At 43.4% G+C, this 116,967-nt stretch overlaps 4 protein-coding genes across 13 annotated transcripts; 1 reads left to right on the forward strand and 3 right to left on the reverse strand.

Annotated features, from left to right (window-relative positions):
- Window positions 1-20,269: 20,269 nt before the first annotated feature.
- On the reverse strand, window positions 20,270-29,821 carry ostc (oligosaccharyltransferase complex subunit). The gene is made up of 4 exons (XM_052010093.1): window positions 29,618-29,821; window positions 25,353-25,446; window positions 23,526-23,723; window positions 20,270-21,152 (listed from the first exon to the last, which is right to left on the reverse strand). The coding sequence occupies exons 1-4, from the start codon at window positions 29,754-29,756 to the stop codon at window positions 21,134-21,136; spliced, it is 450 nt and encodes a 149-aa protein (XP_051866053.1). The 5' UTR covers window positions 29,757-29,821; the 3' UTR covers window positions 20,270-21,133.
- Window positions 29,822-36,853: 7,032 nt separating this feature from the next.
- si:ch73-234b20.5 (uncharacterized protein LOC449923 homolog) lies at window positions 36,854-55,558 on the forward strand. Of its 2 annotated transcripts, XM_052042771.1 has the most exons (4): window positions 36,854-37,011; window positions 50,933-51,091; window positions 51,967-52,031; window positions 55,239-55,386. In XM_052042771.1, exons 1-4 carry the CDS (start codon window positions 37,009-37,011, stop codon window positions 55,303-55,305), a joined length of 294 nt encoding a protein of 97 aa, XP_051898731.1. In that variant the 5' UTR covers window positions 36,854-37,008; the 3' UTR covers window positions 55,306-55,386. The 2 variants fall into 2 exon arrangements, with proteins under 2 accessions (XP_051898731.1, XP_051898721.1); XM_052042761.1 differs by lacking the exon at window positions 51,967-52,031 and having other exon boundaries at window positions 36,855-37,011; window positions 55,239-55,558.
- A 5,135-nt stretch (window positions 55,559-60,693) lies between these two features.
- On the reverse strand, window positions 60,694-67,924 carry hnrnpd (heterogeneous nuclear ribonucleoprotein D). 3 transcript variants are annotated; one of them, XR_007958500.1, is made up of 9 exons: window positions 67,439-67,915; window positions 64,585-64,753; window positions 64,301-64,459; window positions 63,780-63,911; window positions 63,309-63,426; window positions 63,080-63,232; window positions 62,195-62,291; window positions 61,784-61,890; window positions 60,694-61,082 (listed from the first exon to the last, which is right to left on the reverse strand). XR_007958500.1 is itself a non-coding variant. In XM_052042734.1 (8 exons), exons 1-7 carry the CDS (start codon window positions 67,651-67,653, stop codon window positions 62,224-62,226), a joined length of 1,014 nt encoding a protein of 337 aa, XP_051898694.1. In that variant the 5' UTR covers window positions 67,654-67,924; the 3' UTR covers window positions 60,694-61,082; window positions 62,195-62,223. The 3 variants fall into 3 exon arrangements, 2 of the variants coding, with proteins under 2 accessions (XP_051898694.1, XP_051898707.1); XM_052042734.1 differs by lacking the exon at window positions 61,784-61,890 and having other exon boundaries at window positions 67,439-67,924; XM_052042747.1 differs by lacking the exons at window positions 61,784-61,890; window positions 62,195-62,291.
- An 18,948-nt stretch (window positions 67,925-86,872) lies between these two features.
- Window positions 86,873-100,786, reverse strand: hnrnpdl (heterogeneous nuclear ribonucleoprotein D-like). 7 transcript variants are annotated; one of them, XR_007958610.1, is made up of 10 exons: window positions 100,416-100,786; window positions 99,334-99,502; window positions 97,976-98,137; window positions 96,127-96,258; window positions 90,336-90,438; window positions 89,033-89,200; window positions 88,408-88,523; window positions 88,058-88,158; window positions 87,628-87,732; window positions 86,873-87,137 (listed from the first exon to the last, which is right to left on the reverse strand). XR_007958610.1 is itself a non-coding variant. In XM_052043619.1 (9 exons), the coding sequence occupies exons 1-8, from the start codon at window positions 100,499-100,501 to the stop codon at window positions 88,072-88,074; spliced, it is 1,023 nt and encodes a 340-aa protein (XP_051899579.1). In that variant the 5' UTR covers window positions 100,502-100,786; the 3' UTR covers window positions 86,873-87,137; window positions 88,058-88,071. The 7 variants fall into 7 exon arrangements, 5 of the variants coding, with proteins under 5 accessions (XP_051899579.1, XP_051899588.1, XP_051899595.1 ...); XR_007958612.1 differs by lacking the exon at window positions 88,408-88,523 and having other exon boundaries at window positions 100,416-100,785; XM_052043619.1 differs by lacking the exon at window positions 87,628-87,732.
- Between the last annotated feature and the right edge of the window lie 16,181 nt (window positions 100,787-116,967).

Below are 116,967 nucleotides of genomic sequence, written 5' to 3' on the forward strand. Positions count from 1 at the left end.
TTCTCTCTTCTCCCCCCTCCCATAGGCAGAAGATACAAAAGCCTGAAAGCATATACCACCAGGCTCAAGGACAGCTTCTATCCTGCTGTTCTAAGACGTTTGAACTGATCTTTTGTACGATAAGGTGGACTCTTGACCTCACAATCTACCTCATCATGGCCTTGCACCTTATTGTCTACTCGCACTGCACTTTCTCTGTAGCTGTTACACTTTATTCTGTATTGTTTTACTTTGTACTACCTCAATGCATTGTGTAATGAATTGATCTGTACGAATGGTATGCAAAACAAGTTTTTCACTGTACCTTGGTACATGTGACAATAATAATAAACCAATTACTGATTACAATGCCAAATAGGCAGGTCTTAAGTTCACCCTGAGAGACCGAGAATGAACTACTTAATGCTTAGTAAATAAATTTTCAAGTACCAAATTGTTTAATAATTCCTGGTAAACACCTCATTGCATTCCATTACATGAGGTGCTCGGTAGTTGTTGCCTGTTTACAACTGTTGAAAAGACCCATGGAAAGGAAGGTTGAACTACCGTCCCATAACAGCCAGTGGGCCGAGGTTCTGCTCTTGATGAGGAACAGTGGACCACTGGTGAGCCCAACAGTCATTTGATAAGGGGAGTTCATGTGCTGAGGGGGAAGAGTAATATGATTTAGAGGTTTACAGATGAACCAGTGAGGGCCTGGGAAAGATTGCAAGAAGTAAAAATAAGGCATTCAGTCCCTCAAGGCTGCTTTGTGACACAATAAAATCGGAACTGAGTTTTGAATCCACTTCCCCACCTAATGCACCTATTCTCGGAAGCCTTTCATGGAAAATTACAGATCAAAGACTGGTCAAGGCTGCAGTGCTCAACAGTCCTTAACCTCAGAAATAAGTGGTTAACCTGCTACATTTCACACTGAACATGATAGAGTAAGATACGCAACATATACTGGTGTGTAATATGCTGCCTCCAACCTCATATTTTCTATAAATGTTATCCTTTACCAGAACTACAAAATTATGGTTTTCACTTTACCAGCAAAGGTTCATATCATTGTTGTGGTCCAGATAAATAAGGATGTGATTGCGCTGGATAGAGTGCAGAAGAGATTCACCAGGATGCTGCCTGGATTGGAAGACTTTGGTTAGCGGGAGAGATGGGATATCTGGGGTTGCTTTCACTGAAGTGAAGGAGGCTGAGGGGTGATCTGATAGAGGTATATAAAATTATGAGAGGTATAAACAGAGAGTCAAAATCTCTTTCCCATGATTGGAGTATCAAAAACAAAAGATCATTGGTTTAAGAGGAGAGGAAGGAGTTTTAAAGGAGATCTGAGAGGAAAGTTTTTGTTTTACATAGAGAGTGGTTGACATCTGAAATGCACTGCCAGAGGAGGTGGTGAAATCAGATATAATCATGATATTTAAGAGCCATTTAGACAGGCACTTAAATAGGCAAAGATATGGATCTACTGTGGGCAAATGGGATTAGTGATGATTGGCACAATGGGCCAAAGAGCCTGTGTCTGTGCTATACGTTTATGACTCTAAAATTGAGCAATACAGCCCCAAAATGCTCCAGCATCAGATATCTAAAGCATGAGCCCAATGCTTCTTAGAAGACAATAAGCACTTGAAAATACAAAGTACATCAGACTACCATTAAATGTCATAATTTACAACCAACAGTCATTGCCCAGAAAATTTATGGTATCATGTCTGATTCATGGACATTAAGTGGGTTATTTGGCATTCTATATTCCAGCAAGGCTCATATACTCACCTGGCACAGTCAGATATAGTGCAACTAATAATAGTTTGAAGCCCCTTTTCTAAAACCAGGTTGTACTGAAGGCTGTTGCCCCAGGCGAGAAAACAGTTTTTTAAAAAATGTCTAACTAGTCGTGCTTAAGGTAAGGAAAGTAAATACTTTCCCATATGTTTCCTTTACAACATAGGCCATTCAGTCCATTGAGCCTATGCCAGCTCTCAGAGTAATCCACGTTACTGTGTGAGTTCTTCCCCGACATTCCAGCATTCCCCCACATCCCAAAGACATGCAGATTGATAGGCTAATTGGCCACTGTAAGTAACTCCAGTAGAGCTGGATGGTTGGGAACTCCATCATCAGTAGGTTCCCTTCAAGTCACACCGTCCCAGCATCAAAATGGATCATTGTTTCTTCATCTTTGTTGGGTCAAAATCATGGAACTCCAAAACCAACAGCATTATGGGAGGACCTTCATGAAAAAGATATGCAGTGGTTCAACGCAACGGCTCACCACCAACTTTGGGAGGTCAATTATCCCAGTCACAGAACATCACTGCTCCTTAAGGCAGTGCCCTTGGCCCAACCATCTTCAGCTTTTTCATCAATGACCTTCCTTCCACTATTAAGTCATAGGTGAGGATGTTCACTGATGATTGCACGGTGTTCACTTCCATTCACAACTCCTCAACTGATGAAGCAATCCATATCTGCATATAGCACGACCTAGTTAAGTGTAAGCCGATAAGCAGCAAGTAACATTCATCAGGAGTGCCAGGCAATTATCACCTTTAACAAGACAGAGTCTAACCTCATATGCTTGACAATCAATGGCCTTACCATTACCTATATCCACCCCCCCCACCCACCATTGACCAAAACTTAACTGGACCAGCCACATACATATCATGGCTACAAGACCAAGTCAGAGGTTGGATATGTTGCAACGAGTGACTCGCTTCCTGACACCCCAAGAGCTTTCCACGATCTACAAGGCACTAGTCAGGAACGTGATGCAGTCCTGTCCACTTGCCTGGGTGAGTGCAGTGCCAACTCTTAAGGAGCTTGACCCCACCAAGGACACAGCATCCCACTTGATTGGCGCTCCACCTACCACCCCAAATGTCAATATCCTTCACCAATGGTGCACAGTGGCTGCAGTGTGCACAATCTACAAAAGGCACTGCAGTTATTCCCCCAGGCTACTCCAACAGCACCTTCCAAATTCCTGACCTTTACCACAAGAGCACCAAGTACATAGGAACACCACAACCTATAGGATTTCCCTCCAGGTCACACACCATTTTGTCTTAGAAATATATCACCATTCCTTCACTGACAGCGGAATTCAGTACCCAACAGCACAGAAGGAATAACTTAAACTGAACGACAGCAACAGCTCAAGAAGTTGACGCCATCACTTCCTCTAGGTTAATTAGGGATGGCAATAAGTGCTGGCCTCGTCAGCGACGCCCGAATCCTGAAATAAATGTTAAAAATGGATGGGCAATAAATGTGAGCTTTGTCAGTAACACTCTCAAACCTTAAATGAAAGAAAAAAAATTGCATAATACATTTTTCAAACTTTACATGTGAATAGGCAAATTTCAAGGAACACACAATTAGGAGAATAAGGCAAAATAAAAGCTGTAGTCTTAAATTACCAGCAGGTGTACTACTCGAAATCTGCTTGAGGATATTTATTTACACCAACTTCAATGAGGCCCTTTCTTTCATGACAGAAACAAAGGACTGCAGATGCTGGAATTTAGATGAAAAACACGATGATGCTGGAGGAACTCAGCAGGCCTGGCAGCATCCGAGGAGAAAAGCAGGTGGTCAATGTTTCAGGTCAGGACCCTTCTTCAGGACTGAAGATAGGAAAAGGGGAAGCCCAATATAAGGGAGGGATGTGCAGAGCAGTGAGTGGTGGACAAAACAGGGGAGGTGGGGTGGGCACAAGGTGGTGATAGATAGATGCAGGTGAGAAATAGTAATAGGAAGGTGTGAGGAAGGTGTGGGGAGGGAGGGAAGAGCAGATCCACCGGGGGATGGGTCAAAGGTAAGAAGAGAAAGGAAACAAAAAAGGAAAAAAAAGATATGCTAGGAAAGGGAAGAAGAGAAGAAGCACAGTGGGGGGGGGGGGGGGTGGTTGTGGGGAAGGGGGGTGGAGATTACCTAAAGTGGGAGAATTCAATGTTCATGCCATTAGGCTACAAGGTTCCAAGTTGGAAAATGAGGTGCTGTTCCTCCAGTTTGCGCTTGGAATTTTACATTTCAATTTCACTTCATACTGTGGGAAAGCAAGTGAAAGAGCAGCTAAACATCAGTCCAGTTTTGTCCTCTCCAGGATGTCCAAGAAGCTGCAGGAAAAGCAGACCATTTCATCTGGTCAACTTACATCACAAGAAGATTGAGTACCTCGCTCCTCTACTACAAATCTGGCCAGCTTTTGTGTCCATTTTAGAAGAAATTTTCAACCTTCATTTGAAGTTGGCAGAACATTCAATGCGCACTGACAAACAGTTCATCATTCTGGAAGTGATGGGTACTCCAGTGGCTGAGTGGATGCAAATCAGGAGGGGGAGGGCTGTAGCACGCTGCAATATATTGTGTACTGTTGCGAATGGGACAGAACTTGCTTTCCTGCTCCTCTTGGCCTGGCAAAGATTTCTCCCCAAAAATGTCCTGGACCAGTGTCCTGCTGACATTTGGTTGGGCCACTCGTCACCCAGCACAAACAGGTCGTGTCCGCATGCCGTGCTTGTGTTTCAGAGGTCAATCAACACGTGCATACAATTTCCAGATTCAAGAGGGACAAGTCTTTTCCCCAGGGAGGGGGCGCTAAAAACAAGAGGGCATAGGTATAGGATCAGAGGCAAGGCATTTAAAAGGGACATCAGGGGCAACTTCTTCATGCAAAGGGTGGTGCATATTTGGAATGAGCTGCCAGAAATAGTGGTTGAGGGAGGCACATTAGCAACACTTAAAAGCCATCTAGGTAAGTACATGGAGAGCAGAGGTGGAGAGGGCCCTGGGTCAAATGCGGGCAGATGGGACTAGCTCACTAGACAACACAGTTGTCCTGGATATGTTGGGCCGAAGGACCTGTTTCCGTGCTGTATGACTCTTAAGCCACCTGCCTGATAATCAAATCAAATGTATTTTGGGACTACAGTTTTGCTGGTGGCACTTGTGATGTGCAGTTAGCTTGCGCTCATTGAGTGAAACATGAGCAGTGTTGCAATTTCCAGCTGCCTGATCATTATAGTGATTTCCCCTGAAGCCCACCACTACCTGTAGCTACTCACGTCTACGGAGTCCTTAATACACGTATGGATATGGACCTCATGCGTATTCTCCTGGTAACCGCATGGATAAATGGTTTCCCTGCAGGTGCTCTGGTTTCCTCCCGCATCCCAAAGGTATGCTGGTTGGCAGGTTAATTGGCTCTTGTAACCCATCCCTAAGTTGATAAGCATGAGGGTTGCAGGGAAATAATTGGGGGAATGGGATTGATGAGATTGCTCCAAGAACTGGTATAGAGTCAAATCGGCTGATGGAGCTCTTTCTATGTCATAAGGAATTATGAAAACAATGTTAGCTACTTAAACTTCATAAAGACAAACTAGGGTTATTTTCTCTGGAGTGGCAGAGGCTGATGGGAGATCTGACAGAAGTTTATAAAATTATGAGAGGCATAGATAGACAGTCGGTATCTTTTTTCCCCCAGGGTCAAAATGTCTAATACTAGAGGGCATGCATTTAAGGTGAGAGAGGGAAAATTCAAAGATGTGTGGGGCAGGTTGGTTCTTTTTTTTACACAGAGTGGTGGATGCCTGGAACGTGCTGCCAGGAGTGGTGGTGGAGGCAGAGAAACTAGAGGCATTTAAGAGGCTCTAGACAGGCACATGAATATGCAGAGAGTAAAGAAATATGGACCATGTGCAGGCAGAAGGGACTAGTTTAATTAGGCATCATTGGTTTAATTAGTTGTGCATAACGTCGTGGACTGAAGGGCCTTTTCCTGTGCAGTACTGTTCCATGTTCTCTCTCTCTCTCTCTATATAGAGAGAGAGGGAGAGAGGGAGAGAGGGAGAGAGGGGGAGAGGGGGAGAGGGGGAGAGAGGGAGAGGGGGAGAGGGGGAGAGGGGGAGAGGGGGAGAGGGGGAGAGGGGGAGAGGGGGAGAGGGGGAGAGGGGGAGAGGGGGAGAGGGGGAGAGGGGGAGAGAGGGAGAGAGGGAGAGAGGGAGAGAGGGAGAGAGAGAACCTGCACCACTTAAACAGGTGGTACATCGTGATTGTCAATACCTACTCTGACCATTCTACAACACATCTGGGAAAAGTGTAAAAAAAATGGATGCCCACAGTGATAAGATATCTTTATTAGTCACATGTACGTCGAAACCGACAGTGAAATGCATCTTTTGTGTAGTGTTCTGTGGGCAGCCCACAAGTGTCACCACTCTTCCAGCACCAACATAGCATGCCCACAATTTCCTAACCCGTACGTCTTTAGAATGTGGGAGGAAACCAGAGCACCCGGAGGAAACCCACGCAGTCACGGGGAGAATGTACAAACTCCTTACAGACAGTGGCCGGAATTGAACCCGGGGCCCTGGCACTGTAATACCGTTACGCTAACTGCTACACTACCATGTCTGCTAGAGGTGTGAGGTCCTCGGTTTCAGACATGGCACTAGCAGTAACGGTGGAGGAAGTAAAAGGGAGGTCTTGCACTCTCCTGTTATCTGTGGTGTCCTGTCTGGAATACCTCCAAACATGTGAACACAGACAGCAGCAGACACAAGTCCCAGGTCTTGGATGCAAGGATCTGAACCCAGCACCAGAAGGGAGTTTAATTATCTCATAGTAGTAATCAAGGCCAGCAAATTATATATCCAACTACTAGCCTTAAGCAATCCATTAAGGCCTCACGTCCTCATCATCCACTCACTAAAAACCTCAATCAGGACTTAAACTGAACATCTATGTGCTTCACCTCAAGCTTTCATGCTTAACATTGCTGCAGGCCTCACACATGCAGCTCACAGCTTGCACACATTAGTAGCTATTCAACCGTAACAGCCAAATGATTACACAACTTTCGAGGATAGGACAGCATGCACTGGGAAATGATTAAGTGAAGGAGTCAGGAAGCCTCCCTTTTCTAAAACTGAAAGGGTGCCGCCCATAATGGGAAGGCTGCTGCTGATGAAACAGTGACCAATAGTCAGTTGAGGCCTCCGAAGAGGAGACTATTCATGCTCCAAACCTCCCTTCCCTCACCTCATTTCTCCCACATCCCATCTCTTCACACCAGAACTACAACTAGCATAAGGACACACTTACTCTCCTCGAGCAGCAACCCCACACCCTCATAACCACAACCCTACACATCCCTTTTTCTTCAGGTACCCAAGAAGAGAGCCTGCCCAGGCAGTGAAACAGAAAATAAGAGAGAATGTGTCATGTAGTTTCACATATGCAGCAATCAACTCTGACACTGCATATCATTTAGAGGACAGCACTGAAGCAGGAACTGTATGTGGTGAGACACTAGGCACCTGGCTCAAAGTCAAGGTCGAGTTTATTGTCATTTGCACAAGTGCATGTATGCAGAGGTGCAATGAAAAACTTACTTGCAGCAGCATCACAGGCACATAGCATTAGATAAGCAGCATTCACAAGAAAAACAAACATCATTTATACACAATTTTTTTACACAAGAAAGAGCACTATTAGAACAAAAAAAAAGTCCATTTTAGTACAAAGTGATCAAAGCGGTCATAGTGTTTCTAAACTGCAGTGATTAGGGTGGTGCCAGTTGGTTCAAGAACCAAGTGGTTGAAGGGAAGTAACTGTTCCTGTACGAGTGTGCTGTAGATGGCACAGAGCAGTTTCCAGCTTGCCAGAGGGCACGATTGCACTTTGGTTCTTTCACAGAGGTCTTGAAGGTCAAATTAGATGGGCCCAACCACAGAAGATTGACGTATGCGCACACCCAACAGCGCAGAGTACTGGAAAGACCAAGTTCAATATCAAGGGCCTTGCACAGAGCATGGAGAGATCTTCTCCAATCCCACCATCACAGCTATAAAGCTGATCATAATGCATTGGCTGGCAGCCGATACCTCAGCCACTTAGAGTACTGCAGTGGAAGTACAGATTGAAGCCACCATTCCTCTGGGAACTCTTACACTCAAAAGGACTTCCGGAATATCACATTTAGTCCAGCACTCCATTCTCCAACAGATCTGCTCCCTACAAGCCTTCTGTATATACAGCCTCCCACTGAAACCCTCTCACCTGCTCTTCCATCTTCCAACAGCTTGTCCCACTCTGCATGGCCTCTGCTAATGTTCAGTGCCAAGCAATCATCCTACCGGGCCATCCATAACCAGAAGCAAGATTCATATACAAGCCTTTCAGTCACCAAAACACACAAACACAAAGGATTCACTCGCCACACCTGCTGAACTTTTATTGTGAAGGCCTTTAACAAGGTGCCACACGAGAATGGGGTTGAGAGGGAAAAATAAATCACCAATGATTGAATGACAGACCAGACTCAATGGGCCGAATGGCCTAATTCTGCTCCAATGTCTCATGGTCTTATTTGTCACCAGGTCAAATGTATCTTTAAACTCCAAATCCCGTCCTTCCCAATATTCCCTCCATCATATTTAAAACTCCTACTATCCAAGTATCACTTCCCTTAAAAATATTTAAACTTTGCATCTATGCTGTTCTGGCATTCCATTTTCTTGTGGGCAAAAGAAATTCCTTCCGATTGGATGTTAACTATAAAATTTGAACCAAATAATATTTCTATGATCTACTGAATCCAAGATTAACTCTAAAACTTGTTATATATTAAATTCAGAACTAACTGTGCAAAAGTGGTTTCTCCCTGTAGCCCATGACAGAAAGAATGGGGAAAGAAAAATAGAAGTATCTCTCAAACAGGCAACACCCAATAGACAGCTCTGTTACATAATTGATTTATCTTTACTTGTATGTATGTCAATAAGTTCTGGCCCACCCACACACATTTTACTACCTTATTCCTAGTTACCGCTCAATGGCAAATAGTCAAAATAATCCATTAACAAACTCTGTGAAGATCTTAATTCCTTTCTTATTGTTATATTAAGACCCCAGGAATACTACTCCTGATAGAGCAAAATAGCTCTCTCATCACTGCCTCCATTTTATGAAGCAATCAAATTAATCCTCCAGGAAAAATAAATCTCTTGTCACCTGCTTGACATGACGGTGTGTCATAGGCAAGTGGGTCCACGTTGACTGTGTTAAAGAGTTTCTTTAAATTTCATGTCAGGTATCTAAAGACCTTGCATACTGCAATGGCAATAAAAACTAATTAGGCACAGAATTCCATTAAAAAATAGATTCTAGAAAAGCAATCCATCAAAACCATTGATATTCAAATTCTCAATGCCTTTTTCAAGCTGCTTAAAAGGTTTCGCAACTTTGTGCTTCTTATGCCAATGTGGTGCTGCCATCTACAGTTTGGAAATGCAAGTGGTCAGATAAGTCACTAGAATTTCCATTGCTTGCAATCTAAGCCATGGTTTTAGTTATTTAAAGGTACTACAGTAAACCCCTGATAATCTGGCATCGGATTGTTTGAAAACTGTGATGGTTCAGTATCTGGCTCACTCATTAGTCCAGAATGTGAGGCAAGGGTCCAAGAGTGCAAGTAGGATGTGCGGTCAGAGCTGAAGGTCCAGAGTGCGGCTGGGGCCAGGGTATGGACTGTGGGCTGGGTGTGTGGCTGGAACATGGATAGGTTTGCAATCAGAGCCAGGGTTTAGAATGCTTGTATATTTCCCGCTGGGTTCACTGGAAAATTGATTATACTACGGTTTAATGTGCAAAGAGAGAAGTATGTTTCGGTATTAATAAGAGTAACATCCAATAGTCTGGAAAATCTGCTAGTCTGGCATGAAAGTCCCAAGGGTGACAGAAGATTGGAGTTTTACTAATTGTTCTGATCCTATGTAGCTGGTTAGTCACAATTTTCCTTACAATTTTGTGTCTAACATTACATTTCTTCTTTCTTTATTCCATGTCCCTCCAAATCCTGCAGCTCTTCTCCATGCGTCCTCTCCCTTTCCTGAGTAATCAACTACTTGATTTCCATTGCTAGACACAACTGATAATGAATCTGGTTGTTTATTGCATCATTTCAGAGTTTTGCCATCACTATTCGCAATCCATCATCATCTCTGGATACCAAGTTTAATACCATGAACTATACTACCTGCCAACTAATCAAAAACATTAAAATATTTGCAAATTTAACTTTAATCTAAAGCCATCATCTTTGGTTTCCCTTGTCACTAAATTCAATTTCCCCACATAACAACATGCTTAGACTAAGTAAGAGTCTAAAATCTTGGTGTCCTTCAGTCAAGAGATAATTTCACGATATTACATCCTACCCAAGCTTAACACAGTTTACTTTCAACTTTAAGATTAGGCCATCCCACACTTAGGCCTTTTGGAATTTGCCCCATTCCATCCAACAACAGAAGGCAAAGCCTTTAGCTACCTTGGCCCTACCATTGGTGCCTCCTCTGTAAAAGCTCACCTGCCCCTTGCTGTTTGATAAACTTCTCCAAACCCAAATTTTCACACCAAGATTTAGCTCACCACCCCCCACCTCCAAATACCTATCATGCATTGGCAATTATTCTTTTGCCATTTTAATCACTTTCAAGTGCTCCTGGGGATTTTCTGCATTAAAGGTGTTTGTTGTGATTATCTTCACGTGGCTTGTGCATCGTTAGAGGAAGATAAATAACCTCATCTCTGGATGCTTCATTAATGGTCTTTCTTCCATGTTAAGAGGATGTTCAATTCCACTCATAACTCCTCAGAAAATGAAATATGCCCATGCAGCAAGACCGAGACAATGCATAAATGTGGGCTGATAAGTGGTAAATGACATTCATGCCAAGCAAGCACCAGGCAATGAGTCTTTCCAAACAGAGAGACTTTAGCCACCTCCACTTGAATTTTGTGGTCAGCAGTAAGCTTTCAGCACTCAAATTTTACATGGACACTCAATTCGCAGTCCTTCTGGAAGATATTGAGGGCATTCCCTGTGGTGAACCAAATGCATTGTGGAGGGTCTGACAGCATAAAAAGAGCAGCTATAAGTAGTTCTAACCACAAAAATGGGAAAAGTGCTCCCAGACTTAGCTGGAACTGTTGAAGGCTTAAACCTTTTTTTTAAAAATTGAGTTGTTACTTAACAATTAAAATTACTAACCACCTTCAAATATTGGAAAGATGCAAAAGGTACTTTTAAACTAATGACCCAGCTGGAAGTCTTTGTAAGTTAACACACTCATACCAGACTCTCTCAGCCATTCCCTTCATTTAAGATCAATGGGAGAATATTCTGTGGGCCTCTAGAGTAGATGTAGGTGAATTAGACCAAATTCTCACTTCCTCATTGAATCTGGTGACTCACCAGACCTTTGCAAGGGCATTAATGGATGGGCAATAAATGTCTGCCTCACCAACAATGCCCAAACCCTACAGAGTACTCAATTAAATATGTTTCTCACCCTATGACATTTAGAGTCCTGGAGTGCCATCTTGTGGTACATCCCCTTAGCTACATAATTATTTTAAAAGGCATTCAGCGGTAAATCCAGATTTAAAAACACTGAATCCCAGTAAAGACATTGCTACTTTGCTGGGTCAACTGTGGTTCAGTTGTTGGCATTCTCACCTCTTTAAGTGTAGCAGAAGGGCAATTAGGGATAGGCAACAAATGTTGGTATTTCTAGGGATGTCCACATATCTTTGCAATTCACCTTAATGGTCCATTGGCATGTGTATTCCACATTCTTACCACTGGCAGTTTCATCTAAATTCCCCAATGGATTTATTAGTGATTCTTTTACATTTATGACCCAGATTTAGTATTCCCTAGAAACATCGCTATGCTTATCTCATCCAACCCTCTCAGTCTTAAAAGATCTCTATTAGATTCACTCCTCAACCTTCACTTATCTAAGAGTTCTATAGCCTGCTCAATCTTCCCTGATAAGCATCACCTTTCAGTCCTAATATTATTTTGTTAAAAGAAATTCTTTGAGTTATCAGTATTTCATTGTCTAATATGAAAGCCAGACATAGACAGGTTGTGCTTTCAAAGAAACTCACGATTTCTTGGAGTATCTTTTCTCAAAGTGAATCAAACAGGCTCATGGCTCCTAAATTATGTTTAATCGCTCCTTTTAAACACTGGAATAACACAAGATGAAGTGAGCATTCACCAAATTTTCAAGATGCAAACAAGATACTTGCAAAAAAAAAACAACCAATTTCTTGAAAGGACCTTTGGATGGATGATATCCAAATTGAGAGTATTGAGGTTCCCAGTTTAAAGCTGGTCTGCTCACCCATTTATCTATTTTGTTATCAAACATGCAGTAAGAACATGACACCATAACCCATAATCTGGTACATTTCATTAGTTAAATAACCTAGGGGTTAATCTCAATAACAAAACAGGAATTCAGGTGTGAAAGCCACCAAGACCCACAGAACTTTCTATCTAATTGCAGAAGTGCAAATTCACTTACAGCCTTGGCATATCCCTTGCATAAAGAGCCTGCATATTCTCACAGATCCTTTTTATTTCACATTAAGTCAAGGTTAGTGACTAGTACAATACTAATGAACCCAAAAAAATACTACATTAAGGTGAAGGCCAACCGGTCATTTCTCCAACTAGTTTCAGTTCCACCTAGTTAAACACCAATAAACTTTATTCTTCCCCAAAGATGAGGCATCCTCCTAACTCAAGCAGGAACTGAACTAGTCGGCTGCACTCTCTCCCATATTTATGCAAGATTTAAGAAGGGAATGGAGTGGGGAAAATAAATCAAATCATTTTATATATATATTGTACTGGTAAGAGCAGTTTTAGTTGCTCATGTGAATTTAACAGGCTCTTCGAGTGATAGATTACAGGTGTTATGCTATATTACCACGTTTGGTGCTCAAGCAGAGCATGAAGACAAGTGACTTCCATCAAATTTGATTCCTATGAAAATATTCTAGCTGACCCAACAAGATCAGAAAGCTAGGGGTTAGGGTTCAGCTTGCAGTATAGTTTACTCTCTACTACAAAAAAACTGCCTATTGCTATTTTATACTAAAATTTTAACTTTGCATCCAGTAAATTACTGTTGATTTATCTACCTGGCACACGATTTTCACCAAACAAGAAAAGGTACTAGCAAAGTTCTCACCCAGGTGAACAAATTGAGAAGTCACATGAACCAACAGAGAAACACAAGGGGATCAGAAGCAAAAGTAAAAGAAAAATCCAAAACTATAAAATATTCTCACTCATTCACAACTCAAAACAGAAAGAAAGCGTGGACAGGAAAATTGCTCCCTAATAAATATTACATCAACTTAGGCTTCTCAATATTTAAAAATACACTTTCCTGTTAGGCACCTTGGATTTGAGTGCTATTGCATACTGCTGCTAAATTTATATTTATGATCACTCTCTGACATAGGTAATAGATTTGACTATTACAAGATCTATTAGCAAGAGCTAGGTCCAAGTTTTCCATTTTCTTTTAGCAAAGCAAGTTACAAATGCCAAAGATTTGGCATCATGCTCTGCAGACATCATAGGCTGAAGGGCCTGTTCTCGTGCTATATTGTTCTATGTTCTAATTATCCTGCAAGAGATACTTTTTTGAAGCATTCTTTCCTGTGAGCTTCAACAGCAAGTGCTGGCAGTCCATTTCGGTTGCATCCTCATCCACTGTCCACAAATACTCCATAGAAAAAGTCACTTACTGATCCTAATTATTTTATCGGTACGCCTCATATACAATACCCATAAGAATCGGTCACTAAATTAAACTCTTGATAATCTACATGGGTGAAATTCTGGTCAATCTAATAGAATGCAGACTCCCTCTGAAAGATCAAGGGTTGGAAATGGTGATTTTTCCTTTCTCCTGCCATGCCCAAGTTCAAACAGATTCTACACCTAACTACACACTCTCATGCTGAAACTAGCTATTCTTACTCCTCACCGCATAGTTATTCGTCATAAGGGGATTGAGCTCTTATTAGCAGTGTATTTATCACTAGTATTTGGGTACAACATAATCAGATGGACATCACACCCACTATCCAGTACGTAAGCTGGATGGGTAGACACATAGACAAGGGGAGGGAGAAACAGGGACTGACTCTTTGGTCATGCTTAGTAAGGAGTGGAGGACCTGGGTATTCTTCCTCACCAGGCCAGAGGACTTTATCAAATTTTTAGTCTCCTCATTATAGCAGCTCAGGACAAAGCTGGGATTTTACTCTGCACCTGACCCACAAGCACCAGCATGCAGCACATTCAACAGCTCGCTTTAAAAAAAATTAATAAATATAGCAAGTGGTCACCATGAATGAAGTGCACAAGGCCGAACAAACCATATAGGGTTCTGGTCTGATGACCATAAACTAAATCAATAGATTAATATTCTAATTGCTTTTCTTTCACCCATTTTCAGAGTTGGGCAGTGGGCTACAGGAGAGGGCTTGGCTCTGGTGCTTTCACACCAAATATCCTTCAGAGCTGCCCAGGTTCACAAATTAAATTTTTGTTTTGCACATTTCCAAGGACTGCTGGTGCTGACAAAAGTGGTCTCTAATCCTTTCGCTTGAAAGGGTAATTAGGCAAAATACCACAGCCTCACACAGATTACATGTAAAGTTTAATTCCACATTTGTTTTAATCCACAGTTCACTATTCAATGCTAAACTGGGATCGCGATATTCAGATTTTAAATTTATCCATCAATGAAGCCACACTGCCAAGAACAGTTAAAACCTCCAGGGCTATAACATTCAAAACACAAGTCAACAAATAATGGACACAGGCATAAATCGAGTTAAAAACTCAAGTTACTAGGGCGCAACTGAAATGCTGTGCCAGGAAGGTCAGAGAGAGATACAGCAAGGCCCTTTGGCCCACTGAGTCTGTGCTGACCATCCACCACTCAATAATGTTACTTACTAGTCCCAGCCTAAGGGTTATAATACAATTTTGCCTTTGAGAAGAGAGAGGAAATTTTTAATACCTCATACCTTTTTACGACACAAGGGACAGCCACCTGGCCAACCAAATCTCTGCTGGCTCCCAGAGCAATCCCATTCCTCCTCTTATTTCCCTGTAACCTATCCTCTCTCATATGCCCATCAAGTCCCACCCAATTCTCCTGTATTCACCTACATTAGGGGAAATTTACAGCATCAAATTTATCTACTAATCCACAGATCTTTGGGATGTGGGGGAAGAAAAAAAGCAGAACACCCACAGGAAACCAAATGCAGTCACAAAAAAAACATTCAAACCCCACACAAACAGCATCCAAGGTCAGGACTGAACACAAGCAGCTGAAGCCGAGGCAGCAGCACATCGTTTAATGCTTCTCCCTCTTCCCCCGCACCCCACCCACAGAAAGTTGAATGTTGTACAAATGCCACATTGAAGACTAATAAGCTTTAGGTTTTACATTGTATTACATTCTCAAAAAATATCCTCTGTAGCGGCCAGCTACACACTACGAAATGAAGACAGAGTGTCGCTGGTTCGAAATCAGAAGTCAAATGAACGACAGGGGTGCGGTGTGCCTTTAATATCCAAAAACTTCCCGCGCTACAGTTCCCGCTCTGACGTCACGTGCAGGTCACCTGACCTTCCCGTGCGCAGGCTTTCCTAGCCTGACGATGGGGAAGGAGGAGGACCCCGCGCCATCTTGAATCGGGGCCTCCGACGACGTTCGCGATGCCGGTGCGGTGAGTCGCTACATAAACCCCTCCCAGAACCTGCGATACCATCACAAAAACCAGAATTAAATAAACTATGACTTGGGTGGCCTGCCCCTGCGTCGTGCTCGCTGGACCACCACGGGTTGGTCCAGGTCCAAGTGAGCCGGCTTCAGCCGGTCAATTGTAAAAACCTCCTCGTGCCCCCCAATGTCCAGCACGAACGTAGACCCATTGTTCCTGACGACCCGGAATGGCCATTCGTACGGCCGCTGCAGCGGTGTTTGGTGTGTGCCCCTCCTGACGAAGACAAACTTACAGTCTTGGAGGGAAGTCAGCATACGGGTCGGGGCCTATCCATGTCACGAGGTGGGTATCGGGGCCAGGTTTCCAAGCTGCTCGCGCAGCCGGTCGAGCGCCACGGCAGGTTCTTCCTCTGGCCCCCGAGGGGCTGGTAGAGAGTCTGGTATGAGTGTTAACTTACAAAGACTTCCAGCTGGTCATTAGTTTAAAAGTACCTTGTGCATCTTTCCAATATTTGATTTTAAGGTGGTTAGTAATTTTAATTGAGGCCCACTGAATATTCTCCACGGACGAGGCACGCAGGTCCTCTTTTGGCGCGGTGCGTATCCCCAGCAGGACCCAGGGGAGTTCGCCACGAGCGCCGACTTCAGGTGTCAATGGAACCTCTCCACTAGCCCATTGGATCACGGGTGATAGGCAGTGGTGAGGTGGATCCGGGAACCCCACAAGTCGGCGACGGCAGACCACAGGCCGGAGGTGAATTGAGCTCCTGTCTGAGGTGATATGTGCCGGGACACAGAAACGGGCCACCCAAGTTGACAAAAGGGCCCGTGCACAGGACTGGGTGGAGGTGTCTGCGAGGGGAATGGCTTCAGGCCAGCAGGTAAAACGGTCGACAATCATGAGGAGGTACCGCGCTCCTCGGAAGACTGGGAGGGGGCCGACCAGGTCAACATGGATATGGTCGAACCTCCGGTGGGTAGGTTGAAGATCCTGCAGGGGGGCCTTCACATGCTGCTGTACTTTCGAGGTCTGGCAGTGTGTGTAGGACCGGGCCCTTTCAGAAACCTGTTTACGCAGGCCATGCCAGACGAACTTGTCGGACACCATCCGGACAGTAGTCCAGATGGATGGGTGTGCAAGGCTGTGGATGGCATCAAACACCCGTCGGCCCCAGGCAGCTGGGATGATGGGGTGGGGTCTACTTGTGGAGATATCGCAGAGCAGGGTGCGCTCACCGGGGCCTACCAGTAGGTCTTGCAGTTGCAGGCCCGAGAATGCGGTGCGATAGCTGAGCATCTCCATGTCCGTTCGCCGTGCCTCCACCAAGGCGCCGAAATCCACCCCCGGGACAAAACTTGGATGGTGGGCCGTGACAGTGCATCCGCGACCACGTTCTCTTTCCCAGACAGATGGCGGACGTCAGTGGTGAACTCTGAGATGTACGACAAGTGCCGCTGCTGCCGTGCTGGCCAGGGATCTGAGACCTTGTTGAAAGCAAAGGTCAACAGCTTGTGGTCGGTGAAAGCTGTAAACGGCCTACCCTCCAAGTAGTATCGGAAGTGTCTGATGGCCAGGTACAACGCCAACAGCTCGCAGTCGAAGGCACTATATTTGAGCTCTGGTGGTCGAAGGCGCCTGCTGAAGAACACCAGCGGTTGCCAACGCCCTTCAATAAGCTGCTCTAGAAAGCCTCCGACTGCTGTGCTGGAGGCGTCGACCGTGAGGGCAGTCGGGACGTCCATACGAGGATGGACCAACACGACCGCGTCCGCCAAGGCCTGCTTGGTTTTGACGAACGCAGTGTGAGCCTCTTCCGACCAAACAATGTCCTTGCTTCCGCCTGACAGGAGAGCAAACAACAGGCGCATGATGCAGGCCGTGGATGGTATGAACCGGTGATAAAAGTTTACCATACCGAGGAATTCCTGCAGGCCCTTGATGGAGGTGGGTCTGCCGAAATGGCGGATGGCGTCGACCTTTGCAGGCAGGGGCGTGGTGCCACGTTTGTGAATCCGATGGCCCAGGAAATCGATTGTCTCAAGCCCAAATTGGCATTTGGCTGGGTTGATGGTCAGGCCGAAATCCCTCAGGCAAGAAACGAGTTGGCGGAGGTGCGTGAAATGTTCCTGGCGGCTGCTGCTGGCGATCAAGATGTCATCGAGGTATATGAAGGCGAAGTCAAAGTCATGCCCGACCACGTCCATCAGTCATTGGAAGAACTGAGCAGCGTTCTTGAGAACGAAGGGCATCCGGACGAATTCAAAGAGGCTGAAAGGTGTGATCAGCGCCGTCTTGGGAATGTCGTCTGGATGCACCGCGATCTGGTGATACCCGCGGACAAGGCCAACCTTGCAAAAAATGGACTGCCCATGCAGGTTGGCAGCGAAGTCCTGAATATGCTGCACGGGGTACCGGTCCGGGGTAGTAATGTTGTTGAGGTGTCGGTAATCGCCATAGGGTCGCCAGCCTCTGGCTGCCTTGGGGACCATGTATAGCGGAGAAGCCCATGGGCTGTCCGACCTGTGGATGATCCCCAACTCCTCCATTTTTTTGAATTCCTCTTTCGCGAGGCAGAGCTTGTCCAGGGGGTAGCCGCCTGGCGCGGGCGTGGAGGGGAGGGCCCTAGGTGGGGATGTGATGCTGGACGCCGTGCTTGGGCAAGGTGGTGGAGAACTGCGGCGTTAGTACGGACGGGAACTCTGCCAGGACCCTGGCAAACTCCTTACTCGACGTGGTGACGGAGTCAAGGTGTGGGGCCAGTAGCTTGGCCTCACCCAACGAGAACGTTTGGAAGGTCCTGGCATGTACCAAACGCTTATCCCGCAGGTCAACCAGCAGACTGTTGGCGCAAAGGAAGTCTGCCCCAAGGAGTGGTTACGCAACGGCAGCCAGGATGAACTTCCAAGTAAAGTTGCAGGTGCCAAACTGGAGGTGTACCAAATGGGTGCCAAAGGTCCCAATGGCGCTGCTGTTGGCAGCTCTGAGGGCGGGTCCTGGTGTGCAGCTGCGAGTCTCATGGCTGTTGGAAGGCATGACGCTGACTTTGGCTCCGGTGTCCACTAGGAACCAACGTCCGAAACGCCTGTCCCACACATGCAAGAGGCTATCCGGGTGGCCAGCCGCCGTAGCCATCAGCGGCGGCTGGCTCCGGCGTTTCCCAGAAACCTGCATGGTGGCCGGCGTCTACAAGCATCAGCGCCCCACCGCTGGTGGTAGAAACACCATTGGTCGGTCGGTGTCTCAGACCTGGTGGTGGGTGGGGTGCATTTGACTGCCGGGTCTGGCCTGCTGGGCCGCTGGGTACGTGGCATGGCAACGCGCTCGACGTACGCCCCACTCTCCTTTTTCACCCACCAAAGGACATCCGCCCAGGCGGCCACCTTCCAGGGGTCGCTGAAATTGGCATCCACCAGGAGCAGGTGGATGTCGTCGGGTAACTGCTCCAGGAAGGCCTGCTCAAACATCAGGCAGGGTTTGTGCCCATCTGCCAGGGCCAACATCTCGTTCATGAGTGCAGAGGGGGGTCTGTCGCCCAACCCATCGAGGTGGAGGAGGCGGGAGGCCCCTTCGCGTCGGGAAAGGCCGAAAGTCTCGAGAAGGAGGGTCTTGAACTTATCGTACTTCTCCTCCTCCCAGGGCGCCTGGATGAAGTCCTCAAGGTGGGCTGCAGTGTCTTGGTCGAGGGCGCTCACCACATAATAGTACTTGGTGTCGTCCCTGGTGATCTGGCGAATCTGGAACTGGGCCTCGGCCTGGTCGAACCAGACACGGGTCCTGAGGGTCCAAAAGGTGGGCAGTTTAAGGACTACTGCCTGTACCTCTTGTTGTGCAGACATCGTGGGTCCAGAAACGTTTGGGCCCATCGGGGTCACTAATGTAGTGGCCAGCTACACACTACGAAATGAGGACACACAGTCGCTGGTTCTAAATCAGAAGTCGAATGAACAACAGGGGCGTGGTGCGCCTTTAATATCCAAAAACTTCCCGTGCTGACGTCACGCACGGGTCACCTGACCTTCCCGCGCGTGGGCTTTCCTAGCCCAACGATGGGGAAGGAGGAGCGCCCCGCGCCATCTTGGATTGGGGCCTCCGACGACGTTCGCGATGTCAGGAGCCAGTTCGATGCCGGTGCGGTGAGTCGTTACACCTTTTTATTTTTGTATATGAATGAAAGTTCTGAGTATTTCCCTTTCTAAGAAAAATACTTATGGGGAAAATTATGAAATGAATTGCACCACTCAATTGCAGACCTGAAACAACACCACACCATGAAGTGAGGCAGACAAGAAAAGCAATTGCTTCATTTTTCAAGAGAATTATAGGCAAGATTCTTCGTATACTTTCTCCTACAAGTTTCCCACTTTCATAGATGGGCCCATGCAATCTTGTTTTTCATTCAACTGACTAAATTTCCGAAGTATGATTTTACAGCAAATAAAAGTTGACCTTTTCCATTATTTGTATGGGAACAGAAATGTGAATTTAATGTACAAATTCAATACCAGTATCACTCGCCTACATTCTCTTCTGAAAATCTAACCAGCATTTTTACAGAATTAGATGGCAACCAATTCAAGCCGATCATTTTAAACTTCATTTACCAAAGCAGTTTCGCAAAAATCAAGATCTCGCAATATTTAAGTCACGATCAGAATTCAGCTCTGCAATTTTATTACAAAAGTGTAATGTTCAATGCGCTAGACAGCCTGCACCACAAAGAGTTCCAACAGGCAATGATTTTAATTAACAGTTTTGTGCAATTAAAAAAAATAATTCTTTCAGAAATAAGTGATTAAAATAAATGCAATATTCCAAACAACATTCTTTTCTTAACATTTGTAGAAGGGCAGCCTGTTAGTTAGCTGTAGCTCAGCAGGTAGCAATCTTGCCTCAGAGAGTTTGAGTACAAGTTCCACTCCAGTGACATGAACATATAATACATGCTGGAATTTTGGTGCTGCGCTACTGGTGGCACCATCTTTTGGCACAGAAGTCCCCATCACCCCATTATGAACAAATGGAAAGTTCCCACTGGTATCCAAGCTAATATTTGTCCCTTGACCAATATCACCAGAATAGGTATTATCATTTTTATGTTGCCACATGTCCTTGCTGTGCAGAAATTAGCTGCTGTTTTGCTGTATTACAACAGTGACAACTCTTCAGTGGTGACAAAGCACTTTGGAACATCCTGAGATTAGGAAGGGCACTGTACAGATGATGCTTTCTTTTTTAGTCAGCTATCGCAAAACACAGGCTGAGCATGCAGACTCCTCTCCCTACTACTCTACAAATAGTGAAACTAACAATTGGCAGTTATCTTTGAATTGATTCAGTTCAGTAGCTAATAAAGCTACACCACCATATGTAACAACACTTGTTGTAAAAACATATTTATTGTTTTCTTTACAAATGTCCGTGTCCATATCACATTTTTTAATTGCAGTTTTGAGTCTGTTGCTCCACTCTGAACTGCAGTTTTAGATCTTCAAACTTGAAATTAGCCCATCAAGTAACCTCTGGAAAAAAAATTAAAAATTGATATTCAATAGCATTAGCTTACACTGCCTTTCTAGAGTAAATAAGCTCAAGTCAACAACAAAACCTCTACAGCCCTCGAGGAGCATATTCCATCAATTCATTGCCTTCGGCAAAGAAATTTTTCATCTTTGTCCTGAATGGCCAACTACTTATTCTGAGACTGGGACTCATGAATCCAGATACCTCGCCCAGGGAAACATTGTCCCTGCATCTGCTCCGTCATTCCATGTGAGAATGTTCTAAGTTTCAATGCGATCACTTCTTATTCTTCTAAACTGGAAAGGGGGTGCCACCTTTAGAGTCCTAGTACCAGTATCCCATGAACCAAAACCCATTTCTCCCACCAGTCTTTCACATTGTAGTACAGGGGGCCAGTTTGCTCATTCTCCCTGCAATCTCTCATCTACAAGATTGCAAGAACTGCTCGCCTGTTGGACAAACAAGGGCCAAGGCTCCGTCAGTCTTCTGGATCCCCATACATGCGCCAATTATAGTCCCATGCCTCAAATGACCAATGCTGCAATACTTTATGTAAAGGGGGTGGAACGAAGTGCCCAGATATCTGTCCCCCTCTCTGATGCATCCAAATCTTACTCCAGCTCTGAACCGAAGTAGCTTGAGCTGCAGATACCCACTGCAGATGTGGTTGCCTTGGATCACGATAGTTTCCATCTGTTCCCACCTGCCCTGTCATGCTGGCCTTTATTTAATTAATCATTTATTTGTGGTGTATTTGTACTTTCAGAAGGACTTTGAGGAAGTGCCACAAGAGGTCATCAAACAAAATTAGAATGCACAGTATTGGGTATAATACACCAGCGTGGACTAAGGATTGGTTAAATGCTACAAAAAAGGAATAAACAGGTTTTGTTTTGGCTTGGGATGCTGTGACCAGTGACATGCCACAGAGATCAGTACTGTTCAGTCTGTGATTTGGATAAGAGAATATAGCGCACAGTATCCAATTTACTGACTATGCAAAGCTTGTTATCAGTGTGAGCTGTGAGGAGGATACAGAAAAGTTTTGGGGGCATATACGCAGGGCAAATGAATGGGCAAGGACATGGAAGCTGGAATACAAAGTGGAAAAATGTGAACATCCACTTTTGTAGAAGAAAAATAAAAAAAGCAGGATACTTTTTAAATAGTGGGATGTTGATGTTCAGAAGGACCTGGGTATTCTTGCACGTATATCACTGGAAGCTAACATACAGATTCAGTAAGCAATTACAAAGTCAAGCTGTATATTGGCCTTATTTGCAAAAGATTTGAGTACAAGAGTATTAGTCCAATTATATACAGCCCTGGTGAGATCACATCTGGAATATATATAGGTCTGATCTCCCTACTGAAGGATGTACCTACGACACAGGAAGTGCTGCAAAGGTTCACCAGATTAATTCCTGGGTTGGTGGGTTTCACGCACAAAGTGAATCTAAGCAGACTGGGCCTATACTCTCTGGAGGTGATCACACTGGAACGTACAAAATTCCTAAGGGCTTGACAGTCTTGATGTCGTTACCATGGTGTCGAAAATTAATGAATGCACTTTCAAAATCAGAGTTCAGCAATTCAAGATGTGAAGATATTTCCTCACTCGGGGTAGAGAATCTTCAAAATTCTCTATACAAGAGAGTTGTAGAGTACATTCAAAAAAAAGAGAAAGAAAGATTTTTGATATTAAGGGAATCAAGGGATGCAGGGTTAGTGCAAAGAAAGTGCCACTGAGGTAAAATCTGCTATAATCTCACCATATAGGAGAGCAGGCAGATAGGAGAGGAAATAGCCTACCACTCCTACTTCTCATGCTCTTCACCTAAAGACGGTAAAAATCTCAACTGGCTCTTCCACGTCCTGCAGTAATTGCCAGTGTACACAACAGGGTCAAGGAACATAGATAAACCTTATATTCTAATCAGCAACTTGAGAATAATTTTCTCAGGAGGAGACAACTCACCTCTGTACAGATTTTGTAACAGCCAGGAATTATATTTACATTAGATAGGTATACCTACACTCAATTGGATCCTAGAAATTGCCTCAGATGGAAAATAGAATCTCATTCTTATGGTGCAGGGCATAAATATTAGTCCTTGATCATCAAAGCCTGCTATAAGCTATATATAATTCCCATTCTCACATTATATTACAGATACACTGTCCCCACTTGTGTTAGACCTGTTCATAGAAGGTAGCTGGATAATTTTCCTTGAATGGAAATTGTCAAACTCTAAACTATCAAGGTTAAAATATATTCAGACAATTCAAGAAAAAAAAACAGCAGTAATTAATATTCAGATATAAATGCAACATGGTCAGTATTTGTAACAGATTGGAAGATTATTACTTACGGCAATTTCATTCTCATAAAGACTCTGGCCATGAAAAAGCTCAATAGGACACTGACGAAGCCAATGAACAGAAGCAGGAATCTATTCAGTTTTGGAATATTGGGTGCATTTGAGCGATCCAAGATTATAAACCCCAGACCTCCCATTGTAAACAGAAAACTAGAAGCAAGACCTTCCATAATGTATTGTCCATTCACTCTATATAAAAAAAAGTAGAAAGAAAATAACATTAGTTTCAATCTGCTGTGGCTCCAAATTAAAGAACACGCGTACAAGTAACCACAAACACTGAAGCTACTCTGACACTTCAATGAAAGGATTTTTGTTCTATGAAGTAGAGACAGATCCAATCCTAATTCTCATGATCTTTGATTAAACATCATAATAAACATTAATGCCTCCTAATTACAATGGGTACATAACTTAACACCTACATGCCAAAACAAGATACAGTAAACTCTTGTTTATCTGATATTCACGCATCCCGAATTCTCATTCAACCAGCAAAAATTTCTAACAATACTAAGCAATTTCATACTTTTTCCCCCGCCAAAGATGCAAATTTGAATTTGGCACAGCAGGTTCCAATGTGATTTTGTTCATGTACCATCTCCCAACAACCTACAGCACAGCAGCTCACCCTCAGTCCCTCAGGTGTGTTCATAAGTAAATGGCATTGCCCTTTTGATATTAAGAATTAAGTGGCAGGCAAGGCAACATGTCATAGTCTATGCATAGCCTAAATAAGCTCAGCGAACTTTATGTCAAATGTTAAGCAAATTAAGAGTGAAAAGGCATTTTTTATTTACATTTATACACAAGAGCAATGCAGTTGTAGGTTGATTAGCAACAACACGCTCTTTGAAGATTTAGCACTTCATGTGATGGCGAATACAGTCATTTATTTGATTTATTTTACTGTATTTTATATCAATGTTTTTGTTTAGCCTTAAAATACAGAATTGTTGTGTAAAACATTGCTATTAAAAAGATGACATAGTTCAACAATTTACTTATAAGGTTTATGCATAGAGCACTAGCATGTGACACAGTAAATTTCTTTGAGCAATTCTCATGCAACCTGCATTCCCCATGGATGCCAGATGGCTGACCGTCTACTGTACAAAAATAAAACATGACAAAATCATAAATCTCTTGCCCATTACACTTACTCGCATTAATAAAATACTATTTGACTAAATTATGTAAGCCTCAGTTGTGTTTCGATCCTAAAAAGGCAGCTTTTAATCTTGCACATCAATTTCTTAAAATTAAATAGATTCTAAAAGAAATCAAGATGTGTGGGCAAAAGGGCGGTGGGGACAGGGAAATCAGCTAAATGTTGATTCTGTAACAAGGGTTTGTCCTCCTGACCCTGCAGTTTATCCATCAAGAGCTGAACTTTACAAACCAAAAGTAACCCAAAATTTGATTCCCAAGCACAACAGGGCTCAGTACCTTTGAGTCATTCACAATAATTTAAGTTGAAGTAGAAGCATAATCAAAATAAGACATAATGAACATTTCCACACAGAGAAAATCAGCCATTATCATTAATGATCACAGAGAAATTTCAACAGCCCTGCTTTTATGTGCAGAAAAACAGAACATTACATAGCTTAATTCTGATGTGGTCAAGCCAGAAAAATCTGCAAACTGCCAAGGATAAAATATAATTCAATATTAATGTCCATTTAGTATGTAATTCAGAGGGCATCTAGCACCTGTGAAATCATAAACCCAAAGAAAAATCAAAGCCATTAACAGAGAAAAAGGAGTAAAATGGCAAGAGAAATCGAAATGACTAGGGTGGTATTTCAGTCATACCTGTACGCTAAGAATGCGACAGGCCTTTGGTGGCCATGTTCATCTGTCATCGACCCCACACTGGGTGGCTCCACAATCACATCATAAATGATACCTAAAAATTTCAAAAATCTTTATGAACACAGCAGCAAATAAGACCTCTCCAGTACTCCTCACTTAGTTTCTACTCTAAATGTTTCACTCACAATAAAATTAAATTATCTAAACCAATCCCAACACTGACAATTTCAAGTCATGAAAATTCCTTCCTCTTTGATAATCGGCTCTTTCAACATATACTATATCATTCATTCTGGAGTCATTGCCAGAGTACATTACTACTGTATAGACTATTCACCCATGGATGGTGAAAAGCAGCCAAGCTAAATATTTCCCCAAGGAAAGATCTCTGATCCAAATTTTTAACGAGTTTCTCTTTCCACAGATGCTGCTTGACTGGCTGAGTTCTTCCAGCATTTCTGTTTCTGTTAAGTATTTCCCTCTCTGTCCTAACAAGAATACCTATCCAGCATGGCTTGATTAGTCCAATTATAAATCCATTTTTCCCAGAATCAGTGCCGAAGGCAAGTTCTTAGCACAGACTCCTCCGAAAGCTGAGTTGGTAAAGACAGTGTTTAAAGCGATAAAAGACTGGAAACGTTCCAGATTATCGCTGCTGAAGCAGGGTACCAAAATTAACCATTCAGGCTGATGGACAAGTACCTGCAGGAATTAAGCATCAGACTGCAGCCTAATTTAAATAAATCCCACCTTCATTTTGACTTGAAAATCAAAAACAAACTGCAGATTCTGGAAATTTTAAATAAAAACCGAAAATGCTGGAAACATTCACCAAACAGCGCAACATTTGTGGAAACAGAAACAGTTAATGTTTTAGGTCAACAACTCTTCATCAGAACTGATTGTTCTTTTTAGGAAAACTTCAAAAATTTCTTGAACATAAATTTTACAATAGTTGAGCACTTCAGACTGTAGCAGTGCCCAATCCACAACCAATGGGTATGAAATGAATATGAACATAGAAGAGTGGAAAATACAAGGTGATTTCTACATAGGACCTGTAGTTTACATTTATGGTTAAATCTTTTGAAATTTCACAAGTTTGAAACCAAATTAAAAACCATTGATTAGACACTAGTAACTGCAGTCCAATGTTACTGTTAAAGACCTGTCAAGAACTGACATTGTTACGGGTTGAATTCAGAGTTGACTTGGCTCACTATCTGGGACATATTCCCTCAGAGTTTAACTTCAAAGTATTCCTTAGTGAAGTCAGGCCTCAGCCTCAGAATTTTACAGCGCCATTGCAAAGGACAAGAGACTAATTACTTCAAAAAATATCAAAATAAACATCAATGGCAAATTGAGTAAAACAACAAATGATTCCATTGACAGACCAACTTTAATGTTGATCAAGGAACTTTACAGGAGTGTTGTCAACCAAAAAGGTTACACCAAAGCACATCGATGAAGGTAGAGCAGTGGATGTGGTGTACGTAGACTTTAGTAAGGCGTTTGATAAGGTTCCTCATGGAGGTCTCATTCAGAAAGTCAGGAGACATGGGATCCAGGGAAACTTGGCTGTGTGGATTCAGAATTGGCTCACTCATAGATGACAGATGGTGGTTGTAGATGGAGTATATTCTAACTGGAGGTCGGTGACCAGTGGTGTTCCACAGGGATCTGTTCTGGGACCACTGGTCTTTGTGATTTTTATAAGTGACTTGGATGAGGAATGGAAGGGTGGGTTAGTAAGTTTGCTGATGGCACGAAGCTTGGTGGGGTTGTGGATAGTATAGAAGGTTGCTGTAGATTACAACAGGACATTGATAGGATGCAGAGCTGAGCTGAGAAGTGGCAGATGGAGTTCAACCCAGAAAAGTGTGAAGTGATACACTTTGGAAGATTGAATTTGAAGGCAGAATACAAGGTTAATGGCAGGACTCTTAGCAGTGTGGAGGAACAGAGGGATCTTGGGGTCCACATCTATAGATCCCTCAAGGTTGCCGCGCAGGCTGATAGGGTTGTTAAAAAAGTGCATGGTGTATTGGCCTTCATCAATCGGGGTTTTGAGTTCAAGAGCCGCGAGGTGATGTTGCAGCTCTATAGAACTCTGGTTAGACTACACTTGGAGTATTGCATTCAGTTCTAGTCGCCTCCTTATAGGAAGGATGTGGAAGCTTTAGAGAGTGTGCAGAGGAGATTTACCTGGATGCTGCCTGGATTGGAGGGCATGTCTTATGACAGTAGGTTGAGCAAGCTAGGGCTTTTCTCTTTGGAGAGGAGGAGAATGAGAGGTGACTTGATAGAGGTCTACAAGATGATAAGAAGCATAGATTGAGTGGACAGTCAGACCTTTTCCCAGGGTGAAAATGGCTAACGTGAGGGGACGTAATTTTAAGGTGACTTGAGGAAGGTATAAGGAGTCAGAGGTAAGTTCTTATTTACACAGAGAGTGGTGGGTGTGTGGAACACACTGCTGGCAGAGGCTGTGGGGGCAGATACATTAGGGACATTTAAGAAACTTTTAGATAGCTACATGAATGATTGAAAAATGGAGTGTTTTGTGGGAGGGAAGGGTTAGATAGATTTTAGAGCAGGATAAAATGTTGGCACAACATCGTGGGCCGAAGGGCCTGTACTGTGCTGTAGTGTTCTAATCCACAAATGAAGATATTAGGGCAGGTGACCAAAGAGAAATTTTGAGAGACATATAGAGGCAGAAAGGTTTAGGAAAGGAATTTTAAAGCTTATGGCCTTGGTAAAACAATGTTAATGCAAGCAATTGGACATAGATATATTACAGAGGGTTAATGACTGCAGAGTTAGGCAGGGACAAAACTATGGAGGAGAAATTTAAAACTGAGGTGTTGTTTAGCTTGTGGGCAACATGGTGGCACAGAGTTAGTGCTGTAGCCACACAGCTCCAACCGGGTTTGATCTTGAGCTTGGGTGCTGTCTGTGCAGAATAAGTTCTCTCTGTGACTACATGGGTTTCCTCAGGATGCTCCAGTTTCCTCCCACATCCCAAAAACGTGCTGGTAGGTCACTGACTTTTACAAATTACCTCAATGTAGGCAAATGGCAAAAGGAATCAATAGGGAGTTGATGGCCAGGTATGAAAGAGCATAGCTTGGTGGGATACAGGGAAATGAGGATGGAGAATGGGACTAATGCGACTGCATGGGAGAGAATGGCCTCATGTCTTGTTATGTAGAAGAAACTGGATGCAGCCTAGGTCAGCAAACGCAGGGATACACTACTGCAAATGGACAGCAGAGTTTTAGGCAACTATAAGAATCGGAAGAATAGAACCAGGGATAAATGGGTGTTCAATCTGTTACGAACATTTGGCAGTGTGAGGGGTGAGAGTCTAAGCCTGGGAACAGGGTGTGACAAAGACCAAAAACGACGTGTTTGGTCTTCCCAATGTTTAGATGGACGAATCTTCAGTGCAGTTGGCAATGGATGTGAGATCAGTCAAGTAGTCTGACAGTTTAGAAGCAGTGATGGAAGACAGGGGCAGAAAGTGACCCATGTTTGCTATTGTCAATATTAAGGAAAGCACAAGAAAATAGCAGCAATAGACCACTCAGCTCCTCAGTAACACATGGCACTCAACAAGATCATGGCTGATCTGCCCAAGGCCTCCATTCCTCTCCTATACCACTTCCCCATAACTCCCAATTCCCGAATCTTTCAAAAGATTACCTACCTGCTCGTTAAATGTCCCCAATCATCTAGTCTCCACAATACTCCAGAGCAGAGAATTCAAGAGATTGACCACCCTTTGCAAGAAGAAATTCCTACGCACCTCAGTTTTTAAAATGACAGCACCTTTATCTCATAACTTATCATTCAACAGCTCCCCACCTCACATCTACCCTATTGTGCCCTCTTCGGACCTTACACGTTTCAATGAGATCGGCCCCCGTCTTCTACAGGTGCAGAAACAGTAAGGGGGAAGGGAGTGAAAGAGCAGAGTGGCCTGGTACTGTGGTCACCCAGCATCAACGTGAATCAATCCTGGGGGGATAAATGGAGTGGGGGGGGGGTAGGGGGGATGGGGAGTGGGGGAGGGGGGGAGAGGGGGGATAGGGGGAGAGGCGGAGGGGGGGAGGAGGAGGGGGGGAGGAGGAGGGGGGGAGGAGGAGGGGGGGAGGAGGAGGGGGGAGGGGGGAGGGGGAGGAGGAGGGGGGAGGGGGGAGAGGGTGGAGGAGGGTCAGCAGGGAGGCGAAGGTCAAGCCCGGGACTGGCTCACTCACCGCCGGTGATCAGGAAGTAGGAGATGATGACCAAGGCGTACACAGTCATGGCAGACGGCATGTGGAGCCATCCCGGCTTCTTCAGCTTCACGTTGGGACACTCCAGCAGCGCGAATGGCAGCGCGAACACCGTCTCCATCGCCGACCATCAACCCGGGCCGCGACGTGTCCCGGAAACACCAACGACCACTTCCGGTGCGCGGCGCCACGTCTCCTCCCGCAACCATTGGCCGCCTTTGAGGGGTCACGTGATCCGGCCGTGCCGGAGAGTGACGTCATCGCCGGTCGTTTTTCGCTGTTGCGTCATTTAGTTGTCACGTCGGGGGTTGGAGTAGAGGTCAAAGCCGGTGGGCGGGGCCAGTGACTGAGATCGGCGGTTGGAGCCAGTGGGCGGGGCCAATGAGATCATTGGACTGTGGGGGGGGGTCAGTGCTTGGGGGCCAGTGACTGAGATCATTGGACTCGGGGGGGGTCAGTGCTTGGGGGCCAGTGACTGAGATCATTGGACTCGGGGGGGGTCAGTGCTTGGGGGCCAGTGACTGAGATTATTGGACTGGGGGGGGGGGGTCACTGCTTGGGGCCAGTGACTGAGATTATTGGACTGGGGGGGGGTCACTGCTTGGGGCCAGTGACTGAGATCATTGGACTGGGGGGGGTCACTGCTTGGGGCCAGTGACTGAGATCATTGGACTGGGGGGGGTCACTGCTTGGGGCCAGTGACTGAGATCATTGGACTGGGGGGGGTCACTGCTTGGGGCCAGTGACTGAGATCATTGGGCTGGGGGGGGGGGTCACTGCTTGGGGGCCAGTGACTGAGATCATTGGACTGGGGGGGGGTCACTGCTTGGGGGCCATTGACTGAGATCATTGGACTGCGGGGGGGGGGGGGTCACTGCTTGGGGCCAGTGACAGATCATTGGACTGGGGGGGGGGGGGGTGTCACTGCTTGGGGCCAGTGACTGAGATCACTGAGATAGTTCGGGTCAGCAATTACAGTAAGGGTTGTGGTCTGTACTCATTACAAATAGCCAGAGGCAACGTTTGAGTGAGTGGTTATGTCGTGTGGTTATTGATTAGGCTCAACACCACTGCTAGATGAATGATCAGAGCCAAAGACTAAGGTCAGTAACTAAGGTTAGTTATTAGAGTCAGTGGTTATACTGGATGATTAAGATCAATGGTTATAGTTAGTAGGATCAGTGGTTAGAGTCAATGGTCTGCATTAATTGTCAAAATCAATGGTTTAAGTCACTGGTTGGGGACAATGGTTAGGGTCAATGGAATTAATTGGCAAAAATATGTAAGCTAATTAAAAGTTATATTTGTGTAAGCTTTGGAATTTCAGGAAGATTGCTTATTCAATTGAAATGAAAGCAAATATTCAATTTGTAGTCAATAGAAAAGAGCGTTGGTTGAGCTCAAGTTGTTTTCAGGTGCACTCTTGGCCACAACTCAAAAAGTTGTTGAATCATATCATGGCACAGTTTGAAGCACTTTTGTTTTAATGCTATATAAGCGGTTTTCACCCCATGGGCAATAGTGCCTTAATGGAATGTGAAAGTCCATTAATGCTTCTGTACTGTTGTAGGTGAGGATATACAACTAAACTGGAGGGGAGTATTTTGTGGAGGATTACGTACAAGCCATTTATTTGGTGGAGAATATTCTACTCTGTCACTACTTATAAGCATTTTAAGGATTTCTAACCCTGAGCCCTCATGTGGATAATTGCATTTCTAGATAATCTTGTACAGGGAATGCTGAAGAGTGCCATCCAGACAATTCCACCGTTAGAGTCATAGAGTCATGCATCATGTAAACAGGCCATTCGGCCCAACTGGTCCATGCCAACTGTGTTGTCCAGCAAGCTAGTCCCATCTGCCCGCAGTTGGCCCATAGCCTTCTAACCCTCCCCTATCCATGTACTTATCTAGGTGACTTTTAGATGCCCTCTTGTTCTTAGCAACCCCTTCCCGGGAAAAACACTATGTGCTTTCACCCTCTCTGTGCCCCTCATGATCTTATATGCCTCTATCAGGTCACCCCCAATTTCCTATGTTCCAGGGAATAAAGTCCTATTCTGCACAACCTCTCCTTGTAACTCAGGCCCCCAGGTCCAGGCAACATCCTGGTAAATCTTTTCTGCACTCTTTCTAGTTTAATAACATCTTTCCTATAACAGGGTGACCAAAACTGTACACAATACTCCAGTTGCAGCCTCACCAACTTCGTATATAACTGCATCATAACTTCCCAACTCCTATACTCAATGCCCTGACTGATGAAGGCCACTTTCTTCACCATCCTATCTACCTGAGACGCCGTTTCAGCAAACTATGCACTTGCACTCGAGGTCCCTCTGTTCCATAACACTCGCCAGGGTCCTACCATTCACTGTACATGTCCTACCCCGGTTTGATCTCCTAAAATGCAATACCTCACATTTATCTGGATTGAAAGCCATTTGCCAATCCTCAGCCCACATACCCAGCTGATCAAGATCCCCCTGTAATTTTTCATAACCTTCTACACTATCTACACCACCTATTTTAGTATCGTCCGCAAACTTACTAATCATGCTTTGTACATTCACATCCAAATCGTTTATATAAATTACAAACAACAAAGGTCCCAGCACTTTCAAGCTTATTGATATCTTTCCTGTAGGTGAGTGACCAGAACTGCACACGATACTCTAAATTTGATCTCTCCAACATCTTATACAACTTCAACATAACATCCCAACTCCTGTACTCAATGCCCTGATTTATGAAGGCCAATGTGCCAAAAGTTCTCTTTACAACCCTATCTACCTGCAATGCCACTTTCAAGGAATTATGGATCTGTATTCCCAGGTCCCTCTGTTCTCCCACACACCTCAGTGCCCTACCATTCACTGTGTAAGTCTTACACTGAGTGCAGTTTTTAAAATCTTTTAACATTAAATAAGTGTTTGTTGAGTTATACTTTGAGCTACTGATAAAATGTACATTCATCAGCCTACCTAAAATATAGTAGTCATAAAATGTTCTCAATGTATTCCTGTAAACTGGATTACCATGACAACAATTCTCAATTCAGTCGTTTGCCCTTGCAGTCTTTACCTAAAAGTCCAATAGTTAAAGGTATACTTTGGATTATAAAATCTTCTTACGGGAGTAGTCACAGATACTTAGTATAATAAGTGTATTTTGTGTTAATATCCCCAGAATGTGGCATTTTTATCCTGCAAGTAATGGCATCATCTCAAGATCTTGCACGATACCGTGCTAGACATTGCTGAACTGCAACTCGTCTCTGTGTGGTTAACCATCGCTTCTGAGAGCTGTATGAATTAGAACAATGTTCTGCATTTAAGAAGTAAGAGTTCTGAGGACAACACTCGTAAATTGCATTTTGAATGTCTGTCCTAATAAAGTGCAGGTTGCATGTTCACTAACTATAGATTTTGTGTGCACCATCAATAATTGTAAAAGCAAATGTACAGCACAATAATATTTATTTCAGCCATCCACTTTGTACAGCTGACTATCAGGATCTTGGCATCGCTCTTAATATCATCTTCTGCATCTGTTCCCAAGCTTTGAAGCAACTAAACATAGACACAGCCTTGGCTTTCACCTCCTGTGGCCATGTAATACAGCTTCCCTCTGGAAAAAATGTCCTGGAGTGGAAAAAAGAGCAATTCTTTTACTCCGCTCATGAAGCAACACCTCCATTTCTTCAGCTTAGTATCTTCCAATGCTCTATCACTGGACTCCAGTTTCTGCCTTCATACCTATCAGTGGTAATATGGAGCTGGGAAATACAACCTACAGCAAGTGCTTGCACTGAATATTCATTTGAGGTTACTCAGAGATCCATGCCACAGTTTCATGCAGAAGTTCCAATTAAGTACACTACGGTCTGCAGTGCTTTTTGCCACTCCTGGTTGGGCAGATAACCGGGGAAAGAACTGCCCCATCGGTCGTATGCAACGGCAGCCCCCACTAAATGCATAGTTGCTCTGGTACCAGTGCTTGGCCCACACTGATGAAAATCCTCCTCTCTAAGATCATGGCCTACAGGCGGTTTTAACTTTGACTCTCTTGAGGGGACCCCGTGTGGTTTAAGAGTCTGTAGAGCAGTGAGACAGCATTTAATTTAACAAATACACGGGTTAATAATGGGGAGGGGTGTTTTTTTGTTGCTGAATCTCTTGTTGATTCTTGGTAAACATTGTATGTATGTGGTTACCTTAAGCAAACGCCTGCATTCTGAAAGCTAATCTGAAGAATAATCTTAAAGTGTTAGTAGAATGGGTAAATCTGTGGGTCACCCAAGTCTCACAGATATAGAGGAACGTTAAATAGAAATTGAGAATAAATCTGGGTGATGAATGGTAGATCTTCAGATTCTTAGCACTGAGTAGTGAAAGGAAGAACACCAAAGATAAAGGAAATACCATATGTGTGCTGGGTTCAGTTTCACAAGTTACTCCCACTGGTGACATTTTCATTTCCTATGATCAGGACTTTACACCATTCAATAACTAACCATACAATCAAGTGATGGCATCTTTGCCAGATTACTTTGTTCCAAGCTTCTGTCTCACAGTGTGTGTTGTTGATACCACACCTCGTCACATTTGCCGTGAGTGTATCTTCAAAGCATTTATTTTCATTTCTTTGTTGGGCATGCAGCAATTATTTTGGTAGACATGCATCAGGCATAAGCACATGACTTCTGCCATAACAAAAAGCTGAAAGTGTAGTGGTTAGCGTAACGCTGTTACAGCGCCAGCGAACCGGATTCAATTCCCACCGCTGTCTGTAAGGAGTTTGTACATTCTCCTCGTGTGTCTGCGTGGGTTTCCTCCGGGTGCTCCGGTTTCCTCCCACATTCCAAAGACGTACAGATTAGGAGCTGTGGGCATGCTACATTGGCGCCGGAAGAGTGGCGACACTTATTTTGATTTACAACCTCACCCTATCACTGCAATTTTTGGATTACCAAGGATAGAGTCTGGCCATTTATCTGCTTCCGCTAACCGTATGATTGCCTTTGTTACATTAGTGGTCAAACGATCCATTTTGTGTAAATAGAAGGATCCAATACCCCCTACTACTTTTCAATGGTTCACTCAAACTATATCATGTTTACACTTGGAAAAAATTAGGAGTGGTACTGTTGATCCGTCACTTAAACTTGAAGATATTTGGATTCCATTTATTCAATATTTTCACATGCTATAGATCCCCTTTCAATAACTTTTCAACTTAGAGGAACGGAGTTGACGACATAATATTGCTGTGTTTTTACTGAGAAATTTCAGTCCAGTCTTTTTTATGTTTTTTTTGAAATTTTTCTGTTTAGCTTAGTTTGGTTTGATATATTGTTTATAATTTTTCTTATTGATTAGGGGATTTTTTTTCTTTCTTTTATATACGTAATAAATCTTTTTCTTTCCTTTCTTCTATATTATATTCATTTACTAAGAGATGGTGGGATCTACAGATTTTTTTATATTTTATTGTTCTTTATGATTATCTATGCCATGATTGTTCTCCTGATCTCTTTGTATTACACGTACAAACATTGATGTTATATATTAATCTGTATTAATTTGAAAACTAATAAAAAGATTGAAAAGAAAGACACTTGCGGGCTGCCCCCCAGCATATTCTCAGTAATGCAAAAAGGCGCATTTCACTGTGTGTTTCGATGTACATGTGACTAATAAATAAATATCTTAAAAATATATGAAGGTAAGGTTCCTCACACAGCCCAAGTGGATGTCTTTTTTAATTTACAGTAGACACATACCTGTGAGTGTTCAGGTGCTGTAATGAATAAGCACTCTTCGAGGTAGCACTAAAAGGGCACACCATGTCAATCAGTTATCCTGCTTCCCTTCCTAACATGTCAAACGCATGCAGAACTCTGCAAGTGCACAGTGCTATCCAACACAAGTTTGGACATCACTGTCATCGATTCAAAGAGCTATACTGCACAGAAGAAAGCCCTTCAGTCTAACTCATCCATGCTGACCAAGCTAATCCCATTTTCCTGCATTCGGCCCATATCCCTCTAAACCTTTCCTATCCACGTACCTGTCCATGTACATGTATCAGTCATCTTTGGAGCCTACCTCAGTGCATCTTAACAGGGACTTCCCTGAGCAGGTCCCAGGCCATGTGAGGAACCCAACACAGATAGATCACAGATAGCAATTTACTTACTGGATTGCTTTCATATTTCCACTAACTCCATCCTAGCAATTATCACCCCCTGCAAAGCTCGCAACCCTCATCTGACCCCTCTTCCAGCACTTAATTTGCCACCCAACCCAATGACGTCTCCAAAATCTGACAGCCCACCTTCCCCCACCCCAATCTCTACTCTCCAAGTATCCCCCATCAGATCATAGCCCTCAAATACCAATTGGCCCCCTGACTCAACCACTCATCACCTCAAAATGCCTCATTCCCCATGATCCACAGTGTTTAACCTTTGCCCCGTTGACTCCACATTGAGCTCTGATCTCTGCTCCCACAGGTCTCTCTCCCGAGACCCTCCTGGACTCAGCCCCAGGCTCATCTGATTTCCTTCAGGCGCTCCACACCGTCTTTGGAGTTGGACTTGGGCCTCACACAGTGGGCCTCCCAAAAAGTTCTTTTCCCCCGCCAAGCAGCAACTGCTGACCAAATGCAAGACCAACCTTCAAGGATTTTTGTCTGCTCCCTTTACAGACGGTAACTGGCCCATGTTGCATTTCCTGGCTTTATTCCAGTTTCCACTATTTGCAAATTTGTATTTTTTTGTGCCAACATTAGTTGCCATAATCAGGGAGTAGTTTTACCCCCGATTTCTGCAGTGTAATTTTAGTGATCTTTCCCTACTCTGATTGAAGAAATAAACTGCAACTGCCTGTTAGTTTTTCCAGCTGTCCAAAGTGCTTTGTCTCCTTGCATTTGTTTGCTACCTACCAGTGATCCTTGAACTTAGAAGGTAAATGTGCCCAGCCCTTCTCATCCAGGTGTGGGCTGAACCCAGAGCTGGTAAGAATGACAACTAGAATCAGCTACACCACTGCCAGATAGGCAATTTTTTGGATAGGATACGCCGCAGTCTGTAGAGTAACCTATCCAGTATTGTAAACACCTGCCAAGCAGGCAGAGCCTCACCTGTTTCTGTGTTGCTATGGTTGCGCTCAGTAACAGGCTGTACCTGTACCCATGCTCCATTAGCTTCAGAGAAAAGAGGAGGGGTAAGAGCCAAGCATCGGCTCTGCTCACAGGCTGGACTTCGATGAAATTTTGGTAATCCAAGTTAAATATTAAACAGCGATTTCAACATTTTACCTTCCATTGCACTCTTTGGCAAAAGCAGGGACTGCTTCAGACACAACAATGGTAAGCTTGGAGTATGTTTTGTTAACTATCAAAATGTCTGTCTCCTAGTGAGGACTATTTTTAACTGCAAGTGCTCTGACAATTTTCGCTACACTGTGTGCAGAAAGCAGTAGATTTTCTAGAAAAGTTGAAGCAGATTGCGGTAAAGCTGGGAACAGTAACTGTGCTGTAACCTGAAATGGCAGTCCTTGGCTCTACTTTAGTTTTCCTCAATGTTCGACTAAAAAAAATTCACTGCCTTCATTCTCTTGTTTTAGAAACACCAATATAAAGTTCAAAGAGCCAAATTCCTTGTCCAAAATATTCAGTCAACGCGTACATAAAAAGTCAGCAAAGGACTGGCTGAGAAAATGTAGCTTACGGAAACATTGCTTACTGCTACTCATACCCCTCTATCCCCTACCCAGGGATTAATGAGTCTTTAGAGATCAGCCAATATCCTCAGAAACACTGACTCAGAGTTTATTGACCCTTGATTTAACCATAGAAACATTAAACACAACTGTTACTTTTACATTGTTTTTCTGCTTCCGGAATTGCTACTTTTACTCACTTTTGCTCCCTGAGGCTGTTGCTTTATCTTGGGAGTGAATCCCACGGTCACCAAGACCTGGTCCAAGCAGGCTTTCTTGTTGACAGGGAACATCGACAGCTTGTTTGATTGTTAGAAGAACCACATTCAACCCTGAATCTGTTCAGGGCAGGAAGTGTAGGTAATTTGTTTTCTTTACTTACCCCTGGAGACATTGATGTTTCTTGTAGCAGCTCCCCTCCCCCACACAGTGGCCCAGTTGAGATCAGCCGGGGCACAGATTGACACAGAGATCTGACCGGTATCGCCTGGTATCTTGTTACAAGGTGAAGTTACCACAAAGCAAAAGGAGAGGTCTGGAGACTTAATCTTTATTTGCAACAATCTACTTTCCTTTTTATTAGATTTTGATTTAATAAAAAACAACAGTAAGTGTTTACAATTGTGGATTCAAATCATATCACAAATGTAAATATAGTTAAAAGCAGGAAGCTTCATTGTCACATAAACCATTGCAACTGGTTTTTCATTCTGATGCTCTTTCTCTAGCCTTTCTCCTTCTCTTTCTTTCCACATTTCATTTCTCTTTCTACCTTTTGTTGCTTTGTATTTTTTGGCTTCAACAACTATCAGCATAGATTGTAGAAATGAAAATATTTGTATATGGCCACACTATAGGGAGGATGTGATTGCTTTGGAGAGAGTACAGCGGATATTCACCAGGATGTTGCCTGGATTGGAGGACATTAGTTATGGGGAGAGATTGGATAGGCTGGGCTTCTTTTCCCTGGAGCGAAGGAGGCTGGCGGGTGACCTGATGGAGGTACAGTAATAAGAGGCATACTTAGAGTAGGTAGTCAGAAGCTTTTTCACATGGTAGGGGTATCAAAAACAAGAAGGTATAAACAAGAGTTTTAATGGAGATTTGAGGGGAAAGTATTAGTGTAGTGGTTAGTGTAACGCTATTACAGCACCAGTGAACCGGGTTCAATTCCAGCCACTGTCTGTAAGGAGCTTTTATGTTCTCCATGTGTCTGCGTGGGTTTCTTCCGGGTGCTCCGGTTTCCTCCCATATTCCAAGGACGTACGGGTTAGGAAGTTTTGGGCATGCTATGTTGGCGCCGGAAGCGTGGCCACACTTGCGGGCTGCCCCCAGAACACTCTACGCAAAAGATGCATTTCACCGTGCATTTCGATATACATGTGACTAATAAAGAAATCTTATCTTATCTGCAACCCACTGCCAGAGGAGGTGGTGGAATCAGATGCAATCACTATGTCTAAGAGGCATTTAGACAGGCACTTGAATAGGCAAGGCAAAGGAGGATATGGACCTAATGCAGGCAAAAGGGAATTAAGTGTAGATGGGTATAAAGGTCATGTTGGGAAGAAGGGTTGTTTCTCTGCTGTACAGCTATGACTCTATGACTCCATAGTTCTTTACACTTCTAATAAAGGAGTTTAAATGTAATTAAACTGATGAATATTTCATCTTCTCCATGCCTTCTCACAAAGAAGTCATGAATTTTCAAGACGGCACAGACACACAGGAGATCCAGAGGTATAAGAAGCACAATCTCCCTTCGGGGGCCAGATTGTCAGCCAAGTAAAATTAGCAGCTGCTGGAATATGGGTAACAAGCAGAACCAAGAGTTTCATGCAGAGGTGGGTGGGAGGGGGTGTCTGAAACAAGACTCTCCTCACGAAAGAGTGTCTGGAAAGGGTCGGAACAGCTGCATGTTGCAATGACAAAGCTGAACAGTTACATCACAAGCAAACAACATTGTTTTCACAAATCTCCTTCATAAGAGTGTGTATCAAGAACCTGAGCCAGTCTGAACATCTTTCTCCTCTAAATATTGGAGCAATCAACATAAATCATTGGATGGATTACAAAACGAGCATGAAATGTGTAAAACCACTTCAGTCAGTTCAAGGCTGAAACTAAGGGGATACAGGATTAGATACTGAAATCTCTTGTCAAATCTTCTTTTTGTTTCGTAACCCCACTTTACGAACCCATCATTCCCCATTCAAGGATGCCCTATGGAGTGAACCTATAGTTAGGAAGGAAGCAGAAACCACTGAGTTACTCATGCCCTTTCACCCTGACCCCGTTCAGTCTCCACACCCACCAGGAAGTGCTTAACTTCTTCTCAACCCTTCCCTTTCATGACACATTGATAACAGCGAGAGACTGCATGAGGAGCTGTGGATTGAGCCAGAAACCTGTAAATAGTGAGCTTTGTCATTGAGCTGCCTTTTATTAGCAACAACAATGACACAATAATGTCATGTTCCAGGTATATGCCAACCTGACACTAATTCTATTTACATCCATGCATGACATGCTGACAACTTGAATTATTAATTTAACTTCCTGTAACGTAGCATCACTAACTTACATTCTGACTAGATGAAGATTTAGTGTCCACTTTAAAATAATATTCCTTCAGATATTTTTTATGCATTTTTGGGATCTGGCATTGCTGGCAAGACCAGCATTTATCACTCATTCCTCATTGTCCTTGAGAAGGTGGTGGTGACCCACCTTCTTGAACCTCTACAGTCCTTCAGGAGAAGATATTCCCACAGCGCTGTTGAGGAGGGAGAGCCAGGATTTAGACCCAATGATGAAGGAATGGTGATATATTTCCAAGTCAGATTGGTGTGCCACCTGGAGGGGAACCTGCAGGTGATGGTGTTCCCAACACCTTGTCCCTTTGGGAGTAGGGGTCTCAGGTTTGGGAGGTGCTTTTGGAATAGCCTGGCTGAGTAATTGTGGGGCACTTTGCAGATGATGCACAATGCACCCACTCTGCACCAATGCTGGAGGGAATGAATGTATAGGATGATTGATTGGCTACCAATCAAGCGAGCTGATTTGTCCTGATGGTGTCAATGCTCTTGAGAGTTGTTGGAACTACATTCATCCAGGCAAGTACAGAGAATTAGAGAATTCCATGACATCAAGAGGCAATACCACTGGATACCCAGCATCTGACTGCTCTTGAAGCCTCAATATTTATGTGGCTGGTCCAATTAAGTTTCTGGTCATTGGTGACCCCCCAGGATATCGATAGTGGGAAATCAAGCAATGATAATGTTTTGGCCTCTCTTTGCACCTTAGAAACCACAAAAATGGAGTGTAGGAATCCTCAATCCCAAGGGACTACCTAAGGAGTACCAGTTCTCCCACACTGAGGCACAGGGTTCTGTGTTGTAACCTCTTAAATTTATTGTTGTTGGAATTGTTTAGGACTCCAAAACTAATGACATGTTGACACATTATAAATATTGTAAGCAAATGAAATGATATGCTTGATAAGCAAATGAAGACAATACAGATTCCTATATTGTATAACTACTTATCTTATGAATAAGGCATAGTCTGGGAAAAGAATACACTTAAAATCTGGTCATCTGTCTTAATATCTCCATATGTGGTTTGGTGTCAAATTCTGTTTGAAAACACTCCTTTGAAGCCTCTTGGTAATTTTAAGGTGTTATATCCATTTATTGCATTGGCATGCCCCTGGATTGTGATAAAGTTTTTTAACAATTCCATATGTGTTGTTACCCTTCCTTAATTAACCAAACTCTTAGCAGGGCCCTTAGGAACCATTTGGCACCTCGCCATCAATTGCTGCTGCAATCAAACAAATCCCTTTGACAAGAGAATGCAGATTTTAGGCAGGTCTAACTCAATGCGGTAATTGCATGGGAACAAGAGGTGGTCTCATACATAGGATCAGCAATGACGGGTCATGAGCAGAGATGAAACAAAGACCATAACCACAACAGTAGCACCAGAGAGGAAATTTGGACCCATGCGGAAAGGGAAAGTTTGGGATTCAGGCAGAAGCTGCCCAACTGGTACCTTTCCTCCTGGTCAATTAACCATTGTGGGAGGTGAGACTCCAGATGGGGGAAGAGGGGGTTTTCGTGCAGTGGAGGAAACAATGCCTTTGTTACATGATTCTGTCGTTTAAATCTCCATTGCATGAGAAATCAAACATTTCAAATAAGTGACATGGAACTAATCCCATTGGTAAGAACGGAAGTAAGCAAATGCTCCACTCCACCCTCACCACTGCCTTGCTCTGGTTGTTGTTGGCTGTTCCTCCCCAAGAACGATGCATGGAGAGGTGCAGCGCCACCTCCTGTCAGGCATCTCTCATTACCTCACATTACCGGCAGCCTGAGAATTGTTGAATGTGGCCAAGTCAGCTTTTCTTTCAGATATTAACACTTCCATTGCATAATTCTTTATTTCTAAGAAATCCCTGCCCCACTCTCCATCCGCTCTATTTGACCTGAAACTGTCATGACTCAGTAGCCATGTGGTAAGGCAGGCATGTGGTCAATTTCCAGAAACCTCTGCTAATTGTGTTTTAAAACCGGGGGGGAGGGGGGAGGAGGTTTGATAGGATGTGGAGGGGACCTGCACCTTTTAATTATTTTAACATCAATAGCTTACATGTTTAATGTAGTTTATAGATTATGAACAACCCTGAAAATAAAAGCTGTGGTTTAAACTCTTCTGTTTCTCTGGCAGACACACAACCGTCCCAATGCTCTTGTCCCTCTGAACAGTCACTCTAGCTTTCTTTCTCTTTCTATAGTTCCATTCTCTTCCTGTCCCACTCAGCTTGCTGCACTTTCCAAAGTTGTCTGGATGACAAAACAAAAGCTAAAAGCATGAAAATTAAGACAATGATTTTTTACACTTTCTCTCCTCCTGCCATCTCCAATACCATTGTTACTTGAAAACACACTAAAAATGAATTTTGATTCAATAAACTTCTGACATTTATCTGATCAGTTTGCTCTAAGTAATTAATAGCCAAATAGCAAGCGAAATTAATGCCTCAGAATAGTGGGGATGCATTTGGATTCACTGTGTGAGCTCAGAATGCAGGAGTCAGGTTCAGCTCTCTGGACCATGGGGAGAAACTCACTGGCTTTTGTCAAAAGTAGAAGATATTTTTGTGACAATCTTCATAGAAGAGGACACAAGATAAAATCTCCTGGTAGTACGGGAGAACAACAAATTGAGAGTGAATGAGGAGATGAAAGAAATAAGCATTTGTAAAAAATCAGACTAGAGAAACTAATGGGACTGAAAGCCAATAAACCCCCAGGATCTGCAGGCACAGGTGTGGTGCATTTGGACCTTCAGAAGATCTTTGATAAGATTCCGTATGAGAAGTTGTGAAACAAAATTAGAGCAAATGTGATTGGGGATAATGTCACACCTTATTCTACATTCTGTATTGTTTTACCTTTGTACTACCTCAATGCACTGTGTAATGAATTGATCTGTATGAACACTGTGCAAGACAAGTTTTTCACTGTACCTCAGTACATGTGACAATGATAAACCAATTTACCGATTTAGCAAATACTGGCATGGCTTGAGGATTGCTTAACAGTTAAAAATGAGAGAGTGGGACTAAACAGGACATTTTTGAGTTGGGTGGCTGTGACTAGAAGGGACCGATGCTGGCCCCCCATCTGTTCATAATCTATGTCAATGATATGGATGAAGGGACCATGAAGTGATTTTATTTTACAAAGTGAGTTGTAAGGAGACTAGAGAGAGGTTTCAGGGGGATATGAATGGATGAGAACATGCCTAATGGTATATAAAATGGAAAAATGTGAGATCTTCCACTTTGGTAGATAATATGGAAAATCAGTGTATTCCTTAAATTGTAAGAGACTGCAAGGTGTTGGTGTTCAGAGGGACCTGAGTGTCCTTGTACACAAATCACTGCAAGTTAATATGCACGACTAGCAAGTAATTAGAAAGGAAAATGGTAGATTGGAATTTATTACAAGAGGATTTGGCTACAAGAGTTATGATGTCTTATTGCAATTACTTAGGACCCTGGTGAGCCCATATCTGGAATATTGTATAAAAGTCTGGTCTCCATATCTAAGGAGAGATATACTTGTGATAGTGAGTATGCAATGAAGGTTCATTAGATTGATTCAGGAGAGATAAAGCAGATTGGGCCTATATTCTCTAGGTTTAGAAGAATGAGAGATGATCTCATTGAAACACACCAGTTTCCTATGGAGCTTATAGGCTTCACTAGACCATGTTTTCCTCGGCTGAGGTGTCTGAAAATAAAAGCCACATTCTAGAATAGCTCCGTTATTCAGCATTGAGATGGGAAGAAATTTCTTAATCCAAAGGTTGGTGAAACGTTTGAAATTTTCATCTCATGAGAACTGTGGAGCCTCACCCGCTCACGAAATCCAAGAGAGATCGATAGGAGTCTGGATGTTAAGAGAATCAAAAACATGGGGTTAGTGCAAGAAAGCTGCTGCGCTAAGATAAAACATCATCCATGAAGTTACTGAATGGCAGAACAGTAATGAGGGGCCAAATGGCCTCATCCTGCTTCTATTATGTTCTTATATTCTTATCAAGTCAGCAGAGTTCACAAAACGTAATTCAAGTGATAAATATGATGTAGAAGATACCCTTAAAATCTTATTTAAGCCTTTGTTTTGGACTTTGGAATTACCATTCAAGGACAGAAGTCCACCTGGTGAACAGGTTGTCAAACACTGACAGGAGTGTACAGAGGTCATTTCCATCATAAATGTGTTTACAAGACCTCATGATTGGAAAAATGTCGATGCAAACAGCAAGAAGTGTGACAACAAGAAGTAAGATTAGTAGTCAAGTATTGGGTGAAAACACAAGTGACTGTGACATTGGATTCCATGTTTCCCATAGCTTGAGCCATAGAAATACTGCACAGTAGGATGTCAATCAGCCCATTTTGTCAATCCCAACCAACAATAGACTTTGGCTTAATCCCACTTTCCCAGTCTTGGTCCATAGTCCTGCAGGTAGCAGTTTGGCTTGAATTTCTTGCACAAATTGTAAGTGGATGTGTTTGGCACTGGTAAAACCACCAGTGTGTGGGTCACGTGTACATAATGGCAGTGTGCAGAGTTGGCAGAATGTGAAATCATCAATGCCAAATGCACCAGCGAGGCCAAATTGGATCATAAGAATTGATCTAATGGCTTGATGAAGCCAGTGTCTAACACCTCACCCTGCACTACTTGAATGAATGTATCAGACTGCCTGCAGGGTTGTTAGTGACTCATAGGGAGGAGAGTTGGTTGTTTACATTAGCTGGAATTTGATTGTTGGATACCATAAGAGTTTGAGAAGAGGGTGCTGTGGCTGAAGGCAGAATTTAACTTAAACTCTTCGGTGGGGGACAGAGAACAGGGAGGGCTTTGTGGGCAAGGGCCACCTGTCAGATGAGGGAAGGTGAGGAGAGGGTAGCACTTTCTGAGAACACTTCAACTGAACCCACCTGTGATGCCTGAGGAGCCGCTGACTCTCCAGGGAGGTCCTGGGAGTCGCTGCAGGCACAGAAGCACCCAACCAGTCACTTTGCTGAATCTCTGCCCACTCTGACTCTTTCCAGGCTGGTGCTGAAGGCACTATGTTACTAGTGCAAGGCACTTTGCTGCACGTCCCTGCATTGGAGAGGAAACCATACCAGCTCCAAACACACCCCATAAGTGAACAACAACAAAAAAAAGAACCCCACTTCACTACACGTCCTGTCTTGCCTTTGCTCTGCCACTGTTGACCCTTCTGTTCCAACACAGGCAGCAGCCACACAACGTTTGAGTGCTGCAATGAAAACCTAGGTAACCGCCAATCAATCTTATCTGGTTCTGTGCCCCACCTTCCCTTCTGATCAGATTCCATAATCTGCAGCACTTCGTTGTCTCCACTTATCACCTCCTTCCCTCCCCCACCTGACTCCATCTGCCAATCAACCCCTCCTCACCTGGATCCACCTATCGCTTGCCAGCTCTTGCCCCATCCCCTCCCCCTCACCTCCTTATACCGGCTATCTCCCCTCTAGCTTTCAGTCCAGATGAAGGGTCTCGACCCGAAACGTCATCTGTCCATTTCCCTCCACAGAAGCTGACTGAACTGCTGAGTTCACCCAGCAGATTGTTTCTTGCTCCAGATTCTGGCCTCTGCCGTCTCTTGTGCCTGCCGAACAATGTCAGCTTGTTGCCACTCCACTGGAATCATGGCTCCAGATACCAATGTTCAAAGGGGTTTTTAGTGTCATGGCATCAAACATTTACGTGGCTTGCCGTGGAATTACAGGGGCTCCATGGAGCAGGAATCTGTCGTTCTCTTCCAGGACCACAGCATCTGTTCTCTTACCCCTGCTACTCCACCAGTACCCTGCTCACTGACAGCCAACCACCCACCCGATCTTCTGCCGCCCAGGGTGAGCAGCTACGGCCCGAAGCTGGACCTATTGGGACACTTCAAGGGCACCCTCCGGGGGCTGTCTGAAACTCCCTCCATCACCAGTCAGCCACAGTGCTGCGGCCACCAGGGGAAGAACCGTGCGGACCTGGAGAACGGGCAAAGGCACGAGCAAGATTGGGGAGGGTGTTCCACAAGGGCGACTGGTGGTTTGTCTGGACACTTCTGAAAAGTTGTTTGGGCTGTTGATTTGTTGGGTGGTGTACCCATGAACTGTGAACAATGGCAGAAGGAAGGCTAGGAGGGACACGCAGTGAAGCGGGAGACATTATTTTTGTTCACTCTTGGGATGCTTTTGGAGTTGGTGTTTCCACTCCAATGTTTCCTCTCTCCAGTGCTGCAAACTGCAGGGTGTTAATAACATAAGCCTGGAAGGAGCCCAATGGACCACTAATATTGAAATGTTACTGGCCACCCCTTTCACGCTAGAAAGGATGGGCTCCAGGAAAAGCCCATCCAACAGAAGAGCTGAACGACTTGGTTATGCCACTTGATGTTAAACATAAGCTTTCAGACAGGCCTGTTGATGCAGCTGGCATTACATTTCACATGCTCCTCTGGAAGCTACACTATCGGAGCCTTCAACCTGAGTACTCGAGAGCACAACCCACGTGCAATGTCACCTCTGAGAACCTGGCACTTGAAGCAACTCTTCTCCCTGCCCTGACTGCGGGCTACTCTTGCCCAGCGACACCATGTGTGGATCACTACCCTCTTCTGTAAGCAAGGTGGCTCAGTCCAAGCTGGGGGTTGTGAAGGCAAGATTGAGTGACTGGTGCCTTGATCACTCAGCCTGGTGTGAGTTGCTGGCTTTCTGAAAGAAGAAGGGCACAAGCGTAGGTTACAATGAGCGGAGGGCGGACACAGAAGGTGGATGCTTACACTGTCTGCAGTTTGGATGTAAATCAGAAGAGACTGAGGATTAAGGGGGAAGCCTGATGTGAGAACAAAGATTGAAAATATGCAGGCAGCCACTTACTTTTGTCTGCACCACCGATTGTCACAGGGCCTGTTACAGCTGAAAATGCTTCTGCGGGACAGTGAGCGGGTGGACCCACGTTTGTGCAAGACAGGAGGGAGTGTGCTGATGAATGCATGAGTTGCAATACCTGTCATTTCGGCTCCTCCCTTCCTATCTTGCAGGGCTCCAGACAACCTTTCCAAGTAAGGCAGCAATTCACTTGCACCTCTTCCAATCTAGTGTACTACATTTGGTGTTCATAATGTGGTCTCATCTACAGTGGGCAGATTGGTTCATCGCTTGGCACAGCACCTGCACTCAGTCCACAGGAGTGACCCTAAGCTTCCTGTTGCCTGTCACTTCAAGTTCCCATCCCACCCCCACTGGGACCTTTCCGTTTATGGCCTCCTGCTATAACAAGGCCCAATGCAAGCTGGAGGAACAACACCTCATCTTCCACTTTGCGTATTGCAGCTTTCTGGTCTCAATTTCAAATTTTCCAACTTCAGGTGACTCACTTTCTCTGTCTGTATCAGAACCAATTAGTCATGTGCTTGTAATGTTGGCTCAGTTTCTCTCTCTCTGCCAGCCCAGCCTGCACTGCTAGGCATGTCCCACAGCCCTGCTATATGCAACACTTTATGCTTCCTTGTTTGTATTGTCACTCTCTAACTGCCCCCAGTAACCCATTGACCTGATGATCTCTACAACTTTTCACCAAAGCATCTCTGGCCTCATGCTATCAGAGAGATCCCCTTTGTCCTATCAATCCCTCTCCCTGCCATCTTGGTAACTTGGTCACTAACTTGTGTTTTTCTCTCTTTCCCAGTTCTGAGGAAGGGTCTTGGACCTGAGACACTAACTCTGTTTCTTCCTCCACAGATGCTGCCTGACCTGCTGAGTGGTGATGTGCTGCCATGCTTGAATGGCACTTGGCAGGACATTATATTGGGTTTAGAATCAGTTGGACTTCCACAGCAGTTCATTTGCTAATGAAAACTTGCAGCTGGCCCATACAGTGTGGAATCTCTCACATGATGGCTGCACCATTTTCTACATGCGTCAGACTCCATATCATGCAGAGCAGTGCAAACAATGACTAGGAAGAAAGTGCACAAAGTTATCTCTATAACCTTGGTTTCTATTAAAGCTGTTAAGATTTCACCTAAGTGCCAGTTGCTGATTAATGTGCCAGATAATCTCTTGTTTGTTCATTTCTTTGCTTCATCATTTCCTAAGCTGTACTCATCAAGGAATAAGTTCACGGATGTGGAAAACCTTCATTGCCTTATGAAAGTGGCCACATATCACACATAAGCCTAGGCAATGAAGGTGAGCAGAGTTGACAGTGTAGAGCATCACGATCAATGTTGCTGGTTGATCCATCCTTTGGATGAGATGTTAACCATGAACTGAATGTTAAGGACTTCATTACCCAGTTTAAAATAGTAAAGGCAGTTCACTTCATGCCTCTTTCAATGTTCGGCTAACATAATGGGTGCCAGTTATCCCCCTTAAAAGCAGACATTTAATTTTCACCTAAGCCATCTTGCCGTACTCCTCCAATGCTGTTTTGCTGCCTACCAGCACATCAGTCAAATCAAAGTAAAGGAGGGACTGTAGCCAACTGTATGAACACTGGTTACGTCAGCCTTGGTTTTCTTCTGCGCCTAAGTAACAATGGACAGTTGTGAGAATTTCTGGTATAGTGGAAAGTGAATGCATGAAGTGGTTCTGAAGAAAAGAAATGGAAGAATTAGTTCATCCAAGCTACCTTGCCACATGCTGCTTTTAAATTGTTATTAAAAGATGAATATAAAATAGCCCTTCTGAGTTGCTATATTCTTAAAAGGCTGTAGACTGCACTGGGTAAGTAATTCAGAAAAGTAAAGAATGATTGGGGTGGGGAGGCGGAGTGCAGAGATGATATTCAACTTTGGCATAACAGAATACGGTAGATTGGTGAGCCAGCTCTTCATAATCAATGTGTTTTACTGTCCATTTTAGTGTAAAGTAATATTGGGAGAAGTGTATAACCAACAAAAGGGTTAAGTGCAATTGTAACAAACGACCCTGTCAGATTTCCTGGAGACCCATGACTCACAAACCCTGATGGGAAATGTGTTGCATCATCAAGTATCACACGTTTTCATAGTGTATACATCTGCTCTTTCATGTAATAAAGACAGGAAATACTCCGCATGTCAGCCAAAATCTGCGGAATGATGACAGATCAAGTTGATGGCCTTTTATCAGAGGTGAAAATAAGTTAGAAGTCAAACCAGTTTTAACAGAAGGGGGAAGGCAGAGAGGAAGGGGAGTGTCTGTGAGAGGGTGGAGACCAAGAACGAGTGAATGAATGAAAAGAGGAGAGACGAAAATAGAAAATGAACAATGCTGTCATGTTGAGATCTGAAACATGACAAACACTGCACACTGGAAATCTGAACTAAAGACTGTGACATAGACGTTAGTGCCATTGTCTCATAGATCCAAAGACCTGGGTTCAATCCTGACTTCTGAGTGCTGTCTGTGTGGAGTTTGCACATCAGCAGATGTATACACTATGAAAACGTGTGATACTTGATGATGCAACACAATTCTCATTGCATGAGTTTCCTCCAGGTGCTCCAGTTACCTCCTTCATCCCAAAGGTGTGCTGGTTGGTAGCTTAATTGACCACTGTAGATCACTCTTAGTGTAGGTGCCTGATAGGAGAAGTTAGGTGTGGGTTAAGTAGAAATAAACAGGAAAATGGGATTGATGGGATCGCTTTGAGAACCGGCATTTAGGCCAAATGGCCTCCTTCTCTGACATAAGGAAATATGAAATACGAATGCTGGAAATACTCAACAGGTTAGGCACCATCTGTAGAGGAAGAAATGGAGTTACATTATAGCTAGTTGATATTTTATCAGAACTGGCAGGTTCAGATATAAACTGGAAGGTTGGTTATCTGAAACTGTTGAATCCTGAGGGTTGCACTTTGCCTTGCTGGATGATGAGAGATTGTTCCTCGAGCTTATGATGAAACAGTGTAAATCAGCAAGATCTCGAGCTCTTCTTCTGCCACCTTTGCTATCATTTCCCAGGCCAGGAACCTCCAACCTGGTCTGTGGACCATATCTTCCACCTTCGGACCCTGCTCCACCTAGAACCCTTCTTCTGGCCTCTGGTGTGATATTAATCATCTCAATTTTTCCACTCTCACTACCCACCTCTGAACTGGCAGCACCTTTCTGACAAAGGACCAACCTCAACAATTGCATTAAAGGGTGGTGCTGTTCTGGTTTAGTAAACTGATCTCTTCCTCGTGGCTTGCCAGCTCTTTGACACACCCTGTGGACTATGACTTCACCACTGAACATCAGTCACTTACCTCTGGAAATCTTCCCTCCACAGCTTCCAGCTTCATGGTCCCACCACCCTTAACTTCTCCCCAGGATCCACAAACAGGACTGTTCTTGTAGACCGAACATTTCAGCCTGTCCTTTTTCCACTGAACTTATTTCTTCCCACCTCATCACTATTCTCTATGGGACGCCTCTGATGCCTTCCATTACTTTGGCAGTTTACAGTTTTCTGATTCTATCCAGCTCATTTTCACCATGGATGCCCAACCTCCCTACAACTCCAACCGACACTGGGATGACTTGATAGCCCTTGAACAGAGGCACAATCAGACCCTCTCCCCCACCACCCTCCTTTACTTGTATAAATTCATTCTTACACTGAAGAACTTTTCCTTTAATTCTACTCACTTCTCAAAAGCACCAATAAAATCCTGAAATCCAAGACTACAGAAGAAGACTTACTCAGATCTCTTGAAATATTACCTTTACTCATAGGCCTTTACTGAGGGCTGTTTTCATGTAAGAGGTGTCATTATCTTTGAACCTGTTTGTCAACATTTCAGGACTTTACAGCTCAACATGCAGGCAACTCCATTTACAACATATCAACTGGTCAATCAACATTATTGCTCATTTTGGAACTTTACCTGCGCTGGTTCTCATATTTTTACAGCAGTGCCTTCAGGGCTTTCTGGAACAGTGAGCTAGATTTTAAAAAAATGTTTTTCTTTTTATGTCAGGCCAGCTACAGTGTGGACCCAGGCCCTGATAAATTATCTAACCTGCAGTCTCAGGTGAATGATGTAAAGGGGATCATGACACACAATATTGAAAAGGTTCTGGACAGAGGAGAGAAGCTGGATGATCTCATCATTAAAACAGATGATCTCCAAGCTACAGTGAGTATCAATAATATAAATAGCCGTGTAATTGAGTGAATTCCCACCATTATCCTTGCCTTTGCCGGCCATATAAGGTAGACCTGCCCGATCATGCTTGTCTAAAGCAAAATCTCCATGCCTTTGAGTGGAAGGAACAACTGCCGTGACAAATTGCAACAAACCCTTTGCAATAAAAAATTAGGAAATGGGTTTCAAACACCATCAATGTTGTTTAATCAGTGTGTTGCACTTTCAACAGTGCTAGATTGTGTTCTGTGTCAGGATATCACATGGGATATGAGCTTCCTTACCTAATTAGATGCAGATTGAATATAGGTATAGACTTCTTTTTAACTAGAAATTAGGTAATTGCAGCGAGAGTAAAAAGGACCTGGCTCAGATTAATTAGAGGGCGCAAACGACAGCTAAATCAGCAAATATTTAAATAGAGTTTATTTTACAAACTCATGGCAGTATGTGATCAAGGTCAACTGAGACAGGACCAGCCTCCAGGCATCTCCAGAAATGACTACTCCTGAACTGGTCAATGGCTTACAGTGCGTAGCCAGGTTTGATGGAGTGATGCTGAGGACAAAAGTGGACTTGGTTGCACTGTTTTATGTAAAATTGGGTTGGACAATTTTTCAGGTATCCACTCCTGCTGCCCTTACACTGTAGGTGAGGGGTTTCATGATAGTTTAGCATTTTTCAGAGGACCTGTGTGCTGAGAAGTGGAGTAGTGGCCGCAGAAGTTGACGGGGTGATAAAGAATGCGTATTTATGCTTGCCTGTATTAGTGAGTTCAAGAGTCAGGAAGTTACGTTGCAGCTCTATAAAACTCTGGTTAGGCCACATCTGGAGTATTGCATTCAATTCTGGTTGCCCCATTATAGGAAGGAGGTGGAGGCTTTGGAAATGGTGCAGAAGAGGTTTACCAGGATGCTGCCTGGATTAGAGGGTATGTGCTATAAGGAAAGGTAGGACAAACTTGGGTTGTTTTCTCTGGAGTAACGGAGGCTGAAGGGAGATCTGATAGAAGTTTATAAAATTATGAGAGACATAGATAGACAGCTGGTACCTTTTTCCCAGAGTTGAAATGTCCAGTATTAGAAGGTATGCATTTATGGTAGCGGGGGGGGGGGGGGGGGGGGGGTGGGGGGAGTTCAAAGGAGATGTGGGGGGCAAATTTTTTGCACAGAGAGTGGTGGGTGTCTGGAATGTGCTGACAATGGGTGGTGGTGGAGGCAGATATGATAGAGGTATTTTAAGCGGTTTTTAGATAGACACATGAATATACAGTGAATTGAGGGATATGGACCATGTGTAGGCAAAAGGGATTAGTTTATTAAGGCATCATTAGCTTGATTAGTCCAGCACAACATCGTGGGGCTTGTTCCAATGTTTTTCTTTTTATGTCAGACCAGCTGCCAGCTACAGTGTGGACCCAGGCCCTGATAAATTATTTAACTTGCAGTCTCAGGTGAATGATGTAAAGGGGATCACGACACACAATATTGACAGCACAACATCATGGGGCTTGTTGCAGTACAAAAACAGGCTGATAAAGTGAGTTTTAGTATTTCTTAAATTTGTGTGGAGCCAGGATGAAACAGAAGAGTGCCTCCTACTCTGCTGCTCTGCCCAGGTTCCCAGTCCCTCTCAACTTGCCCTGTTTGACAGCTGGTGATCAAATATCACATAATCAGACATGCAGCAACATTTTCACTTGCTTTGAAGATCCTACTAGCTGTCAGCTCCATCAGCCCATCACATTCCATTCTCCTCCCACCTCCTATCACCTCCACACAAACTTCTGGCATTGTTGTGATTGAGACAAGTGACCCTAGTTCATTCATTCAGTAAGTATTCTTAAGGCTTAGATAGACAGGTTTTGAGCCGTTTGAGAATTTACGTTGATGGATTATCAGACAGGAAAGTGGAGTTGAAGCCGACAGTCAGATCAGCCATTATCTTATTGAATGGTGGAGCAAGCTCAAGGGGATGTGTGGCTTACTGTTCATATTCCTTATGTCCTTGCACAGTGTTGAGCCTGCCCCTTCTGCAAGATAGCCTACTCTCCCCTGGGGAAGTTGGCACAGAGTAAACAAGGGAATGCAACTTCATGCACCAATCCAGCTACTTCAAGGCTGACACATACTTTGAAAATATGTAGCACAATGTTTGTCCATCAACTGCTGAGGACTGTTGACACATGATTATCTGCTGCCCCCTAACAGATATTCCCATATGTGCTGAGAACTTGCTAAGACCATTAAAATCAGGGGAATTCCATATCTTCTTCTGGGGTCAACTCGACAAGGACAGCCTCAAATCTTGCTGCTCCTCATTTTTACTGCCTCCATGCATAGAACTGAAAATCAAGACTTGTAGGAGAGAAATATACAGTAAAAGATTGCTTTCCAGTATTAGATGTGGGATTCAAGCTCCTTAAACAAGATTATGCCATCACACATTTAGCACAAAAATAACGTGTTGTCATTTAGAGAGAAATAACTTATGAATTTGCCAGTAAATCCCAAGGGAAAATATTCCAGCAATTTCTTGTTGGTCATTGGGGTAGGTTTTATCTGTGATCCATATCTCAGCCTACTTAAGTGATTTAATTCAATGGAACTGTAAACATTTAGGAATGCTGTGATTGTGCTGGAGAAAATACAGAGGAGATTCACCAGGGCATTGCATGGATTGGACGACTATAGTTATGGGGAGAGATTAGATAGGCTGGGCTTGTTTTCCCTGCATCGGAGACAGCTGAGGGGTGACTTGATAGTATACAAGATTTTGAGAGGCATAGATGAGTTGAGAGTCAAAATCATTTTCCCACAGAAGGGATATCAAAAAGAAGCTGGCCCAGTATTAAGGGAGAGGAAGGAGTTTTAAAGCGGGTCTGAGAGGTGTTTCTTTTTACACAAAGAGTGGTTGATATCTGAAACACTCTGCCAACGGAGGCAGTGGAATCAAATACAATTACCACATTTAAGAGGCATTTAGATAGATAGTTAATTGGCAAGCCATAGAAGGAAAGGGACATAACGCAAGCAGATGGGATTAGTGATAAACAAAAAGATTGGCATGGATATGGTAGGCCAAAAGGCCATTTCAGTGTGGTACATCTCTATGATTTAGATTGTTTAATGTGGAATTAAATGAATAAATAACAAAGTGTTATATGGCTGTTACATTTCCGTATATGCTTTTTTTTCCAGAGAAAGTCTATGGATACAAGTTATTTTTAAACTTGTTTAAAGAGGGGTTAGTTTCTCAGCACAACTCCAAAGTGAGCCAGTACACAAATGGGTTCAAACAATGGAACTTGCCAAAATACTTTCCAGCATACATTCATTCACAGTGCATGGATTTCACTGTGTTGTTGTTCTGAGTTTTGCTCTGTGCAGGAAGCTAATTTCAAGGGGCCTTAACCCAGACAGGTTTGATTTGTAGCTCTGCTGGTCATACCAGTCTGAAAGAGGCCAAATTTTCTGCAGAGATAAAACTTTAATTAGCAAGACCACAGGATCTATTAAATCAGGCGTAAAATTTAGTAATGTGCATAGATTAGATAGAAAATATCTTGTGTAAGTAAGACAACCCACCAATGTCGGGCTAATGAAAACATAAACTACACTGATTGAACTGTGATTCTGATCAGATGTACTCCATATCTTCTACCAGATGGTGGAACTAATTAGTTTATAATTCAGACCAAACTTTGCCTCCTCTTTTGTTAGTTATTCTAGCTTCAGTTAAATTGAAGAAATGGAACTGCAAAAGACATAGATACATGGGATTTGTAAAAGGCGTGCTGTTATTAGACTTCTGAATCTGGAATCAAGTAGCTACGGAGCAAGGTACCCATAAAAATATGACACCCAGTCTATCTACAAAACAAATTGCACCACTGAACCTAACTGGGTCTCAACACTAGGCGCAAATTTATAACAGTAACGCTGACTATTCATCATGAGCAGGACTCCAGTTGTTCACCAAAGACAATGCAGGATGGGTCACCCACAGGACATTGTTATCCCTCCATTCTGCCGAAATGCAATCCCCAAATTATCTGTTCTAAGGACGATGAATGTGATGAGGATTTCTTGGCACATTGTACATGTACATTCTGAATTCTCTGTCCTGTTTGTTTCAGGCTGATTCTTTCCAGAAAACATCCACAAAAATTGCAAGGAAGATGTGGTGGAAAAACACAAAAATGATTATTATCATTGTAGTAATTGTGGTTGTGATTACCATCCTTATCATCCTCTTAGCTACTGGTGTCATCCCAACATAAGTCTATCCACCTCCCACTGATAGAACCAGTTGCTCAAGCAATTTCACCTTCTTGTATATAAGGCATTTTTTCTCTAGAAATGTGTATTAAATGCTATAAATTATAAGGAAGCTTTGCAAGATGATGTAAAATAAATTTTAGAAAATGGGTAATAAAGCTACTAATATTTGAAATTATTTCTTAGAATTGCCAGTGGCTTTATCTATATTGCCTAAATGTCATTTTAAATCCTTGTAAGACAATTTCCCCTCTCCCAACACACATTTTCTTCTCCCTTCTAAGTGCAGTTGAGGTATAGTTCTCATAAGCTGAATGCTTCCAAATGGAACAAAATGCTGTGTTCTAAAAGCTAGCCCACTCTGCCCTGCCGCAAAGCAAAGCTCTGATCCTCGTGACGTTCCTTGGTGATGTACTTGCAAGCAGGAGGCATTCAAAAGTAAACAAAAAACAGAGATAGGGTATGAAGCCCAATTGCAGCAGTCTAACCCAGTTAAGGTCAATTGAATTTGAAGAGTGTTATTTTGCTGGTCTAGAAAGAAAAACATACATCTTTGATCATATACACACACATTATATTTTTTTAATAGAACTTTGTTTCCATTTCTTTACCTGCCTGGATATATAGCAGGGGATTTCCAGTGTGCTGTAAAATGTTGACAGGAGGAAGAGATAAAGTAAAGAGAAACAAGAGTAGCAAAGGAAGGAAACATCAAGCAATGATACATTATAACCTCATGTAGGAACTCACCGAGCAAAATGTGAACTTGGCTTCATTGTTTCTAACATTTTCTTGGTGTAAGCAAAATGGAATAAGGAAAGGGAGATAGTAAACAGGAAGAATATAATAATGATCTGGAAATTATTTATTTTAAATAGAAACATTATTGCCCGGTTTGCTTAGTCGACTTGTTCAGTTACCTCAGTTTATAAGCTAGATTATCATTGTAGTGAAGAATTTAGTGAGTGCTTCCTTGTCAGAAACATCTTAAGACAATGTCAAATAGTTTCTTGTGGATGGAAACACTTCCATTGTCCGAGATGGCTTTAACAAGTATTAAATCCATATCTGGGTTGAAAGATGTTTTCCATCTGTTACATGTACATAATATGTTATACAAGACAGAGCCACATAATGGAAATATAAACACTTTTAAACAATACACAGCAGCAGTATATAAAATACTAAATAAAAATGTCAATCCACATTAAAGATATACAAAAGTATATGAATCAATAGTAGCTCAAAATCTCACAGACAGCATTACAGAACTATCCAGTGTTGTGTCAGATCCAAAACAGTTCACCTGAGTTAAATAATAAGCAGGACACATGTATTGGAGGAATATTAAGTAGATATTTCCTCTTACTATATTTCTACAACAACAACTACAGTATTAAATTTTTACAAAGCAGCTCAGCCAAAGGAAACACTACTCTGCAATTTTGTAAAAGGTGATAGTTAATTACATAAAATTATGTTTCACTAAAGGACACCAACTAGCCCCTGGTGCCTCTAAAAGACCTATCCAATGAGTCAAACTCCCTTACTCTTTCCCAATTACCCAGTATATTCCTTCCCAAATACTCCTGCTTTATGTCTATCCAAATTCCTTTTGAAAGTTATTGAATCTGCTTCCACCATGGTTTCAGGCAATGCATTCCAGATTTATTACTGGTCCGTGCATACATTTATTTTCCTCATATCTCATGACTTTGGATCTGCATTCTGTGGTTCACTTCTACTACTGCTCTTTGTTTATCAATAGTCTTCAGCTTTTATGATCAGCTCCATTAAACAGTCATGGATCCATTAAGCATTTTTGGCAACTTTCAACCTGTCTGCAACCTTCAGAGTTGTGACTATTTCTTTTGTTGTTTTCCCCTTTAAAAACGGTGGCATTTACTCCACATGAACTCTTTCTTTCTACTGAGCTTCTGACCAATAATACACCCAAGGATCAGCTGCTTCATAAATAGTACAACAAATGTCAGTCTAGAATTTCCTTAAAAACATTTGCAGTGTTGGCCTGTGGTGGACTTGCACACAGATTTTCTGGGTCTGCTCATTTGCAACCCCCTTGATGCAATAATTGGTGCAAAATGGGTTTAAGCAGTGAATAACCAAGAAAGTTTGCTTGCATTCTTTAGTGGGGTAATGGACACCAAACAGATAGAAAACAGCATGGCTCTCACTTCACTCAAAGATAACCACAGTGCCCAGTTAGCAAACATATTATTGCATTTGTGCAAAACACAAACTGCACAAATATAATACAGACAGCTATCAGAACCTAGGGGTAAGCAGGACATGGAATCAAACCCGAGATGGAGAGATTCCCTCATTTACAGTTCAAGCATTCCTTGGTGCAGGTTGGCACTGCTGAAAGGAGGAATAAATGAGTGAATACGAGTGCAAACTAGTCATGCAACAACTACCATTGTGTCCTGAATGAACAAATATGTCCCCACATGGCGTGGGTATTATCACTGGGTCACTCAAAGAGATAACCATCTCAGTTAAAGTAGGTTCTTAGGGGATAGGGGCTAGAATCTAGAGGGGATAGCTGCTATGGGGAAATTTGGGGATGAACAAGAGACCAGAATTAGAAAAGCACAGATATCCTGGAGAATAAATGTTGATGAGGGAGAATGTGCAAGATTGTGCAGGGATTTGAAAATGACGGCAAGAACTGAAATCTAGCAATAGCTGGTGTCCCCTCCTCATGCAGGGAGGAGGATGACTGGTTTCCTCTACAATTCTGTGGGTTGCAAGGTGTCTGATGAGACTGATGTGAGATACAGGCTCTACCACAGGTCAAGTAGGACCCCTTTGATCTTGCATGTAGGCAGCTCAGGAGGTGGCAAATTTCTTTGTTTTTCTTGGGCTTCTAATGAAAGAACCAGAGATTCTCAATTTATGACACATGGAGTCCCAGTCCTGGGGATTTTGGCCTGGAGGTCACTAGCATTGGCCCTTTTAGACTACTGAAGGATTTGTCAGAGGTAGCATGTGGTACTTGTGCTGGTGTGCCCATGTTTCAGAAGCATGCAAGAGGGCATAATAACCACTATCACAAGCCAGCCAGCTTTGATCCCCATCCAGCTAGCAGCCACATCAAGCACTTTCTGGCTCACTTCTGTGCTTAGGATCTTGATCATTCTCCTGTACATGAGTAAAGGTCAACATGTCAAAGGCAATGAATTTAATCAACACCTTTCCTTGCCTAAAGGCAAATACCAACTTGTGTCTCACTGCCTGTGATCACAAGTGCACAATGTTGTGTCATGCAAGCAATTTGACAAAGGAGCTTTGAGGAGGTTTAGTGCAAGGCCCATTTTCTCACAATAAAGGGTTTGTTGGTGAACCTAACTTTGTGAACCAAAACACTGGCAGCAGAATTTTGGAGAAGACAACTTGCCACATGGATAGAAGTAGCCCTTAGAGTACAATAATACTTCTAAAAGTTTGTCTTCACCAGTTCATAACATACTGGGGCACCCATTTAACACTGAGCCAACCAAGCACCATTTGATTATAGCCCTAAACACTTTTTTTTTTAAAATCAAACCCTACATTTCTCATTTCACCTTTTTCACACTACCTCCCATACCCTAACTAGTACACATCTTCACACACCATCTTTCAGGAATATTCTTACAGGCATACAATGCCTCACAAGAACAAGGGCCTACCTGATCTTTATTCTTCAACCCCTTTGCAGGTCACAATTTGTGGACACTCACTTGGCCCTAATCACAAATGAGAAGGCAATATGTTCTGAGGTGCTTTCTCTCTCCTCACCCACCCCCCAACCCCAAAAACATCCCAGGATTCCCTCCAATATCCCAGGGATAACTTTTCATACCCCTTCCCTTAATCCCAAGGAATAAACACCTGTAAAAACAGGTTAATGTTAGAGCAGGATATAGACGAGCACTCACCAAGTGTAGCACCTTTGCAGCAGCCTTGAAAGCACCACGAGAGCAAGCGGGTGTGATGGAACCCGTATCAGATTGTTAGGAACCAATGAAAAATCCACTAATGTACATGGCTCATCAGTCAAAGGCAAATGAAACATGGTATGGATCATGGCTTTGAGGCCAGTGTGAAAAGTTATCCAGTGATCTACAACACTTATCAATAAAGCCAGTGATCCAAAGCAATAGCTGAGGTTTCTCAAACAGTTTCACTCAAGATTTGTATAGCCCAGACCACTGTTTCCTCTCCAAATTGGTGAAAGAGTCAATGGAAGAGCATATTCCCCAGTAACAAATTGCCGACACCTCTTGGGAGTGAAGCATTGAACATGCAATCTGATGGCAATGCTACCAGTGCTAATCATGAGCAGGCAACCATTGGCACTCAGAAGCTGAAGAGCAGGCACAAAGACATTGAGCATCCTGAGCACCAGGTAACAAATCAATTTACTGAAAACATTGGTCTAGTTTCTCCACATGGAGATTAGTGACAGCATGCAAGATGCTAATGTCCATTTCTGCCAAGTGACTGACACATTTGGTAAACAGGCAGCAATGAGGGCAATTCTCCTATGTCATTCTGGGAAAGGAAGTCTGATCAGAGACATCAATGCCATGATGCTTTGCTTATGGCTCTTATGGTAAATGCCTCAAACTCTCCTCTTCCTGAAAATGCCTATAATTTGTCTAGAGAATGGGATGAAGGTGACAAATGCAAAAATACCAGTAATGTAAAAATCAGAGAAACAAAGTCTAGCTGTTGATAGATAATGGCAATGCAGAACTTTTTCCCACCAACAGCAAGATTAAGTCTTGGAGAAATGGACCTGCTCTTTCCAGGTTCTGGTTCTGTGGAGGCAAAAAGGTACAAGTTGATATTTCAGGTCAAGACCTGGCATCACCTTTTGCCTCCAGAGTTGCTGCTCAACCTGCTGAGTTCTTCCAGCATTTGTTCTAGATTCCAGCATCAAGTCTCCTGCATACATTCTGCCTGTGGAGACTATGTGGATGGGTGGTCAAAGTAGTACAAGTAAATTGGGATAAATGCTTTTAAAAAGTGCACAGGCAGTGGAAATTCCATGCAATTAATTTCCTTGCACAAAAATTCAATGAGTAAAAAAAGTGACCCAAAGTAGAAATTTACCCATCTTCTCTACCAAATGCAAAGGGCAATCAATTAGTGCATACAACCTCTAGACAACACTGCACTACACAGAAAAAACAAGTGAACAATTAAATATTCTTAACTTGGACCTCATCAAATAACCCACTTTCAATTGTCGAAAAATAAAAGCCATCTCCATTAAACTACACAAAAGAGACAAGAAAACACTTATTATACAAAAAGTTTTATTAAAAAACCAACAATCCAATAGGGTACTTGTACCATATCTAAATGTCATCACAATGAATTGAACACATACGCATCCAATGTAACAATCCATATGGGGAGAAAATGTACAAAAAAAATGGTTGGTCACAGAGAACACATCTACCAGGTAAAAATAATAAAAGCAATATATTTTTTTTTAAATCAAAACCGAATTCAATGAGATGGGACAGGATGCAGCAGTTCTTGTGGAGATGGCAAGGGTGGGTAGTAGAGGGGTTGGCGAATGATACAGAACAAAAAATGTACTGAACAGTTAAATGCTGCTTTAGAGAGGCCTAAACACCACTTCCTATGAATCTTCTATCTGGAGTAAAATACTGTTCCTTCACCTAAAAGAAACCAAACAGAGAATGGATGTTGGAGATGGTCAGATTCAACAGATTAAATGATCAACAAATCAAATAGAGTACCAAGTTTTACAATACTCAAATACCCACCCATATAAACCTAGAGCTTTAAATTCAACAGTTAATTCAACCACCAAAATATTTACTACATAAAATCTATAGATAAATGCTTAATAGTCCATGAACTAAAATTCCAGAGAAACTTGAAAACTTGTACCCCAAATTATGCTTCCACACCCACCACTTATTTAACGAATGAATAAGTATAATGTTAGCCGTTTTAAAAAAATCCTCCCAGAAGTACACTGAATGTGCTGTGCAGTAATGCAAGTTTCCCCAAGTTACCAGCTAATAAAACATGTCAGTCTCAGGAATTGTCTGGGTTTAGCACATGGACTATTTGCAATTACGACTACAGGACTATTAAAATGGGGGAGGGAGGAAAGCAAGCATTTAATAAACTGGATTTAGAAAATATATATTAATACACTTGGAAAGTCCAAAGACAAGCTGTATCCATAGAAGAATGAATTATTCTGTAAGCAGTCGTATTTAACCATTACTGGGGCCTGTAAAAAATGCATTAAATTACATTAATATAATAAGCAAGAAATAAGTGAAGGCAAAGCTTGAAGTATCCATTTTATTTTAATGCTGATACAGGATGTTGGAAGAGACCATACCAAACGGCAGCATTCGAGAGCGCGAGCGTCTCGTACTCTGTCCGCATTGAGCGGGCCTGTGAGAATCGTGTGGTCAGGGTGACACATGGCCTGCAATGAAGTTCCCGCTGGCGGGTACAAACAAGGTATAATGTCAGTTAGCAGACAATGGTTTTCTTTTTGTCTTGAAGTGTCCTTTATTTGTACCCATTAGCAGTACTTTACCTGTTTAAATTTACAAACTTGTTAAAAAAAGGGCAAAAGCCATAAAGCTTCTTACAGCATCTGCATTACAAAACTCCAAGAGTCTCTACTTTTTAAAAAAAGCACTTGAGTGCTGTAAATTTTTAAAATATGTAAATTAATTATAAATATAATTTTAACAAAAGTTAAATAATGTTAAAATGAAATTTAAATGAATAGCTAACATACCTGCTTCCAATGGGCTGCAGGGACAAATCTTAGTATGGTTTGTAGCTATTCTGATGACCTCCACGTCGTGGTGCTTTCCCATAACCACTCTGTTGATCTGTAACATTTTTAGCATTTACACAAGATGCTCAATGATCCATTTCACACTCAACCAAAAAAAGTTCACAAATGTAGCCTGGAAAACTTGTGTTTTTTTTTAAAAAAAAAACTCATCAAAAAAGATCTTCATCCTAGACAGGCTTTGGATGAGCTGATTACTAATAATCCATTTGGGTTATATGGGGTTATTTAAAAAATCCATTAAGATCAAGCACAATCACTATAGTACTATATCATTGATTGTGGGATTTGTATCTCGCCCTTTGTTTTAGTTTTTTTTTCCAATGGCACACACCTGAAATATCAACCTGTCTAAAAACACCACTGACCTGCTGATTGTGTATTTTTATTTTGGACATCCAATATGTATTTTAATTTTTTTTAAATTTCATATTCAGTGTTAGGTATCTATTGGTTATTGGCCAGGCCTCTAAGTGGGAACAGTGCACTAACACAGAGCACTCCTGCCACAATGGGAAAGAGGGGCCCACAGCAGGAACGAGTAGGCCAGTTCCATCCCACAGGAGCACACATCCTTATCAGCGGACCAGAGAGGCCCCCAACCCCTTCAACGATTGCCCCACCCTCTTTGCAAGAAAAAAAGCATGGAAGGGAGAAGCAGCAGAAAAATTAAGATGGAACATGCAGTAATCCAGCCTTTGCACATCATGCCAATTTGTTTTTCGGGTCATGCAGTGCTCAAAAACAAACAATTTAACAGTCTAAAGTTAAAATTAAGAGTTCATTGCATGCAATCATGTTTGAAAAAGTTGAACAAGCACTTACTGCCATAGTCACCATATCCATAGTAGTTATTATAAGCAGGATAGTCATAGCCACCATAACCTCCATAGCCCTGGCTATTGTAGCCATAGTTATAGCTGCCATAGCCTTGATTCCAGTAGTTATTATATCCTTGGTTCCAGTTCTGGCTTGGGGCTGAAAAGTGCAATGAAGATTTATCAACTAGAAAAATGACAATTCAAACCCACAGAAGATCAAAAATGTACATTACCTCCAGCACCTGTCCCTCCGCCTCTGCCACGACCTCGACCTGCAAAAGTACCTCGACCAACTCCCCACTGCTGCTGCTGCTGATAGACTTCCTTTGACATTGCCACCTTGATCTCACACTGCCAAATAAGAAACAGTTTCAGCTTTTCTACTACATTAGCAGAAGGGCTCTTCTAAGTTTAGAGGTAAAATTATTAATTGAAGGCCATTTAGGCTCAGGGATCCAGAAAGGTCAACTAAAACAATCATGTGCATGCTTTGCAAATATGTAGTCCACTGGACACAGGAGATTCAAGGACCCAAAGTAGTATTAACCAAAAGCACTCAGTTCTGCTGTTATATGTTGACATGGTCAGTTGCTAGACATGTCAATTCTGTATTTCCAATTAAAATTAACCTAATCCCAATCAAGCTAATGCTTTAGATTTCATACTACAAGGTTATTCCAAGTGCATTCATTTCAGTAACATACCTTGCTGAGTCCAACATTATGGAACTTCTTTTCAAGAATCTTTTTAACTGGCTCCTCTTCCTTGAAAGTTATGAAACAGAATCCACGCCTCTTATTTGTTTTGTTGTCCATAGGAAGCTCTATTGATTCCACCTAAATTTAATGTGACACCATTAACATTACTCTATCAGTCAAAGCAGAGCAGATACACATTCCATTCCCACCATAGAAAAAAAACCAGAAAAATGCATTTGCACCTACACCCATAATTTGCAAATCTCAAGCACAGGCTGTTAGGTGCCAGTAAAATCACCTAAAGCCAGTTTAATAGATGGCCCACCAAACCTAGAAAAGGCAAAAACCAATAAAGGCCTGTGCATCCTTGTGGACTATTAATTCATGTGACGCATACATTTTGCATGTCATCCATTTCACTGATCCCTCCCTCCACCCAATACTTTAAGACCTAATATTTTGAACCAACGGACATTCTAAGACTACATTTTTGTCATTAAACCTGGAAGATTATGCAAGGTACATACTTCCCCAAAAGCGCCAAAATATTCTCTTATCTTCTCTTCAGCTGTATCAGGTGAAAGACCACCTACAAAAATTTTCTTTACAGGTTCTTTTTTCATTGCCTTGGCTTTTTTGGGATCAATCACTTTGCCATTCAATTTATGCTCCTTCTGTTCCATAACCTATATGGAAATGGTACAAAAATATTCAAAACATCACTCCAAGAAAACACATACTGAAACTTTATTTCATTAAGCCATTATCTTCTGAACCCACTTTTTAAGCCCAAGGTTTTATGATCAAATACCTTATCCACACTGTCAGCCTCTTTAAACAGGACGAATCCAAATCCTCTTGAACGCCCTGTAATGGGATCCAACTTTAATGTGCAATCTACCACCTCTCCAAATTTAGAGAAATAGTCCTTCAGATCTTTCTTTGTGGTATCCCAGCTGAGGCCACCCACAAACATTTTTCTGCAGAAACAGTGAAGTATATACACATCAGTAGCCAAATCAAAACTTAAGCTGCCTCACACAGTAACCATGTTCCCTAGTGCACCTTCATCAAGAGTACATGCAAAACCCCATTTGGTGGACACATTAAACAATTGTATTTTCAAGACAACATTATAGTAGATGCACAAGCAAGATTAATTAAGCAATTGGTTAAATAGTTTAGGGCCTTTATTTTACTGTGGAGTATTCCAAAACAAATCAAGATACAAGTCTATGCAAAATGTTCATGAGACTGAACTCCAGCCAAGAGTCCTGGATTTCTCATAGCAAAAAGTCTAAATTATACCAGCACCCCACAATGGATAGTTTACCTGCCTCAAGACTTCCAAGACCATTCTGAGAAAATGTCAATATTAATTCCTGACATGGACTCATTCAATTTTTTTTTTAAAAAACAGTAAAACAACTTCCTCTGAAACACTGAATAGTTTGGAACTTCAAGGGATACATCTACAGATCTTGAATTTTCTAGTTTCAACCAAGACTACTTTCTTACTAATGAAGTGAATCTCAAAGAACATTGCACTAGAGAAAATGTCAAATAGAGGACAGTGACAACAAAGCTAATCAAAACTAAAATGAGCAAAAAGGGCCTTAAAAGTTACCAAGTTAAGCTAAGGGTACTGGATTTAAATATACTGAGAGCTAAAATCACGTTTTTCCAAATTTACTGAATCTGATCAAAAATAGCAACTATCTGCACTGGACAGTAAGATTTAATCACCAACATTCTAGACTTTGGGCTTAATAGCAACACAAATGTGCACTTGGAAATCGTTACATGCAGCTCTACACCAATTTCTGCCAAAAAATGCATGATGATGGTTCTGGCCACGAGCTGTCCACAATAATGGTAATAGGAGGGAAAAATTTTGAGCAGGGGAAATAAACCACAATTTCATTTTCACTTTAAAATTGATCTGCTCCTGGGTAAGAAGCTCCCTGCCCCATTAACCATTCCCCAATATTCAAACTTCACTGAGAATGCCAATATTTTGTACGACCATGATATTCCTGACTTTAAATATTTGGTCAGACTTTAACAGGAACCATAGCTCAGGAACTGATTTTCCATCACTCCTCAAACAGAACCAAATAAAACACACAAACCACTACCCTGGCTGAGAAAACCCAACTTATCAAACACCAGAGATATGACCACTGCCATTTCTGCTTTGCAGGACAACATAGAACAGTACAGCACAGGCCTTTCGGCCCACAACATTGTGCCAATTTATAAATCTACTCCATGATTAATCTAACCCTTCCCTCCTACACTGCCCATAACCCTCCATATTTCTTACATCCCTCTGCCTATTCAAGAATATAGAATCAGTACAATGTCTCTTCGCTCCCACTGGAAACTTAATTCCCAAGATTTAAACTGGATTGAAGTTTTTGCCAAGGTTTAAAAATCATGGAGACAATAAATAGGACACTCCCAGATACCACAAAAGAGATGACATAACCTTTCCTAATGAAAACAAGTAGCTACACATTTGAGACATCAGTACTGTGCTAAAAGGCATGCTAGACAAACAAGAAAAATGCCACTGTTGATTGTTTTGCGCAAGATTCATTTCACAGACAGATCACAAATAACTTCCTAAACTGACCAAAAACCAGATTAAAAATAACAAACTTCCAGCCTGTTTGTGCTTTAGATTAGGCACCAAATACAGGAGCTGGAATGTAAATTTCAGAAGAACTTCATATAATCTTGACTTATTATTCACAACAAGGGTAACATTGGATAATTTCACACACCATTCAAGTCTGTACCCTGAAATTGGCTGAATGATCATTTTCCCCCAAAACACCTTAAATTATCAATCCTGTAAAAAATTTATTCTGCAAAATCCTGTAAAAAAAGACTTTACCATAATAGCACAATGTTACATGTTACCATCAAATTGTCCGTCTATCCTGTACTACGAAGTAAATCAGGGGAAGTGAGTAAAAAGAAAGTTACCAAAGCTGTTTTACTACAAAAAAAGCCACACACGTTGCGAAAGCTACCTACTCTAACGGGAATTGCCAATCAAAAAAATACAACTAAAATTAATACAACTAAAACTTCCCGCCACCGAAACACGACGCCATTGAAGCGATAAGAAAATACTTGAGCACCAGATCCATTTCTGCATCTGCCCAATACAACAGCATCCGCTGGAAAGACAGAGCACATGGGAGAGAGGGGGACTTCAGGCGGAAACCTGCAGTAGCTGAGAATCACTGCGGGCCGGGCTGCCGACCAGCCTGGAGTGGGGCCCCTCGGCCTAACCCTCCCGCCACTCCGACAATGGGTCACCACACCCCCCCCCCCCCCCACTCCCCAGCCCGGCCCCACATGCAGCGCCTCCGATCACAATGAACCAGCCGCGCCCGGAAGCCCGGCCCGGCGGGCCGAGCGCGCCTCGGGGCCCCGTCCCCCTGCTGCCGTCCCGGTGGGGGTCAGCACGCCAGCGCGAAGGAGGGGCGGTCAGGCAGGGCCGCGGCATCTGCACGTACATTGCCGGCCTCTGCTTGGGGGTGGGGGGTTGAGGTTGGAGGGAAATGTCGGGGCTCAGCCTCAGCTGTCCTCCTTCGCTGGGGGGGGGGGGGGGTGTAAGATTGCGTGTCCAAGGCACCGCGACTCCTCACCCTTCGTCCTCCTCCGTTTTACTCGCGTCGATCTTGGCCCCTTCCGTCTCGATGACTGCGGCCGAGCTGTCGGCGCCCTCGCCCGCCTTGGCCTCCGACGCCGCATCGCTCATGCCCACCGCCGCCGCCGAGTCCGCCGCCGCCGCCGCCACCGCTCCCAGGCCTTGTTCGGAGGCCTCGGCCTCGACCTCGGAGAACTGCACCGCCTCCGACATCACTGGGCAACCCGCCGCTGCTGCTGCTGTACCGCCGCCCTGATCAAAGGGGGGAGAGAGACTCGCACACACCGGGGGAAGGGAGCAGGTGATCTCGGTTAATGAAGGAGAAGAACCGGCGGGATCTGCGGCCGAGCCGGAGACACGGAGCAGGGGGAAGCGGCCGAGCCGACGGGCGGAGCCGGAGACACGGAGCAGGGGGGAAGCGGCCGCACTCGCTCTTCTCTTTAAATAATGGTGTCCTCACAAAATGGCCGCCGCGACCGGGACCAAGGCCCAAAGACGGGTCACGTGAGATAGGGCGGCAACCAATCGGAGCCTGGAACGGGCCGGCGCCGGCGCCGGCGCCTGAGGGGGGATGGGTGGAGGTAAGGAGGGGAGGTAAGGAGGGAGAGGGAAGGAGGGAGAGGGACTGGAATGATACCAAAGCGAGTCCCGTTCAGCTGGCTCCGTGGTCAAGAGGTAACCCTGGCCTGCTGAAGGCAAACACAAAAGGGCGAGGAGGTGGCGCAGGAATAAAGTGGGCGTTGTGATGTCCCGCGGAGGAGGCCGGGCCGGGCCGGGCCGGGTGGCGCAGGCAAGCGGGTGGCTTCATCTCTGCGCTTGTGTTAAATGTTGGCTGCATTGCAATGCTGAGGAATTCCTTTCGTGCGTTGCCCACAATCATCTGAGAAACAGTTGGGCAGTGTTTAGTTAAACCAGGTTTCAGCCAAATGCATTTTTTTCCCTTGCTCATCTCATGACCACCTCCTCTCCACTCCGGTGATTAACTGCCTGTGACTCACCTCTGTTTTCGTTTTTATTCTGAATTCTGCCGGTTTACTTCGTGCAGTATTGTAATTAATGGAACTATTATAATTCAAGGCACATTTTTACCAGATGTTAATTCTACAGTTTGGCTGACCCCTGTCCATTGTGTAAATATCCAATATCAGTTTATCAGCCATGTGTGATGTCCGCGAGCCTCGCCATTAGCATCAAAGCTTTTAGGTACAATCATCTTTTCGGTGATATTGGAAATCAATAAGGCTTAAGACTCAGTCCTTAAGATGTGATGTTCCCATAGCATTGGCGAAGCGGCTTTGGAGCGCTGTAGATACGAGATTGCCCTAGTGATCTCCCCTATAGTTTGTAGCGAATTCTATGGTTATATGGTTATGGAGACTCAAGAGACCGCAGATGCTGGAATCTGGAGCAGCAAACAATCTGCTGGAGGAACTCACCGGGTCGAGCAGCATTAGGTTTCGACCCAAAACGTCGTCAATGTCTTTCCTCCCACGGATGCTGCTCGACCCGCTGAGTTCCTCCAGCAGGTTGTTGCTATAGTTCTATATTTCACTTGTTGACGGCAATCATTTTTGTACAGTGCTTTTTTTGACATTCACTATTAGTAACCTATGGTATACATTTCTTGGTTTCATTGTTTGATGATGCCAGAGAAATAAATGCAGTTGGCGCCAATAGTTCAAAGCTTGTTATAGATGGTCTTGTTTTGAGTTGCTAAATCAACATTGTTGATGCCAAGGCACACAATGGGTGGTGTGCTCATTATGAGAACTCGATAATTGACGTTCACCCCGGGTGATGTGGATAGACATGTTTATAATATGTGGGTTAATAGGGTGAAATGAAGATAGTTACATTGTTGTGCTGGTTTCCTTAAAACACTTGATGTAGGCCCAGCGTGATCATTCAACATTCAGAAATCTGTTTACTCAGTTAATAGTGGTTCTAACCGAGTCACATCCTTAAACATTGAAGTCCTCCGTCCAGAGCATCCTCTGCATCGTGGCTCCTTCAAGCTTGCTGCAAGTGTATTTTTGCCAAGAAGGTCTGGAAATGATACAAGGGTTCTTGTTGAGGTTCGTCCCAAGCAGTTGCATAACACAAAACCCTCTTATCTACGAGCTGAGATGAACACCAATTGTTGCTGGAAGATCATCAACTTGGTGAAAGACACACTTTGGTCTGCCCGAAACTTGTTGGTCTTCCAATGCAACGTGATATCTATATGTGAATGCTGCCGACTGGCACATGCCGCAGGATGCACTGAAACTCAGTGCAGTCAACATAAAGGCATTGTGGGGAAGGGCTACAGTCTAGGGCCTTGCAAAGACTTCCTAGATGCAGAGTTGAAAAAGAATTAACATGAGTGGCTTTGATACATTGTAAATAGAATATATTGGTTTGATGACAGTACGAATATAACTATTTGATGGCACTATGAGTGTAAAGAAACATGCTTTGGTTGATTGTATATATTTTTTTTATGAATAAAGTTTATTTTTGAAACAAAAATTGCCAAGGAGACCTAGTGATTTGTCAGTCGTGGGGGAGATTAGGTTTTGAGTAGTGAAACATTTCCTTTGCCTTGTTGATCCAAAGCTATGACATTTCATGTGGTTCAAAATCGTTGTTGAGGATCCATGGCCAATTCTCAACACCCTGCTGGGTTTAGGCTGCTGATTGACCAGGTTCAGGGTAATGATCGCCATTAGCAGTCTTGAGAAGTTGGAATGTCAAGTTACAGTCTGACTAGTCCATGGGAAGATCCTGTCAATTTGAGCATCAGTTTTCAGATTGTACATGTGTGAATGTATTAGAGCTAGAAAGAAAAAAAAATCTTGCTGTAAAAGATTTGTTCTTCAAGTCATCTAATATTAGGGCAAATGAAATGATTAATACTCATTGCAGACACATTAGTGCTTGATTGTTCTGACCACAAAACTTGTTATCCAGAAATTTATTTTTAAATTATGAATGAGATTTGGTCAATGCTGATATTTTCCATACATAGGTCTCTTTAACATGCATTTAGTTTGAGTGGCATTTAACCTCCACCAACCTTATTATTGTTCTAATTATTTTCCTGTTAAATACTGATGCATATAATTTGTTCATTTGACTGTGTCAGCAACTTCCATCCTTGAGAGTATGCTTGTTTTGTTTTTAAGATTCTCGCTAGTTCACTTTATGCAATTAGTTAGCACCAACATCTTCCTACTGCCAGCAGATTAGCTACAGGGCAGCTAGTGATTTAGCAAAAACTTCAGGAGCACAAGACCTGGTGATGGTGCCCCCTTCTAAATTACTCTTATCTAATTTAGATTGCATAAATTGTTCTACTTGATCTGAAGTACACAGTTTGTATACTGTACATTATCTTCTACCAGCAGGTTGCAAGGATTTGCATGGTTACCTCTTCCCATCCACTAAAATGGTACTTCTGAGGTGATAAACTCAGTGCAATTAAAGATCACAGCTGCATCTTGCCACTTCATATCTCTGCTCACTCTCAATTTCAGTGTCATGGAGTGCTTCTTTGTGTGCGTTGCAACCATGTGACGCAACCTCTTCTTGAAATTAGTGCTCAAAGTAAGTTTTTTTTCTGGAGGTTGCAAAACTACAGCTGAAAATAACATACGTATAGTAACTAGAGCACGTTTTTGCGTGTTTACAAAACCATTTCCAATAAAAAATGAATTTTAGATGCTGACTTTTGAATGTTTAGAAAGATCACAGGGTGAAATACTCTTGAGATACAGTCCCTGTTATTACGTAAGAAAATTTGGTAGCAATGAGGAACTTATCTGATGCTTACTGTGGGGGAAAGATAATCACCTGGATACTACAACCCACCCTGCCTCCCTCCCCGTTCTTCTAACAACGCTATGGAAGTTTAAATTCCCTTGAACCATGCAAGTATGCAAACAAAAACTTTGTTTAATATATCATCTGAAGGATGCACTTGAACAATGTAGAGCTTTGTCAGTGCTGCCCTAGAATGTCAATCCAGGTTATTTGCATAGAATTACATTTGAATTTTCCCTATCGAAAGTGGTATGTGTGTTTTCACTTCAACCAGGCTGATGTACGTTAAACAATATTTTCAAAAAGTTACATTTTCTTTGGAGATACAAGAGACTACAGATGCTGGAATCTGAAGCAAGAAACAATCTGTTGGAGGAACCTAGCAGGTTGAGCAGCATCCCTGGGAGGAAAGGGATTGTCGACGTCTTGGGTTGAAACCCTGCATCATGAGTCCTCGTGCAGGGTTTCGAGCCGAAACATCAGCCATTCCTTTCCTTCCGCAGATGCTGCTTGACCCACTGAGTTCCTCCAGCAGATTGTTTGTTACTTTTTCCTTGTTCTGATTTCTACTTGTTTCATTTATATTACCCATTTTCTAATATGTTATCCCATTCCTTCCAGAAGGCAGAAATATATTTTGTTTTCTAGCTCAATGAGCAGCAATGGCTTCCTACTATTGCTTCCAGGTACCTGTTTAGAATATGTGATCATTGGTAGGCTATTCCATTGTTAAAGGAACGTCTGATCTTGTTCTTGCACAACATCACAAGTGTCCATTTAACATGGATAGCAGTCTGTGTATCCAGGGCAGAATGAGACTCCTATTAAATTTTTAATATGTGCAGATGGTTTTGATGAAGGAATACTGGAAAGTCTTCAGACGCAGTGGAAGAGACCATTGCACTGTTTTTCCAGAGTTTAAGCCAATCTGTAGAAACTCCAAGTGGCTGCATGAAGAGAATTTTTTTTTTGACTGAGTTAACAGGAAAGTCAAACAGTTATGTTGTTGAGACACAGCCATCCCCGTCTCTTGGGCTTTGTTGGTCCTTCCATGTTATTATTTTTGGTATGATTTTGGACTTTCTAATTCTAGTACTCTCCATGAGAGCAACTGACACTGAATGGAGCTTCTTAACTATAATCGATAGGCATTGTTCAGCAAGTAATGGCAAACCTATTATGATACCAAAATGACATTCTTCTAAAAAAAAACTATATTTTTTTAACTTTTCATGCTCTGAAGGCATACTATTACTTTCAATGTATAGTCAATGTTACGGACAAAGATAGCAACTAGTTTCCACAGCAAAGTATCTCAAAGGGCAATGAGGCAAATGAATGGTGATAGTCAAGGTTTTCTGCTGTTCAGTAATCAAGTAAAGGTCTTATGATCAAAAACTCTTCACTTTTCTTTTCATCTTACTACTTTAGTTAAATAGTTCATATGCATATGCCATGTTAATTAATATTGTGATCATGTGGCCCAAAATGGGGTCTATTTACTCCTTTCATTTAAACAACAATGCAATTAACAAATGCATTCCCAGTCAGTCACATTTGGCCATTGGTTAATGTTCAGCAACAACATTGTCGCTTTCAATTACTATCATCCTGGGTAGTTTGGTTGAACTTAGGTGAAACCAGTACCCTTGTAGAAACACTGGTCTATTAGTTGTGGTTATGCACACTTTTATCGCAGCAATAGCTGTGGTTTGCCACCACTGTTCAGTTAAATCCATATGCACTACAACAACAGTGTCTGAGTTGCCAGAAATAGTGGTTGAGGTGGGCACATTAGCAACATTTAAAAGCCATCTGGATAAGTACCCGGCAGGAGAGGTTTACAGGGCTATGGGCCAAACACGGGCAGATGGGACTAGCTCACTGGGCAACACAGTTGGCATAGACGAGTTGGGCTGAAGGGCCTGTTTCCAAGCTGTATGATTCTATGCCTCCATCATTATCTAGCCTTTTTAATGCAGTAAAACAGCTCAAGGCACCACAGGAACATCATCAAATAAAATTTGACACTGAGCCAAATGAAGTGACATAAGAACAGGTATCTAAAAACCTGATCCAAGTGGTTGGCTTAAAGGAGCATCTTAAATGGAGGAGCAAATGATAAAAAGCTAAAGAGGTTTGGAGAGAGAATCCCAGATCTTAGGGCCTAGGTAGCAAAAGACAGGGCTGGCAGTCATGCAGCAATAATCCAGGATAATGTGGAATAAAAAATGAGGTTTGGGAGACCACCTTGCCAGACACTTCGGCTGAACGTCCACAATGTGAAAACGGGTTTATCTCCTTATCCCTCTTTATATTTTTAAAATCAGATGCAGTGTGAAATTGTGTGAGATGACATGGCAAGTATATTTTAATATTTTACTAAGTCTAAGTGTATCAGTTTTATCATCCCTTTAAAATGGTTTCTATGTAGTGCATTTTGAAGGGAATTCTCTGCTGCCTTGAATTCCTCTGTCAGAGTGGCAGAGAGACACTGCAGGTAGTTGCCCCTCAGCTCCAGCCCCAGGCAATGTAAATGGGATTGTTCTGAGAGCTGGCACAGATTTGATAAGTCAAATGGCCTCCTCCTATGTCATAAGTAAATATGAACATTTTTGTTTGGTTTCTTCAAATGTACATTATCACAAAGGATTTCCAAGTCGCAGTGGGAAATGTTAATTTCATTTCTCTGCCTATTTCCAACATGTTGAATTTTTTTCCCCAGTTTTTTTAGTGTCTGCAGTATTGTGCTTTTTCCAAAAGCTTTGGATTGCTGACAAACATGGAAACTGTCACTTTCCATATTAGTACTCCATTGTTTCACAGACACCAACATCATATCAAAAACCCATCAGGTGGATTGTGCAACTTTAAAACATATGTGATTGATAGCACTTTGATTTTGATCTTTTATGCTTCAGCAGACTCCAAAGTAAAGAGAAAACTGGAGCATTTATTAGCGATTATTTCCTTCACTAGGCAGCCACTAGTTGGGGCTAGTAGAATACTCCATGACTTTGTTTTTTTATGCTTTCGCCTTCATATTATAACAGTAATCTCTTCTTGATCCGTGCAAACAATGTTAAGTGAACTTTATCATTGTGACTCAAGATGTACGCTTCTACCAAAGAGGCATGTTCCATTAGTTGATGCAAAATTACTTTTTCCTGTATTCAATACAACATATTCTGGAAATCTTTATCAAATTTGCATTGATAAAGTATAGTTAACACAGCAAAACATTGCAAGGTAGTTCAGAGGGATTAACCAACCATAATTGATACTGAGCTACATAAGGTGATATTAAGTCAGGTAACCAAAGGCTTAGAGAAATATTTTGAGGCACATCTTAAAAGATGATAGAAAATTAGAAATCCAGATATTTTCAGAGAAGGGATAATTGAGGTTAAGACTATGGCTGCTGAAGGTACAGCTTTCAGTGGTGTAGCAGTTTCAATCAGGGGATGAAGAAGAGGGCTATGTTGAAATAGTTTAAGCCTGGAGGTTAACACATGTCAGAGAGTTGCAGTAACAACGAGTCGGACAGCACCTGTGGAGAGAGAAACCATTATAGATCAAAATGTTAAAGGTGAGTCATATTTGGAGCTTTCTGAAATTACTGGTTGGAAGGAGGGAATTTGGTCTCTTCATTAAAGCACTGGGCACTTAAAAAGCATCTGGAACAGCACCCACATTGTATTTATTCCCCACAGCAAGCTTTCTAACATGCATGCCTTTAATCAAATGGAATTCTCCAACTGGTCCAACTATTGCCTTAAGTTTTACCATAACTTCCTTTATTAAAACAAAAACTATGACTGTTGAATAAGGCCAAAGATCCTATTTACTTGTCAACTTTCTTGCTGCTTATCATAAGGTGTGTGAACATGCAACCCCAGTTTGTGTGTTCCACATCCTCTTTTAAGAAAAACTATCATTGCCTTGTTCATTTTTCCTACTAAAAGGAATCACTTTGCAATTCTGTTTTAAATTTCTTCTAATGTCCTCCAATTTCATTAGATGACTGCAACCACCTCAAGCTTGTGACTGTCTTCCTCGTTGTTTACTACATTTCCAACTTGTATCATGTACAGACTTTTGAATCCAGATCACTAATATACATCTAAAAGATGATGTCTCTGAATATCTCTGCCAACACTCCTCCCTCCACCCAGCCCCCAAAATCTGAAAAGCATTCACAATTTCTCTCTGCTTTCTGTCCTTTAGAAAATTTTGTATCAATGCTGCCCGTTCCACTAAACTTCATGGACTTTAATTTTGCTACGAAGTCCACCATCTAGTACCTTTGTTGTCAAACACCTTTTGACAGTCCCTATATACAATATAATTTCTAATATCTACTACAAGAAAAAAACAACCAAGTCAGTCAAACATTATTTGCCATCAACAAATCCATATGGAATTTTCATTAGGTCATACTTTTCCAAATACCAATTTAGCTGTCATTTTCCCAACGTTGGGCTAGCTGGCGTAAGATGATCCCTTTCTCAATTTTAAGCACTGATGTAGCACTTTCCTTCCTCCTGTCCACAGACAAGAATATTTGCCAGTTTGGTGAGACAATCATCTGCAAACCAGTCAAGCAACTCCCTGTCTCCTCTCTATTAGCTGCCATTTTTTTTTGACAGCTCCACCAGTCACTTCACTAACCTATGGTGCTCAGACAACATCATTAACTTACAAGCTGGAAGTTTTCCAGAAATGTGCTCACTGCTACTTAACATCTATCAACTCCTGTTTCTGTTCACAGTGCTCTGCAAATCCTTTGGTCATCGGCGTTTCTTATCTAAACATTCCAGGATGGTGGTCCTTGAAACAGTGAATGAATAGGGTATTGTGTGCTGGGATAGGGAATGCGTGGAGATGAGAGGTTGGATGTGCTGGGATGGAATTGGTGCTGGGAAGAGATAACTGCCCATTTGAGGTATTGGGTGTGCTGCGATAGGTTCTTGTAGGTATAGAGTATGAAGTGTGTGGGATAAATAGAAATGGAGATGCATTTTTTAGTGTGCTGAGATAGGTCATTAGATGAAATAAAAAACGGGAATGCTGGAAAAACTCAGCAGACGCTGTAAGCTGCAGCCTTTTTAGAGTTTTTTTATTTTCGTCTTTGGATTAATAGATGTACTAGGATAGGGCACGTGCTGAGATGACGAGTAGTGCACTATTTCAACAAAGAATAGTATTAGACACAACTCTAGTGGCCAATAAACAACTGAGCTAAAATATTAATAATAGTCCTAGTAGAGGCTGGCTCGGGAAACTAGAAAATACTGTAAAGACAAATTCAGAGTTACTAAAAATTCACACATGGAAAGCATTTTGCATGTTTCCAGTAATCTTGGAAAGATTGCAAGAGTTATTAGGATGTTATATTTCAGGCCCTTGGATGGACCTTTGAGATGATCTTCCTTTACTGACACTTCCACCTCATACTTTTCCATTTATTGCGATTTCTATCATTCAGCGTCTCTGGATGATATGATGCTCAAAAGTGGCAAGATTCCTAAATGGAAGCTTTGCCTCATCCAGTTCCCAAATGCTGCTTTCAGCTTTCTCCTGTAAGAAATGAAATAGGGGTGAGATCTTTAAATTACTGCATAGACAAGAGATTGTGACTGGTTTAGAGAGGGTAGATAGGCTCAGGACTAGAGAGATGGGGGGAAGAGATTAAAAATTTTGGGCAAAATATACAAGGAAAATATGAGAAAAGCTTTTTCATTGATTCTGGAACCGCAGAAAGGGGCAGTGGAAACAAAATCAGGAGTTTCAAACAGGAATTGATTCGTAAGATAATCTTCAGGGCCAGAGGGAAGAGCAGGGGAATGGGGCTGACAGGATTGCCTTATTAGAAGTCAAAGGATTTTTTTTGTGCTAATAACAACATGATTCTGAGTGATGCTGGATGAGACCAATGAGAAGAAGGATCGTTTGGAGATACTGTACATTGAAGTGAGTGAAGCATAGACAAATAATAGACTGGATTTGTTTATGCTCTGAGAATGAGTGGTATGAAAATTTGAATGTAGATCAGAGGCTTTCTTAGGAATCTCTTCCAAAAGGGAGAGGTTGTGGGCCTCAGAACACAGGAGGTGCAGACAATAATCACTTTTGTGTTAATGAGGAGAATGGTAAGAGTAATCTATTTTGCCACTTCTAATGAGTTCAGTAAACTCTTGCAATCTTGCTCCCTAGTGTGCCAAACATCACAGTAACATTCAGTTCACTTACTGTGTCATGCTTTGTGCCTAGTGGATTTTGGGACGTGCTTTGCTCATGAAATACAATACTGTCCTCCACCTTTCCACAGCATGTCTTTCTATGGAAAGTTGATATTAAGATTAAGGACTATCCAAATCCATAAAGGATTCATAACAAGATAGGTGAATTGGTAGCACAGATAAAGATGAATGTGTAGGCAGGATAGGAGAAAAAGGAGGTGAGGGAGTCATAATAGGCCCCATGTTTGTAGATCCATCCACACCCCTTATGTTCTTGCACGTAGCACATGGCTGATCTACCCCAGGCCTCAACTCCTCTTCTGTGCCAGATCCCCATAGCCCTCAATTCTCTGATCTTTCAAAAATTGTTATACTTCCACTTTACTAATCTAGCCTCCACAACGCTCTGCTGTAGAGAATTCCAGAGACTTACCACCCTCTATGAGAAGAAATTTCTATGTACCTTGGTTTTAAATGACCAGCCCCTTATCTTGAAACCACATTCCCTCATTCAAAGCTCTCCCACTAAGTGAAAACATCTCAGCATCTACCCTGTCATGCCACCTTAGAATGTTACATGTTTCATGAAGGTCACCCCTCCTTCTTTTAAACAGGAATTAAGAACAATCCTTCTGTTTGAAATTTGCTTATGCTAAACTCGTTATCAAGCCCTCTAACTCCCATGCAGCAAAAAAAAAGCTATCAATAATGCACTGTTTGCCACATAAATGGAGCTGACTAGCAGTAGTTTTTTCTTACTAGATCTAGTCATTAAAAGTGTCGCCAGTTACTCACCCTCAGTAAGACTATTCTTGACTGTGTGCCATGTTTGCAGATCCATTTGTTGGTCACCAATGATCAGTATCCTGTACTTTGGAAATATACAAAAGTAGAATTAAATGTTGAATTACAGGAAATGTCTCTATTTCTGACCTGAAAATGGCAGGGTGTAAATGGGCAACATATTCATCAAGACCAGATTACTTGTAATTCCCAGTGAGGATGCAATGTCATTGGCAAGGAAATGATTGACTAGGAAAAGAAACCAGCCAAATAATAAAAATAAGATCTTTAACATTATTCATCAACCCTCTCAAATAAGGGAAAACAGTCTAAATTGTACAACAGTGTGCATGACAACCTTAAACTACTTATCCTTTATGCGTCTTTACCCATTAAAGATCCAGTCCAGTTCCCTTTTAGTGTGCAAAGTCAACATTGTGTGCACAAACTGCCAACACATCCTACAGTTCATAAACATACCAAAAGTACTAATCCATTCCTGCTCTTTCAGGTCAAAGTTAATAATCTATTAGGTATACAGTCTATACAAACATAAGAAAATGTGTGCAGAAGTAGCGCATTTGGCACTCAAACCTACTCTGCCATTCAATATGATCAAGGGCTGATCTACCACGGGCTTCATCTCCTGTGCCTGTTCCCCAGAGCTTTTCAGTTCCCTGATCTTTCAAAAATTTATCTACTTCTGCTTCATGTAATGATTCAGTCTCCACAATCCTCTGGGGTAGAGAATTTCAGAGATTCGCCACACCCTGCAAGAAGTTACTATGCACCTCAGTTTTAAATGACCACCCCCTTATATCTCATAACTATGTTCCCCATTCAACATTGTACCACCAGGGGAAACATCTTGATAGCTACCTTGTGAACATTAAGATCACCCCCCTCCACCCCATTATTCTAAACTCCAAAGAACGTTGATTTAATTTCTTTAGCCACTTGTGGCAGAACAACCCTCTCATCCCGGGAATTAGCCTTTTATTATTTTTATATACCGTCCATCACGCTCCCCTAAACCAATACAACACTTCAATCCCAAGTAGATAATACTTATTTAAGCTATAGTTCATTCTTATAAATACAAGAGATTCTGCAGATGCTGGAATCTGGAGCAACACACAAAATACTGGAGGAACTCAGCAGGTCAGGCAGCATCTATGGAGGGAAATGGACAGTCAACGTTTCGGGTCGAGACCCTTCATCAGGACTGGAAAGGAAGAGGGCAGAAGCCAGAATAAGGAGGTCGGGGGAGGGGGAGGAGCACAGTCTGGCAGGTGAAAAGTGAGTCCAGGTGAGAGGGAAGGTAAGTGGGTGGGGGAGGGGGTATGAAAGGGAGTGATGCAAGAAGCTGAGAGGTGATGGGTAGAAGAGGCAAAGGCCTGAAGAAGAAGGAATCCGGTGGGAAAGGGCAGTAGACCATTGGGAAAAAGGGAAGGAGGTGGGGAATAGATGGGCAGGTCATGAGAGTGGGGGAGGAGCAACAGGATTGAGGGAAGACAAGGGGGGGGAGGAAGAAAAGGGACGCAGAGAGGGGAGGGGTCACCAGAAGTTAGAGAAATCGATATTGAGGCCGTCAGGTTGGAGACTACCAAGGTGAAATATGAGGTGTTGTTCCTCCAACCTGCATCTGTCCTCAACATGGCAGTAGAGGAGGCCATGGATAGACATATCAGTGTGGGAGTAGGATATGGAATTGAAGTGGCTGGCCACTGGGAGATCCTGGCTTTTGCGGCAGACAGAGCAAAGGTACTCGACGAAGCAGTCACCCACTCTGCATCGGGTCTCACTGATGTCGAGGAGGCTGCACCGGGAGCACCGGATGCAATAAATGACACCCTCAGATTCACAGGTGAAGCGCTGCCTCACCTGGAAGGACTATCTGGGGCCCTAAATGGTGGTGAAGGAGGAGGTGTAGGGACAGGTGTAGCACTTTGCACAGTTGCAGGGATAAGTGTCGGGACGGTTGTCGGTGAGGAGGGACGAGTGGACAAGTGAGTCAGGGAGAGAGCAATCCCTGCGGAAAGTGGAAGGGGGGGGAGGGGAAGATGTGCCTGGTGGTGGGATCCCATTGGAGGTAGCGGAAGTTGCAGAGACGATGTGTTGGATGTGGAGGCTTGTGGGATGGTAGGTGAGGATAAGGGGAATCCTGTCCTTTTTATGGGGGGGGTGGGGTGGGGTGAGGGGAGACATGCAGGAAATGGAGAAGATATGGGTGAGGGCTGCATTGATGGTGGCGGAAGGGAAACACCATTTACTGAAAAAAAGAGGACATCTCAGATGTCCTGGAACGGAAAGCCTCATCACGGGAACGGAGGCGGAGGAACTGGGAGAAGGGAATAGCATCCTTGCAAGTGACAGGGTGGGAAGAGGTGTAGTCAAGGTAACTGTGAGAGTCAGTGAGTTTGTACAAATATGTCTGTGGTTAATCTGTCTCCGGAGATGGAGACAGAGAGATCCAGAAAGGGGAGAGGGGTGTCAGAGATGAACAAAGTAAATTTGAGGGCAGGGTGGAAATTAGAGGCAAAGTTGATGAAATTGACAAGCTCAATATAGATGCAGGAAGCAGCCCCACTGCAGTAATCAGTGTAGTGGAGAAAGAGTTGGGAGCATTCCCAGTGTAGGCTTGGAACATGGACTGTTTCACATAAACAATGAGAAGGCAGGCATAGCTGGGGCCCATGTGTGTGCCCATGACTACACCTTTGGTTTGGAGAAGGTGGGAGGAGCTGAAAGAGAAGTTGTTGAGGGTAAGTACCAGTTCTGCCAGATGGACGAGGGTGACGGTGGAGGGGGACTGGTTGGGTCTGTCGTTGAGAAGGAAGCGGAGAACCTTAAGGCCTTCCTGATGGGGAATGGAAGTGTGCAGGGACTCGACATCCATAATGAAAATGAGCCATTCAGGGCCGGGGAACTGAAAGTTGTTGAAGTGATAGAGGGCATGCGAAGTGTCACGGATGTAGGTGGGAAGGGACTGGACCAAGGGGGGATAAAATGGAGTCAAGATATGAGGACATGTAATCTTTCTTCATACCTTTTAAGGCTACTGTATCTAATCCTACAAGGATAAAATGCTGTTGATTTGTATCAAATGGTTCAAGAAAGCAACCCTTTTCCTTTGGTGTGGCTAAAGCCTCACTGTATTAGCCCTGAACTTAAACGATTATGCACAAACAAACCTTAAGGGCTTTTGGCATCACTTCCCACAAGTTTTTGTTGGTCCTGCCTGTTGACATTTTACTGCATGTCCAGGTTAAAATATTTTTGACTTTATGAGAATATATTCTCACATCGCCTGCCAACCAGCTGATCAAACGATACTGCAGCATCCAGGTGGATAAGAAAAAATGAGCCACAAAGCCAAGAGACTAACAAGTAACTTATCTCCATCTACAACTCCATCTTAATCTGCAACTTCCCAGCAATTTTTTCGGTGTAAAGGATTGAACCACTTCTTAATCAAATATATTACACGTCCACTTATGCAGATTGATATCTGATGAATCACCTAGCACAAGGTACCTCAATGGCTTTCTGATAATCCAAGTTGAGGGGCAATCATTTACTCGCTGGATGATGTACTTCCTCCAAATTCATGACACTCAAGATGTTTCTGACCTTTTCTCATTCCTAGAAATCAAACCATTTCAAGGTCTTTCCTCCTTCCTTACAATTTTGTCAGACTGCTGAGCCTGTAATTCTAATATCTGATTTACAAACGTAATATATAAACCACTCTCCAATTTAAAGAAACAATCCAAAAGTACTGAGCTACTTAAGAAATAAGCTAGTCGTTTCCAACAAACTTGAGCTGATGACATTTCAATCTGAAACTCTATTCATTGAAATTACTTGCTTCCACTCTATTCTCTATGGGTTCTGGGATGGCAGATGCCAACGTAGGATCTTCAGGTTCTGCCACCGTTAGGGCAGAAGTTGGTTGATAGAATGATGGTTGGATTGTTCAGGAAGAGGTGCATTTCTTTTGGCATTTTTGCTGGGGTTCCATGTACTCCCATTTAAGAGCCTCAGGGTTTATGGTACCATCCCAGAAGCTCTTTCTCCCATCTTGATCAGTGACATGTCAAGGATTCCCACAAATCAGCAAAGACATTGCATTTTTTCCGAGGAGGCTTTGAGAACATCCTTTAAGTATTCTCTGTCCTCGTGCTAAGAAATATTTCCAGTGCTGAATGTGCACATTTCAGGAGTCTGGTTTCCTGTGTAATCAACATGGCCTGCCCATCGAAGCTAGCCAGGTGTAATTACAGCTTCACTACTAGGGATGTCAGCCTTAGCAACTATACCAATATTAGTTTATATATCCTACCAGTGGATTTGGAGAATTTTGAAGATGGCATTACTGCCATCTTTACAGTGCTTTAAGATGCCTGCTAATAGGTAGTCCTTGGATCTGAAATATATACAAAATAAACTATTTCTGCACAGTAGACCTGGAGCTTAGTGTCGTAACGTTGACTCGTCACCATATCTTCTAGTCACATGTACATCAAAACACACAGTAAAATGCATCTTTTGTGTAGTGTGTTCTGGGGGCAGCCCGCAAATATCGCCACGCTTCCAGCACCATGTGGCCAAAGTCTGGCAGACTAGAGGAATTAACAAAGGTCTATTATCAAAGTGTTTTCTGAGATAAGGCTCTCAAGTGGTACACATTTTCCAGGGCCACATGATGGCCTTATTGTCAGAGCAGCATGCAAAAGTTTGGGCACCCCAGTCAAAATTTCTGTTACTGTGAATAGCTAAGCGAGTAAAAGGTGACCTGATTTCCAAAAGGCATAAAGTAATCTTAAAATATTAAAGAAATGTGTTATTTCCATCTTTTCCTTTTCTGTTATTTTGAAACTGTAAAAGGGCCAGAAGCAAAAGTTCGGGCACCCTGCATTGTCAGTACTTAGTAACACCCCCTTTGGCAAGTATCATAGCTTGTAAATGCTTTCTGTAGCCAGCTAAGAGTCTTTCAATTCTTGTTTGGGGGATTTTCGCTCATTCTTCCTTGCAAAAGCCTTCTAGTTCTGAGAGATTCTTGGGCTGTCTTGCATGCACTGCTTTTTTTTGAGGTGCATCTACAGATTTTCAATGATGTTTAGGTCGTGGGACTGAGGGCCATAGAAAAACCTTCAGCTTATGCCTCAAGGTAGTCCATTGTGGATTTTGAGGTGTGTTTAGGATCATTATCCTATTGTAGAAGCCATCCTCTTTTCATCTTCAGCTTTTTTAAAAAATATATGTGTGTGATGTTTGCTTCCAGAATTTGCTGGTATTTAATTGAATTCATTCTTCCCTCTACCAGTGAAATGTTCCCTGTGCCACTGGCTGCAACACAAGCCCAAAGCATGATCGATCCACCCCCGTGCTTAACAGTTGGAGAGCTGTTCTTTCCTTGAAATTCTGCACCCTTTTTTCTCCAAACTTTCCTGTGTCCTCACCACAAAATTCAGCATCAGAAGTTTGCAAAGGAACATCTAAACAAGCCTGATGCATTTTGGAAACAAGTCCTGTGGACTGATGAAGTTAAAATAGAACTTTTTGGCTACAACCTTTTGACTTGGGCCCTTTTCCTTTTTTGTTATTTTGAAACTGTAAAAGATGGAAATGAAAAGTAATCTTGTTTAAAATATTAAAGAAATGTGTTATCTTTAACTTTATGCCTTTTGGAAATAAGGTCATCTTTTACTCGCTTAGCTACTCACAGTAACAGAAATTTTGACCAGGGGTGCCCAAACTTTTGCATGCCACTGTATAGCTGGGGCAGGTTGACAGGACATTAGTTTTGTGCACATTTACTGCAAGGCCATCCTGAGTCAATGATCTGACACTTAGCTTCCAACTGTGCACCTATACAAGCATTGCCTGTGTATTACAGTTTGATGATTGATTCAAGTGTCCTTGGTTCTGGAGTGGAGACAATGGAGGTTGAACAGATTCCCACACATCCTATAAATTAGCTCCATTCCAGCAGAGCGCTTAGTGGATTCAACATTTGACATTACAGTGAGAAAGACTGAGCATAGAATTGGGAGCATCAACATAACCTTGCTTGAGCCTTGCCTAATCTATCATTGGAAGTGTTGGTTAGAATCATAAATTGTATAAATGCAACTTCAAGTGCAATTAAATATGGAAAGCCAAATAATGCTATCACATCCCATATAAAAACATTTTCTGCCTACTTCTCCATTGAAACACAAGGCTGTTGTACTTGGTTGGTAGATCAAGCCTCACCCATTTCAATGGTGAGTTTAGATGCATTTGTTAAGGGTATTTATCACCAGCAATATGCTACTGTGCAATAAACAGCTTTATTTCTCCAAATCCCAACTTTCAAAATGTATCTTTTAAAAACAAAAAGATCTTTTGCCTTTTTACCCCTCACTGCAATCCTTATTTCCTGTAACAATTCAATATTGGACACAAATTAAAGCATCTATTCTTTTTACAGCAGCAGCATGCACACCATAGGTCAAACAGCAATTTTAAGTGCAAGTTTAAGAGTCCACAAATGTAGCCACTAATTTGCATTTCCTTTGAGCTTTTGCACAGAATTTCAGATTATCCCCAGGACAGGTTTTCCTGCAAGAGTGCAGGCTAAGGCACATTTGCACTTACTCCCATGGATATTAAAAATTCCATTTCACCTTTTTAAGCAATTCAGCAAAGCATTAACCTTCCCCCATTTCTTTAATATAATCAACAGCTAGATCTTAGTTTTCAAAATCAGCACTTTGTATTTCAATAGCATTTTAATGTTATGTACATTTAAGTTTAGGAAACCAAAGCTGGATAGAATATTCCAGCTGCAGCCCAAGGTTCCTCTAATTGAAGTTAAGGTATCTTTATGTACTCAAACCATCAATAAAAGCAAATACATCATTTGCCTTCTTAATGGGCTGCTACACCTGTACATTGGCTTTCACTGATTTACATAGAAGGACACAGTTGAGTTCCTTTTAACATTACTCAATTTCTCATCATTTAGAAAATTGTGCACCCAAGTGGTTAACTTCATATTTTTCCCCACATTTCATGTCATGTTCTTGCCCATACTGACCCTGTCTATATCCCCTTGAAGCTTTTACATCCTCCCTATTCACAATCCCACCTAGTTTTGTCTCAGCAAGCTTGGAAATGTGGTATTTAGTCCCCTCAGCCAAATCTTCCATATAGATCAATAACTGGGGCCCCAAGCTTCAATGCCTGCAATACCCTATTAGTCACAGCCAGACAACCCAAGAAGATTTATTCTCAGTTATTCAGTAACAAATTCTCAATTCCTATCATTTACCCCCAACTCAGTATGGTCCATTGATAAACCTCCTGTATAGGGCCTTATTGAAAGCCTTCCTACTAATTATAACACATCCCAAAGTATCACCCATGAGGATGGTCATGAAATCACTGACAGCTTTGCGAAAGCAAATTGTTTTGAATCTTCATTTTACTATGTCTACTTTTAAAAGAAATCTATGCCAGCATAGAGCATCAACTTTTTTCAAGTGGAATGCAAAGGCCAGAGGATTATTTCTCACACACACAAATATATAAAACATATATATAAAAAATTCCTTGAGCTCATCTTTCTTCCCTCTCACCAGAAGCTACATTTCATTCAGACCTGAAGCTTTCAGATATTGACTAAACAGTTGTGACTTGTAGAAAATAGTCAATGCATTTATGCAGAGGTTATTTCCCCCCCCCCCCCATGCACATTTGGAAGAAACACTCCTCACTTTGCTTCCATTTTATCAAGGCTGTGAATGAAACTTTGTAATAGCAGTGTCACACAAATGGTATGCAAAATTTTTTTAAAAATTCAATTAAACTAGCTTCATCTAAGCCAATGTGGCACAGTATCAACAATGGGCTAATTCAAATCACTTCCTAATATGATCTTAAAGGGGAAATCAAATTCATAATTATTCACTAGTTAAAATTTTAAGCCTATCTAAAGTTGTTTTAACACAGAATGCAAAATCTTTCATAAACAAATTAATAGTCATTATAATTTCACATCAATAAATATATATCATTGAAGTTTAATGAAACTGAACCAGGGGCTAATGGCTAATCTCAAAGATGTGGGTATGGACTTGCCAATACAAGCAAAATGAAGAACCATTGTAATTAATGTAATCATACAGATATGAAAGGTCATTCAACTAAATTGACACCAGGAAAGGGCAAAGGGTTTAAATCTCTTCACAAAATAAAACAACTCATTTTGGGAGGGTGCAGTTAGAAGAGAATAGAGAGCAGCCAAACCTAATACACTAACTTCTAGATCTAATGCACAATTTTAGATAACATTATTAGTACCAGCTTAAACAGGATAAATAACAACTATTAGATATTCTCCCCCATAGACAAGCCTAAATACTACTACTTTTAGCTCAGGAATCTGTAGTTACTGTATCTATAACCAAAGGGCACTTTTGCACAAATTGTACAGCAAAACCAAAGCTCATTTTTCTCAACCCAATAAACCACTTAACATTTGAGCATTCATACTCATTTATTTCAACAGATGCAGTGCAGCACATACAACAGGGTACGCCAACAAACAAGTGTTGCATCACACCAGTTAGTAACAACTTTATTATATACTATCACAGTACACAGAAGTTAAGGAATGAGTTTCTCAAATCATACAAAGCAAAGTAACTATAACATAAAAATGTTTAGATGCTATATACACTTGGGACATAAAAGATGTTGACTTCAGATTTCATGTGGTACAAAAGTCCCAAAGGAAAACACAGATGCTCTCAGGTTTAACATTTCCTCTTGACATGCTCTTCTGCTATACTGATGTTTATACCTCCGTTTCTCCACCTAGGAGAAAGTACAAATGTTTTAGAACAAGAAAGTAGTTTACAAAGTTTCACATATTATAACACACACTGGCCAATACTTCAAGGTGCTGCACAGGAAAGCATTTTACTGCAGCAGATCTAGAGACAGACCTGATTTTATCAAGTCTGACACATTTAACCCAGACAAACCAAAATATACTACAGCTTGCTTGATGTTGTTTGGTTATCATTTGTATCACAGAGCTATGAAGAAACAAAACAAAAAAAAGCATTGTTTAATATTTTAAATAAAATTACCACACTGAAGATCCATAACTGAAATACAAGATGTTACCAAATAAAGAATACTGATTTATGCAGTAAGTCATTATCCATTAAAAAACAAATGCCTGTAAGAAATGTTTATCCAATGTTATATATTTATATATACACAAAGATGACTGAAGACAAAGTCTGAAGTTTTCCAGTTTATCTTTAACGTTGATACATGATGTTGGAAGAGACCATACCACAGGGCAGCATTTTCACGAGCACACCTCACGTTCTGTCCGCAATGCGCGGCCCCAAGAGAATCGTGTGGTCAGGGTGACACGTGTCCTGCAATGAAGTTCCCGCTGGCGGGTACAAACAAGGTATAATGTCAGAGTTAGAAGGTAACTTTTTCTTTTGTCTTGCTGGGTCCTTTATTTGCACCCATTAGCAGTACTTTACCTGTTAAATTTACAGACTTGTTAAAAAAGTGTTAATCCCTCAGACCTTTAACACCTCCTGTTACAAAAAGCCACAAATCACTTGAAGTGAAAATTCTAAGGTTACCTGATGTTCAATGCTTAAAGCAAAATTTAAATAAAGCCTGACATTTTACATTATTAAAAATGTACACTGGCATTTTATTTAAGTGTTTTTTTCCTCCATTAGCTGCAATAAGATATTACATACCTGCAGTGAAATAACTATATCAATTTTTCTTTAGTATGGTTGGTAGTTATTCTGGTGACTGCCTGCACCTCTAGATGCCTTCCCATAGCTGCTCTGCTGACCTGTCAAAGCGATTGGATTTCACAAGTTTAACATGCAATTTGTAATATCTACATTCACACAACTTTAAAAACATACCAAGGTGGCCATTATCAAGTTTGCAGCAACATCTTTGACCTAACTTAGTAAAACCTGGACAAAAATAATTCCAGTTCCAACTTTGATTCTCTGCTGGTTGCAGAAAAAGGGCAAAAGCTCATTGATTTACGGCTTATCCTATTCTCTTCCTTCACCCCTATAATTTTACCCACCTGGCCACTTGCCTCTAAACAGCCTCCTTCAGCAGAGAGGGTGAGGCAGTCCAGGCCGCAGACTTCTCCACGACCATCAATGCCGTTCCTTGATTGACCATCAGGAGGCACATTTGCTAAGAGGAGATATGAGCAATGTTAGTTTTTCCTCCTCTCCAAGATGGAACGCTGTGTTACCTGGACAAAAGCTGGCTAAATACTCCCCTTATCACAGCTAATAACAAAAAGCCTCCAAACATAAAACAAGCTGATTCCACTACCTTAATCCTTCATAGAAATTTAAGTACAAAAGTTTACTGGCCAATTGAAATCTATCTACAGATGAAGCACCTTGAAGGACACCAATGTGGTGTCATAAATAACATACAAAACTTCACTTGGTTAAATAAACAACAAAGCTAAAATGGTGCTTAACAGCACCAATGGAAACACGAGACATCAGATGGGCTATGAACCTTTAAAACCCCTCTCATTGAAGTATTGCTATTTAAAGTTTTTGATTTTTGTCAATACTTCCGGCAAATAAATACATAGAAGCCATTTGGCAGTTTACTAGCATTTCTCCAAAATCTTACCACTTCACAAAAGTGTATTACCAGCCAATTAGCCAAATGCTGTAACTTACTATTGTAGGTATCATATTCTGGAGCATATCCGTAGTTGTTGTAGTTATACCCAGAGTAATCATAACCTCCATATCCATTGTAACCTGGATTGCTATAGCCATTGTTGTAACTACTATAACCTTGATTCCAGTAGCTGTTGTATCCCTGGTTCCAGTTCTGATTTTGTCCTAAGAAAAGACAGCAATACAAACAACTTTGGAGTTTGTTCTAAAGCACAACATAACCCAAAATAATTGAGAGGAAACCAGAGATCCAAAACTCTCAGAAAATCCAAAATATTCATTGCATGCTCTGCCAAAACCCAGAAAACCCCCAGATTTCCACTATCAAAAGGAAGTAGAAAGCTCACAAGGGAATCCAATGCTACCACACTATGTACACAACTCCAGTTAATACCACATTGTTTTCAGAGAAGCACCATTTGTCAATATCAGGATGTCTACATATGAAGGCATACCCCTTGAAAAACAGGGGAATGCCCTCATGTGTACTACACAGCTAACTCCAATTTAGGGAAATGCAGAGGATCTCTCAAATATCTGAGTATCTGCAAGTGGTTTTAATTATAGCAATATTAAACCTGCGCTTAAAATTAACGTGGACAATGCATAATTTGACATTGGAATTGTGGAAAATGCTCGTTTTAATTAAAAATTTCCTACCAGAACCTCTTATTCAAAAGCAATTCTGCAGCTGCTATGCAGCTTCAAGAAAGCCACAATTATAGTCTACAGTCAACCCACTTGCCACCAACTAAAGCCAAATACACTAAAGACTAGATGCAGTCTTGGGTTACACAGAAGGATCACCACTGTAAATCAGATGAACTAATGGATGAGACAACTGCCATGAGTATCACCTTCCAAGTGGTGATTCAAACTTTTTTCCCCACTACTATGGGGAAAGGGCAATCCTAATATCAAATGTTATTTATCCTGTTCCTTGTAAACACAAGGCATGAAAACAAGATTTGAAGTGGACAACATCTTTTGACATATCCTTCCACTATGAATTTTAATAAAATACTACATACTCTTACTAATATAATGATCCGATTTTCAGTAAAGGATGAAAATCAAGATATCACAAGCCATTTACTTTTATAATCATACTATTTTCCCTCAAAGCATGCGTTTTGAAGCTTTTCCCAACCAATGATCAGAACCAGACTGAATCTCCCATGGAACAAGTGGGGAAGGGTTAACCAGATAAACAAATAATTACCTAGCCATACATTTCTTTACTGCTCCAGTAAAGAAACCATTTCATGATCAAAACCCACTCGTCAGGAAATTAACTTACCCCCTCTACCACGACCTCTTCCACCAAACCCACCTCCACCTCTGCCTCCTCGTTGCTGCTGTTGCCTGTAGACTTCCTTGGGCTGCGCCACTTTAATTTCACACTATTAAAAAATTCAAAAGCCCAGGTTAAAATATTCATGAGGTACACACTAAGTTAAAATATGGCCACAAAACTCAAACTGTACATTTCACTATGCAAATAGTTTGGAAGGCTTTCAAATAGAACTATAGAGAAATGTTTGGTTCATATAGGACACTTGTTCCAATTGCCAATTAGAGATTTATGTTAATAGGTTCTTGATCTACTTCAATGCCCCATCCAGCCAATTTCCTGTGCAGACACAAGAAACTGCAGATACTGGAATATGGAGCAATCTGTAGAAGAACTCAGTGGGTCAAGCAACATCTGTGGAAAAAACAGTCCTGGTGCAGGGTTTTAACCCGAAACGTTAACAATTCCTTTCCTCCCACAGATGCTGCTTGACCCGCTCCAGCAGACTGTTACTCCAATCTCCTAAACAATTCTCTTTAGTTAATGGCTGAAACAAATTCTATCTGCTCCTCCTTTTGTTTTCATTATTTAACCAGTTAATTTGGTACAATGTTCCCACAATTAAGACTCAGGATCAGGCATGTTCAAGGTAGCTTCTGTGACCAAAAAGCTTGCTAAACTTAAAAGGCTCTCATAAATTGCAACATGCTAAAGGAACTGGAGGCTGTCTGAAATTATACTGCAAATAACACAGCTCAAGCAGTAACCTGCTTAGGTAACAGATATGAAGAAAGTACCCAAACTGGAAGAAAACAACAACTTTCACATAATAATGTGAAATTTTACACATTTCCCTACTAAGTAGAGTTAGAAAAAGGAACAGCCTTTTAAGAAGCACCTTCTACACTATAATCCATGTGTTTATCTTGGGCCTGTAAAAACCACTCAGACTTTATTCATATTCAGTTATTGCAATGAGAGAAGTTGTCTTGGCAGCAGAAAGGGGCAGGGGAAGGAACAATAAATAATATTTGCATAATGCCTTAAATATCCCCATAATTCTAGGCTCTCAAAGACATTGCCTTTTTGTTATTTGTAGGATGCAGACAGAAAAGACAAGATCCACTTTTACTGCCAAACTAGTTGCCCTCAAGTAGGCAGTGCTGAGCAACCTTTTGACGAATGCAGTCATGAAGGTACAGTGCTCTCTAAAAGAATTCCAGGATATCAAGTCCATTTGCACCTGATTTTCTGAACTTTCTCCCCATTTAGACAATAGTCTAAACCTTTATTCTTCCAGTAGCTCTACATACTGCACCTTTGCTTCCTAAATGGGATAACGATCAGATGAAGTATCAGAAAATGTAGCAGAAAGGATTACATGTTTAGATTACAAAGACAGAAGCAAATAAAGTCATACGAAACAAACACAAGCTGAAATGAATCAATCCATACATTTATACCAGATTTAAAGACAAGAAACAAAAATACGTAGCATAATACTGATCACCAAGATGTTACTTTGCTTTAAGAGATTTACTTGTGCATTTCCTGAAACTAGATTTCTTATTAGTCACATGTACATTGAAACACAGTGAAGTGCATCTTTTGTGTGGAGTGTTCTGGGGGCAGCCCACAAGTGTTGCCACGCTTCTGGCACCGACACAGCATGCCCACAACTTCCTAACACGTACATCTTTGGAATGTGGGAGGAAACCAAAGCACCCGGAGGAAACCCACGCAGACACAGAACATAGAAACTCCTTACAGACAGCGGCAGGAATTGAACCCAGGTTGCTGGCACTGTAATAGCGTTGCGCTAACCACTACACCACCATGCCTGCCCTATGACAGTTATTTAATTGAACAATTCATTTATAAATTTGAGCACCCAAGTAGTTTGCAGTTCATGTTGAACATGACTAATTTATCAAGGAAGCTGCAAAAAGCAGTGTAGATGTGGAATTAATTTATTGACAAATAGTACTAACATCTAGAAATGGAAAAAAAATCACAGGGACAATGAGCACAGAATAGACCATATCCAACCTGCCATAGGATTAATAAACAGCAAAGACAAAGAGGCAGGTACAAAAGTGGTAAGCAGGTTTAGGGAATTCTAGAGGTTCAGGTTTTGGGAGCTGAGTAACCCCAGAGATGAAGCACTAAATTGTGGGATGATTAAGATTTGCAGCAGCACACATCACAGGGTAACACAGCAGTGGAGGAGATTTCAGGTAGGAAGGGAAAAAAATCAGATTTGAAAGTAGGGAGAAAAATTTCAAGCTTACATAGCATAGGTCCATAGCAGACACCATCTCCCTGGCCCTACACTCATCTCTGGAGCATCTGGACAGTAAAAGCACCCATGTTAGACTATTGTTTATTGATTACAGCTCTGCCTTCAGTACTATAATTCCAAGCAAACTGGTCTCCAAACTCCTAGACGTAGGACTCAACACCTCCCTTTGTAACTGGATCCTTGACTTCATGACCAACAGACCGCAATCAGCAAGGTTAGACAGCAACACCTCCGCCATGATTATTCTCAACACTGGTGCTCCACAAGGCTGCGTCCTCACCCCCCCCTCTACACTCATGACTGTGTGGCCAGAATCTGCTCTAATTCCACCTACAAGTTTACAGATGATATCACTGTAGTGGGTCGTATCTCAAATAACGAAGATTCAGAGTACAGCAAGGAGATAGAGTGCCTAGTGACACGGTGTCATGACAACCAACTTTCCCTCAATGTCAGCAAAATGAAAGAGCTGGTCATTGACTTCATGGGGGGGGGGGAGAGGAGGAGGAGACAGGGTACATACTCTTTTTTTGCACTAATGGTGCTGAGAGCTTCAAGTTCCTAGGAGTGAACATCACCAATAGCCTGTCCTGGCCCAATCACATAGATGCCACACTCAAGAAAGCTCACCAGCACCTCTACTTCATCTAAAGAAATTTGGCATGTCCCCTTTGACCCTCACCAATTTTTAAAATTGATGCACCATAGACAGTATCCTATCCAGACGCATCACAGCTTGGTATGGCAACTGCTCTGCCTGTGAGCATAAGAAACTGCAGAGAGTTGTGGACAAAGCTCAGCATATCACCAAAACCAGCCTCCCCTCCATGGCTGCCTCATTAAAGCAGCCAATATAATCAAAGACCCCACCCACCACATTCTTCTTCTCCCCCCCCAACCCAAAAACCAGGCAGAAGATACAAAAGCCTGAAAACATGTACCACCAGGCTCAAGGACAGCTTCTATCCCACTGTTAGAATATTGAACAGTCCCCTAGTATGATAAAATGGACTCTTGACCTCAATCTACCTCGTTATGGCCTTGCATCTTATTGTCTACCTGCACTGCACTCTCTCTATAACTGTAACACTTTATTCTGCATTATTGTTTTTACCTTGTACTACCTCAATGCACTGTTGTAATGAATTGATCTGTATGGGCTGTATGCAAAACAAGTTTTTCACTGTACCTCAATACATGTGACAAGAAGCCAATTTACCGATTTAATTGGGAGACAAACTTGGATATTAGATTGGGAAGTGTTAATGTAAAAACAAACTTGGGTATCCCTGGACAGTCAGTTTAAACATACAGAAGTAGCAAACAGTTAAGGTGGCAACTGATTAGTTGGCCTTCAATAGCAAGGTGATGCAAGTACGGGAGAAAGATGCTTACTATGGTCATAAGAAGGTTTGATGAGACCACACATAGTATCACATGCAGTTTTGGCCTCTTTACCCAAAAAAAGATACTTGCCAACTGATTGATTCCTGGGATGACAGGGCTGCCATACAAGAGGAGATTAGGTCAGCTGGGTTTGTGTTCACAAATTTAGAAGAGGGAATCTGAATGAAGCATACAAAATTGTGGCAGGGTAGACAGGCTGGTTGCAGGGAGGATGTTTCTACTGGCTGATGTGTCTAAAATGAGAGGTCAGTCTCAGGTCACAGGCAATACATTTCTAAGTGAGATGAGCTCTCAGAGGGTACTGAACCTATGAAATTCATTAGCAGAGAGCTATAGAAACCAAAACAATAAATAGATATATACATTTCTGGATGCAAAAGACTTCATGAGGTTTGGAGAAAGAGCAGTATGTTATTGAAATAACATTAGCCATAATCACATTCAATGACAGAAGGATTGAAGTGCTGAATGGCCTACTCCTATTTTCTATGTCTCTATCTTGCTTCATTCCTCCTACCAAAATACATAACACTTGACCAAATTGAAATTCATTTTGTAATTACACATTCAATTTGCAATTAAAAGTTCTGCAATTTCCCATGCAATTGTAGGAGATTCAACACCTGCCATTTTACCTCTTGCCTTTCCATTGTCGAAGACCCACCTGCTCCCCCCACCACCCACCAAACACTCCAGCCAGTGAGGAAATGTTTTAATAGCACCACTTCCAGTTTGATATTCAGTGCTCACTTATACCAAGAAAAACCACAAACTGAATGACTGCTTTATAAAACACTCCTGTTCAGACCACAAAGATGATATAGACAGCAATTCTGCTAGCTGCGTCACTTGTGCTAATACTGCGTTTTATTTTTGAAAAATTAGCATTTGCACCTTCCTCACAAGGCAAACATTTCCCAATCCTTCAAGTCAGAAAGCTGGACCATTTACTCCCTGTCCACTCTCAATAAGCACTGTACTGTGTATTCATGCCTGTCTTTAATCAGAATAAAATTTGTGAAGTAGGCCAAGCTCTTTCTTTGTTTTAAAAAAGAGCTCTTTGGAATTGCAGTTAGTGCCAGCAAGAGACCCATGTTCACCAATTCTGTAAGCCAGCTTTGGTGATAGATCTGTACCTACCAGTGCAGATATAGCTGTGTCTAAAGCTGGACCTGCACAAGCACCCAGATTATCAGACCACACCAGGCAAGCTCCCTGGGTATCTCAACCATTACTCTCTCAGACATCATTGTAGCAATGTCTTGGCTCCAGTCTACAGATAGAACTCATCCTGATCCCTATGTACGTCCATCACAGGTCACTCCTTTGAAGGAATTTGAACCAGAGATTCCCAACAACTGTTAGCAACTTTACAGCCAGTGCAACTAGTGTGTCAAGCATTCAGGCAGGACAGGAGACAACCCTGCAGGGTGCAGAAAAGCCAAGAACTTTCAAGCCATGAGTTGTGCAGCATAACTGTAATGACAGACCAGGAAGTCAGAAGACAATTGGCAAGATCAAAATTCCAAAAATCATAAGTTTCTTACCCCAACTCATCATGACTAAACACATTGAATTCATTGTTGACTGCAGAAGACTATAATTTCAGATACTAGCTAGTCCAGCCTCATTTCCAGCTTTAGTTTTCTTTTTCCTTTCAACTTTCTCCCCATATCTGTTAATTTGAAATTTCATTCATCTCTTATTTACATCTACCGTATCACATTTTATTTTACTTCACTAATCTTTACCACACTATTTCAGCAAATGCCATCATTTGTGCAATTGAATCTTTCCTGGTCTCCACTGATATCATCTTTTGTTATCTGTGCCGTGTCTCCCCAAAAACCAAACTCTCACGACTTCTCTAGACTCTTCAGTTCTGCTGAGGTCTCAAACTAAAACATGATTTTTGTTTCTCCCTCCATTAGATGCCATGTGATCTACTGAGCACTTCCAATATCTGCAGTATTCTGCCATTGCTTGTAGGCTTTACTTTTATATATGCTGTTACATTTGTTACAGAAAAGCTCTTCCTGAAACCATTACCTTTGAATTATATTAATTTTTTTTTAAAACTGGACCTACCTTGCTAGAGCCTATGTTATGATACTTATTTTCCAGCAGCCTTTTCACTGGTTCTTCTTCCTTGAATGTGATAAAGCAGAATCCTCTCCGTTCATTCGTCTTATTGTCAATGGGAAGTTCAATGCCTTCGATCTAGATGAAAATCCATTTAGAAATACTTCATGTCTTTTTGCACAACTTGTTCCATTTACTTTAAGGAAATTGCAATCTGCTGCTAAAAATTGGTATCTATACTATTCATAACATAGAATCAACTTTTTAAATTAAGCACCATTATAGAGTAGTTGCATAGTGCTTACAAATAACTATAAAATAAATATTAAGTGATTGCAAGGAGCACTTCCACATAACAAAACTGGATACAAACCTAGATCTTCATTTCACACTAGTTAGAAAATAATGACATCAAATACAAATTTAAATGCTGGCCTAATGGCAAATCAAAAGAAGACCAAGCACAACTTGATTTAAGAAAAGGAAAAAAAGTGTTTGAAAAATGCACTTTTTTTTGAGAATTTAACAAACAGGGTGAATAAAGTAGTTGATAGAGGTAGATGTGTATTTAGATGTCCATCAGGCATTTAATGTGCCATACAAAAAGTGTCTGCAAAAGTGTGCAGGAATGGTGTGGGGGGGGGGGGGGGGGGGGGTAGGGAAACAAGGGATTAGCCAACTAATAGAAAACAGTTGATATAAATGAGTTATTTTCAGATTAGCCTAGTGGGATGCCACAGAGATCAGTGCTGTGGACTCAATGATTTACAATTATTGACTTGGACGGAGAGTGTATAGTAGCCAAAATTGCTGATAACACAAAGATAGGTGGGTTAACAGGTTATGAGAAGATTAGGTCTGCATATAGACAGTGGTTAAGTCAATGGGCAAGTAATTGTCAGATGAAGTAGAATGTAGAGAAAATGAGGTCATCCACTTTGGAAGAATGAAAAAGCAAAACATTACTTAAATGGAGCAAGGCTACCAAATGTTTTGGTAGAGAGATTTTGGGGCCCTGATACACAAAGTTACCACTCAAACACAGCAAATAATTAGAAAGGCTAATAGAAGATTGCCTTTATTGCAAAGGGTGAGGAGTACAAAAATAATGGCTTGATGCAACTTCACAGAGCTTTACTAGTGAAGTGTACCTGGAGTATTGTGTACAGTTTTGGTCTTCATATTTGAGGATGTACTTATATTGAGGAGAATGAACCCTCTGGGAAGGGGTTGACATACAAAAAGAGGTTGAACCTATAGAGTTTGGAAGACCAAAAGGAATTCATATTGAAAAACTGAAGATCCTGAGGGTGACTGACAGTGGATGCTGAGAGGATGATTCTCCTAATGATGGTATCTACAAGGAGGCAACAATCTCAGAATAAGGGGTCACAGTAATGAGGAGAAATGTCTTCTGGCGGAGATCTGAGATCGTGGAATTTCCTACCCCAGAAAGTATGGGGCAGAGTTACATTTGAATCACAAGGCAGTCAGACATATGGGGACAGAGCACGAAAGTGTAGCTGAGACCAGGATTCGATCAGCCATCTTATTGAAAGGTGAAACAGGCTCAAGGGGCCAACCGGCCTACCTACATTGGCAGGGGATGCAGGGCAATGACATTTTGTTTAAAAAGGTAGAATACTTATTTAATGTGGTCTCATGTACTGCATGCATCTCTTACAATTAGTATGCAATTGAGTGTCAATGAAATAAAAAGGTAAACTTTAACCCGGCACACCTTAATATGCTAAATATAACAAACCCAAGCTTTTATTTAAATTATCAGAAGCACAATATTCCTGTGAACCTCAAAAGCAGTGCCCCTCAAAGTTAATATTGGGCTTCAACCTACCTCTCCATATGCTCCAAAGTAGTCCTTAACCATTTCTTCAGGTACATCAGGACTTAGACCACCAACAAAAACTTTCTTAGCTGGCTCCTTGCCCTTTATTGCCTTTGCTCTTTTAGGGTCAATAAGTCTCCCATCAAGCTTGTGTTCCTTCAGTTCCAACACCTAGAAGAGTTGAAGAAAAGTTTCTGTACAAAAAAAAAGTTTGAAGAAGCTACCTAAACTTATTCAAGATTGCAACAAAAGCTATCTGAACATAATTTTAAAACCTAAGCTAACATTGTGAACTAGGCAGAGGAAAATGAACTCTTAACTTCTGAAGTTTTTCCATTCTGCTAAAATCCCAGCTTTGAATTCAGCGCTATTTAGTCAATTGCAACACAAGCTGTGTTACATATCTAGCTCTATAATAAAAAAAATGAAATTTAATTTTAGCTTGTGACCAAATTGTATTTTCAGATAAATTCACAAGTTAAAATTGTACCCCAGTCATATTAAATGGGAACAAATCGGTTGCCCAATTTAAATAAATTTCTGGTATAATAACAAGATATTTAAACTTCTGCAGCAGAGATCAAATTCAGTTGCACACAATCTCCTACCTCAATCCACTATATTTTTCCCAGCGGGGATCAATAACAAAAAGCACATTTTGTGTACTTAAAATGATCACATCCGCTCTTTACTCACCTAGCTTCCTGCCAATTAGATTCATGACCTGGGGTGAAAAGCAGAGGTCAGTGCCACAAGAACACAAACTGCACGCTTCTTGGTATCATTCCCTGCTGACAACAAATATCTTCAAAAATGGATTGAGTTTTGAACAAAGTTCTCACAACTATAAGATCATATACACAAAATGGATTCACTGCATTTTAACACTTCAGTCAGCTATTCGTAAGCCAACTTCTGTTTACCCACTACAAATTTGATTTGAAATATATAAAGTTGCACATGGAACATTCCATGCTCCCCTTTTCTTAATAATTATGCAGTACCACACAAGAATTTGACACCTCTTCCCCAATGCCCCCCAAACCCACAATTAGGTTAATACTATTGTTACTTAGAGTAGCACAAATAAAGCACCAGACCAGAATCACACTGCAACTAGGACATACTAAATATTTATGAAAATCTAACAATTTCACTGAACATTGTGCCTAAAAGGGAGAAAACAAATACAAGTCCCTTTGTTTGTGTTTCTGTCACAACTGGATATTCAAATTTTCAAAGACTTGATATCCATTTATAACACAATTCTAAATATTTCCTAATATCTTTTATCCACGAGCACACACAAACACACACCTATTTTCAAAATGACCTGTAGTAGTATTAGAAGTTTGTATATGATTTACCCTGTCCACACTTGCAGGTTCTCTGAATAGTACAAAACCAAATCCTCTTGACCGTCCCGTCACCGCATCCATTTTTATAGTACAGTCCACTACTTCACCGAACCTGGACAAGTAATCTGTCAAATCCTTCTTGCTTGTATCCCAGCTAAGACCCCCAATGAACATTTTTCTGTGAATAATAAAATGCACATAATGATCATGACAATCCTGCTATAAATTTTGATGTTAAAAACTAAATAGATAATGCACTGTACAAAATAAAAAATGTTAACCCAGTTTATCTTAATGTGTTATCATTCCTGTGATTAGTTACTTGAATTCCATGCTCAGAAGGGGCCAGGTGGGGGAAGTATTGTACTTTTTTTAATACCTTAAGTGCTCTTTACGATAGTAGAACTCATTAATAACCTGGTCGACCTTCCCACCAAATTGCTTCCTAAAGTTTCAAGACGCAAGGACACAGTTTACTTGTAACCATCCTGAAACAGCACTTTCAATGCGAGTGCAATAATCTGTACGATATTCTTTTAAGGGTGGCGCGGAAGAAAGGAGAGAGAAAGCCAAAAAACAGAGAACCCTAGCAGGCCTGGTAAAAAAAAAGATGCAGTAGGAAGCACAATTTCACCTAAAGATGCTTTAATTTCATTGTTTTTCCATCCATGACCGAATGATGGCCATGGATGGAAAAACAAACGCCAAAATTGACAGCAGACGGCCGAAGGGAGGCGGGATGGAGGACACATCAAAACTAGGTCACACACAAGGCGCCAAGTCATGTAGGGATCCAAAACAACAAATAGAAGGGAACAGCCCCGCGCAATCATCCCAAACAGCCGGACCCGGCCGAAACACACACTGATTAATAATGAAGGCACATTCAGTGAAGAGACCGAGGTTAACCCTGGAATGGCAGCCGGAGCCACTCGGGCTGCCCTGCCCACCTCTCCCCTGGGTGGCCGTCGGCCATCACCGCCTCCCCCTCGGCTCTTCCTCCTCCCCGACCCCCAGCTGGACGCCGAGTCCGCCCTTCCACCCCCCCCCTCCCCCACGAAGAGGCAAAGCCGACCCCAGGACGCACTCACCCTTCATCCTCTTCGTTTTTGCTGGCGTTTATCTTGGCCCCCTCGGGAAACTCCTCGGAGCCGGCGGCCGCCATGGGCTGCTCCATGAGACTGCGAGGCGGCGGCCGGGCTGTACCCGCACGGAGGCGGAGGAGAGGAGGGAAGAGGGCTCAGCTCCTCCTCGGGCTGCCGCTATCGGGCCGCTGGCGATGTCACGCCGAGGCCGGTGGCCCCGCTGGGTGCCTCGCACTGAAGTGGCCCCGACACCAGCGCCGCCGCTCCGAAAGCACGGCCGTCCCCGTCCCCGGCGCCGTCCCCACCGCCGCTCCCTTCACACCAACAAAATGGCCGGCGCAGAGAAAGAAGAGAAACCCGGGCACCCCCCCCTCCCCTCTGGAGGCCTTTTATAGGTACCACGTGACGACCCGCCGCCCAATCCCGGCTCCGCTCTTTGTGTCGCGGCGCCTGGGCTCCCGTCTGCAAGGCGCTGCCGAGCCTCGGCCGGTGGCCAGTGCGCAGACTCGGGGCGCGGAACGCGGAGACAGGTTCCCGACAATTAAGGGTTCCAGCGGTGGAACGCTGGGGAGGGGGGAGGAAGGGAGAGACGAAGAGGGGACGGAGAGGGGACGGAGAGGGGGGAGGAGAGGGGACGGAGAGGGGGGAGGAGGGGGGCCGAGGGCCGGGGGGGGGAGAGAGAGAGAGGGGGGCCGAGGGCCGGGGGGGGGAGAGAGAGAGAGCGGGGGGCCGGGGGGGGGAGGGGAGGGAGAGAGAGGGAGGGGAGGGGAGGGGAGGGAGAGAGAGGGAGGGGAGGAGAGGGGAGGGAGAGAGAGGGAGGGGAGGGGAGGGAGAGAGAGGGAGGGGAGGGGGAGAGAGAGGGAGGGGAAGGGAGAGAGAGGGAGGGGAGGGGAGAGAGAGGGAGGGGAGAGGGGGGGAGGGGGAGGGGAGAGGGGGAGAGGGGGAGAGGGGGGAGGGGGAGGGGAGAGGGGGGGAGGGAGGGGAGGGGAGAGGGGGGGAGGGGGGGGAGGGGAGAGGGGGGGAGGGGAGGGAGGGGGGGGAGGGGAGAGGGGGGGAGGGGAGGGAGGGGGGGAGGGGGAGGGGGGGAGGGGGGAGGGGAGGGAGGGGGGGGAGGGGGAGGGGGGGAGGGGAGAGGGGGGAGGGGAGGGGAGGGAGGGGGGAGGGGAGGGAGGGAGGGGAGGGGAGGGAGGGAGGGGAGGGGAGGGAGGGGGGAGGGGGGGAGGGGGGGGAGGGGGGGAGGGAGGGGAGGGAGGGGGGAGGGGGGAGGGAGGGGAGGGGGGGAGGGAGGGGAGGGGAGGGAGGGGGGAGGGGGGGGGAGGGGAGGGGGAGGGGGGGGGAGGGGAGGGAGGGGGGAGAGGGGGGAGGGGAGGGAGGGGGGAGAGGGGGGAGGGGAGGGAGGGGGGAGAGGGGGGAGGGGAGGGAGGGGGGAGAGGGGGGAGGGGAAGGGGGAGGGGAGGGAGGGGGAGAGGGGGGAGGGGAGGGGGGGGAGGGAGAGAGAGGGGGGGAGAGGGGGGAGGGGAGGGAGGGGAGGGGAGGGAGGGGAGGGGAGGGGAGGGGGGGGAGGGAGAGAGGGAGGGGAGAGAGGGAGGGGAGAGGGAGGGAGGGGGGAGGGAGGGGGAGAGGGGAGGGAGGGGGGAGGGAGGGGGAGAGGGGAGGGAGGGGGGAGGGGGAGAGGGGAGGGAGGGGGGAGGGGGAGAGGGGAGGGAGGGAGAGGGGAGGGAGGGAGGGGGGAGGGGGAGGGAGGGGGGAGGGGGAGGGAGGGGGAGGGAGGGGGGAGAGGGGAGGGAGGGGGGAGAGGGGAGGGAGGGGGAGGGAGGGGGGAGAGGGAGGGAGGGGGAGGGAGGGGGGAGAGGGGAGGGAGGGGGAGGGAGGGGGGAGAGGGGAGGGAGGGGGAGGGAGGGGGAGAGGGGAGGGAGGGGGAGGGAGGGGGGAGAGGGGAAGGAGGGGGAGGGAGGGGGGAGAGGGGAGGGAGGGGGGAGAGGGGAAGGAGGGGGAGAGGGGGGGGAGAGGGGAAGGAGGGGGGAGGGGGGAGGGGGAGAGGGGGGAGAGGGGAGGGAGGGAGGGGGGGGGGAGGGGGGGAGAGAGGGGGGAGGGAGGGGGAGAGAGGGGGAGAGGGAGGGGGGAGAGAGAGGGGGGAGGGGAGAGAGAGGGGGAGGGGGGAGGGGAGAGAGAGGGGGGAGGGGGAGGGGAGAGAGGGGGAGGGGGGAGGGGAGAGAGGGGGAGGGGGTGAGGGGAGAGAGGGAGGGGGGGAGGGGGGGAGAGAGGGAGGGGGGGGAGAGAGAGGGGGGGAGGGGGGAGAGAGGGGGGGAGGGGGGAGAGAGGGGGGGAGGGGGGAGAGAGAGGGGGGGAGGGGGGAGGGAGGGGGGAGGGGGGAGAGAGAGGGGAGGGAGGGGGGGAGGGGGAGAGAGGGGAGGGGGGAGGGGGGAGAGAGAGGGGAGGGAGGGGGGAGGGGGAGAGGGGAGGGAGGGGGGAGGGGGAGAGGGGAGGGGAGAGAGAGGGGGAGGGGGGAGAGGGAGGGGAGAGGGAGGGGGGGGAGAGAGAGGGGGGGAGGGGGGAGAGAGGAGGGGAGGGGGGAGAGGGGGGGAGGGGGGAGAGAGGGGGGGAGGGGGGAGAGAGAGGGGAGGGAGGGGGGAGGGGGGAGAGAGAGGGGAGGGAGGGGGGAGAGAGGAGGGGAGGGGGGAGAGGGGGGAGGGGAGAGAGAGAGGGGAGGGGAGAGGGGAGGGAGAGGGGAGGGAGAGGGGAGGGAGGGGGAGAGGGGAGGGGGAGGGGGGGGAGGGGAGAGGGAGGGAGGGGAGAGGGGGGGGGGAGGGGGGGCGGAGGGGAGGGGGGAGGGGGGAGGGAGAGGGGAGGGGGAGGGGTGTGGGGAGGGGAAAGGGGCTGGGGGAGTAGGGGAGGTGAAGAGGGAAGGGTGGAGGAGGAGTAGGGGCGGGGGAGGGCGGTAGGGAGGGTTGAGGGAGTGGGGAGGGGGAGAGTGCGGTGGAGGGGAGGGGAGTGGGAGAGTGGTGGAGGAGAGGGGGAGGAAGCGGGGGGGAGGGGAGAGGGAGTGGGTGGTAGGGTAGGGGATGAGGGGAGAGGGAGGGTAGGGGAGGATTAGGGGTGACCGAGGGTAGAGGGGGGGATGGGGGGAGGGAGCGTAGAGATGGGGGAGGGGAGAGAATGGCGTAGAGGGGAGGGGAGATGGGGTGGAAGTGGAGAAAGGGGGAGGGAGGAAGGGGAGAGAGGAGGGGGAGGGAGGAGGGGAGGGAGGAAGGGGAGAGAGGGGAGGGAGGCAAGAGGGTGAGGAGGGGGATGTGGTGGGTAGAGGGAGGGGAAAGGGGTTGAGGAGAAGGGAGGTTGTGGGGAGAGGGGGAGGGGGAGAGGGGGTGGGAGGAGGTGGGGGAGTGTGGGGGCGAGTGTGGAGGAGGGGGAAGGGTGGGGAGAGAGGAGAGAGGGGGTAGAGGGGAAGGATAGGGGAGAGAGGGATTGAGGGGGAGGGGAGCGGGAGTGGGGGGAGGGGAGTGGGGAGGTGGAGGGAGGGGCAGAGGAGGGGGAGGAGGGAAGCGAGGAGGAGGGGGAGGAGGAGAGGGGAGGGTTGGAGGGGGAGGAGGGAAGCGAGGAGGAGGGGGGAAGGAGGGAGAGGAGAGAGGGGGAGGGTGAATGGTGCAGAGAAACGATGGGGTTGGGGGATTGAAGGGGTTAGGGAGAGGGAAGGAGATCAAGTGGAGGGGACTGATAGAACAAGGGCGGTGGAGTGAGCAATGAGATGGACGGATGGATGGAGATAGGTGGTTGGGTGAAGGCAGAAAGGAGACGCAAGAGACTGCAGATACAGTCCAGATGAAGGGTCTCCACCCGAACCGTCAACTGTCCATTTCTCCCCGTAGTTGTTGCCTGACCCACTGATCTCTTCCAGCATTTTGTGTGTTGCTGAAGGAGGAAGGGAACGTATGGATAGAGTAAATAAGGCAGGGAGGGAAGGAAGGAGGGGCAGATGAAGGGAAAACTGCGGAGAAGATGAGGGAGAGACAAAAGTAGGGTTTCTCCTACTCAACAGCCTACTTAAGGAGGCCTGGCTGCTAGGTTGAGGGTAGGCAGATCCCGACCGCCGTCTAAGTGCAGGATATGGAGCAATCTGTCACCACCATTAGGTGGGGATGGAGAGACAGATCCTGACTTGTTAAGTGAGTCAGATCATAGTCTTGTATGTTAATGTATGAATTAAAGTCACTTAACAATTCCTAGCTAACTTCATTGATCAATACTTGTATTATTCTTTTGTGTCCATCTACGAATATCATATTTCATTTTGGTGGCAAATGTATTTCAACTTTCATAAGTTGGCATCTGCAAGCGCCTGCACTGCACGGCAGCTTCCCCCGATCGGGAGCAGGTCAGAATGTTTCGAAAGAACTCGCTGCAGTCCTGGACCTTGAGTCAGGTACACTATCCCCATTTTACCATGTCTGCTCTCAACTTGCTGACTGAAGAGCAGAAGTAAATGATCTTTCAGAAAGTTCAGAGGAGTTGGATGAAGACCACAGGGAGAGGATTTGCTCGGATACAATATTCGTAGAAAACCTGCAGCACAATTCAGGCCCTTCGGCCCACAAAGCTGTGCTGAACATGTCCCTACCTTAGAAATTACTAGGCTTACCTATAGTCCTTTATTTTTCTCAGCTCCATGTACTTATCCCAAAGTCTCTTAAAAGACCCTATCATATCTGCTTCCAACACTGTTGCCGGTAGACCATTGCATGCACACACCACTCTCTGAGTAAAAAACTTACCCCTGACATCTCCTCTATACCTACTCCCCAGCACCTTAAACCTATGTCCTCTTGTGGCCACCATTTCAGTGCTGGGGAAAAGCCTCTGACTATCCACCCGATCAATGCCTCTCATCATCTTACAGGTCACCCCTCATCCTCCATCGCTGCAAGGAGAAAAGGCTGAGTTCCCTCAACCTGCTTTCCTAAGGCATGCTCTGCAATCCAGGCAGCATTCTTGTAAATCTCTTCTGCACCCTTTCTATGGTTTCCACATCCTTCCTGTAGTGAGGTGACCAGAACTGAGCACAGTACTCCAAGTGGGGTCTGACCAGGGTCCTATAGAGCTGCAACAATACCTCTCGGCTCCTAAATTCAATACCCCGATTGATGAAGGACAATACACCATATGCCTTCTTAACCACAGAGTCAACCTGTGCAGCTGCTTTGAGTCCTATGGACTCGGACCCCAAGATCCCTCTGATCCTCCACACTGCCAAGAGTCCTACCATTAATACTGTACTCTGCCATCATATTTGACCTACCAAAATGAACAACTTCACACTTATCTGGGTTGAACTGCATCTGCCACTTCTCAGCCCAACTTTGCATCCTACCTATGTCCTGCTGTAACCTCTGACAGCCCTCTATACAATCCACAACACATCCAATCTTTGTGTCATCCACAAACTTACTAACCCATCCCTCCACTTCCTCATCCAGGTCATTTATAAAAATCACAAAGAGTAAGGGTCCCAGAACAGATCTCTGAGGCACACCACTGGTCACCGACCTCCATGCAGAATATGACCCGTCAACAACCACTCTTTGCCTTTTGTGGGCAAGCCAGTTCTGGATCCACCAAGCAATGTCCCCTTGGATCCCATGCCTCCTTACTTTCTCAATAAGCCCTGTATGGGGTACCTTATCAAATGCCTTGCTGAAATCCATATACACTACATCTACTGCTCTTCCTTCATCAATGTGTTTAGTCACATTCTCAAAAAATTCAATCAGGCTCGTAAGGCAGGACCTGCCCTTGACAAAGCCATGCTGACTATTCCTAATCATATTATACCTCTCCAAATGTTCATAAATCCTGCCTCTCAGGATCTTCTCCATCAGTTTACCAAACACTGAGGTAAGACTCACTGGTCTATAATTTCCTGGGCTATCTCTACTCCCTTTCTTGAATAAGGGAACAACATCCGCAACCCTCCAATCTTATGGAACCTCTCCTGTCTCCATCGATGATGCAAAGATCATCGTCATAGGCTCCACAATCTCCTCCCTCGCCTCCCACAGCAGCCTGGGGTACATCTCATCCGGTCCCAGCGACTTATCTAACTTGATGCTGTCCAAAGGTTCCAGCACCTCCTCTTTCCTAATATCTACATGCTCAAGCTTTTCAGTCTGCTGCAAGTCCTCACTACAATCACCCAGATCTTTTTCCGTAGTGAATACTGATGTATTCATTAAGTACCTCCGCTATTTCTTCCGGATCCATACACACTTTCCCACTGCTGCACTTGATAGGCTCTATTCTTTTGCATTTTATCCTCTTGCTCTTCACATACTTGTAGAATGCCTTGGGGTTTTCCCTAATCCTGCCCGCCAAGGCCTTCTCATGTCCCCTTCTGGCTCTCCTAATTTCCTTCTTAAGTTCCTTCCTGTTAGCCTTATACTCTTCCAGATCTCTAACATTTCCTAGCTCTCTGTACCTTTTGTAAGCTTTTCCTTTTGACTAGATTTATTATAGCCTTTGTACACCACAGTTCCTGTATCCTCTCATGACTCCCCTGTCTCATTGGAACATGCCTATGCAGAACTCCACCCAAATATCCCCTGAATATTTGCCACATTTCTTCCATACTTTTCGCTGAGAACAACGGTTCCCAATTTAAGCTTCCAATTTCCTGCCTGAGAGCCTCATAATTCCCTTTACTCCAAGTAAACACCTTTCTAGTCCATCTGTTCCTATCTCTCTCCAATGCTATCGTAAAGGAGATTGAATTATGATCACTATCTCCAAAATGCTCTCCCACTGAGAGATCTGATACCTGACCAGGTTCATTTCCCAATACCAAATCAAGCACAGCCTCTCCTCTTGTAGGCCTATCTACATATTGTGTCACAAATCCTTCCTGAACACACTTAACAAACTCCACCCCATCTAAACTCCTCACTGTATGGAGATGCCAATCGATGTTTGGGAAATTAAAATCCCCCATCACAACAACTCTGTTATTATCACACCTTTCTGGGATCTGCTTCCCTATCTGCTCCTCAATATCCCTGTTACTATTGGGCGGCCTATAATAAACACCCAGTAAAGTTATTGGCCCCTTCCTATTCCGAACCTCCACCCACAGAGACTCCGGTGACAGTCCCTCCATGACGTCCACCTTTTCTGCAGCCGTGACACTATCTCTGATCAACAGTGCCACTCCCCCACCTCTTTTGCCTCCCTCCCTGTCCTTTCTGAAACATCTAAAAGCCGGCACTTGAAGTAACCATTCCAGTCGCTGAGCCATTCCAAGTCTCTGTGATGGCCACCACATCGTAGCTCCAAGTATTTATCCAAGCTCTAAGCTCATCCACCTTGTTCACAATACTCCTTGTGTTAAAATAGACACATCTCAAACCGGTCTGAGCACGTCCCTTCTCTATCACCTGCCTATCCTCCCTCTCATACCTACTACTAGCTTTCTCTATTTGAGAGCCAAACACCTCTTCCCCAGTCTCTCCAGTTAGGATCCCGCCCCCCAACAATTCTAGTTTAAACTCCCCCCAAGTAGCCTTAGCAACCCTCCCCGCCAGGATATTGGTCCCCCTGGGATTCAAGTGCAACCTGTCCTCTTTGTACAGGCCATACCTGCCCCAAAAGAGACCCCAATGATCCAGAAATCTGAATCCCTGCCCCTTACTCCAAACCCTCAGCCATGCATTTAACCTTCACCTCATTCTATTCCTATACTCGCTGTCACGTGGCACAGGCAGTAATCCTGAAATTACTACCTTTGAGGTCCTGCTTCTCAACTTCCTTCCTAACTCCCTGTAGTCTTTTTTCAGGACCTCATCCCTTTTCTTACCTATGTCATTGGTGCCAATATGTACCACGACCTCTGGCTGTTCTCCCTCCCTCTGCGGGATATCTTGGACGCGGTCTGAAACATCCCGGACCCTGGCACCTGGGAGGCAAACTACCTTCCGAGTTTCTTTCCTGCGTCCACAGAATCGCCAGTCTGCCCACCAACTATAGAGTCCCCCATCACTACTGCCCTCCTCTCTCCTTCCCTACCCTTCTGAGCCACAGGGCTGGACTCTGTGCCAGAGACACGGCCACTGTTGCTTCCCCCAGGTAGGCTGTCTCCCCCAACAGTACTCAAGCAGGAGTACTTATTGTCAAGGGGTATAGCCACAGGGGTACCCTCTAGTACCTGACTCTTCCCCTTCCCCCTCCTCCTGACTGTGACCCACTTGCCTGACTTCCATGGCCCCGGTGTGACTCCTTTCTATCACTTCCTCATTCTCCCTGACCAGACGAAGGTCATCAAGCTGCATCTTCAGTTCCCTAACACGGTCCCTTAGGAGCTGCACTTAAGAATGTAAGAAGTTAAAAGCCTACTGTACCATTTCACAATACTAAAGCTAATCTTTTACTCCAACTCTGACCTCCTGGATTCCAGAAAAATAATCTGTACCAGTCAGGATTGAGACTGAGCAGCCAGAGTTCCCTGATGGAGAGAATTTCTACAATTCACAGCCTTTTGCTTAATCATAAACTACTTTTCTAAGTACTTTGTTATCACTATCTATGTATGGATTGCAGCACAATATCTGGCGAACATGTCTGTAATTTCCTATTTTCTCTATCCTTTCTTAAATATTTATGTTTCTGTGGTTCTAATTCGTTCTTGTCTTTTTCTTTGTGGATGCTCTGGTAGGCTAATGATAAGACAAAAGAATTCTATCAAATCCATTTTTTGTCTGATATAACTTTGAATGGAATATTGTATCATGCAAATTGAGTTTTCATTTTGGCTGGCACAAATTTCCTTATTTTTGACAAGGACACAGGCTTAGTGCCATTTTCACTGTTAAGTCAGCCATCTGCTATACTGGCTCACATTTTCTCTCTCCATTTGTACAGTCTGGCCTACTGGGCATGTTCCACAGCCCTGCTATCAGCAACACATAACACAGACAAAGTAGCATGATCACCCTCCTACTTGCCCCATTAACCCATTGGACGTGGCCCCTCTCTATCACAAACATTACCCCGCTCCTATGCATCCCTCCCACCACCTTCTCTGTAACTTAAAATTACCTTTTTATTTCTCTTTCCCAGTTCTGACAAAGGATCTCCAACCTGAAAAGTCACTCTGTTCCATGGATACAGCCTAACCTACTGTGTATCTCCAACATTTTCTCTTTTTATTTCACCTAGCAACACCACGCATTCTGTTGTGACTGTGACTAGGTCACTGGCAACTGAAAGCTGATAGATGCAAAATGTCTTTATTCATTAAGACAAGCAGGCATTCTCTTGGACACCTTCTCAGTAGAATCTCTCTGAACTCAAAGTACATCAGGTGATTCAATACAATTTCAATAGCTAAATGACGTAGTTTATTTTAATATTTTGTATCTGACAAATGGTTCAATTGAATTACATATTTACAATGAGAGCACAATGTAACTGACAAGACACCTCAAGGTAGGACAAAATAATTCACATGGATGATTAAAAGCTTCTGAGGACAGAGAACCCAGACACCCAAAATCAGTGTTATGAGGGCTGATTCTCTGGGTACACCCATATCCCAATTATTAATAGACGTGTTTGACATTTTTGATGTGCCTGGACTGGAAGCTTCCTTGATTTCAATCACAATGATGCAAAATATCTTAGCTAAAGGTGTCTGATGCCTGGTTTGGTGTAGGCCAATTGACATACCTTTATTGTTTTACATTTGGCTGATGCATATGATAAATTTTCTAAATTGGTTTATTATTGTCACATGTACCAAGGTACAGTGAAAAACTTGTATATGATCCATACAGATCAATTCATTACCACGGTGCTTTGAGGTTGTAGGTAAAACAATAACAGAGTGCAGAATAAAGTGTTACAGTACAGAGAAAGTGCAGTGCAGGTAGACAGTAAGGTGTGAAGTCACAACAAGGTAGATGAGAACGTCTCATGGTCATGTTGGTTTTGTAAAAATTGTGTATAATTTATGTTTATGTTTTCCTTGTGAATGCTGCTTATGTGATGCTCTGTGCCTAAAGTAAGTTTTTCATTGCACCTGAGCATACATGCACTCATTCATATGACAATAAACTTAACTTTGACCTTAACTTTTACAAACGACATCTCTTGAGCAGCCTCCTGCTGTGGGCCAGTAGCCAGTGCTCTGTAAACAATACTGTTTGTTTACAAAGCTGCTCTTTTAATTTCAAAACTGATTACTGCTTGTAATTTACATTTGAACAGGGTTTTGAAGACCATGAACACTACTTTGTTATTCCTCTTTTGCACTATTTATTTTTGTAACTTATAGGAATTTTTATGTCCTTATGTCTTGCACTGTACTGCTGCCACAAAACAACAAATTTCACGACATATGTCAGTGATATGATTCTGATTCTTGTTTGTATTAATGCCTACTATCCACATCATTCCATAATTCCTGAAGAAATCCCAACTAATCCCTAACACACTCACCATCAACAAGCTCCTTGTCTTTATCATCACAGGGTCTTAGGATATACCACCCTTCCAGCCTACTGGAAGGAGCACAAAGGAGGAGGTGAAGGAGGAAGAAGGCACCTCAAAGCACCAGCTCAGATAACAGCACGGCAAAGGTTAAACTAGCTGGAATAGAAATGTGCATTTCATGTGGAGAAACTCGTGGCACTAGTGGGCTGCAGTTAGGACAGAGCGACAGGGAAGCTGGCGTGCTAGCTTCCAGGTCTCTCCTACTGCTGAGGGTAAGAGCAGTAATGTGCGCTAAGGCTCCTGTGAATAAATGTGGAAATATGCGCTGCATTGTCCAGCTTGCCTGACAAGATATCAAAGGGTTTTGGGGGGGGGGGCCATCTCCAAGCACTCATAGGATTTTACACAGAGCCAGGAAGACCTTTCCAGTCAGAATGTGGTGTGCACCTCAATAACAGACAGTGTTGACATTCCTACAGGGCAGTGGTTCTACTTATGCACAGACCTCTCCAGTCAGAGTTCTGCTTGTTGTTCCCCACATCCAGATTGCTGTTCGGCAAGACCAGACCTGACAAACAGAAGCAAACTGTTGCTGCCAGGAAATGTACTACTGCTGTTTGAGAGTTGGTCATATGTAATGTAATAACTTGGGTTTAATAGCTTGGGTGGAAGCTGTATGATCTAGGTCACAACAGAAACTCAGCATGTTATGAAACTCAGCATGTTATGAAACTCAGCTTGCTATTGCAACTGCTAAGACTGCAAGAAATTGCAGAGAGTTGTGGACACAGCTCAGTCCACCATGAAAAGCAGCCTCCTCTCCAGGGACTCTACACTTTCTGCTGTCTCGGAAAAGCAGCCAACATGATCAAAGACCCTTCCCACCTGGACGTTCTATCTTCTCTCTCCTTCCATCGGGCAGAAGATACAAAAGCCTGAAAACATGCACCACCAGGCTCAGGGAAAGCTTCTATTCCACTGTTAAAAGATTATTGAATGGATCCCTTGTATGATAAAGATGAAATCTTGACCTCACGATCTTCCCTGTCATGGCCCTTGCACCTTATTGTCTACCTGCACTACACTTTCTCTATAAGTGTAATATTATATTCTGCATTCTGTTATTGCTTTCTCCTTTTACTACCTCGATGTATGTATGTTTTGAAGTGATCTGTATGGATGGCGTGCAAACCTAAGTTTTTCACTGTACCTCGGTACATGTGACAATGATAAATGCTTGGAAGAGTTTCACTGGCACTGTGGAGCACAGAAGTGTTCCCCTCTCTTAGCTCGTCAATGGCTCTTCCTCCCACCCTGGCTCTTTAGCAAAGTCCTCACAAGTGTCCCACAATCAGCCACTGCAGGCTTTAGTCCCTCCACTGGAAGCACTACAGTCGCCACATGGCCCATCCAGGCCGGAGCTACTCTCAGTCATCCATGAAAACAGATGCAGTCAACCCAACTGGAAGATAACAACATTCCACCTTTCTGACTATAGCAATGGTGGCTGTGGGGAAAGGAAGCCAAGGGCATTTTAGAGAAGTTATACAGCTGGCAAAACCCTGTTGGAAGGATATTATAAATGGAAAGTACAATGGCCTTTGTTTAAGATTGTAAGAAATAGGAAAACAGGCATAACCTTTACAATTCATTTAATCATTGAATGTGTTTAACAGTGGATGTCTAATGAAGGTTCCCTTTGTTTTAATCTATGCAAGTTCTGAAGACGCTGTGGCGGTAGTGGAACCAATGTATGATCCCAAACCAAGGCATGACACTTCTCCCCATAGTGTTTTTTGGCACCAACTGCAACAATGCTCTAAATGAGAGGAGGGAATTGTTTTGTTGAACTTCTGTTTGGAGTAAAATTAGTTTAATTTTTAAAGTATTCTTCAGCTATTCATTTTAACTCCCTTTACATTTTTCCACCTCTTTTTCTTGCTTTGGATGAAATTCAAGAATGAAAGCCCTTCACCTTTTATATTGGACAATGCTTTGCAGTGTGGGCCATGCTCAACTTTGCTTTATTGGTACCAGCCTTGCATCTGATGTATCACCCACACCTTGCAGTCAGGAGTTTGCAGGTTCAAGCCCCACTTCAGAGACAAAATCTAGCCACTGCCAGCGTGGTGCTGCTGGTGACAGCCACACACGTGCATGCTCTTGCTTGCACCCTCCTCCCTCAGCCTCCCCCACTCAATTTCCCTCATGCCCTCTCTCCCTCAGTTCCCTCACTCCCCTCTTGCACCCCCCTTCCGTCTTCTTTTCCAGTCCCTCTCCCTTTCCATTCCCATTCCAGCCCCACTCTTCAGCAGCCAGCTGCACGCTCTCTTCTGGGGTGAAAACACCCCTCATTGTGCAACTGCCAGCCATGCACTCTCCCCAGGGTGAGCCCCACACTCTCCCCATGGGAATGTGGCCCACCCCACTGTCCAGCGGCCAGTAGGACTGTTCCACAGGGTGAGGCTACACCTTCTATCCACCACTGTTTATTCACACCAGACCAGCTCTTTGACCAATGTCTAAGGTTTGTGACCCAGTGCTGACCCTCCATAAACCCACTCCCATCCAATCTTTTCCCCGGATATTGAATAAGAAAAACTGCAGATGCTGGAAATTAGAAATAAAACTAGAAAACACAGGGGACACTCAACTTCAGTCTGATGAAGGGTCTTGGATCTGAAACATTAACAGTGTTGTCTGATTTGCTGAGTGATCCCAGCATTTGATTTTTATTTCCTCCAATGTCCATGCAATGTGACCTGTTGTTAGCAGGCCAATGTGGCAGCCAGAGTGGTCAAGCATCCCATGAGGCTCTGGGAGGAGCTGGCTAGGAAGAGATGTTGGGGACCTCAAAACCCAAGAGTCACAGTGAAGGAAGATCATGTAATCAACACCTGGTCAGTCTCCACTGAGAACATAGCTGAGACAGCTTTACAGCCCTATGGACTATTCCATTGTAAACATCCCACTGTGAGCTATCCAGAGGACAGGACAAGCAGATAGGGGTGTTTGGGACCTGACATCCTGTGGAAAAGGACATTTGATATATTGCAAATCTCAAATAAACATTCTGGTAATTTAGGAACCAAATGGTTAAAATAATTGTAGGATAACACCAGCAGTAATTTGAAGAAGTTAAGGAAACACATGCTCATATGGAAAAAGATTGGAATTAAGGATGTAAAAAGGCAATAAAGAACTAAGCAATGTTTGGAAGGTATGCAAAGAGGTGTATAAAAAAAAGGTATTGGTATTGCTTGCAACGAGTCGCCACACTCCGGCGCCAATTTGATGTGAACCGTGCCTTATGAATGACCAGCAGCAGTGATTCCAGAGACCAACTGCTGAAAACGCTGAGCCAGGGAATCAGAGACGAACTCGCCAAGATCAAACCGTGGCCAAGTTCATCAAGAGTGGGTAATATCTAAATAAAAGTAGTGGGTTTTGGAAGTTGTGAAAGTAAATGAAAGAGTTGTGCAAGTAACTAAAATAGTTGTGAATCTAAAGAGTTAGTTAATCTTGTTTGAAACTACACAGTTAATCTTTGGGTTGTTTGAATCAATTGTGATTAATAAAGAAATATAGTCGTTAGAGTCATTGTCTGGTGTGTTTTATCATGTGTCGTATTTAATTAGCAACAGCAATGTCATCCCATGCATTGTGTGTGGCCAGGGTGGGTGTTTGTGTGACTAGGTTGGGTTTGTGTGTGACCAGGGTGGGCCTGTATGTGGCCAGGGTGGGTCTGTGTGTGGTAGATTGTGTATGCATCCACTTTTATTGGTATGTTAATCTATGCAGCAGAGCCTGGTCTCCTGTCGTCTTGGCACCCTTTGCCTTTAGAGCAAGAATGGCAAAGAGAGGCCAAAGTTACTCTATAAAACCCACGTGCATCTGGTGTCTGACAGCTGTCCCGAAAGAAAAGAAAGCACATGCACAAGTAACATCCACTCCTCACAATGAAACTTGGCACCTAGAACATCAGGACTCTAAAGGACAAAAGCAACAGTGTCAGATCTCATTGTTGCTCTTCTGTCAATGCCTCAGAGCTCAGAAGCTCTGATATTAACATTGCTGTCATGAATAAGCCGTGATGAGCAGAAGACAGGTGGCTCAAAGAGTGAGGTGGCAGCTACACCTTTTGGAAGGGCAAAGTGCAAGAGGAACGCTGACTTCTGAGGCTACTTTCTCTGTCAAGAATGAGCTAGTTTGCCATATTAGCTATTCCCCTTGTAGAAGGTGCAATTACCTCTTGACCCTCCAGCTTACTAGAGCTGGCATCATCAACACATATGTTCCAACCCCAGGTATGATCAAGGACAACTTCTACTGTGACTTGAGCGATCCCTGCCTAGAATCCCATTGGTATCACCAACTCCAACAGAGACCTCCTACTGATGAAACTCTCGCAACACTATTTTGTCGAAACTGATGGCCTATTTTCTCAGGAAAACAAGTGTAAGGCTTCATGGCAATGCCCTATATCCAAGCATTGGCACCAGCTAGATTATTATTTCTCATATTTCTCAATTATTATGACACAGAGGAGGCTGTTCAGCCCATCATGTCTATGCCGGCTTTCAGAACAATCCCATCAACCCCATTTCCCCACTTTTTTCCCTATGACCTTTTTTCTCCAACATCACCATTAACATCACTCAATTCTCCCACAAGCTGTCTACCCCAGAGATAACTTACAGCGGCCAATTAACCTAACAACCATGAGGACGTCCACATTATTCACACCATGATGTGGAAATGACTGCTGGACAGACCACCATTAATCTCATCCATCATCACCATCGACCTGCCTCTTAGGTGATGAAATCAGAAATGTTACTGCAGGAAACTCAGTGTCAAAAGTCTCAAAAAGCTGCAAGGAAAACTCTACCCAAACAGGGCCTCAAACACAATCTGGCAGCTCTCAACCTATAGGAGCTTCACAGAGTCTCCACAGTACCCTGCCTGATCTGCCCTGAAGTCCACCATAATTATCACCTGTGAAGACACTCATGACTACTCTGTCAGAAAACATTCAGTCTGATTTCATGAGAACAACCAGGAGATCCAAGAACTAATTAATCCTAAACGCAAGTTCTTCTTGGACTGGAATCATTATCATGTCTCATGGGAAGAAAACTACAGATCTAAAAGCAGTTAAGGCCAAGGTCCAACATGAACCCTTGACCTAAAAAATGGATTGTGACTAGGAAGAGCACAGGATATCCAGCAACTAGTCAACACCATGACATGCATGGATTCTTCAGCATGGTCAAAACAATCTATGGACCAAACCTACCCTACTGAAAGTCAAGAACAAAGGAAAGCTTATCAAGGACACACAAATGATGCCACTTGGAAGGAGCACTTTGAAGTTCTCCTCAATCAAGACCAGCAGCAGTGATTCCAGAGACCAACCGCTGAAAACCCTGAGTCAGGGAATCAGAGGAGAACTCGCCAAGATCGAACCGTGGCCAAGTTCATCAAGAATGGGTAATATCTAAATAAAAGTAGAGGGTTTTGGAAGTTGTGAAAGTAAATGAAAGAGTTGTGCAAGTAACTAAAATAGTTGTGAATCTAAAGAGTTAATTAATCTTGTTTAGCAGAAATGTCCTTGACTCCATCCCATTGTACACTCACCATGACAATCTTGGCACTACCTAAGGCTAGGCAGAAGTTAAAAAGGCATCTAACAATTGAAAAACAATAAGGTAATATCCCTGACGATGTATGAAAACATAGTAGAGAGGTACTTCTGGGGAAAATTCATGACATCATCTCTTCCATTTTGGAAAAGAAGAGAATGCCAGTGGATGTCAGAGATGCGATAATATGACCGTCTTTAAACAGGAGGTAATTACAGAGGGCTCCATCTGCCACATGGATCTTCTCAATTGCCTCTTCCTGGAGCTACAGAGCAGATTCTGTCTGTCAAGCAGCACTATGGACTTGGTCTTCACGGCGGTACAAATGGTAGAAATAAAATTGCAGAGAGCAGCACCAATCAGGTCTTTCCTAACCTCACAGAAAGAGTGTAAAGTTTTCAGCTGAGAGGAATTATAAACAATCCTTTCCAAAACTTGGCTGT

The sequence above is a fragment of the Pristis pectinata genome, chromosome 2, assembly GCF_009764475.1.
Source record: "Pristis pectinata isolate sPriPec2 chromosome 2, sPriPec2.1.pri, whole genome shotgun sequence".
Lineage (NCBI taxonomy): Eukaryota > Metazoa > Chordata > Chondrichthyes > Rhinopristiformes > Pristidae > Pristis > Pristis pectinata.

Coding starts and splice junctions, on each gene's coding strand:
- ostc (XM_052010093.1), bottom strand. CDS start 29,756: ATGGAGACGGTGTTCGCGCTGCCATTCGCGCTGCTGGAGTGTCCCAAC. Junction 25,447..29,617: donor CTACTTCCTGATCACCGGCG/GTGAGTGAGCCA, acceptor TGAAATTTTTAG/GTATCATTTATGATGTGATT. Junction 23,724..25,352: donor GTCGCATTCTTAGCGTACAG/GTATGACTGAAA, acceptor TTTTTTATATAG/AGTGAATGGACAATACATTA.
- hnrnpdl (XM_052043619.1), bottom strand. CDS start 100,501: ATGGAGCAGCCCATGGCGGCCGCCGGCTCCGAGGAGTTTCCCGAGGGG. Junction 96,259..97,975: donor ACTTTGGAGCATATGGAGAG/GTAGGTTGAAGC, acceptor ATTTTCATCTAG/ATCGAAGGCATTGAACTTCC. Junction 90,439..96,126: donor ATAACATAGGCTCTAGCAAG/GTAGGTCCAGTT, acceptor ATTTTTTAATAG/TGTGAAATTAAAGTGGCGCA.
- si:ch73-234b20.5 (XM_052042761.1), top strand. Junction 51,092..55,238: donor CAGATGATCTCCAAGCTACA/GTGAGTATCAAT, acceptor TGTTTGTTTCAG/GCTGATTCTTTCCAGAAAAC.
- hnrnpd (XM_052042734.1), bottom strand. CDS start 67,653: ATGTCGGAGGCGGTGCAGTTCTCCGAGGTCGAGGCCGAGGCCTCCGAA. Junction 64,460..64,584: donor AGGCTGACAGTGTGGATAAG/GTATTTGATCAT, acceptor ATTTCCATATAG/GTTATGGAACAGAAGGAGCA. Junction 63,912..64,300: donor ATTTTGGCGCTTTTGGGGAA/GTATGTACCTTG, acceptor CATTAAATTTAG/GTGGAATCAATAGAGCTTCC.